The 144,179-nt window shown below is 40.5% G+C and overlaps 2 protein-coding genes across 5 annotated transcripts; one reads left to right on the plus strand and one right to left on the minus strand.

Moving 5' to 3' along the window:
• Positions 1-1,679: 1,679 nt before the first annotated feature.
• kif15 (kinesin family member 15) lies at positions 1,680-80,377 on the minus strand. 4 transcript variants are annotated; one of them, XM_059652122.1, is made up of 35 exons: positions 80,233-80,377; positions 73,312-73,348; positions 72,452-72,638; positions 71,359-71,435; positions 70,042-70,079; positions 65,081-65,181; positions 64,260-64,439; positions 63,319-63,528; positions 62,894-63,019; positions 62,470-62,592; positions 61,642-61,765; positions 59,192-59,292; positions 57,674-57,883; positions 55,826-56,003; positions 55,467-55,608; positions 51,252-51,393; positions 49,817-50,014; positions 48,187-48,294; positions 47,186-47,291; positions 44,834-44,999; positions 40,196-40,355; positions 39,435-39,520; positions 37,769-37,847; positions 34,623-34,709; positions 31,810-31,914; positions 28,495-28,617; positions 21,835-21,981; positions 20,220-20,321; positions 18,605-18,769; positions 13,543-13,640; positions 12,347-12,416; positions 12,069-12,106; positions 9,762-9,881; positions 5,312-5,443; positions 1,680-2,038 (listed from the first exon to the last, which is right to left on the minus strand). In XM_059652122.1, exons 1-35 carry the CDS (start codon positions 80,249-80,251, stop codon positions 2,035-2,037), a joined length of 4,089 nt encoding a protein of 1,362 aa, XP_059508105.1. In that variant the 5' UTR covers positions 80,252-80,377; the 3' UTR covers positions 1,680-2,034. The 4 variants fall into 4 exon arrangements, with proteins under 4 accessions (XP_059508105.1, XP_059508099.1, XP_059508093.1 ...); XM_059652116.1 differs by having other exon boundaries at positions 1,682-2,038; positions 9,716-9,881; XM_059652110.1 differs by lacking the exon at positions 1,680-2,038 and adding an exon at positions 2,185-3,873 and having other exon boundaries at positions 9,716-9,881.
• A 111-nt stretch (positions 80,378-80,488) lies between these two features.
• Positions 80,489-99,544, plus strand: kiaa1143 (KIAA1143 ortholog). The gene is made up of 3 exons (XM_048559897.2): positions 80,489-80,763; positions 92,694-92,838; positions 95,108-99,544. Exons 1-3 carry the CDS (start codon positions 80,656-80,658, stop codon positions 95,320-95,322), a joined length of 468 nt encoding a protein of 155 aa, XP_048415854.1. The 5' UTR covers positions 80,489-80,655; the 3' UTR covers positions 95,323-99,544.
• Positions 99,545-144,179: the final 44,635 nt, after the last annotated feature.

The raw sequence follows: 144,179 nt of genomic DNA on the forward strand, positions 1-144,179 counted from the left end.
CTGAGCAAATCATAAGTATTGATAGAATGGATAGCCAGAGATTTTTTTTTCCTAGTGTGCAGGTAGCTATTACAAGGGACATAGTTTCAAAGTGAGTGGTGGTAGATAAAAGGGAGACTTCAGGGGTAGGTTCTTTACTCAGAGTGGTAGGGGCGTGGAATGCATTGCCAGAGAGAGTAGTGGAGTCAGCCTCATTTGGGGCATTTAAGCAGCTATTAGATAGGCATATGGATGATAGTGTAAGGTAGGGATGGAGGTTAGATAGACCTTAGGTTTAGGGTAGAGATTTGGCATGGCATCATGGGCTGATGTACCCAGTTAAGTCTTTTCACAGTCTTGAAAAACCTCTGTAATCTCCCCTCTTTTGTATAGAATCATTGTTTCTTTTCTGATAGGTCTGATTTAATTCAAAAATTGTACCTAATTTTTTTCACATGTGCTCCAATTCTTTCATAGACAAGGACTGTTTACTACTCCAACAGAGCTCAGACATTTGTATATAACTTTTAAAGGATTAAATTATAACATCCAGTTTTCAAAAAAATTGATTTGCCTCTTTTGAGTTTAAATGTTCAAGACTGATCTAACCAAGGGCCTTGCACAATAAAGATTGAGGCAAGACATAGGACTAAATATGGAGAAATAAAATCTGATGGAGAAACCAGAACAAGGAGATGCGATCCTAAAATCGGAGCTATTCAGGAATGAAATTACAATGCACAAGGGCTAATGGAAATCTAGAATCCCTTTCCCTGAATGGGTGAGGTGTCAGCTGAAAATCTCAAGTGAGATTTCGAACCTTTCAACAGAAATATAATCAAGTAATACTTGACAAAGGCAGTCAGAATGGATTTGAGATATACATCAATCATAACTGAACAGAATGGCAGATCAGACTCCATGCCTTGAATGGTCAACTTGCATTTCTAACTTGCCAGGTAAAACCTAGCAACTCGTATTTACGCACAGCTGGAAAATGATGTACTAATTTACAGTTCCTTGCCTTGCAGTGGTTATTGCATAAGAAGCGGCCAAGTGTTTGAGGGAAGGGAATGTCAGAGTGTGAATTCAGTTCTTTAAGGTTTTAGATGGATAAAGGTATTAGAAGTAGAAACAGCTCTCTTCAATAAAAGGCAAATACAATTATAGGAAATCTACTCATTCAATCCCATCTTCAGATGTTCTTTGATGTGCAATCTGTCTCCACCTTTTCAGGCATATATATTGTGGCAAGGTTAAAAAGTTGCAGCTTTAAGCAGCTTACAACACTGCTAAGTTCAGATAATTTTTAAAAGAAGTCTTTATTCATTCATAGGCTGTGGGCATCACTGGCTAGGTAGCATTTATTGCCCATCCCTAATCCATCAGTTAAGAGTCAACCACATTGCTATGGGTCTGTAGTCACTTGTAGGTCAGACCAGGTAAGGATAGCAGTTTCCTTCCTTCAGGGTCATTCAAATGGGTTTTTCTGACAATCGACAATGGATTCATGGTCATCATTAGGATCTCAATTCCAGATTTTAAAAAAAACTGAACTCAAATTCCATCATTTGATATTGCGGGATTCGAACCCAGGTTCCCAGAACATTATCTGGGCCTCAGCATTAACAGACCAGTATTAATACCACTAAACCTTCACCTCCCTCCTTTACGTCTTGATCAAAAGGTTAAACATTTTCAAGGCAAGGCAAGATATCCAATCTTACTAGGCTTTAATCAGTGAAACAAATAAATCCTAAAATAGATAAAATTAGTATAGTGAAATTAATTCTACATACAAACACTATTCAGTTGACACAACAGACAAAGTACATAATAACTTCTTAAAAACTCATTTAGTTTGAGCTGCCATTTTAGTTACATTGTGTGACCAACAAGAACGGTGAGTTGCTGGACTTAGTACACCTGGGCTCCTTTTTAAAAATTCCATTAGAAGTCTTCAAAAAAACTGGATCCCTTTCAGAGTTCATCAACGCTGTTTAGAATCCACTGTCTTATGTCAGTCACAAATTATTCCCACAGTCTTGCACATTTTCACCTATTTGAAGACAAAGCAACTGAGCAAGTGTCGATTTCAGTCCTCGCCCAAATTTGCTAGCCAGACCAGAATACACACATCTGACTTGCAAGTGCAAAGACATATTACTGCCATACTCATCATTATTCCCTTAAAATTAGAGGAAATTTCATTTCAGAAGTTCATTTATTTAAAAAAAAAGAATCAATATACTTTTATTGTGTACAGATTGGTCATATACCATTGGCAATGTGCTGAAATGTGCCTCTCTCTTTTTTAGGCATGTACATACAATGCTCCACTACTCCTTTAAGTTCTTAACAATAATGTGCTTTGTTTTTGTTTCAGCTGAGAATCAGGCAGCAAACATGAATCACATTGATGCTACCCCCTCAGTCATCAAAAGTGCTTGGATTCTATTTGGCATTGCTCTTACAGAAGTTACAACCAAGATAATAAGCCTAGCATGAAATCCAATTGGGCAGATGCATTTAGATCTGGCTTAAGTCACTCATTAAAAAAATACAGTTGTTTCTGGCTTCACATTATATGGAATGAGGAATGTAATGAAAAATGCTGTTACACCTTTTGCTCATTTAAATTTATCTGATGGAGGTGAACAATGAATCAGTTGAGAAGTCCTGAGGTTAGTTCACACAATTGCTTGTTTGTTTCAGTACGAGAGGTAGGAGGTACTTTTGTCTGTCTTCAGTTCACAAAATGACAGCCAATGATAACCCCACATTGTTTTAACATTTTTATACAAGAATATTTAACTACATATACACATACTTTCTGCTTCAGGAATATTAATGCTCAGCATTCTACTATTCTGATTCCTTTACTTATGAAAATTAGTAGGTCCCAAACAAGTTCACAACAGGGTGCTATAATTAGCCTTAAATCCTTGGATTTTGTGCAACAGTGGTGGAAATGAAACTGAAAATCTGGGCACAACTTTCCCACATACTCACTATGGTCAGATATCAGACATCCATTCAGGGCTGTACAGGGCTACTGGCCCTCATAATTATACTCTCACACCTAACACTTTCAGGAAGAGAAATATGGGGTGAAATTCAAGAAAAACTAGGCAAGCCCAGTAAAAGATTTTATTTGCATAAATCAAAAGTCAGGAGTGCTGCGCTGAAAATTCAGGATTTCAAGTTGGAGAACTGCAGCAATCTGAAAATTATCACAGAAGTAGGAGGATGGAAGGTCACAAAAGGTTACTCCGGTGATTGCTTGGTAAATATGAATTTGACAGCTGCCAAGTCTTGACTGCAAGCTATTCTAGTAGATCAACCTGATTGAAATCTACTCTCCAAGTTTAAAATCAAAAGATAAAAGCTATTAACATGTAAAGATGTATAAAAATAAAATCACAATACATTTTGATACCAATGCTAAATAAAGAATAGTTCATGTCAATAATCTAATGGCAGGAAAATTGACAAGAACTGTTCATTGGGTATGAAGAAAGAGCACAACTTGGTTGAGACTTCAGAGATACTTCAACAATTAGTAATTGAAGTTAATAGTTTAAAAAATCTTTCTGGAAGGCAACTATACCCAAGTATGAGGTTCACAACAGTCATTACTTCAACAATTTCAACTCAGTTTTCCTTAAGCACAGTATATGATACTTCAAATCAGGTTGCTGTTGACAGATTAAAAAAAAAGCAAGTTTGAAATTGTCTACTTGAACTCAAAATAGAAAAATAACATTTACACATCATTGCTCTACATTTTCATGCTTTCCCTCAGTACAAATTCTCAAGCAAAGTAAATTCATTCGTATCATGCTTCTTAAGTTCTTTCAGTTTCATGTTCTCCAATTTCAGCAAGTTTACTTCCTAAGTTAAAACAAAAAAAAATGTTATATATGCTATTGCCATGAAATACGTTTCTTAAGCTGCAAGTAATATACGCTATGGCCATGAAATGCAGATCTTAAGTTGCAAGGGACAGCTGAGAGAATATTTTATGCTGTCCCAGAATGGGAGCTGTTAAACTTGCCACAGCAAAGTGGATCTGAATGTACCAGAACAGGAACGTGAATATGGATTAATTCTAATTTATTAAGTCCCACACAAATATAAAGAAAGCACAAGTGGGAAGCTAGCAATGTGGCCACAACATACATGCCATGCACAAGATCAGGTCACAGGCTGGTAATAATGCAGCAAGTAACTACTGTCCCGCTTTCCCAAATATGTCCACTCCCATCTACAGGGCACAAGTCAGAACTCATGTGGCATACTCTCCACTTCTCTCTATGGGTGCTGCTCCAACAAAACTCAAAGGGTTTAACACCTTTCTGCTTACTGGCACTCCTTTCACCTTCAACATTCATGTGCTCCATTGACACACAGTGGCACCAGTGTATATCACATACAAGATACAGTACAGCACTCACCAAAGAAGCAACTTTCAAATCTGAGCCCCCTATCATCTCGAAAAATGGGCAGAACACAACCTACAGACTCCTCTCCAAACCACATGCCAACCTAACTCGGAATTGTATCACCATTCCTTCACCACCATGGAATCAAAATCCTACAATCAGTAGCACTGTGGGTTATTTACATTAGTTCAGGGTGGCAGTTCACCACCACCTTCTCAAAGACAATTTGAATTGGGCAATAAATTTATGATAAAACAAAACTGTTAATCCGTGATAGAATCAAAAAGTTAATCTTTGGGCAGGATGTGCACATAAAAGATTAGGAAGTCATGAATACACCCTGCCAGATTGGGGATCTTGCCAAATTTCAATGGTTCAAAAGTTTTAATAATTCTTATGTGCTGTTGAACTGAACTCATCCTGTTCGGGGTACTCCTCCAATTAGCTTCAGCACACCAAAATGGGGGAAGAAACAAAAAAAAAAATCAGAATTCCTGCTCCTTACAGTTTTCCATTGATGTATATTCACAATAATATTGACAAACAATAGAATTGGCTTGGATAACACATATCCTCCACATTCCTCGCAGCTCTACAGTGATCAGCTAGCCCCAGAAAAGGCTCTTCATGAAAATGATAGAAATTTGGGCAGAACTGACTGGCTTCTACTTTAGTCAGCCAGTGTCTTCATAGAAGTAGGCAAGAGTATATCATGAAAAAAAAAACACAATTGTAATTTGACCAATAGAAATTGGAATTAAGAGTAAGAGAGGAAAAAGCATATGAAACTGCTTATTTATTGTGCTCATTGTGTGACTTCCAACAGAACATAAAAATCCCGAAACAAAATCTAATATAGAATTTCCTGTGGATTTAAAATATCATACCTCCTGGAGACGAACATTTTCCTTCTTGACTTTAACCAAATGTTGTATTTTTTGTTGCAAGTTCTGGTGTCCGACCAATTTACCATTCTCTTCAGTAAGGCTGGCCACTTGCACCCTAAGAGTTTCAACCTCCTGCAGTTTAACGTTCAAGAATTAATAAAGCTTCTACGTGAAATAGGTAGTACACTCTGCTTCTGAACTTGGTATCTGGCTACGGACCATATCTGAGTCTAAAACAGTTTCTTGTAACATGGTTTTAAGGATGTTATATGAAGAGAGATTTTAAAGTAGATAGGTTAGAAGAACCCAATTTTACTGGGCATAGATCTATATGGAGAAACAGAAGTTAATTTGCTGTCTCACTTAGAAAAGCCACAAAAGATGATGTGTACACAAAGTGAGTTGGGAATGAAAAAATACAAGGTCGGAAATTGATGAATTTTCTCAAGATTAGAGCAGTGTACAAAGTCATCTTACTCTGCAGCTGGCCACATTATTATCTGACAAAGAAAATATTGTGTTGTTCACTGCTAACATCCATCATACTTGTTCATTTAAAAAAGGTAAAATCACTTAGAAATACAGTATGAATACTATTAAAATTTGCCTTATGTTATAATCAACTATTCAGTTTAACATATAGTCTTGGTACAATTTCAGTTATGGGACATAATGTGTCCAATTATCATTAAACCTTAAGATGAATGCTTTGAATGACTTGAATGGCCACTTGGCATACCTTTGCAGGTTGTGTGTAAATTTGTAGTTGAAACCAAAATGTGTGGGAAGGCAAATGGTGAGGATGACACAGAGTTTGCAGCAGGATATAGACAGGTTTAACAAGTGTGCAACAACTTGGCAGATGGAATATAATGTGGAAAAATGTGAGATTATGTACTTTGGCAAGAAGAGGAAAGGAGCTGAACATTATTTAGATGGACAAAGGCTGCAGGAAGCTACACAGCAGAAGGATTTGGGTGCCTCGTCCACGAACTGGACTATGGTAGATGACACTAAGATTGGTGGAGCAGCAGATAGTGAAGGGGGCTGTCGGAGAATGCAGCAGAATAGAGATAGATTGGAGAGTTGGACAGAGAAATGGCAGATGGAGTTCAATGCAGGCAAATGTGAGGTGATGCATTTTGGAAGATCCCATTCAAGAGCGAACTATATAGTAAATAGAAAAGCCCCAGGGAAATTGATGCACAGAGAGATCTGGGTGTTCAGGTCCATTGTGCCCTGAAGGTGGCAATGCAGATTGATAGAGTGGTCAAGAAGGCATATGGCATGCTTTCATTCATCGAATGGAGTATTAAGTACAAGAGTTGGCAGGTCATGCTACAGTTGTATAGAACTTTGGTTCAACCACATTTGGAATACTACGTACAATTCAGGTTGCCACATTACCAAAAGGATGTAGATGCTTTGGAGAGGGTGCAGAGGAGGTTCACCAGGATGTTGCCTGGTATGGAGGGCGCTGGCTATGAAGAGGGGTTGAGTATATTAGGATTATTCACATTAGAAAGATGGAGGTTGCTGGGGGACCTGGCTGAGGCCCACAAAATCATGAGATCATGCGAGGTATAGACAGAGTGGATAGCAAGAGGCTTTCTCCCAGAGTGGGGGACTCAATTACTAAGGGTCACGATTTCAAGGTGAGGGGGAAAAATTTAAAGGAGACATGCACGGAATGTTCTTTACGCAGAGGGTGGTGGGTGCATGGAATGCACTGCCAGCGGAGGTGGTAGAGGCAGGCATAATAACATCATTTAAGATGTATCTATACAGAATCATGAATGGGCAGGGAGCAAAGAGATATAGATCCTTGGAAAATAGGCAACAGGTTTAGATAGAGGATCTGGATCGGCACAGGCTTGGAGGGCCAAAGGGCCTGTTCTTATGCTGTAATTTCCTTTGTTCTTTGAATTACAAAAAACTAGCACCCAAGCTCAACAGTAATAGGGGAAATAAATGAAATATTGGCACAAATTTCAAAGGCAATTGAGTATAAAAGTAGGGAAGCTTTCTAAAAGTATACAGTGCGGTGGTCAGCTCATACCTGGAATACTCCAGGCCAGTTTTGAGCTTCTTACCTAAGAAAAGATATATTGGCATTGGAGGCTGTCCAAAGAAGGTTCATTTCACTAATACCAGGCATGGAGGAACTGTCTTATGAGGAGAAGTTAAGTAGATTGGGCCTGTGGAATAGGAATTTAGAAGATTGAGAGGTAACCTTATTGAAACATATGATTCTTAGGGGACTTGACACTGTAGATGCAGAAAGTTTATTTCCACTTCTCGAGAGTCCAGCATCAGAGGGCATAATAAAGGGGTGCATATTAAAGACAGAGATAAGGAGGAATTTCTTCTTTCAGAGGGCAGTGAATCTGTGGAATTCATTACTGCAGAGGGCTATTGAGGCTGGCTCATTAAGTACATTCACTGCTGAGACATAAAGATTTTTGATCATCAAGGGAATCAAAGATAATGAGGGAAAAGGCAAGAAAGTGGAATTGAGGATTACAAGATCAGCCATGATCCCGTTGAATGGTACAGCAGACTCAATAGACTGAATGGCCTACTTCTGCTACAATATCTTATAGTCTGAGATATGGCAATAGAGAATTTATTTTAAGAATTTTCTCAATACTACCCTAATAACTTTAAAACAAAGTTTATAGCAGGAAATCCCCATGTTGAAATGTAGTCAAATTCTGGAAGAGATCTCCTGAAAGTGAACAGCATTTACTGTTAAGCAAGTGAGTTACATTTACGACCAGTCATTCCCAAAAGACATTCAAATGCTGAATATGCACTTCGTGCAGATTCTATGCACATCTCAAAGAAATTAATTTCTCAAACTATCTGAAAATATGTCAACAGCTTCAAATCAAACCTCAATGTGCCAAAACACCACAATAAATATACTGTCCAAATTTATGTAATATAGTTCAAGGAATAATGTATTATTTAGTCTTCTGATAATTACAAGTTGTTTTGTGCCAAAATTAGAATTATCCAATAACTTGAATTGTGATATAAAAAGGGAATTTAGTGCTAAAACGTGAATTGTATGATAACCTGAATTTAGGCAGAATTATATTTTAAAAGTTGGTACACAATTACATGCATAACTCATTGAATCACTGTAAAATCCACAGTTTAGCTGGAAAAATCTGAGAAGGTCTAATCAATACATCAGATATCACATCAAAAGATTAGGTTGTTGACTTGCTTGCTGAGCTGGTTTGTTTTTGTTCAGACCTTCTGTCACCATGTTAGGTGACATCATCAGTAGAGCCTCCAATGAAGCGATGTTATTCTACTCCACTTGGAATTTATACCGTCCAGTCCATTATGGTGAGTACTGTCATTTCCGGTTTTGATCTGTATGGATTCATATATGGGGTCTAATTCTACGTGTTTGTTAATTGCATTACGGGTGGAGAACCATGCCTCTAGGAATTCCTGTGTTCCTGATGTAGGGAAGTGTAGTAAGTGTGGTGTGGTGACAACAACAGGAGGACACAGTACAACATAACACACTTACCACACTTCCCTACATCAGGAACATTTCAGAACTGACAATGAGACTCTAACACCACTAGGAATCATGGTGGCCCACAAGCCCACAGCCACTCTACGATGAACACTTACAAGGTTTTAAAAAGATCCCATTGCCACAACATGCAGATCCAATGTGACTTACGAAACGCCATGCAATGACTGCCACAAACATTACATCGGACAGTCAGGAAGGAAACTAGCCATCAGAATACTTGTACATCAACTAGCAGCAAAACAGCACGATGAACTTTCCTTAATAGCTGTACATTCAGACAATAAGGGCCATCAGTTTAAATGGGACAAAGTAATCATTGTAGCCGAAGCCAAACACAGACACGCACAAGAATTTCTAGAGGAATGGTTCTCCACCCGTAATGCATAGAATTGGATCCCATATACAAATCCATACAGATCAAAAGCAGAAATGACAGTACTCACCATAATGGACTGGACAGTATAAACTCCAAGTGGAGTAGAATGACATCGCTTCATTGGAGGGTCCACTGATCATGTCACCTAACATGGTGACAAAACGCCTGAACAAAAACAAGCCAGCTCGCAAACAAGTCAACAACCTCATCCACAACGTGAGCTACAGATCTTTGCCAATACTTTAATCAAAAGATTAAAGGTTGTTTGTCAATCCTTCTTCCATGCCACCTAGCTCAAAGACTTGGCAAATTAAAATGGCAAAGTCTTGGAAAAAGTTCATGCTATCAAGTTTCTTTGCCCCTCTTTCTGTAATTTAAATTATTTAATCTCAAGTGAATCCATCCAATCTGCCATTTTCATCTCTCTCTGCTCTCAACTTGACAAATTCATTCATTCATTCATTACCCAAATAAGTCTCTCTTTCTCTTCACAAGCAGATTCAAATGCTGACCGAAACTCTTCTTTATCACTAAAAGCTTTTGCTTCTAAACTTCTGGTCCGCTCCACTTCTTCCTGAAACCCTTTAATTGACCACTGAATAGTTTCCAGAGTTGTTCTTTTCTCCGTTAATCTATAGATGGAAGAGATTTGTATTTACAATTTAACAAGTGTAATTGCAAGGACTACATTAACTTTTCTAAACTTTAAAAAAAAGTTTGCACTGCATATAAATCTATTTTGCCAAGTCATTTCTTTAATCATTTTCATCTTGTGTATTTCATTTCTGAAAAAAGGTGACATGATGAACTCTGTAGTGATGTCAGCAGAGAACAGAATTAAGTGAATAATTTCTTAATAGATGCATTATTTCATCTCGTACAATACAAAAACAATTGGACACATTTCTCTTAAGTGCCAAAATTATGAATCTCAGCTGGAAAAACAGTGAGAATACTGGCTAGCTTCACTGCTGTGGGTTAGGAGAATTGGTGGTGGGGAAAAGAAAACAAATCAGCCATGGTTTTCTTAGATATCAGGCCTAAATAAATCCATTTGGAGGCAGTATGATTTGTGAGGCCTCAGTGGTCAATAGGCATTCTGATGTTCAAAGTGAATAGTTCAATGTACTTAGCTGAATTCAAAATTATATCTTAGAAAGAATCAACACCACATCTTCAAAAAGGGGCGGGGGAGATAGCTGGGGAAACAAACCATCCCTCTTAAAACAGAACCAACTTGGAACATGGAGAGATATCGCCATCAGGAAATCTTTAAAAATACTCAATTACCAAAATGCTTTTGATAATGGAAAAGATCCTTTTTAAAAAAATTATTCGTTCTTTTTGGTCAGACCATCCCTAAAAGCACCGGAGAAGATGGTGGTGAGCTGCCTTCTTGAACTATTCAGTCCATGGAGTGTAAGGACACCAAGAGTGTTGTTCAGAAAGGAGTTCCAGGATGTTGATCGAGCAACAGTGAGGGATCAGTGACAGAGTTCCAGGTCAGAATGATGTGCGGTGGTTAACTTGCAATCATCTGGTACCTTTGGCCTTGTAGGTAGGGGTTCTCACATTCGCAAGGTGCTGCTAAAGGAGCCTTGATAAGTTGCTGCAATTAAGAGCAGTTTTAAAGCTTAACTGCACATTCTTATTACTGCACAGCAGGGAAACTTACTTTCTAATGCTCCACAGAATGCATAATTTCTCCTCGACAGGTTCCTTATCGAAAAATCAGTCCCACAGACCTGGCTTCCAGGTAGGCAATGAACATGACTACGGAAGAGACCGCAGGGCCTAGTCAGTCTCATAGGTGCTAGGTGCTGAGCAGGCACCTTCTTTCTCCCCAAGACTGTCCATACCTTGCCGGAGCTGCCAATTTACTGAGTCATGGAAAACCCAGTCCACCACTGTTAAGCCGACTAAGCAAGTTGAATCAAAGGATTCCCGCTTTAGTGAATTTAAAATGCCGACTGCGTCCTTTCCTCAGAATAAGCTACAGGCTTGAGATGAGGAGGAATATCTTTACTCAGAGGGTAATAAAATTTTGGAATTTGCCCTACAGGGCTGTGGAAAACTAGATATTTTGTAGTTCAAGACATATATTGATAAATTTCTAGATAGTAATTACATCAAGAAACATGAGAATAGGATGTGAAAATAGCATTGAGGTTGATCATCAGTTATGATCTAGAACTGCAGAATGGTTTATTCTCATACTTGTGCTTCTGGGAAGGCTGATCACTCTAGTCACGTCATGAAACACCTGCAAGTTGGAGGGTTGGAGTTGTTTTCCCAATGCACACAAATATTTGCTGATTTAAATGCCCTCCTAACCACCAATATCTCTCTTCTTTACTGAAAGCAATATATATGAAAATGAAATTCCAAAGCACAAGTACCCTACCTATCAAGGCCAAACAGTTTACCAGCCTTCACGGATGGTAAGATGAATCATAACTTCATGGCACGGAGGTAGATCATTAGCCATGATCTATAATGGCAGAGCACGATGAGGGTCCATAAGTATGTGAACATAAGAATGTGACTAAAATGTTGACACACATGTAATTCCCAGCAGATGTCATTCGAAGCAACCCTGATTGGCTTTCTGTTTTTAAGTCAGGGATGAAGCAATCCAATTTTAGGATCATTATCCCTCAGACTATTTGCAGAAATGCTGAACACTGATGTTCATCAATAACAGTGCAGATCAAACCAGATAACTTCAGGTCTGTATTTTTGATTCATATGGAGACTGATCAACTGAGCTGGGCAAATTTCATGTTATGGTTATATTAAAATGAAAATTATCTACTTACTCAGTTTCCACAGCAGCTAGCTTTTGTAATGCTGCTTCCTGCAATTTTAAAATCAAGAAAATCAATTTTAACTACAATAAGCTGGAACAAATTTTGTTTTTCAGGATGTGTAGTCTAGCCATTGTGGCAAAGTATAACAAAAACAATTATAATGCTTACAAGTTGTTCATTGATAGTGTGGCACTCTGCTCATTTGTAAGCACAACTGAAGAATAAATGTACATGCAACTTTGAATCCAATTTTGCTACACCAAAATGCAATAAGAATTTAGGAATACCTTGGCCTTCATTTCTTCTTTTAATTTCTTCTCGACATCACTCAGATTCTCCTGGTTGGTTACATTGCCACTTTATAAAATATCCAAACAAATTTAATTTAATTATGTTACACGAAAGAAAACATGAACCATAAAATCAAGCTGATCCGAAAGTGATTAATCAAAAAAAAGGAAGCAGTCCAGTTGGTTATTTCAGTAATTTTATGTTAATTACAGCCTATTAGTAACCATTCTAATTTCATTTTTTGTTTATTTACTCATGGGATCTGAGCATTGCTGGTGCGACTATCATTTATTGTCCATCTCAAAAGCCCTTGAAATTAAATTTTATTCAGATGAAAGATTACAAAAATAAAATGCTAATTTTGTTTCACAGATACTGCCAGACTTGCTGAATATTTGTGATATTTTCTGTATTTATTTCAGATTTCCAGCATCTGCAGTGTTTTACCTTGGGTCCCTCTAAAATGCACAAGTATGCAGCAAGCCAAAGTTCGCCAGACAGGGGACAAGTAGTGCATCCATGAGTGGTTATCGCAAAGAAATATCATAGCACATAAAAAGGGATATTCCAAGGAAAGGAACTGAATGGAACAATAGACCTCAGAGTTCAGTAAAAAGACATCAGGTCGACAGTTATGAGAGGTCAAAACCAGAGGATTATTCTTTGATATTAAACGTTCATGTCGACAATGCTTAGTTAAGCAGCCTATCCGGTAAACATACTAAAATGCTGAAAGATACCTGGTTCTTCTGCAGATCTATTGTCACATTAGCTACTGTTAAGTAAAATCCTGCAATTTTTGGAGGCAATCTGTTTTAAATTTATTTAAAGTGACAGTCATAAATACCATGACAATTTTGAAAAAAGGATTATTGTATGCTACAAGAACATTTGTTCACATTGGTTTTTAAAAGTGCAGTTTAAAAATACGCCCTCCAAAATGCGAAGCCCTAACCTGAAAGAACAGGGTCAACAGCATGAGATAGGGCAACTGATACCCACCAGCAAGACAAAACATTTCTAAGCACCATCAACCAATTATTGCTTCAAAGAGTAAATTCACTCCAGAATAGATAAGAATGTATTATACATGCAGTGAAAGATGAGGTGGTACATTGTAAAATAAAAGCTCGTTGCACCTGGGCTCAAAGTTTTAAAATTGCAGTTTTTTATAAAAATAGTCAAGTTGTACCTTCTCTGTGTCTTTTCCAGAGAGCTTTCCAAATTCCGACAGTGTCTCTCTAAAGCATCCATTTCCAAACGCAGATTCTTTGATTCACATAACTGGCTCTAGAATGGGCAAGGGAGAGGAAAAATTGTCAAAAAATTTTCAAATTTGGTTTTCATTATCTGTTTTTCAAGACTTAAAACTGTACATTTCAAAAGGATCTACTTGCGGGTCAACATTGAATTTTCAAACAGATTTCAGGCTGAAATCTATTACTGGTTCCAGGTTCAGGAGATATGGCTCCATTTGGCAGTGGTTTAAGTGCCTGTCATTAAGGCAGTGACAGAAGGAGATGTGCCAGAACATTACATATATTTTAAACTCCCAGGTGATTAAATTCGCCTGCAGATTGACAACCGAAATCTAAATAACTAGAAAATTAAAAAATGAAGTTTACGTGTAAACCTTGAAATTCTTTGTAAAATACATTAGGTTACATTTTCCCAACAGCACAATTCTGTTGTGAAGGTAAATTTTTCCATAACTAACTTTTTTTTAAAAAGTCTATTGGAAGTGCTCATCACTCCATAGTCAATTACAGGACATCCCACTAACAATACCATTGACCATATGTTCCGATTGCTAATTTAAATAACACTACTGAATTTACTCATGATAGCTTGAAAACTATCTTTATGACCTCAATGACGAATTCAGGATTATAGCCATTCTCTCTGATCTATATTACAGAATCCAATACATGGCTTATTATTTTCATATAAAAATCCAAACTAACAAAACAAAAGCAGGCAAGCCTTAAGGAGAAGTGTTAACAATCCTTAGTTTAAGCCCTCTAAAGTTGCATAATGCTTCTATGAGGCACACAATTTTCAATTCTTACTTTAGAACATAGAACAGTACAGCACAGAACAGGCCCTTCAGCCCATGATGTTGTGCCGACCATTGATCCTCATGTATGCACCCTCAAATTTCTGTGACCATATGCATGTCCAGCAGTCTCTTAAATGTCCCCAATGACCTTGCTTCCACAACTGCTGCTGGCAACGCATTCCATGCTCTCACAACTCTGTGTAAAGAACTCGCCTCTGACATCCCCTCTATACTTTCCTCCAACCAGCTTAAAACTATGACCCCTCGTGTTAGCCATTTCTGCCCTGGGAAATAGTCTCTGGCTATCAACTATGCCTCTCATTATCTTGTATACCTCAATTACGTCCCCTCTCCTCCTCCTTTTCTCCAATGAAAAGAGTCCGAGCTCAGTCAAACTCTCTTCATAAGATATGCCCTCCAGTCCAGGCAGCATCCTGGTAAACCTCCTCTGAACCCTCTCCAAAGCATCCACATCTTTCCTATAATAGGGCGACCAGAACTGGACGCAGTATTCCAAGTGCGGTCTAACCAAAGTTTTATAGAGCTGCAACAAGATCTCACGACTCTTAAACTCAATCCCCCTGCTAATGAAAGCCAAAACACCATATTGTTTCTTAACAACCCTGTCCACTTGGGTGGCCATTTTAAGGGATCTATGTATCTGCACACCAAGATCCCTCTGTTCCTCCACACTGCCAAGAATCCTATCCTTAATCCTGTACTCAGCTTTCAAATTCAACCTTCCAAAATGCATCACCTCACATTTATCCAGGTTGAACTCCATCTGCCACCTCTCAGCCCATCTCTGCATCCTGTCAATGTCCCGCTGCAGCCTACAACAGCCCTCTATACTGTCAACGACACCTCCAACCTTCGTGTCGTCTGCAAACTTGCTGACCCATCCTTCAGTCCCCTCATCCAAGTCATTAATAAAAATTACAAACAGTAGAGGCCCAAGGACAGAGCCCTGTGGAACACCACTCACCACTGACTTCCAGGCAGAATACTTTCCTCCTACTACCACTCGCTGTCTTCTGTTGGCCAGCCAATTCTGTATCCAGACAGCTAAGTTCCCCTGTATCCCATTCCTCCTGACCTTCTGAATGAGCCTACCATGGGGAACCTTATCAAATGCCTTGCTGAAGTCCATATACACCGCATCTACAGCTCGACCCTCATCAACTTTTCTAGTCACATCCTCAAAAAACTCGATAAGGTTTGTGAGGCATGACCTGCCCCTCACAAAGCCGTGTTGACTGCATTTAATCAAGCCATGCTCTTCCAGATGGTCATAAATCCCATCCCTCAGAATCCTTTCTAACACCTTGCAGACGACAGACGTGAGACTTACTGGTCTGTAATTGCCAGGGATTTCCCTATTTCCTTTCTTGAAGAGAGGAATTACATTTGCCTCTCTCCAGTCCTCAGGTACGACTCCAGTGGACAGCGAGGATGCAAAGATCTTCCCAAGTGGCGAAGCAATTGCATTTCTCATTTCCCAAAGCAGCGGAGGACAAATCTGGTCTGGGCCTGGCAAGAGTTGATAACTGAAGCGGAAATCTTGCATGAACAACTGATTGTTGATAGTAAGTGCAAGCTCATTAACAATGAAATTTATAGAAAATGAAAAGACGGACAAGTCTAAAATTTCTCAGTGGTTTAGTTGATAAATATACTGGGCAGTATGCAGAGCCACAGTATAATGTAGGTTCAAAGTCTGGTCTAAAAATTAAGCACGTGAGACACTGTAATTAGGCTCACAGTCAAAATCTGTATAAGGAATTTAAAATGAAAAGCCAACTAAGACTCTATTTATTTGAAGTTTATGATCCAAATTGAAATTCTGCCTACACATCTTTCAAGGAGTGTAATCCAGATGTAGCCGAGCTGCCCACTAGCACTAACTGACCATTTTACTTATTTCTGCATGGCATTGGATGGGCATCATTCTTGGAAGCATTTCCAAAACAGGTAGTATCTCCTTCAGGACAAGAAGGCATGAGAGAGAAAATAGCATCTTTCCTCAAGATAAGCACAAGACATGCCTGGCTTTTTATTTAAAAAATGGAGTAACTTTTGAATTCCATAAATCCCAGAGAGCATTGGAATGGTGGCATCAGACCTCAAGTCCTGAAGACTTATTGCCAAGATTACACAACTTATTGGAATAAAGGTTTATATTTCATAATAAATTTATATATATTGCTATTAGCTCCAAATGCTCCTAATTAATCGACTCACTTTAATCCATATGAATTGATACTGAGACATGAAATAAGATGAATTTAAAATTAATTAAGGAAAAGCTGATAGGTCCAAAGTCAGGGATTTTACAGTTGGATTATCTGAGGTGAGAGAAAGATTAAACAGAGTAGGTGAATTAGCTAGACAACATGTGACGGTGGCACTGCATCTAATGATGCAATAAGCAGATAATAAATCTAAAAATCATACCTTCGCAACTGGGGATAAAGAATTAGTGCTGTTACCAGTAGTAGAAGATCCCTTCAAAGCAAGGTTTAGTGATTCCTATCAGATTGAGAAGTTAAATCAGGTGAAATATCTGGTAAAGATGCCAGATAAGAAAAAAATGTATCAGCTATGTTATGTGAACATGCTGAAATATTTACTAAGACACACAAAGAGAGCCGGAGAAACAGGTATTAGTTACTGCCACTCAGATTGAGGAAACAAATCCAGATGATTTGGATTTGGATGTGCTTCAAAATAAGTTTAAAAATGAGAAAGCTCTGAAAGAATGGGATAGGCTAGTGAGCTACCTGTCCCAGGAACAGAGAAGTGAATTGAAAGACTCGTTGCAGCGCTATGAGGGCCTGTGCAGAAACAGAATGGGGAGGACTTAAACCATAGTACATGAGGTCGACACAGGAAATGCTGTTGAATAAAACAACACCACAAGCTTAATTCTCCTAAAACAGCACAGGTTTAGAAGGAAGCGGAAGTGATCCGCCAAGAAGACATCATAAAGCGAAGTCAAAGGATGTGGAGTTCGCTGATCGTGTTGGTTCACAAACCTGACCGTACTCAACGATTGTGCATTGATTATCAGCAGGTCAATGATGTGACCAAATCAGACTCATACCCATTTCCAAGGCTAAAGGACTGTGTGGAAAAAGTCAGACAAGCCACTTACATCACAAAATTGGACTTCTTCATGGTTACTGGCAAGAATCTTTGCTGGAGACAGCGAAAGAAGTTTCTGCTTTTATAACCCCAAATGGCTTTATCAATTTAAAGTAATGCCCTTTGGAATGAAAAACGCACCTGTCACTTTTCAAAGTCTTATGAACAGAGTTGTGGCAGGAATGACTAATTGTGGCATCTGTATAGATGATTTAGTGATCTTTAGGCACTTGTGGAAAAATCACATGGAGCATTTAACATAGCTCTTTCAGAGATTACAGAAGGCAAAGTTGGTCATAAACTTGGCAAAAGCAGAAATCGCAAAGACCATCTGATGGTTTTGACAACACAGGACCAATACTATTTCAAGAAATTAATATATCATCAAGGGTATGAAAAACAGGAGCAGTTACAACATCAGCAATGAGCGAACTGCCACCTGCTAAGAGATCAGCTCTCTCAACTCATGGAGAAAGAATCATCTAAATAAATGTACCGCGGCACTCTTAATTAATGTTTCTGACAAAGGAATTTGACAGAGAAGGCGTTCCTAAAAGATGATCAACAGAGAAGACATAGAACATTCCGGAAGGCGCAACCTGGCTGTAATTTTGAGAGATTAAATTTGAATTTTTTAAATTTTGGTTTATATTAGTGGGACTTATATTTATTAGAACATTAGAAGTTTGTTTTATTCAGGAACAGTTGGTAGTTAGAGGGGAATTGTTTAGTTAATTTGTTCACTGCTAGATTTCGGCAAATAAATTGTTACTTGCTGATTATAGAGTGAGTATCAGGAGTTTATTTCATTTCACCACTCCTTTGTAACAGATTGAGGGTGAAGGGTAGGTTATACCACTTTTCACATTTCTTTTAACAGATTATAGGGCGAGACGAGCCTCTCCGGGTGTTTCAGTTTCAGTTATGGTGGTGGTGGTGGTGGTAGTGGGGGTGGGGGGGGGTGGGGGTTCTGAAAGAGAGGAGGAGGACGAGGTCAACCTTCACTTTATAACAAAGCTCAGTAATGAACATAAAGCCCCCATTGAGTTACCTTGAGTTGTAGAATTTGTTCATTCTTGGCTGACCTTTCTGCTTCCATCTCACTCAATAACAGTTTTAAGGTGGCTTCGGATGCCCTTCGATCATCTAATTTCTCTTGTTGTGACTCAAAGGGTCGAACAGGATCCACATGGGAAATATAAGGTGTCCTTGGACTCTGGGAGAAGAAGGTGTGTGTAAATAATGAGCTTTTGAAAACAAGTTATTGCAATGGCAGTACAGGCAGTTGATTGTTGTTACACTTTCGTTATATAACCCAAATTCTTAAGAGAGTCAGAATATTTAGACTTACGTGGGTGCAATCCTTAGCAGTTGTACCACACAGGACCACATTTACTCATGAATTTACACAGTAAAGCAGCAAAAGACCAATGTAGACCGAAAATGAAGAGGGATCTGTCAAGAGTTCACATGAATGGCACTAATAGAAAACCTTATTTTGATGTCTCAAGAATCTCTCCACAAATTGTAGTCACTTCCCCCACGACGATCTACTTTTTCAATTGCTATTCAGTGCTCACACCTCAATTCGGATATCCAGACAGGACGCAATTCCACCTGTTAGACTGGTATACTTGGTATGAACTGGTTTACCAATTGTGCATTGAGTCCTGATCAAATTCTGGATGTGAGTTTGCTCGCTGAGCTGGAAGGTTAGTTTTCAGACGTTTCGTCACCATTCTAGGTAACATCATCAGTGAGCCTCTGACGAAGCGCTGGTGTTATGTCCCGCTTTCTATTTATCTGTTTAGAAATAATAGAAAGTAGGACATAACACCAGCGCTTCGTCGGAGGCTCACTGATGATGTTACCTAGAATGGTGACGAAACGTCTGAAAACTAACCTTCCAGCTCAGCGAGCAAACTCACATCCAGAACCTCAAACTGAGCTACAAATCTTCTCAAAACTCGCTACCTGATCAAGTGTAATAAATCCTGGTAAAAAGTCTCGTTCCCAATGGCAACACTGGCTTTGTAAGGCTTCGTATAAGACATGAGGCTTCGCAGAGTCTCTACTTCAAGGCCAAATTCAAGAAACAATTATCATTAACTGTAACCATTCAAATTTGCTTGGAATGTAACCATAATGACCACCATAATGATGGCTTTAGGATACATTTCCAATAAAGAGCTGAGCACATTGCTCTTCAGTTTACAGGACTCTCTAAAGTTGATATACTGCTACAATATTTTGCTCTGAGCTGGGTCCAATTTCATATTGTGAACTTCATCAGCATTGAAAGTCGCAATGAACTTGTCTGTGCAGTTTATTCATAGCCCTCAATATCTATTATATACAAGAGGTGCATTAACAACTAGGCCTAATATGAACTGGTCAGAGTGAAAAAGCATCAGTGCAATAAATGTCAGATTAAAATAGTGCGGCCAGCATTGGAATAAAAATCTCAACTTTATCAAAATTTAAAGCCAGCCACGATATACAAGCTTACAATGTGAATGCAACGCTGTCTCAACTTAAAGGTTGGGAGCAACCACTTGGAAGTGGTACCCAGGGAATTCCTAACTAGTAACAGTTGCTGCCTGTAGAACAAAACAGCAGAAGGAGTGGGAATGGGGACAGAAATACTAGCCTTTCAGTGATCTCACCTGTGGCTTGTCAACAGAAATGTCTCCGAAGGATTCAATCTGCCCAAGTTTCTGTTCGTTTTTACTTTTTGTTGCTTGAATTTCAGCATCTTTCACCTTCAGCTGGAAAATGAACAGATTAACATTTAGAATAATTTTTGAGAAGAATGAATAGCACAATACAATCCGTGTCGTGGGACACATAATTGCACAATTTGTTGCAATTCCTATAGAAAGGATGTTGTGAAACTTGAAAAACATTTATAATGATGTTGCCAGAGTTGGACGGTTTGAGCTAGAGGGAGAGGCTGAATAGGCTAGGGCTATTTTTCCTGGACCGTCAAAAACTGAAGGGCGATCTTATAGATTTATAAAATGATGAGGGGACATAGATAGGGTAAATAGGCAAGGTCATTTCCCTGGGTGGGGGAGTCCAAAACTAGACGGCATAGGTTTAAGGTGAGAGGAAAAAGATATAAAGGGACCGAAGCGGCAACTTTTTCATGCAGAGGGTGGTGCCTGTATGGAATTAGCTGCCAGAGGTAGTGGTGGAGGCTGGTGCAATTACAACATTTAAAAGGAACCTGGATGAATATATGAATAGGAAGGGTTTGGAGGGATATGGGCCAAATGCTGGCAAATATATAGGCTATCTGGTTGACATGGACGAGTTGGTGCAAAGGATCTGTTTCCACGCTATATATCTCTATGACTCTAATTGAGTCACCTTCAACTCAAATACTGTAGACGCTGGAAATCTCAATCAGAAACAGAAAATGTTAGAAACAGTCAGATTAGGCAGCATCACGAGAGGGAAAGAGAGTTAATGCTTCTGGCTGTTGATCTGCATCAGTTCTGAAATGGTCAAAAAAGAAAGGATTAATTTTCTCAGTACAATATCTAATGTGATAAAAGTTCTCTGAAATAAGTCTCACGTCATAATAGCTCAGATAATATTCAAGTGTTCCAGGCAACTGCATTAGGGCCCTTGCCTACATTAATTTGGAGCTTAATGTCTGTTTTTGTACCCTCTCTAAAATTAGTCAGCAAATGAACACAGCAGAAGGCTGCCCAGATTCTGCTACACAAGTGACAAGTTTGTAAATTTTAAAAAAAGTTCTTTGATTGTGGAATTAAGAGAGATAGGAGTATGCGTCATGGTTCCACAGCAATAATCTGGGCTGCTGTTAACCTGAACCTTGCTAACCCTGACCATCCCAACACAGTAAAAGAATGCTATCTAAACAATTCATTCCTGAAAATTGTTCTTAAATTTCTTCTCCATAGCCCAATTGTTAAAACAGATATCTAAATGAAGATCAACAGAGAACTGAATTCTAAACTTAAAGACAAGAGAAGAGCAGATGGATTGTCGCATTCAATATTTATTAACTAACAGAAAAAGGTTAGACCCTGCCAACATGAAACAAAAATCATCTGCTCAACTAATGTCACATTTGCTTATATTCTAAAATTACCAAACTAAAGCTCACTTTAAAGTGGAATTTATGACTTCAGTACAAAGTGATCAGCAAACATTCCAGCAGTTAAGAGGATATGACTGCCGTTGCAGAGACTTCAGTGCCAACATTATATATTTTTACATGTAGAAAAGTAGAACTTTTAATTTCATTACCTGATCATGAAGTTCTTTAATGGTCATTGCATTTTTTTCTGCTTCTTCTTGCATTATCTGTAATATTGCTGCCTGTTTTTGGGAGTCCTCTGTCAGCTGATCAAGCTGTTGAGTGGCATTAGCCAAATCTTCACAAAGCATCTCCATCTGAGGATTTAAAAGCAATGTATGTAAACATTGAGCAACATATAATTTAGCATAAGAACACTAGCTATGCACATGGGATTTCAGCTCGGAGAATCTTTTTTTTGTTCTAGTAGCAGAAAGAGGTTCTCACATAAGGGATAAAAAGAAAATCAAGTCATATAGAGCATATCTCTATAATTTCTATACAAATATTAATTCACCCACCTTCACAGAAGCAGACTTGTGAGACCAAGTGCAATTATTATAAATTTGGATTCACAGTAGAAACTTGCTTGAATTTGGAGGAGTCAGCTGTTCTGATAAGCAGTTTGATCATTTTACTTTTGCAGCAGTTAAGTCATACCACCTTATGTTTGAGTATTTCATAGCATAACCCAGGAAGTCAAATAATGATGGTGGTTTAATTTGTATTTGATATCAACGTCCTCACAAATGAACTACTACAATCTCTCTAAAGGCAGAATGAACACTTGGCAAGATATAATCAATATTGATTTAATCTTGTGTATTTTTTTACAGTAGTTGAACATTTGTGCAAGTCAATTAATCAATCTAACAGCCTTAAAAATATTCAATCAACTTACCTTCACCATTATCTGGGGGGTGGGGGGAAGAACAGAGAGAGAGAGAATTTCACAGACTAAGAATCATCTCTCAGAAGAAAATTCCTCTCATCTCATTTTCAATGGACAATTCCTTATTTCTAACCTGCATCACTTAGCGATGCCTCCTCCAAAGGAAAACATCCTCTCAACTTTCAAGCTTCAGCAAATCCCTACAGGATCTTGTATATTTCAATAAATACATTTTGCCCACATGCATTAGTGCAAAATAGGAAACGCACCTCCCTCCTGAACATCCGTGAGTTATCCTCTAGAATGATTTTAACATAGTTGTTTGGGGGGTACATCCCTATGCTCCATTCTTGCAAACCTTTGTTGCCTGACTGCTCACAACATTCCAGTTCAAACATGTCACTGACTGCTCGTTGCATCAATGTTTTAACTCATGCTGTTCATTGGAGGAATAAAAAGGAAAAGTCCCTATTAAAACGGTTATACAATTTTTTTGGTGGTTAGCCAAGCTTTTGGCATGTGCCAACACAACTTCAAACCTCAGATATGGGAAGTGTGCATCCCAAAGTAGCTTGCCTCTTGCATCTGGAAGATCTCAGAAGAAATTTGTTCTCTTCAGGCAACAAAAGGGTTGAGGCATCGATATCTGCTGGTATCTATCTCAGATTCCGTGCTATCTTCAATGTTTGATGAAGAGGGAGAACACACGGGTTCTCTAACAGTCGAAAATGCAGTCAACAAGCTAGGTATGTTTTTTTCCTGTACAATTTGCAATTTTCACATGATCCATGTGCCTGTTCAGGACTATTGCAATTATCCAAACTGGACCTGACCTCACCTCTTGTCCACCAAGCCTTTTTACCCATGTAAAACCATTCACATGGTTCCTACCCCAAATTTTGACCCCTGAAGTAAACTGTCTCTCTCACTTAGCTGAGTCTTGTGCCTGACATTGGCATTCCTGATGCCATTCCACGCAAAGTTTGGACTGCTTTTTCTGTCAGACCACTGGATGATGGGTGGCATATAGCTGTCCTTATATGTCTAATACTATTCAACTTTAGGAAATACTCAAATTCCTGGCTGGTAAACAGTGGTTCGTTATCTGTGACCAACACTTCTGGTTGTCCATGTATTGCAAAAGATGCGAACGGTTTTTCTATTGTTGTCTCTGTGTTTGATGAAATGAACTCTTTGTACATCCAACTTTTTGAGTGGACGTCCACAGTGACTAAGAACATTGAGCCCATGAAAGAACCTGCATGGTTGATGTATAACCAAGTCCAGGGTTTACATGGCCATTCCTACAAAAAAACGTGGGGGAGCTGCTGGAGGTGATTTTTGTCCTTGTTGGCACTCTGGGCACTGCCCCACCAATGCAGCTATGTCTGCATCCAATGTTGGCTAGCAGACATAACTTCTTGCTGACATCTTCATTTTGGAAACCCCTGGATAACAGGTGAAGTCCAGTCAGTGTCTGCTGGCAATCTTTGCTTGGGACAAATCACTTTTACATCCCATAATAATATGCCATCCTCTACTATGATCTGGACTCTCTGGGTCCAAAAAGGTTTCAATTCTGGTTTTGACGGCCCTTTAGTTTCCCCCCATCACTACTAGCTGTTTCAGTTTTGCCAGGACTAGATCTTTCTGCGTCCAAAGTCTGACATTCAGCTGCAACTGAAGGTACATCCTGAAAACTTGAAACCATTGCAGAATCTTCGAGTGGCAGATCCACTTGAGGTGTATCTGCTAGTGGGAGTTGGCTCAATGCATCCGAATTTGCTACTTGGCCTCCTGGATGGTGTTCCAACTTGTAAGTATATGCACTTAGCATTTCAGTCCACTGCTGAATTTGTCCTGAAGCTATGAGTGGCATTGCCCTGTCTTCTAAGTAAACCTGGCAGCGGTTTGTGATCCGTTATTATTACAAATTCAAGCCCACAGATGTACAGGTGGCATTTCTGGACTCCAAATATGACCACCAAATTTTCCTTCTCTGTGTGGGCGTAATAACACTGTGCATTAACCAAAGTCCTGGACGCATACACTATTGGGTGTTCCTCCCATTTGGGCCACTTATGAGTTAATACTACCCGATGGCATACAGGAAGGCATCACACGTCAATACCAGATCCCACGTGGGATCATAGTATGCTAACAATTTAGAGGATGCTAGTAGTTTCTTCACTTCCCTAAAGACCATCGTTTGGCTATGCAACCATTTCCAGAGTTGACCACTTTTAAGAATTGTTGCAAAAGTGTCAGGATAGTTCACCAGCTCAAGGTAGGATCTAAGCTTTGGTACTGACGTGGGAGCAGGAGGACCATTATTTGTCCTCACTTTATTTTCCAATGGGTGCAACCTGGTTGTGTTGACTCAGTAGCTGAAATAGGTCACTTTGGGTGCCTAGAACACACATTTTTCCCTTCTATGCCTGCCTGGAAGAAACATCTAAGGACCGTGTTCAAGTGCTCTAATTGCTCCTTATTGATCTTCCCGGTTATTAATGCATCATCTAGATAATGGCAACCTGGGGGAGGCCTGGTAAAATGTTCTCCATCTCCCGCTGAAAAATTGCACAGGCTGACAATACCCCAAATTCAATCTTTTATAATCGGTAGAAACCTTTATTGGTATTAATTGTAGCATACTTCTCAGAATTCTCATCTAACCACATCTGCAAGTACATATGACACACGTCTAGCTTTGTGAAGGTCAGCACCCTCTGTCAGCTATACATACAAATTCTCTATGTGAGAGACTGGGTATTTATCCAGCTGCGAAAAGCAGTTTACCGTTTGTTTAGAACCCTCACAAAGGTGAATCAGTAAAACCACTACGCCTATTCTGCAAAGCAGACTGATTTGATCAGTCCTTCACTTTCCAGCCTTCTGATTTCTGCCTCTTCTCTTGCTCTAGGACAAGTGGCAGTGGGTGGGCCTTGCAGAATTGTGGAATTGCTTCCTGATCAACATGCAATGTGGCCTTTAGCTCCTTTGATAGTCCCTAGACCTTCCTGGAAAACCTCCAGGTATTCAACTTTGCTCAGGCAGTCATTTTCTAACTGAAAATGTTGACCCAATCTAGATAAAGCATTCTCAACCAATTTCACGCCACTAAGCTTGGGTCTGAATCTTTTACTACAATCAGTGGTAACTGATCCAGCTGCTTCTCATAAAAGACCAGAACTGAAGTTGTACCGTTGTTCTGTAGGGGTTCCCCGGTATAGGTTCGCAGTCTAGCTAAATGTGAGCAAACTTAAAGGTCTGAGTCTGGAGCAAATTTTGTTAAAGGCTGGTTCTGTAATTATAAATGGCTGCACCGGTATTGACCTCCATTAGTACTGGGTGACCATTTAACCAGACACTTACTTTGATTGGTTCTGATTTGGATGTTGCTAAGCAATTTAAATGTTCCAACCCAGATACAGGTAGACTTTCCTGGGTATGCACTCTCCTGGATAACGGCCTAAGACTTCTCTTATTCAGTTTAGGTCCAGTGGGAGTCTTTTGCTGTCTCGAATCCACGTACTGGTAGCAACTATAATGCTTGCCGTCTCGGATCCTGACGAAAATTTTAACTGTTTGGCTGAAGCCTAACTTTGTTTTGGGGTTTTGCAGTGAGTAGACCTAGAGTTTCTCTGTTCGAGATAAATCCTGAGTGAGACTGTGCAATTGGCTTCATCCAACTGGTGTTCTCCAAGCGCAATCAGATTGGTGAGGGCGTCCACTTCCATTGGAATACCTTGCAACTCACATGGTCCACATGCTGCATTCTCCGATGATAAAGCTATGATAATGCCTGTTTGAAGTCCAGTTGGGCTTCAGTAGGTGCTTCCGCATGCTTACATCATTAATCTCACACACTGAACGGTCTCTCAGCACCTCACTGAGGATTAAACCACAGGCAAATGCCTCCGTCAGTTGTCTGAACCTAGCCAAAAATCCCAATACGGATTTCTCTGGTTCTTGAATTGGCAAGTAAAACTGACTGCACGTCAGAGCTAGAGTTGGCTCTGGATCATAATATTCCTTAACTAAATCTATCAGCTCATTAAAGGTTTTAGTATCTGGTGCCTCAGGGAAAGTTAGGCTCCTAATAACCAAAAAAGCTACAAGTCTACAAGCTGTCAAGAGTATGATTTGTTGCTTTTCATCTGCCCCAATTTCCTTTGGTGGGTAAACATAATACATTCTTTCCATATACTGGGCCTGGTCTTCGAGGGCAGATTCAAATGAGTCAAGCTTCCCATATAAAGGCATGATGCCAAAAATACTTACTTCAACCCAAAGATGACTATTGCGATCAAATTTCTTCAGGAATACACTTTTCTCTCATCACTACTGTAATAACTCACTGAGGACTGTATCCCATCATTAAGTTATTCTTTATTTACACGTTCAGAATCCTGGACACTGATCTCAGAGTGAACAGAACGTCAGTTAGCTGTTAGCTAGGACACTCTGATTGGACTAGATTATCAGCACCAATCGGGGAACTCATTCTGACAGGTCCACCTGGCTGACCTCGTTACAGACACTACACAATACATCTTTAAACTGTATGTGAATACACGGCCCTCAGCTTTAAAATATGAAGCACAGTGTTTTGTGGTCAAGTTCCGGTATTAATTGCTATTCAAATGAGTCTGCGCCTGCTTGATGGCAAGTACCCTATCTTCTGACTCCCCAGAGCCTAGCCACTTTCTACAAGGCACAAGTCAGGACTGTGAATGGAATGCTCTCTACTTAGAGTCATAGAGTTGTACAGCTTGGAAACAGACGCTTCGGTCCAACTCGTCCATGCTGACCAGATATCCTAAATTAACTTAGTTGTATTTGCCAGCATTTGGCCCATATCCTTCTAAACCCTTCCTATTCATGCACCCATCCAGATGCCTTTCAAATGTTGTAATTGTACCAGCCTCCACCACTTCCTCCGGCAGTTCATTCCATACATTCATCATCCTCTGCATGAAAAAGTTGCTCCCTTCGGTCCCTTTTATATCTTTCTCCTCCAACCTGAAACTACGCCCTTCTAGTTTTGGATTCCTCCACTCTAGGAAAAAGACTTTGGCTATACACCCTATCCATGCCCCTCCCAATTTTATAAACCTCTATAATGTCACTCCTCAGCCTCCAATACTCCAGGGAAAATAGCCCCAGCCTATTCAGCTTTTCCCTGTAGCTCAAACCCTTCAAGCCTGGTTAAGTGTAGTAGTTCCAACAACAGTCAATAAGCTCAACACCATTCAGGAAAAAGCAGTCTGCTTGACTGACAGCCCAATGTTCACTTTTAACATTCACCTTCACCATCAACATACAATAGCAGCAGTGTGGACCACCTACAAGATGCACTTCAATAACCCAGATGCACATTCGACAACTCATGATCTTTATTCTCTCTTAGGACAAGGGCAGCAGACACATGGGAACACTACCTTCTGCAAGCTCCGCTACAAGTCACACACCATTCTGATTTGGAACTCTATCACCATTCCTTCACCAACCCTACGTCAAAATCCAGGAACTATCTTCCTAACAACATTATGGGGTGGCCCTACGCACTAGATTAATAAATATGGAAGAGATAAATTATTCTCAATTAAAATGACCATGAAATCATTAATTGTTGTAAAAACCCCGCAGAGTTATGCATGTCCTTTAGGAAAGGAAATCTGCCATCCCGATTAAGGATGACATATACATGACTCCAGAACCACAGCAATGTGAATGACCTTTTAACTATTCGCTGAAATAGCAAGCCACTCAGTTCAAAGACAACTAAAGATAGGAAACAAATGGTGGCTTCATCAGTGATAATGAAATGAATTAAGAAAAGAACTATAATAATTCAATGCTTTCCAGTTAAATCCCAACAAAACAAAAAGTAATGTGTAAAAATCTGAAACAGCATTAAATTTAATGATCTCACCTGCACATTACATGAATTCTCTTTCCTCTCTACAGCCTCTTTCATTTCCAAGATTTCTTTCTCCTTTCTTTCAATAAAAGCTTTGTTTTCTTCCTTAGCAACCAGAGCAGCATTGTATTTCAACTGTAGCAGCAACAGAAAATGTTATCATTTTTCAGTATTTATTATCGAGACAAAACTAAAATATAAACCTAGCTTTCAATTTACTTCACACAGTAACAGCATCAGTGAAATTCCTAACTACAATTCTCAAGAAACAACACTCTGGGTCTGTTGCTCAGCAAGCCCACTGAAACCAGAGATCTTTGGGACTACGTTGTGCTGCAAGTTAACACAATAGGTTTTGGAGCTTTCTTTCAGACCATATGAAAAAGGTAAAGTATCTTTTGCTTGCTCGGACAAGTGCTCTGTAAAAAACAGTTTGGAGAATTTTAACGCAGCTCTAGGGTTGCACGAGTGCACAATAAACATTGTTAATTAAACAAGTGTCAATAAAATCTTGGAAGACCACAATTTCTTTTGTTGAAGGGGAAAAATTTCACCGTCTTTGAGGGAAGGGCTACAGTACATGATCAGGGCTCTCAGATCAGCGTACGAAATGTGGCACTACTGTCTCACAGCACCAGAGACACAGGTTCGATTCCAACCTGTGGCAACCATCTGTAAGTTTGCACATCCTCCCAGCGTCTGCATGGGTTTCTGCCGAATGTTCCAACTTCTTCACACAGTCCAAAGACATGCATATTCGGTGGATTGGCCACACTAGATTTCCCATAGTGTCCAGGGATGCGTGGGCTAAGTGGATTAGCTGTGGTAAATGCAAGGTTACCAGGGATTGAGTGAGGAGTTGGTCTGGGTGGGATGCTCTTTGGAGGGTCAGGGCAGGCTCTATGGGTCAAATGGCCTCTTTCTGCACTGCATGGATTCTATGAAATAGCAAACCTGACAGGTTTTGTGAGAAGGGATAGTAGGAACTGCCGATGCTGGAGGATCTGAGATAACACGGTGTGAAGCTGGATGAACACAGCAGGCCAAGCAGCATCTTAGGAGCAGGAAAACTGATGTTTCGGGCCTAGAGGGTCTAGGCCCGAAACGTCAGCGTTCCTGCTCCTCTGATGCTGCTTGGCCTGCTGTATTCATCCGGCTTTACACCTTGTTATCTCAGGTTTTGTGAGAACTTTATTTGCTTCGGCTAGCCGTAAATCACTAAAAGCATTACAATGAATGGTACAACTTGTCACGGTGTACTTTGGCACTGTAATGGCTATGGTACTGGACCAATAATTCAAATCATGAGTTCAATGAATAATCGTGTCACTGATTATTTATTGTTCCCTTTCATTCAAATTCTTCAATAATTAACAATCTTATCATGAAGAAAAGTTTGTAAAGTTTGAACATTACGGAAGACTTTCAAGATACCTGTTTAGCAAATCAATAATAAGTAAACAGTGTTAAGATCACTAGAAGAATGAAGAAGGAAATTAGAATACTTCACTGGAACATAAAATTCCTCCTTAAGGGGATTAGTTAGACAGCAGCAATACTGAATAGAAAAATTGGACAGAGTCGAAATGTGAATTAAATTATAGAGTCAGAAGTCACACGACACCAGGTTACAGTCCAACAGGTTTATTTGAAATCACAAGCTTTCGGAGTGCTGCTCGTTCATCAGGTGAAGTGGAGGGCAGCGCATAGGCACAGAATTTATATGCAGATAGATAATGGCAAGACAATTCCAGGTAATTAGGAGTGTCAAAAGATAAGTAAATGTAATGTGAGTGGAGTGTCGACAGGCTTAATAACAAGTCTTCGCATGAGATCAAAAGCCTCAAATAGTGTGAGTAAAGTGTCAACAGCTGAGTGGCAAAGTGAAGAGATTAATTAAGGCAGAGAGAGATGATTACAAAAAAAAGTTGGTGCTAGAGTCAAACCAAATGGCTGGAATAACATGATAGGTATAAGCATTTGTGGTCTAATCTTGCCAACTGATAGCCAAGTTCTGTACACATCAGAAAAGCCTAAACCATGATCTTGGGATCATGATGTGTTACAATGTAATCCCACTATACTGTTCTGTTTTGACACCATCACTTTGATCACTTGTTATTATTGCGCTGCCTTAATTAATTTGTAGTTTTTGGATCTCTTTTTACTTTGGTTAGACCCTTGTCATGCAATTCTTATACCTATCATGTTATTCCAGCCATTTGGTTTGACTCTAGCACTTTTTTTTCTTTTTTTTGTAATTATCTCTCTCTGCCTTAATTATTTGGGTCATAGGTCCTCCCATCACTTGCTATTCAGCTGTTGACACTTACCTCACACTGTTTGGCACTTTTGTTCACCTTCAGGTCTTGTTAGTAAGCCTGTCAACACTCCACTCATACTACACGTACTTATTTTTGACACTCAGTTACCTGGAATTATCTTGTCATTATCTCTCTGCATAGAAGCATAGAAATTCTATGCCTGTCCACTTCCCTCCACTTCACCTGACAAAGGTGCAGTGCTTCAAAAGCTTGTGATTTCAAATAAGCCTGCTGGGCTATAACCTGGTGTCATATGACTTCCGACTTTGTCGACCCCAGTCCAACACCAGCACCTTCACATCATGAATTATATAGAAAGAACAGAGAGAAATAAATCAAAAATAGCAATTTAATTTGAAGAGCGAGCAGAAGTGGGGTTTATTTGCTGGAGGAACACAGCTGGTCAGGCAGCATCAGAGGGGCAGGAAAGTCAACATTTTGAGTTTAAACCCTTTATCAGTCCCGATGAAGGGTGTAAAACTCAAAACATCAACTTTCCTGCTCCTCTGAAGCTGCCTGACCATCTGTGTTCCTCCAACTCCAGACTGAGTTGGCTCTGACTCCAGCATCTGTAGTTCTTGCTATCTCCGAGGTTTATTTGCTGATTGGTCCCCTATAGTGCTTTGATTTCTATAAATTCCCATGAAAAGAGCAGCTACCCAAATGCAACTTCTCAGGCTGGTAGTTAAAAGCGGATGATCCCTAGATGATGTGTAAAATTGCTTTGGGATATCCTGTCGACATGTAACACATTTTTGGTATGAAATCAAATGGTTTTCATATTGTACTTAGTGTGCTGTAGCCAAATTTAAAATTCACATCCAACATTCATTTCCAAATCTCAGTGATGCAGCAGCAATGCAACACGAAGGCATACTGCTTAGTATAGTTAATGACTATGTTAAAGGACAAAGGAGTTCAGTTTATAGCTCTAGTTTTACATTCTCAATAATGCTAAAAACCTGGAGATTGATAACAAGATTCGGGTGAATTTGTAACTTACCTTGATATCCTCCAATTCCTGAGTCAAGAGAGATACAGTCTCTGTTTTCTGGCTGTATGAATTTCTCGTTTCCTGTATTTGATTCATCAGGACTGTTACAACTTGCTATAAAAAAAATTCTGAAATTAGTAAATTCTAATATTTAAGAAATAGTTCATGGATGGCTCATCAACTGCAAGTGCTTAATTTTCAGCATTACCACCACCTATTAGAAACTGAACAAGAAACCATGGAGTTTCAACACTCACTCCAACATGTCAAACTTAGGTCTTTTCCAATTTTCCTGGTTTCAGCCAATTCAGGCTTTGGGTGCATGTAGCACTATGGGAAAAAGATATTATTTAAAAAATAAGCTCAGAAAAATCTTCGAAGTACATGAAGTGCACCAGAAAATTTGTGGATTTTAGTCTGAGAATTTTACTTTTCATGTTACCCAAATGATACTGCCAACATTTTCCAGTGAAGCACCAAAATAAGCTTTAACATTTACTCCAAGCATATAGTGTCAGCTAGATAACTGGCTAGGCTACAGAAGCTGATGCACAGATGAATAAACTAGCTGTTTTAAATAAAGTTGAAAAATGTCAGTAACTACATGCCTATCAAGATATCTCTAAATGTAAGATTCTGTTTAAAGAATATCTGAAGTCATAAAATTGATGTTTAAAAAATTATTGGCTAGAAATACCTAAAGCCCAGAGAGGTTTACCAAATTGGTCTGGTCACTTAACAAGTTATATTTCAGATCCCAAAGGATTCTCTTCAAACATTTTAGTGGTTAAGAGTGTGCTTGTACTTAATTGTAGTCTGAACAATGCTGCAGATACTTCTTTTTACTCCACATAACTATAACTAAAACTTGTGTTTTCATTGCATCTTTGACATCATACGACTTCCCAAGGTGCTTAAAGCGTTACACACGAGTCTGAAGTAAATCTGACATCTACATCTTGTTCTGCCTTCACACTTCTTTGTCACTATTTCTTTTACAAAAGTACACTATAAGGAACTTCATAGGACTTAAAATACACTTGAAAAATCAACTGGCCTAGACACAACTTAGCTACAAAATAAAAACCAAAAGAACTGCGAGTGCTGTAAAACAGGAACAAAAAAAAAAGTTGCTGGAAAAGCTCAGCAGGTCTGGCAGCATCTGTGAAGAAAAAAAATCATTTAACGTTTTGGGTCCAGTGGCCCTTCAGTTCGGATGGAAAACTTCTGTTTTTATTCATAACTTGGGTACAAAATGTGGCCATGAGACTTGGTAGGTTTTTATCCTCATTTGCAATCCAGAGCAGTGGATGAACTGCAGCCTTGATTAGTTTACTGTAAGATAAAGATGAGCAAAGATCTGTAAAGAATAACACATAAAAGTTTACATCGAATTTGAACATTTGTTGCAACAACTTTCAACTCAGTTATACATACTTGTGCAGATTTCATGCTTATCAAGACAGCTACTGTAAAGTGAAATAATTATCCTTTTCAATGATGATTTTAAAAATTAAACTGACCTGTGTTGGAATGATTGCTTGACCAATTAACGTAAGCAAATCAGTTCTTTTTAAAAAGTAATGGATTCAGTAATGGACAACAAAACTTTTTATTCAAAAAGATTCAAAACTGTTTTGCATTTGCAGCAAGGAAACCATGCTGAAACCACTCAGGTACAGCTGATTATGCCAACAGATAATTAAGTAAAACATGCTTTAAAAAGTTCCAACCTTGAATGCTCTGTTATGTTGGATTAACTCACGGCATAGGTGGTGTGGAAAGGAAAAACAAGGCCCTCTGACCATTATCCACCAGCCTCATTAAAATTGCAGTTACCATTACTGGAACGCAGAATCAAGCCTGGCCATGATAAACTTTTACTGTAGAAAGTATGTTTTCAGAAAGGTAGAAGAAAACTAACAGGTTAAAAAAAAGCTATACTACAATTAATCGGAAACGTCTTCAAATAAATACTAAGTTGTCATTTGGTAGTGATAAAATGAAATCAAATGCATTTGAGTCAAACGAGCATCAAAAGTTGTGTCATTTGGTGAAGTTGAGATTTTGGTCTTCTGAAGTTCTTATCAAACTGAAATGCATTTAAATGCGAATGTTTAATAAAGGCACTGTCAAGAAGAATATATCAGTTAATGATGACTGACAGTTAACTGCCATGTTTTGTTTACATTTTCAACAATGCAGCTTCCTTTACTCATTCACAGGATGAGAGCATCACTGGTTAGGCTGCACTTATTACCCGTGCCTAAATGCCTAGGAATCAGTTAGGAGTTCACCACATTGTTGTGTGTCTGAAGTCACATGTAAGTCAGACCAGGTGAGGATGGCAGTTTCTTTCCCTAAAGGACATTAGTGAATCAGACGGGTGTTTTCCTGATAATCGACAATGGGTTCACAGTCATCGTTAGACTCTTAATGCCAGATATTTATTGAGTTCAAATTCCACCATCTGCCATGGCGGGATTCGAACCCAGGTCTTCAGAATTTTATCTGGGTCCCTGGATTAACAGTCCATACTACTAGGCCATCGCCTCCCCCAAACCCGACTACTTGCCAACCAATTACCACACTCCTCTCAGAGTATGAAAATCGTATCCCCTTACGTTATATTCTTGCTAGTTGTCTGATGGGTGTAAGGGGAAAAACTTTGACAAAACGTTTGTTCTTTTAGCAATATTCAAATTAATACTAATTGTGTTGTAAAATAGACGGGTGCAGAGGGAAAAAGGAGCATTGCATCAGATTTTCTTTTGGGTTGGTAGACAAAAAATGCTGTTAACTTTTCCGGTTGCTGCTCATACCTGGTCAGCAGCATTCTTCTTCTCTAGATCAGCGATTGTCTTTTTTGCATCATTCAGGCTCTGCTCCTTATTTTTCAGTTCCATTGCCTTAAAAAGCAAAGTAAAACATAATGTTCATAAATCCAGAAATTATCCAAAAATATAAGAATACTGTACCTCTTGCTATCGACTGGAAAGGCATCACTACATATGACACTTCAGATTTCAGCTTTACAATTGGAGGTCAATTCCTTGAATTCACAACGCATTGCAAATATACAAAATGGAAGCAGTGATTTCAGATTTAAATAAGTCTTTTAAAGCAAGTGACAAAGGCTTTGTGGAAGCCATTCTCAGATCGATTGGTCAGTAGTTATGAAGCCCAAGTCATGGGATCTGAAACCACGCATTGGGCACTCAAATCTTACGTAGTACTATTTATTTATTGAAAGTTATGTTAATATGTAGAAGAGAATAAATATTTTTGATAGCATCTGCTTTTAAAAGCAGATACTATATCAATGTACTTCTAATGAGAATTTTAATAATGCTGACTGACAAGTGAACAGAAAATCGTGGGGAACAATCAATCCTAACATAATACTGTTTCAATTTGCCCCTGAAATCAGGATTCAGTTTGAGTATGAATTCTTAACTTAAGATGCCTGTCTAGTTGCAAATGATAATCAGAGATATTCACCGTATTTACATGTAAGTAAAGTGAATAAATAGATTTGTATTTTAACACAGAAAACACATGGTTTCCACTTCTAGATTTTTATATGTCAAATCTTTATTTGATGTATTGTAAACAGAGGGTCACAGAGATATACAGCACGGAAACAGACTCTTTGGTCCAACTTGTCCATGCTGACCAGATATCCTATATAAATCTAGTCCCATTTGGAAGTATTTGGCCCATATCCCTCTAAAACCTTCCTATTCACATACCCATCCAGACACCTTTGAAATGCTGTAATCATACTAGCACTTCCTCTGGCAGGCCATTCCATATACGCACCACTCTCCACATGAAAAAGTTTCCTCTTAGGTTCTTCTCACCTTTAAACTATGCCCTCTATTTTTGAAATCCCCTACCCTAGAGAAAAGATCATGCCTATTAATCCTCTCCATGTCTCTCACGGTTTTATAAACCTCTACAGGATCACCCCTCAGCCTCCAAAACTCCAGGGAAAATAGCTCCAGCCTATTCAGTCTCTCCCCAGAGTTCAAACCCTCCAACCTTGGCAACATCCTTATAAATCTTTTCTGAACCCTTTCTAGTTTCACAACATCCTTCCTATAGCAGGGAAAGTTGCACTCAATGCACCAAAAAGTGGCCGAACCAATGTCCTGTACAACCGCAACATGACCTCCCAACTTCAATACTCAACAAACTGACCAATAAAGGCAAGTGTACCAGATACCACCTTCCCTATCCTACCTACCTGCAACTCCACTTTCAAGGAATTATGAACCTGCATTCCAAGGTCTCTTTGTTCAGCAACACTCCGCGTGATCGAACCTTACTAGCCAGTCTCTCATGAAGAACCTTGTTGAACACCTTACTGAAGCCCATATCCATTGCTCTGCCCTCATCAAACCTCTTTGTTATTTCTTCAAAAAACTCAATCAGTTTTGTGAGACACAATTTTCCCCGCACACAGCCATGTTGGCTATCCCTAATCAATCCTTGCCTTTGCAAATACATGTATGTCCTGTCCCCTAGGATTCCCTCCAATAACTTGTCCACTACCCATGTCAGGCTCACTGGTCTTTGGTTCCCTGGCTTTTCGTTACCGCTTTTCTTAAATAGTGGCGCAACATCAGCAGACCTCCAGCCTTCCGGCACCTCACCTGTGGCTATCAATGATACAAATATCTCAGCAAGGGGCCCACAATCTCTTCCCTCCTTTCCCACAGTATAACACTGCTGAATAAACATACAAAAATCTTCACACCAACAGAACATTCTAAATGGTCCACTAAAATAACTTTTTCAATGCCTCTGCTGAAACCCTCACTTAAATAAGAAAAATAAGCTGAAATCAAGTTTGCAACGCTCACTGGCTAAACTTGCCAGCCTAACAGGAAGGGAAAGCTCACCATTTTGCTCATGGGAATTTCTCAATATTTTAAATTTTTTTTAAAAATGCAGGTTTTTGACAATAACCAAAATGAGCTTAAACACACCCAGTTCAGGCTTCCCTGTCCTCTCAAAACATGAGCAGAAGTCAAGGCAGAAACCTTGGAAAAGAAGGAATATAACCAAATGAAACTTCAGGTGAAGCACAAAGCACAGCACTGCAGATGCACCCAAAGTTCTATCCCTCCAGGGAAGAGAGTGCATACAAGTGGGGCAAACAAATATCTAGAGAAATTTGTAATTATTATAAATCTAAGGCTAAGGTTAGGATAGAAGGACAACTTTAGAAAGGTCCAAGAGTTAACTTCTGAGTTAGTATGTTACAACTTACTCGGCATACATTAGGTTACATCAGGAAATAACCATCACCAGTAATGAATTAGAAAAGATCTTTGTAAGAAAAACACTGAGATGGCATAGTTCAGGAATATTTTTGGATTCAGTCAAAAGTTCCCAAGGATCATTCTAACTTTGTTTTTAGGTATTTTCTCATGCCAGACACAGCTACATCAGCAAGAAGACTTTCAAAGATCATTTAAACAATCCTGGTTTGCATGGTTTTCCTTTTATCCTTGGATTGCAAATTATGTCAATGGACTGAAATGGCTAGGAAAGTGATATCTGCTTTCCTCAACTTGTTTCCATTGTACAACAACCATCTTCGAGCAAGAACTGTGTCCATTTCTGCTCAAAAGCTGTGTTTTCCCCCAGCCAGTAAATGTCGCAAGAAAGAAAATTGCTTCCCTGTGTTTTGACTAGTAGGAATCTGAATACTGTGGAGATTGTAGGCTTAATATTCAGTTTATCATGGTTAATAGAATTCTGCAATGATTGTAGTCAAGATGCTGGAAAGGAAGGCAGGGCATGTGGAAGCAAAAAGCCAAACTCAAGTTTAAGTTACACAATACTACAGGAGCAAACCACTGGCATATTGAACCCTACACAAAAATGACAGAAACTGATTATATTAAAAAAAGGGCATGCTCAGTTTCTATTCAGATCTTCTTAGAATCATATATACCTGATGTTCAGTCTTCAACATTAGACCAGAAAACTGTTGCTTCAACAGATCTTTTTCATCCAAGGCCTTCAAAAGCTCCCTGCATAAAGATACATGAACGAGTTGATGAAAAATAAACAAAGTTGCAGTTCAGAACAGATATTGTCAAAACAATAAAAATACAAACATTAATTTCTTTACTGAAAGAAGTAAAATATTTAATATAACTCTTAATAACCTGGTTAAAATAGCTTCTCCAGCACCATCTATATACAAGTATCCATTAGAAATGTATTAAATATTTATTTATACCTCAGTATGTTATTAAAGTCAGACAGAGATGTAGCTTGATGTTAACAAGTTGTCAGAAGTAACTATGTAATAGAAATGCATAGTGAAAGCATCAAATCATTGCTCTTTTCCAATTTTCTATAACTCAATAGACTTTAGAAAGGGGAGGCTTCAACGGAAAATGTGAATTCCATGGCTGAAGAGCACACGGGCTAAGAGCAAAGCCAACAGTTGCACAAGCTAAGCAACTAACTGCATTCTTTGTGGTTCACATTCATATCAATCTTGCTTTAAATAGAGAAATGCATGCCTAATGCCATTCTGTTTTAGACATCTGGATGGTACAGAATCCTGGATCTGTTCTAAACACAAAGCTCTGGAACACTTCCAAAAAATACCAAAATTCAAAAGCAGGACAAAATCATAAATCACGAGGTTTTCTATCATGCAGGGCTCAAAAGCATGGGATTATAATCCACAAAGTTCAATTTATATATGCAGGTCAGTTAGAATTAGTATTGGGTTTTAGTGTCATGTGTACTGAAGTACAAGCATACATGAGTATCATGAAAAATGTACAAAGTCGCCATTCCTGGTGCCATCTTAAGTAAAAAGGTAACTAGATACAAAATCTTAGGTATATAGTAGAAAAATAAAGAAATAAAAGTTAAAAGTTCAACATTACAGACCTTCTTCAGTGTTCAAGTCTCTTGCTTGGATAAATACAGAATTCCCAGACAGGTTTGTGGTGGACAACTGCCTCAGGACAAACAACATCAAGGTTGTCAGTGTAGTGACTGTAATAAAGTCAACCAGGTGGACCTCATAGAATGAATTCCCTTATTGGGGCTGTTAATCTGGTCAAATCAGGGAGGCCTGGCAGACCAATATAAACAGCAGTGTCAGAGGTTCTATTCACTCAGAGCAGGGTCAGTGTTAAGAACTCACCACGTGGAAATAATGGGTGGCTTGATGATGGTATACTACCTCTGTCGAGTTATTTCAGTTAGTACAAACAATATAAAGACACCCTAAAAAACAGTCTCACAAATTTCTGCATTAAAGATTGCCTAATTTGGGAAAATGCTATGATCAACCAGTCCACATGAAGATAAGTTCAGAAATTTAGTTCAGCAAGTTGAGGACCTTCTTAGTAAAAAATTGCAATATCCAAATCAAAGGAAGCTGCAGCAGCAGAAACTCCCTGAGAACAAACAACAAAAAAATGAACTGCATTGGCTTCTGCAGTTTTGTGAGGGCCTGCATATTCCAATAAAATCATTTGCAGTTTGGGCACATTTTAAAAAATAATAATTGAACATTAAACAAAATGCCAGTAGAAAAGATTTTTCTACATAGCTTGCAGTCAGTACGCTGAGATGTCAAAAAAACTTACTTGGAATTGTTTTCAATGTCTTGTTGAAGTTGCGAAGCAAGTTTTCGAGTTCGTTCTTTTTCAGTCTCTAAATGCTCCATTAAAGACTACATTTAATGCAAAAGAAAAGTAAGGAGAAATTTAAAATTAATTCCAATATGCATCAGATGAAAGGGAACAATTCATGTATGTTTCTAAGTAGAGTTTTAAAACACATTGTATACAGATGGTATGGATAATTAGATACAGATTAATTTCTATGTTCCATGTTAACATGTTTAGTTGAGTGGGAATAGCTGGTTGTTGATTTCTCCCATTGTGCTATTAGCACAATCATTTTCCATTTAAGCTACTATTAATCAATTAAGATTCATCTTTTGCTTTCTATATATTCAAAGCTACCACCCAAACTGTGTAAAGAACAATAATTTTTAATTAAATCATGCACTACAAAACAAAGATAATAAAGTGTGAAGCTGGATGAACACAGCAGGCCAAGCAGCATCTCAGGAGCACAAAAGCTGACGTTTCAGGCCTAGACCCTTCAGGCCTAGACCCTTCATCAGAGGAAGGGTCTAGGCCCGAAACATCAGCTTTTGTGCTCCTGAGATGCTGCTTGGCCTGCTGTGTTCATCCAGCTTCACACTTTATTATCTTGGATTCTCCAGCATCTGCAGTTCCCATTATCTCCACTACAAAACAAAACAACTTTTCTCACTGGAATTATATACGCAATATTATGTACACATAATTTACATGCGTTAAGTCTCTCCTTTACTTACACAAGTTTCTGTTCGTAACTCTTCATTTTCTACCTTCATCTGTTCTAAATTCTCATGCAGACGGTCAGTTTCATATGCTTTATACTCCATAACTTCCTGTAGATTATCATAAGAGTCTTGGAGCGACCTCTTCTCTTCGAGAACTCCCTCATGTTCCAGCCTAGTATCAAAAGGTGTTTATTAGATAAGAACCATATTTATTCACCACACCACTAAAGATTACAAAAGAAAGCTCCTCTATTCAACTCCAATGGACTGTATTTTGTAGCAGTAATGACAATCAAACTGTCGGCACTTAGGCATTACTCTTTTGAAACTAACAGCTATCTGAAGTCCATTGTGCAGTTAAATGTGGAAATCCAGAAGTTGCTATCAGACAACTCTAGACTCCTCCACAGGGTACATAGTTAAGATCCTTGCAGACTTGCAAGCAATTATAAATCACTGAACTGGGAATCTTACCTTTCACACTGTAATATACAACTAAAAAACCATTGAAAAAGTTACATTTCATTAACAACTGTATTTATATAGCTCCTTTAATGTAATAAAGACCTTATGCATTTTACAGGTTCCTTAGTCATTGAACTACCTAAGAGGTTATTAGGACAGATGATCAAAAGCTATGTCAAAGAATTAGTTTTTATGGAGCACCTTTAAAGAAGAAAGAGAGATAGACCAGCTGAGGTGTTCAGACAGGGAATATCAAAGTTTAGGGCTTTGACAATGGAAGACATTGCCACTAATAGGCAGCAATTAAAATCATCTTGTTCACGAGAGTTGTTCAGAGATACTGAGGGTGAGGCCACAGAGGAATCTGAAAATAAGGATGAGAGTTTTTTAAAATACTCTAACTGTGCCCACATCTACAACTTCTTCAGGAAGCTCATTCCACACACAAACTACCCTGTGTAAAAAATTTGTTTCTCATATCTTTTTTAAATCTGTCTCCTCTCACCTTTAGAATGTGCCCCCGACTTTTGAAATCTCCCATCCTAGGGAAAAGGCACCTACCATTAACCCTACCTAGAACCCTTACAATTTTATAAACCTCTATAACATCACCTCTCAACCTCCTACGTGTCAATGGAATTAGCCCCAGCCTATCCGGCCTTTCTTTAAAATCAAAGCATTCATTAATCAGGAGAGATTGTAGGTCATCAAGTTAAGCAGTTATGGGTGACTTGGTGCAAATTAGGGCAAGCAAGTTTTAGACGACCTCATGATTTCAGAAAATAGAAAGTGGAAGTCTGGGATTGGAAGAGTTAAATCTAGGGATAAATTAGAGTTTCAGCAGTTGACGCAGTGTGGCAAGGATGAAATCAACCAATATTACAAAGGTAGATACAGGTTATTTTAGTGGTGACCATGTAAACTCATTCCAGGTTCTAATGTCAACTCAGTCATGGAGAGGGACAGAATTAGAAGCTTAAGAGTGGAGATGTGGTAGGTACTGAAAACATGGTTTTAAGCTTCTCAATATTTAAACTGAGGTAGTACTAGATGTCAGACCAACAGTCCAACCATTTGGAGACAGTGGAGGTGTCAGAGATGGTGGTGACAGAGATATTGATTTCAATAATATACATTTGGAACCAGATGTGTATTTGTGTGATGTTGCTGGGGAGCAACAAAGATGAGAAATAAGAGGTGGCCAAGGATAGATTGTTAGGGACACTACAGCTAATGCTGTGGAAGAATGATGTGGACTTGTAGGTTTTGGACTGGGGTGGACAAAGTCAGAAATTACTCAACACCAGATTTTAGCCCAACAAGTTTATTTGAAATCTCAAACTTTCAGAGCACAGCCCCTTTATCAGGAGAAGAGAGACAGCAGGGCACGCAGATGTAGAATTAATAGGCAAAGAGATCAAGGACAGGGCGATCAAAAGATCTTGTGATTTCAAATAAATCTGTTGGACTATAACCTGGCGTCATGTGACTTCTGACTTTGCGGAAGAAAGAAGAGGAGCAATTGCAAGCACCTCTCCAGCTACAAATCGATGCGATGAACTAGGTTCTAGACGATGGTGGAGAGGTGTTCAATGAGAATGGTGTGATCAGCCACATAAAAGTGGCTGACTGGTTGAGCCATCACTGGATTAAGATAAAGCAAGGATAGTTACCAGTCAGTTAGTCTTGCCCCAACCAATCAGCACACTCTGCTAGTATATAAAACAGTGTCCCTTTATTAAAAGGGATGTCCATTTCAAGCCCACCGACTCCCACGGCTACCTAGAAAAACCCTCACCTTCCTGGACCTCTCAGTCTCCATCTCAGGCAACCAGCTAGTTACTGATGTCCATTTCAAGCCCACCGACTCCCACAGCTACCTAGAAAAACTCCCACTTCCTACAGACTAAGGGGGTGGCCATGGGCACCCGCATGGGCACCAGCTATGCCTGCCTCTTTGTAGGTTACGTGGAACAGTCCCTCTTCCGCACCTACACAGGCCCCAAACCCCACCTCTTCCTCCGGTACATTGATGACTGTATCGGCACCGCCTCTTGCTCCCCAGAGGAGCTCGAACAGTTCATCCACTTCACCAACACCTTCCACCCCAACCTTCAGTTCACCTGGGCCATCTCCAGCACATCCCTCACCTTCCTGGACCTCTCAGCTTCCATCTCAGGCAACCAGCTAGTTACTGATGACCATTTCAAGCCCACCGACTCCCACAGCTACCTAGAATACACCTCCTCCCACCCACCCTCCTGCAAAAATTCCATCCCCTATTCCCAATTCCTCCGCCTCTGCCGCATCTGCTCCCACGATAAGACATTCCACTCCCGCACATCCCAGATGTCCAACTTCTTCAAGGACCGCAACTTTCCCCCCAAAGTGATCGAGAACGCCCTCGACCGCGTCTCCGGATACAACGCATCATCCTCCGACACTTCCGCCATCTACAATCCGACCCCACCACCACCCAAGACATTTTCCCATCCCCACCCCTGTCTGCTTTCCGGAGAGACCACTCTCTCCGTGACTCCCTTGTTCGTTCCACACTGCCCTCCAACCCCACCACTCCCGGCACCTTCCCCTGCAACCGCAGGAAATGCTACACTGGCCCCCACACCTCCTCCCTCACCCCTATCCCACGCTCCAAGATGACATTCCACATTAAGCAGAGGTTCACCTGCACATCTGCCAATGTGGTATACTGCATCCACTGTACCCGGTGTGGCTTCCTCTACATTGGGGAAACCAAGCGGAGGCTTGGAGACCGCTTTGCAGAACACCTCTGCTCAGTTCGCAACAAACAACTGCACCTCCCAGTCGCAAACCATTTCCACTCCCCCTCCCATTCTTTAGATGACATGTCCATCATGGGCCTCCTGCAGTGCCACAATGATGCCACCCGAAGGTTGCAGGAACAGCAACTCATATTCCGCCTGGGAACACTGCAGCCTAATAGTATCAATGTGGACTTCACCAGTTTCAAAATCTCCCCTTCCCCAAATGCATCCCTAAACCAGCCCAGTTCGTCCCCTCCCCCCCACTGCACCACACAACCAGCCCAGCTCTTCCCCTCCACTCTCTGCATTCCAAAACCAGTCCAACCTGTCTCTGCCTCCCTAACCTGTTCTTCCTCCCACCCATCCCTTCCTCCCACCCCAAGCCGCACCCCCATCTACCTACTAACCTCATCCCACCTCCTTGACCTGTCCGTCTTCCCTGGACTGACCTATCCCCTCCCTACCTCCCCACCTATACTCTCTCCACCTATCTTCTTTTCTCTCCATCTTCAGTCCGCCTCCCCCTCTCTCCCTATTTATTCCAGAACCCTCACCCCATCCCCCTCTCTGATGAAGGGTCTAGGCCCGAAACGTCTGCTTTTGTGCTCCTGAGATGCTGCTTGGCCTGCTGTGTTCATCCAGCCTCACATTTTATTATCCTGGAATTCTCCAGCATCTGCAGTTCCCATTATCTCTCCCTTTATTAAAATCTATTTTTTCCATTTGAGCTCTGACAAGTGCAAGACAAAAAGTTTCAACTTTTAGCAATGTTTTACTTACGTACTACAAAGCAATTATCTATATAAAAGTCTCCAGCAGGTAGGGGTTTGGGAAGGAGGGCAGATGAGAAGATTGTTTGGAGGCATTCAAATGGACTTGCATAGTTCTTAGTGGGGAGTAGCTAGATTTTAAATGACGTACCATTTCACACTTGCTATGAAGAATCTACCTGGCCCTGGAAAAATTATTATATCATTTGTGTGATATCAAATATTTCTTTTCTGATAAAATTTTGCAGCTTTATAGTTATAATTTTTTTAGAAAATGGTACTAAAAAAAAGCTTCTAATGTGTAACTCCAAAACATTCATTTTGCTTTTTGCAAAGCTGAGTAAAAGCGGTGAAGGATGATCAACACATTTTACTTTGTGATTTGCTGCAAGTCGTTGCTAATCCTGCTCGAACACGTCACTGTTGCTAGGCCCCTTGCAGCAGAAGATTCAAAATCAATGCTGGAAATATAATCTATGTCACAGAGATAGCTGGATTTTCTGGTCAGCAATGAAGTGACAGTGCTTGCTCTTACCCGGAGTGAAACTGATCACAAGATCCAGCCAGTACAGTTAACAAATAGCTTATTTTAAAAAAAGCCAGATTAGTGGACATGGCATTAACCATACCTGATGTTATCCAACTGTAACTGGACATTTATGAACTGCTCAGAAAGATGATTATGCTCTGCATCTTGTTTAATTTTGTAGGAGCTATATTCTTCCTTTACAGTGGTAAGCTCTTTGTCAGCTGAATGCAGCACAACACGCAAGTCATTTACTTCACTCTGTAATACTGTCAAAACCAGAAGTAACTGTCATCATTAATTCACAACTTTTAGATTCAGCTATCATATATTTGGACATTAATAAGAAAAGACATCATTAATAAAGAGGTGACTGTAAGAAAGCAGGCCAACTCAATAACTGTTTGCAATGGCAAAGTTCATGGCCTAAATTGGAAGATTCAGTATTTAACAGATCAAGCTTTCAAAGCGATAAGTGGGGTGAGTCCAATAGAAAACCAAACTCAATGGAAGTACAGGTCAAAGTACTAGCCTTATAACTCAACTATGAATTAACTTTCCCAAGGGAAGTGTAACCTCACTGAATTTTCTCATGAGAATGATCAGTAAATATCTGGTCCCTAAGCTTTTTCCATACATGTATGAACTGCTTAAAAACCACACAAATGGCAAGATCCAAAATACTGTTTTCACTACATGATTTCCTTCAAAATTAAAAAAATTATGTAGTAGCACAAACTAGGAAGGATGGAACAGGTTAAAAACCGACTAGAAAGGAAAAATAAGTGCAAAGAAGTAATTAACAAATCACAAACAACAAAACATTAAAGAATTCATTGGATAAATAACTAACCAAGTTGGGGAGAGGTCAATCAAAAGGTTATAAATAAAAATTTAAACTGGCGAAGGAATTTGGCAATAAACGGCAGAGTAAAATTAGTACTGACAAATGCAAGTACAACACGTTTAAAGAAAGAATGAGCAAAATAATGAATTAGCATGTGGGAATGTTTAGAGAAAAACGGGAACAATAGCAGATGCAACAGTCTCAATTTAATGATGTAGAAAAACAATTAAAAACAGAAACGGTAGGACAGAGGTTGACTGAGCTCGGTCTCTTTTCATTGGAGAAAAGGAGGAGGAGAGGGGACCTAATTGAGGTATACAAGATAATGAGAGGCATAGATAGAGTTGATAGCCAGAGACTATTTCCCAGGGCAGAAATGGCTAGCACGAGGGGTCATAGTTTTAAGCTGGTTGGTGGAAAGTATAGAGGGGATGTCAGAGGCAGGTTCTTTACGCAGAGAGTTGTGAGAGCATGGAATGCGTTGCCAGCAGCAGTTGTGGAAGCAAGGTCATTGGGGTCATTTAAGAGACTGCTGGGCATGTCTATGGTCGCAGAAATTTGAGGGTGCATACATGAGGATCAATGGTCAGCACAACATTGTGGGCTGAAGGGCCTGTTCTGTGCTGTACTGTTCTATGTTCTATGTTCTAAGTAGGCAGAACACTGAATGCAAGGTATGTTGCAGCCTTAGAATACAATGTCAGATGTTACTTAGGTTCTAAGAGACTTCAAGTTACGGTACTGTTCAGTTAGACATTTCTGAGTAGGAATAAGGTTAAACCACAAGTACACCCCATTCTGGAAATTATACAAAAGGTTGACATGGTAGAAATTCAGTTCTAACATGTAGTTGCAAATTGGAACAGGAGTGATGCATAAATGCAAGACCGTTGAGCAGATAGGAATATGTTGATAATGTGAGACGAAGTAGCATGAACATAGTAGCTGAAGGCTCACATGCAGCACAAGTACAGAATTGCACCAAATGGGCCAAAATATTGCAGATGCTGGAAACCTGGAAAAAACATAGGGAATACTGGAGTAACTCAGCAAGTCTGGCAGAATTGGTGTCAGGAAAAACAGAGTTAATAATTCAGTCCATTATGACTCTTCTTCAAATCTGGAAAGGGTTGGTAAGTCGTGATTTTCATATTTTTGATGGAGGAGGAGCAAGGAAAAGAGATGCTAGGAGTTGGCACGCTTGTAATGGTTGTGGCTGGGCAGGCTATTCCCCAGTAACAGAGAAATCAAGGGAGGAGAGGGAAGTGTCAGCATATCTCTAGCACTTTTTGTGTTTGGGCCAAATAGTCTGTTTCTGTGCTGTATATTCTATATAAATTAGTGTTTTAAATACAGTTTGGCCAGCAGCAAGCTGCAGTATTATTTCAACTACAATTCAGATTAAGCCAAGATAGCACTGAATTCATGCACCCATTAAAATAATGAGTACCCTATTACCTTGGGCATCTTAAAATTTAGCTCAAATATGGGACACCAGAGCATTGACTAAAGTTAACACATGATCCAGAGTTTATAATCTTTAGCAGAAATAAAGAAATACACAATGCATTACGCTATTGCAATAATTTAAGCACGTATTTCACTTACTCTCGTTTTTATTCTGACAATCCTGCAGCTCTTTCTCAAAAAATGCATTCTTCATAATCAGCTCCTGTTGGTCTTTGTTTCTATCATTCCGTTCAGAAATGATGAGCTAACAGCATTTGGTCAAGTAAAATATAACATATGTTATTAATGTACCTTAAAACTAGAATTATAGATATCTTCTAAATCAACTTGTTCTGATGTTTATTACACACTTCTGCAGCAGTTGTGACTTGAATTGTATACTTGCTCATGTCAGCAGTGACATGTGCATTTAATGCAAACAAAAAAGTGCATACTAAAAAGAACTAGGACTTTATTCAAAATTGGTGACAATGAGCTCCTCACTCCTTCGCAAGGAATGGGGGAAATGGGAATGGAAATATTGTAGCTGCTAGTGGAAAAAATGTCAGGGGTTGCATTTGCTTGCCAAGGTAACTCTCAATTTACCCAAGTACAGAAAGGCTTAAGAAAATTGGTGTTATCTAATTAGATCTGGCAAATTAATGCCTAGACTAGGTTCGCCTCTTTAAATCACTGAAGTTTGCATCTGTTGAGCTTGAAGAAACAGAGCTGGGGCTGTGATAGAAAAAACACAAGGATGAATAAAAGTACCAGATTTGGGAGCACTATAGTTGGGAGAGTGTAACAGCTGAAGTATGGAGGAACTGGGATTAGAAGGTGGCAGGAAAATGTGGATGGTGAGGAATACAAAGAAATAGGGTTTTGCAATTCTCGTCAGTGACCAAAACTATATGAATTAGAGAGATTATGGAAGGTGACAAGGACAGAAAGGCAATTGACAGGGGTGGGAGAACTATTAGATGGGCAGCAAAGATAAAGGGAGAACAGGAAAAACAGATTTTTCTGTCCTGTAAAAGAAAAATTGCATTTTTCATACTTCTCATGAATGAATACATATTTGCAAGTTTAAATGAAGCAGTTATTGGGGACAAACAGACACAAAAAGAACTACAAGATTTACAGGTGTCTTAAAAAAATACCTCATTCATTTGAGCAGAATGATGTTCCAGTTTGTCAATGTTCTGTTGAAGTTTTACATTTTTGCTCTCTGCTTCATCTAGCTTAGTCTGCAGATTAGACAACTGCTCCTAGAAAACCAAAACCAGTTTTAGATTGCTGACATATTAACCCATTTCTAGCACAACATGTATATATTTTCTAGAAGTTAATTTTCAAATAATACAGCACACTTAGAATAGGATTGTCTACACAGAAGATGGCATTCAGCCAGGCAGACTCAGGCCACATTTTAAATAAAGATGATACTAAGTTTTTTCTGGAAAACTTAAATAAGTAGGTAATGCAAAACAAAAAGATACCAATGAGTCTCTCCACAGTACTCTTCAATTATTGCTGCAGAAGTGTAAATCACTTCAAAGTACTTCAACTCAAAGATGACAGTCAGTCAGTGTCAATTTCACGCTGCAATAAGCAGATACTACAGCTATGAATGCCTTTAACGATCACAGTCACTTAACTTAGAACTATTCCTCCAACTTTTCAAAATGTTTAGTTTTTAATATATTTATTCTTTTCCTTTTGTAAATATATGGATTTCACTTTCACTACTACTACTAGTGTGGCATTCTAACTTTCAATGAGAGCAAGTGCCTAATTATTAAAAGCTTAAGGTCATTCTCAACACTTGTATCAAGATGTCCTCATAAAATTCTATGATAATGCAAGACTGAAATGCAACGCCATTTTAATGAACCTGTGCTCATCAACCGGCAAAGGAGATGCCAGTGTACAGAATACGAATTTATTCTGCCAGTGAGATAACAATGCAATTAGCACAGTATGCACGATTCTAGTCAAAAAGGATTCCTATTTGCTTCCAGTGCCAGATCTTCTAATCCATGAAGCCCACAATGCACCAATTATTTTCTGGGAACAGCACTAAAATATTTCCAAGAACTGCTAGCAAACTGTTGTTTTGCAAGATCCATTTATTTCTATGAGGATGCATTCAGCACTCACTTGTTTTTCATTCCCTGAGGGAAAAAGATTTTGTAATAAAGCTCTACTTTATGCCTTCATTCTATAATCTAAGATCACAGTAGTACCTAAAGACTGCTGTACTGCTGGAAGAGACAGCATTCAGCCAAGACATTAAACAAAGTCTCTGGATATCATGGCCCTATTTGAAAAGCAGGAGTTTTAGCTGATGCCATGTCCAACATTTATCCCCAAATCCATGTCATCAAACACTGATTATTCCTCACTTGCTTCTTTTTTGGGGGCAGGCGGGTGAGGTCTTTATTGGCTGGGCAATTTTTTTTTGCAGCGTTACCTACTTAAAAAAAATTACTGCACTTCAAAACGTTGCTTTTATTTATTGGGGATAAATCAGAATGTATTCAAGCAAAACATTAATGCAAATTCATATCCACTCACAACAATGCTAATTTTTCTATCCTTCACAATCACTTTAAATATATAAACATATCACATAAATCAATTTAGTTGAATATAAGCAAAGACTGAACTGCAATAAGCATCAGAAGTTATTAAAACAAAAAAACTTTCCAAGACAAAATGATGCAGTGTGTTTTGGTCAAGGCATGTAAATTTTCATCGGAGTCATCCAACTGTCAAAAAAACACTAACTTGCACCATTCGAAGCTCTTCTGCAATTGCTTCATAAGCCTGTTCATTCATTTCAGGTGGCAAAGTCTCATTCATTATATCACCTTCTGGAGTTCCTGACTCCATTTCTGCACAGAGACCAGGTGTTCCTTCGGGACTCATTCGTAGAATCATTCGAGGTCGTAGATTGTAAATAGACTTTGTTGGAGTGGTCAAATTCTAATTAGACATGAAATAGATATTAGAATTTAACCTTGTAACAGTAAACAACACTATTTAATCCAGATCTAAGCACAATGGCAGTAAATGGGAAAAGAGAAACAGCTACAGTAGTTCAACAAAAACATTATTCTAATGGTAGAAACTAGACGTATTTTGTTTTGCTATACAAAGGCTCTTAAAAGTAAATTAAGAGATATCAAAAAATCACACACCACGATGACTTGGATACATTGAAAATCCTCATCCTGCCGAGTTAGAATTCCCAGATAATAATACTGTGGTTTTATGTTGACCACACAAAGTCATAGTAATCTACAGAAAAAGGAAACTGTGCTGGTCAAAAATTACCCCCTAACTATTCTAATTAATTTTCTAACACGTGGTCCACAGCTTTGCACGCCTTGGCGTTCCAATTGCACATCTAAATACTTCTTAAATGCTATAAGGGTTCCTGCCTCTACCACCCTTGCTAACAGTGAATTCCAGATTCCTAACAGGCCGAGCAAAAACATTTTTCCCGCACATTCCCTTTTCTTTAAATCTAATGTCCCCAGTCATAGACCTCTCCCATCAAGAAGAAAATTCCTTCCTAGCTATCCTATCTATGCCCCTCAATTTTATACATCTCAGTCATATCCCCTCCTCAGTCTCCTCTGTTGCCAGAAAAATAACCCCACTCTTTCCAATCCCCCTTCAGAACTACAGACAGCAGTGGTTTAAGGCAGCCCAAAAGCTACTAAGGATAAGCAATAAACGCTAGCAAGAAATTTCACTGCAATCATTATCCTCACAGACTCATTTTACTTCTAAATTTTTCAACCTAAACAAAATATTTTCAAAGCCTGACCAAAAACAATTTTTCTTAATAAAGAAAACAACATTTACACAAACAAACTTTGAATGACATGGTGCTCTGGGGCACTCACTGACTCACCAATAAATGACAACATTAGTTCATGTCACAAGGATAATTTTTTCATCAGCATTAACTACAGCAACAATGGGCACAATTTGCTTCCATTGTAAATCTTGATTTTTTGAGCAAGGTATTAAATTCTACAATCGTTAAAAATAAAGCCTTTATTTGCTAAATTTGTGCAAACAGATGATGGAGTAAAGCCCTGAGAATTCAAGTCTCCATTGAAATCAATTATTTTTCTACAAACCGCAGCTGCATTTGTAGTTTTAAAATCTCCTCATTATTTTAGTAATGGAGTATGCCAATAAATATTACCTTGATTGTCTCAACATGCATCCTATTTAGCTGGGAGACTTCCTGACGTGTGAGAGCTTTAGTCGTCTCCAAAATATTTTCTAGATGCTGGTTGGCCTTTTGAAGAGTGTGGACCTCTGATTCCAACTCCATTTGTCTCTTCCTAATGATCATTCAAATCTTAGTTTATAAACATTAACCAGTCAGAACAAAAAAATCAGCAGCACAAATCAGCATAAATTCAGGGAATTTGCCAAAAATTGAACTTCATGGTATATTTAGACACAGACATTAAAATTGGTAAGTCTAAGTAGGTTCATATTGGAGCAAAGAAGGATTTCTGTATCACTTCAGTGCAAAACTACAATGAAGAAAGAACACAAAACATTTGTAACCTCTGGTCACCTTGGCCGGGGTGTAAATCTCCACATACTGGGCCTTGTATAGAAAAAGAACTATGTCCTGTCTTGGGAATTCCCCTTGCTTTCAAAAGCGGCTGATCAATTTTATTAAATTGGTTGTACCAGTTGCAGTAAACCTGCACAACCTTCTCTCAAGAGTTCAAGTCAACTCCAAAACGCTTAAATAAAGCCTTCAGATTGTCCTACACTGCTTCCTTTGACCACCGTATCAAGGCACCCCAGCCTCAAGCTGTGAACAGAGGATTTGAGATAACAAAGCGTGGGGCTGGATGAACACAGCAGGCCAAGCAGCATTTTAGGAGCACAAAAGCTGGTGTTTCGGGCCTAGACTCTTCAGGGTCTGGTAAGAGAATCAAGCATTCTAGCTACATGACCAGCCCAAGTAATTGTAACTGTCTCCATATAGTGAGGATGCATGGCACGCCAGCTCAAGCAAGCACTTCAGCATCCGACAATTTGACCTGCCATCTGATCGTCAGAGTGACTGAAGGCAGCTCAAGTGAAAGCGATCAGGTTTCTTGGACTGAGTGTGCAGCACTATGCCAATTGCACAAGCATAGGAATGTTCAAGACTATTGCTCTCCAGACTTTAATTTCAATAGGCAGATTTCCTCATCTTTACTTAAAACCTGATGCTCAAAGTCTGCCAAAGGTACACTTGCTTTGGTAAATGTTGAATTGTGTCCAGTTATTGTACACATCCCATTAGGGCATGCCGCCGACATAATTGACCGTTTTCCACTGCTTGTAAGTGCTGGTCATGAATTGAAACTTTAAGTTTGAGGACTTTCCTGGAGAAGGGTGCTGTTGTATATTAATCTTCTTTATATCCAAGTTGTCGCATGTGCTGCACAACTTGTTGCATATGAACAAGCAAATAGGAAATGATAAAGTATCCCTTTTGATGTCTTGTTCTTTGACAAGAATAATTTCAAATTTGTTGTGAAGTTGGGTAGAGTGCTTATGGATTGGAAGGGAGGATGTTAGAATTTGATGTTTGTAAAATATTGATGTTTATAAAATGATAGAGGAGAAAGCAGCATATAGTCCTTTTAAAAAGATTATGGTCTTTTTCAAGGCTTGGAGATTAAAACAAAAGTCTTTGGGCAGCTTGTGAGACTGCAGGTGCACAGAGCACCTGAACCGTAACATTTGTATCAAAAGACTGGATGGCTAAATGCTCCAAAACTTCCGCCAAATCATCCTCCGACACATCCGCCATCTACAATCCGACCCCACCACCAAAGACATTTTTCCATCCCCACCCTTGTCTGCCTTCCAGAGAGACCACTCCCTCCATGGCTCCCTTGTCCACTCCACACTCCCCTCCAACCCCACCACACCCGGCACTTTCCTCTGAAACCGCAGGAAGTGCTACACCTGCCCCCATACCTCTTCCCTCACCCACATCCCAGGCCCCAAGAACACTTTCCACATTATGCAGATGTTCGCCTGCACATCTGCCAATGTGGTAGAATGCATCCGCTGTACCCTCCTCTACATCAGGGAAACCAAGCGGAGGCCTGTGGGCCACTTTGCAGAACACTTACGCTCTGTTCGCAATAAACAAGTGCACCTCCCAGTTGCGAACCATTTCAAACCCCCGCCCATTCCTTAGACAACATGTCCATCCTGGGCATCCTGCAGAGCCACAACAATGCTGCCTGAAGGTTGTAGGAACAGAAACTCATATTCTGCTTGGGAACCCTGCAGCCCAATGGTATCAATGTGGATTTCACAAGCTTCAAAATCTCCCCTCCCCCCACTGCATCCCAAAACCAGTCCAGCTCGTCCCCACCTCCCTAACCTGTTCTTCCTCTCACCTGTCCCCTCTTCCCACACCAAGCCGCACCCCCGTTTCCTTCCAACTAACCTCATCCCGGCCCCCTTGATCTGTCCATCCTCCCTGGACTGACCTATCGCCTCCCTACCTCCCCACCTACACTCACCTCTACTGGCTCCATCCCCGCCTCTTTAACTTGTCTGTCTCCTCTCCACCCATCTTTGATCTGCCTCCCCCCTCGCCCTTTTATTTCAGAACGGTCTCCCCCTCCCCGATTTCTGATTAAGGGTCTAGGCCCGAAATGTCAGCTTTTCTGCTCCTAAGATGCTGCTCGGTCTGCTATGTTCATCCAGCTCTACACTTTGTTATCTGGGATTCTCCAGCATCTGCAGTTCCTATTATCTCTGAGTAATTAGAGGGGAATTGTTCAGTTTGTTAATTGCTCATTGCTAGAGTTAGATAAATAAGTTGTTACTTGTTGATTATAATCACGAGTGTCAGGAGTTTATTTCATTTAACTACTCCTTTGTTACAGATTATGGGTGACATATAGGTGGGTTATACCACTTTTCACACTTCTTTTAACAGATTATAGGGCAAGGAAAGATTCTCTGGATGTTTTGGTTTTAGTACTCAGAGGGGGGGTTGTCCTCTTTATAACAGATTGAACTGCTTCCAGTCCGTGCACTGACAGCAACAATCTCCTCCTACAAATTATGTGTGCTCAGTACGAGCTCCAGGTCACCAACATAATTTTTCAGTTCTCTAATTACAACTGATAACTTGCATGTAAACCCATTTCATATATTGATATCTAAACGATTAATACATCACCAGGCAGAGGGACAGGAGGATTATGCGTATAATGAAATTCATGTGCAGCATTCACTGCTGGACTGACCACCATTCATTATGTGGAAGCCAAATATCAAGATCTATCTTCAAAATGGCCCCAGGGCGGAGAGATCCAGAAGCACCTCCATGTCTCAAGAATCAAACTGGAATTTCTCTCTGCGAAACTTGAGAATTGCCAACATACAGAAAAAACGAACACTCTGCATTTAGTGTATGGAGGATATCTGAGCAACCTTACACCGCTCCAGAGCAGGCCCCAGTCTTATCTCTCCTAAGCATTAAGACTGTTTCAATAAAAACAATAAAGGCAAGCCAGAAACATTTGAAGGTCAAATATCATTTCTACAGCATTTTAACCCGATGATGGATCAGGGTGGAGGCAAGGTTAATGTCAAACACATATTAAAACAAGATGATGGATGCAGTGGCTATGCAATTAAATGGGCTTCAGAATATCCAATAATTGGTAAAGCTTTTATAAATCTGGGTAAGTATGGAAGGCTACAAGACCAAAAATAACATTTCTTACTGCCCACAAACAAAGCACAAAGAATTGTTTGCACTGAAACCCATACATTAAACAAAATCAATATGTAAACACATGTAAACATTACAGAAATGTTGCATTTTCAAATATTCATCTCAAAGCAAGAAGACAAGAGGACAGAATTCATACACTTAAAAATAAGGTTTGAGGTGCCATTTGCATATATTCAGTCTGATTCCCCATTAACCTAATTTGAACTTCAAGCAAACAGACTTAAAATATTCGTGGGAAGCAATTATTAGATCAGCACTGTCTAAACATCCTTTACGTCAACAGTTTAGTTTCACTGGAGCTGAATCAAATCTGCCCAAACTATGTTCCCAACTCTTCAAAAAAAATAGATTGGCATACTGACAAAATAGCCAGTTGTAATAAAAACAAAGTGTTGGAGAAACTCAGCGGATCTGACAGCATCTGTGGAGAGAAAACAGAGTTAATGAGTCTAATATAACCCTTTCTCAGTGTTCACAGATGCTGTTAGACCTACCAAGTTCTCCAGAACTTAGTATTTTTATTTCAGATTTCCAATTTCCAACATCCGCAGTATTTTGCTTTTAAGTAACTAGTTGTAACAGATTGTACTTTATTGGTTTGTAAATTTTTCAAACAGCAAAAACAAAAGTACTTACTTAGTCAGTTCCTGAAACTCTTCATATTCCTGTTTAACAGAAGAGATGTCATTCTGCGCTTGTAGAAGTCGAGCTTTAAGCCTTTCTTGTGATGCTGCAGAAACGTTTTCAACTTTGATAGGTGACTGGTATGAGGTCAGACCTAATAAATGAATTGACATAGCATCATTTGCTTGTTACAATTTGAGAGAACAACACAGCAGACATTAGGACTGAGCCAAGGACAGTGAAAAGAACACAAACAGTCATTATATCGACAAACATGTATTAGTACTATCAATCAGTTATCAGGAAGCAGTTTTATCAAGCAAATTAACCTGACATGCTAAATTACAAAAGCTGCATAAAAGAACACTTACCTCCAGCACTTTTATCAGAAATAGAGGCTTGCAAAAATGCCCTTTCCAATTCTGCTGCCATGCATGAAGTAATATCCTTAGCACGTTTCACACTGTCCAAGGAGTTTAAGTATTTGTTTTCTTCCCGCAATGCACGATTCTCCATTGCATAACTGGCAACCCGAGGGTCTTGTTCAATCTAGTAAAACAAGACAGTATAGATTCCTACAAGGTATTTTATGTTAATTATAATCAATGTACATCTCCGAAACAGAATATCTGGCTCAACAGGTCCATGCTGACGCTTATCCATCTCATCTCACCTGACCCAGTCTACATAGCTTTCTGTTCCTTACTCCCTCACAATTTAACTAGTTTTTTTCTTAAAGCAATCTATGCTACATGTTTTAAATGTTCCACATTTTAAATATTAAAACTGTTGAGTTAAGTTTTCTTAAGGCAATTTTACGATTATGACGCCGAGGTTGGGGCTCCTTTCAAATGGACACTTTCTCTAAGAATTATCACAATGACTGATAAAAGTCTGTTTATTAGGTCAAACTTCAGCCTCTGTTTCCTAGAGAAAAGAAACCCAGCCCGTCAATCTTTCCTGATAATTATACCCATCACTGGAAATCTCTTTACCACCACCTCGGTGGTCGTATACTCCTTTTATGATAGGCAGATGATAACAGCGCACAATATTCCAATGTTCTCTACATCAAAAAGTCACAAATGGAAGGTCAAAGACCTGAAACATTAACTCTGTTCTTTTCTCCACACGTCATCCGACCAGCTGAGTATTACCAGTATTTTCTGTTTGATTTTATATTTTCAGCATTTTGTTTTTTTTTAGAAAAAAGGTCCTGTGCAATTTTAACATAATGTGTGCACTTTTTAATTGTTCATCTGAAAATGAACTGGTATTGTTATCATCTTGAAACAAAAACTGAAATTTCCATTTTTGTTTCATATTTCCAGCATCTGCAGCTCTTTGCTGTATTTTCTGCATTAGCATTGTTGCGGCCTCAAGACTCGTGTTACCACTCTTTTGTGATTTACAGCATGTACTTCTACAACCATTTGTGCCATGTAAAGATGAAACTCAACAATATTTATATTAATCTGATTGATAAAAAATACAATAAGCAGCACCTTACTTCGCATAACTTATCATTTGGAGTTACCAAATCATTTAGAGGTCTAGTATAAATCCTGCCTCTGAAAGAAAAGCTCCAGGATCATGTCACACCCCAGAACTTGACAGCGAAAGGTTTAGTCATTACATGGTGAAGCAGGTTAAGTATCTGTCTGTAAATCCTTACAACATATGCCAATAGCAGATAGTAATTGCAGAAGAAATTCATGATCACCATGTAATGAAAAGAATGTTCAAGTTTCTACCTTCACTATCCATAGCTCCAGGTTACAATGAGCAGTTAAAAAGTACATATTACCACATTTTGCATGAACTATAACACACCACCACTGACCATTTTTTTAAAAAAATGAAATTAATCTTAAGCTGTTGGTAAAATAGTTTTCAATATCTTGCTTTGCTGAAAAGAATTGTAAAAAACAAAGTGACTTCACAGTTCCAAGAGATTAGAAATTCAAATAGACTACTGTATTCAAAGATAATTCAAGACAAGTTAAAATTCTAAGCAGAGATAATGGGTTTGTTGTTTGGTGGGGCAGGAGCAGGCTGAGACGATGGGTCGACCAGGGCAGGCAGGTCTGATGAAGGGTCTAGGCCCGAAACGTCAGCTTTTGTGCTCCTGAGATGCTGCTTGGCCTGCTGTGTTCACCCAGCCTCACATTTTATTATCTAAAATTCTAAGCATGCCAGTTTCCTGGCAAATATCTCACCTGTTCTTTTAAAGTTTGAATTTCTTCTCTCAGTTCATTGATTACTGCATCCTTTTCATCAGAAGGTAGGCTTTCTTGAGATGCCTTCAGGACCTTTTCCAAACGTGCTATGGTGGTTTCTCTGAATTTCACGATCATCTTGTTTGATTGAAGTATCTTTTCCTTTTTGTCACACACATCCTTAAGTTGACCAACTTTTTCCTTCAGGTTCTGAAAAACAAATAAAAAAATGAGAAAGAATCAAGGCACAAAACACACAAGTCATTTTAGCAATTAGAAGACGTACTTTTCTTTTCCATAGTCACTCACCTTCAAACTCTCCTGTCAAATGCTTTCTGGGACAGAGTTCGCAAAGACTCCATTGATGCATGCTGATTTCTACATCATGCAGTCAATGTTCCTTCAACTATAACTGCATTTCAACACTGATGCAAATTCAGTCCCAATAATTAACTAAAAAGTTAGTATCACTGTCAATGAACTCAATCCAAAACACGTTTAGACACCAAAACTTAATTAAAATGGCTGAAAATTATCCGGCTTTTTTTTTAAATGATTCTTTATTGGAAGGTTAGCACTAGTGACAGCAACATTTGTTGCGAATCCCTGAATGCCTTGGACAAAACGGTACTGCTGCAATCCATGCATTTTGGTATACCCAGAGCGCTCTTTGGGAAGGAGTTCTAGGATTTTGATGGTGATAATACTTCCAAGTCTCATGATGTATGACTTGGAGGAGTGGTGCTCCAATGCGTCTGTTGCCTTGTAGATGGTAGATGTCATGTGTTTGGAAAGTGATATCAAAGGAGTCTTCCTGAATGGCCAAAATATATCTTTCTGGGTAGTGTCCACTTTGTGTTAGTGGCGAAGGGAGTGGGTGCTCATATGGGGCATGGATTGCCCCATGACTGTTTTGACCCGAATAATAGAACATAGAACAATACAGTGCAGAACAGGCCCTTCGGCCTCGATGTTGCGCCGGCTTTTGAACAAATCCATGCCCCTCCCCCTACACTATACCATCATCATCTATATGCTTATCCAAGGACTGATTTAAATGCCCCTAATGTGGCTGAGTTAACTACATTGGCAGGCAGGGCGTTGATTCTGAGTGTTGTTGGAGCTGCGTGGATCTAGGAAAGTGAAAAATATTCCCTCTCACTCTGGACAGGGACACTTGCAGACCATTGACAGAGTTCAGGGAGCCATAAGAGGTATTTGGCAGAATTCCCAGCCTCAATATTTATATGGCTGACACAATTAAGTTTCTGGCCAATAGTTACCCAAGGATGTTGATGGCAGGGGATTCAGTGGTGATAATTCGATTGAATGTTAAAGGAAGACTCTCTTGCTGAAATGTTCACTGTCTGATACTTGCATGGCTTGAATATTACTTACCACTCAGTGCATGAAATGGGAATACTGTGATGTCTAGCAACTGCAGACATGTACTGTTTCAATATCTAGGAAAACGTGTACATCTCCTCAAAACAGAAATAAATTTGGCTGCAATCTAACCTGGTTTTGACTCTCACTGTTCTCCCAAAGAAGCATTGCCTCCAAAAAGCGATTCTTCCATTCACTGTCATCTACTTCACTTTCCTCCACAGAATCAGCATCTGATAAAAGTGAAAGAAAACACGCAAAGTATTCATTCTGTTGAGCTTTCTAAAAACAAATCTCAATAAACCTACATTAAGCTTATAATGATAAAACTGCGAACTTCAAAATCACATAAAAATATTGTTGGTCTGAGCAAAAACAAAGTTCAAACAAAGTAACTGTTCAGCAACTGATTGATCCTGTATTTTGTGGTCTTTGTATGTAGCTGACAGCCAGCTGAAGAGTTAAATACGGAGACTCAAATAAACCACTTGGTTTCAACAACACATTGTCTGTTAATACCAAAAACCTTTCATTAGAGTCAGTAGTTTTCTTAATGTGTAGCACTAAACACAAGACTCATCAGAGTCAATGATCTGTGCATTCTCTTGCTCTTCAAGAAAGTATAATGAAAAGGAAATAAATCTTTTATGTTGTGCCTCTGACAACCTCAGGATCTCTCTAAAGCTCTTTGGAGTCTGTGAAGTAATTGTTATGCATTGTAAAAGTAGGAATCATAGCTGCCAATTTCTGCACAGCCAACTCCGACAAACAGATTTGACAAGGACAGTGTTCTTTAGTTTATACATTAGTGTACTTTTGACTGAGGCATAAATATTTATCCATTAGGGATAAACATCTTTTTCTTGAGTTAACACCATGGCACCACATATATTCACCAGAGGATGAACAGGGACCCAGGTTCACACCTCACCCAAATTAAATCAAAGCTTGTTGCTTGCAGTTTAGAAACAAAACCATTACACGTTGGTAACAATTCATTTAACGTAGTAGTAAAATTCAGTTAAGCGTGGGCTTATTCATTTGCGTAGAAAACAAACTCTGATTACTGGATCATGTTAACACTTCCAGTTAAGAATAAAAAGCTATTTTGCAAACTGTCCCCAAAATATTGTAAAATGTTCATATTGGAGAAACAGTTTTTTGGAGGCAAGGAATTTATAGTAGGCCATCCTATGCCAGTGTTGATTCTCTTACATAAGCCACATCCCATTTTTTGACTTTATCTTCATCTACGTGTTCTTCCATTCCTTTCTCCTTCATGTAGTTAGCTACTTTTACCTCAAATATATATATACACACACACACTGTTTGCCTCTATTGTACCATATGTTGGTGAGTTTCATATTCTCAATACACCAAGTTGTTTAAGGGCTCTTGTAGCAGTGATGGGGTCTCTACTTCTGGGTCAGGAAGCCTGAGTTCAAGGCCCACCTGAGGTGTATAACAGCATCACTGAGCAATTGATTAGAAAATATCTTGTTAAAGCAATGCAATTAACTTTGGCCCAGAAAGAGAACAAATTTTTAAAAAACTCCTCTACTTTCTATTGTACAAGAAACATTGTTTTAATCGGCACCTTGTCAGCTGGCACTTTTGATAAACCAGTAGAAGTTATATACCTCAAATATCGAGATGTCCAAGTATTTACACTGTAAATAAACTATAGCAGTGATGTGTATACCCCTGCAAAATGTTCTATTACTTACTGTGTGTTTTTACATTGATTTTAGGTGTGTTGATGTTTTTGAGGGATGTTGATCTCTTGAAGCTTTTCTTGGTCAGGGTTTACTGGGGGTGTACATACCTCTTGATTATCCAGAATATTTCATCAACCAGCACTGTCTTGGTCCCATAGATGCCAGTTAATAAAAGGTTTGTTGTATTTATTACTGGTCCTCAAATTTCTCAACTCTAGCTTTTGACTTATTAAATGGAAAAAGATCATTTACAGCTACCTAACTTGCATAGTATAATAATAATCATAATAATGTTATTCATAACCTCTGTTAGGTATTTTCCTTCAAAGGGAAAACCGCCCTATGCTGTTCATTTTTTCCTGATAGTTGTACTTTCTCAGTTCTAGGGTCATTCTAGTAAATCATTTCTGAATTTCAGCCCGTGCTTCAGTAACTTTCTGATGAGACCAGAATTGTGTGCAGTGTTCCAAGTGTTTTCTAATCAAGGTTCTGTATGTTTGAAATATTTATCTGCTTTTTAATTCAGCTCATCTGGAAAGTGGATTCCAATCTTTGTGAGGTTTCATTCATTTTTTAAAAACAGTTGTCAACCTGTAATGACATTTTTAATGAATTGCATATCTGTACCCTTAGATCCTTCTCCTCTACTTAAACAGCTTCTAAGAATTAGGTAGTCTCACTATGCCTATCAAACTGCACCATCTCCATTATCAATAATGAAATTAAATTCCACTTACAAGCCCACTCTGCCAGTTTGATAATATTTGTCTGTACTTTGCAGTTTTCCTTCTGTATTAAAAACTTTAGCACACCACCCAACATACATATATTCCTCAATGCCTAAGACGTTAACTGGCTACCTACCTCTCCTCGCCTCTGACCACTGTGACATTCGTCCTTTCGACAGATCAGAAAGCTGTTCTTTCAGCTTCTTGATTTCTGCCTGTAGCTGGGCAATGTTGCCTTGCGTATCTTCATTTACAATGGCCTACAACAAAAGGTGCAAAAGTTGGTATTACATCAAACAGCAGCTTCACAATAACACAGCAATTAAAATAAAAGGAGACAACAAATTATCAGATGTCTTTAAACAGTATTAACCGTCTTCACGCTTGGCTGTCTATAAAGCTGAAATGAATGCTGAAAAACATAACCATTTCGTCCACAAGACAGCATCTGCATGGATCATTACTGTTCAGTTTCAAACAAAAACTAAAAAGAAAGCCTAAAAGGGGCATAACATTTACAGACATAAGCATTACTCTTCACATATTGTTCTCTTAAAATCTAATTATTTTAAAATTATGTTCCTGGACTCTTCCAAAACAATATTTGTTTTTGAAAGGATACATGGATACTCCATTATTTACATGACAGCAGACTGTTTACTGAAAGGCACTGGAACCAAGCACATACACAAGTACTTTCCTTCCATCGATAGTCACTGGAAAAAATCTGGAACTGGAACACTCATTTCTCTCACTCTTAATCTGGATTCTGAAACCATCCATAAGAATTCTAAGGCTGTCCCACAAAATTTCCTGGGTTTATATAGTTCAACTTGCCCATAACCAAATAAACAATTAGAGAGACTGTTACATGGTCACAATTACATGATTAGATGTGTAACAATTACTTAATTAACTAATACTAAAGACAAACATTGAACAGATCAAAAAACCTTCTACTCACTTTATTTTTGATTAGCTTTGCTCTACGAGCAAACTGAAGGGTGGAGAGTGTTTCACCAAAACACCGTGACCCAGGATGCACATTTGCAATAATATAAGTCTTTGCATTTCCTCCAAGAGAGTCCTGCAAGAAATGTTTTATTTAACCTGTTGATAGTTAAGCTGTTTTTACATAACAGTAGCAAATAAACAGTTTACCAAAATTTGCTATCCATTCATATATCAAAACTTCTGTAAAATTAATCGGTATGTATTGTTGAAATTTTCACCCAAGATCCACTTAACCAAAAGCATGGCTTCAAATTTGTAGCTTACGAGACTCTAAAGATATGTCCTCTTTCAAGATTAAGTTTTTGATGAATGTCACATCATCTTTAATTGATAAAATTTCAAACAAGTGTTCAACAATGGAATGTTTACATTACCCTCAGCAAGAATGTCAGTTTAGAATCTCGGTAACAGATGTGGCGACTTTTCCCATTAGCCAGATCAACAAGGCCCATAATAACATGTCCCAGACAACTCAGTGATCGGTTTATACTGCTTGCTTCCTAAAAGATGCAGAAAGGAAAAATAACAATTAATAAAGTTGTCAGTTTTTAATCTCCTAATCTTCAAATAATGCATGCTCATTAAACTAAAGGTTTCAATTGGCCACAAAAATTTATTAAAAAATAATTTGAAGATTTGGGATTGGAATCAAGATTTATCCAGATGCCATGTGAATTTAATCACAAAGACAGTTTCTTTTTGTACTTGTTAAACACCAATTCTGATATGCAGGGTTGGAATTTACAGGGAATCATGGTCCTCGTTCTCTCTGAGTGCTGATGATAGCAATTTAGCTTACCTTTAACCGAAGCCCTTCAGCATGTGTATCTTTCTGTCGTTCTGACCCTGCCAAGTCAACCAGGTTCAGCTGCGATGTTCGGATGTTAACTAGGTTGTTGATCTTTTCCTTTGATTGTATTGTAACTGAGAAGACAGCATGAGACCGTGATGACTCTCGGTTCATCGAGGTCGAAGCTACACTTCTGTTCCGCCAACCCATGGATAACACCTATTAGAAATTAGGAAAACACTTCATTCCTTCACCGCACATGACCATAATCTCTGCATATTTATTCAAAAAGATATTTTAAATTGTTACTGTGCTCATTCCTTTTTCTATTTGAACCTTGATCTAATAGAATCACTTTAACATCTTGTATCTTCTTAAAACTGTGGTAATCACATTGCATAATTAAAACATGGGTTTTCATAGAAACAGAATAAAACAAATTAATGGTCAATTATGGTTCATGTAATAAACTAAAACAAATTGCAAATCTTAAAAATGCTTTAGCAAGTTTGTAAACAGTTCAGTTCAACATAATTTATGGATTAATGCTATCTTTGTAGTTGCTAAAATAATTTTATATGTGAAGCGCAGTTTTAAACAAGCCTAGACGTTTACACATCAACAAAGAATCTAGACAGCATGATTCACAATAGCTGAGATTATGATAAAATTTGATCTATTTTCACAATAGATATTCTTCATTTTTTAATGAACTCAATCCACTAGAAAATACCGAAATACAGAAACAATCCTGTGAGAGAAATCTAAAAATGACAATTTGCCGAAAAGGGACTAGGTCAATTATAATGGTGGCAAAATAAAGTGGTAGAATTTACGGTGATCATAACAAAACAAAGTACATAGCACTTTGGATCATAGTATTTTTAAAATCAACCTGTTTTGATATGTTGAGAATGAACTCTGTGGTGGTGAAGTAGTGTTAAAATTACCTGATATGCCTCAGCTGCTGAAGTTACAACTTGCTCGACTACCCCTTCGACAAAGACCCCAGTTTTAATATTTTCTCGAAGAAATAAACCTGTTGAAGCAGGGTCTAACAGATCAAATACTTGTTCATTGTAAATCTCAATAAAGGAGCACTTGCAGAGAAAATCCTTGCCTTCACCAGTCTGTTAAAGAATATAGAATTAGATTACTAAACACTAAAAAAAAGTGTAATTTAACAGCTTGCTTAGTTGATCGCTGTCTCAGCTGTGGCTGGTGGTCTTGTGACTGAGTATGTACCATCTCTGTTATTGTGCCAAAACCATCAGGTTAAAGTCTCACTCTAAAACTTGTAAGCCATAAAAGGAGCATTCATAAAGTGGTTCAACAGGTTGGTAATCACCTTGCTAACCCTTTCAAATCTTCCCTACCATTCAACGAGGAAAACATACTTTAAGATTAAGAACAAACAATCAATCAATCTCTGGCTCAGAAGGTGAACATTCAGACATAACATAAGACTTAAGATTTGCAGTCCATTGAAAGAATGCAGACTTTCAGAGATACTATGTTTTAAGATGAGGCATTATATTGAAATGATCAACAGTAACAGAGAGATACTGAACAGAGAGTTGTGTCTTCGCCAACAGTCCCCCCTCAAATAATAACACAGAAACAAATTTACACATCATTCACGAGTATACTTGTCTCTGTAAATTATGGTAATTCACTAAAATGTTGAGAGATATTTTAAATCCAACACTGTATGCTGTTGTAAAATCAATAAAAAGGAAATGTTAAAAAGTGCTCAAAATATGAAAAATACCTTTTCCTTTTCCCGATTGATCAAGTAAAAGAGGTATTCAAAACTGCGAGGGATTACACCTCTCAAATTATGAGTGAAGTTATCAGAATCATCAGATGGACCTGAAAGTACAAACCACAATATTTATAACTAGATACTGAATTTAACTTTGCAAACATGGTCAAAGAAAACAAATCATTATATGCCAAGGGTTAAGTTTTACATGACAATGGACTGGGCACAGAATCACGCTGAACTACTACTTATGTATTATACAGGCTTTATTCTCATCTGCCTCACATAGAGTGAGATTAGAAAGCTAAACTTTTCAAAATTAACCCGATCCAAACCATAATTTAGCTCTGAGTTTTAGCACACAAACACCTCTGCCGTTTGACTTCAAGTACCTCTGGACATCGGAGATTGTCTAAGAAAAATAATAGCAAAATTCACAGGTGATCTTGGAGAAACCTGTGTGGGGAGATCACAGCAGAGAAACAGCTAAGTAGCTATTTTTTGCAAATCTACAATAGAGTAGAGTAGAGTGGGGTTTTTTTTATTACATGCTTTTATTGAGATCTGTCTCATGATTAAACTTTAAAAATATAAAACACAGGTACGAAGTTAGCCTGGAGCAGTATTGTTAGAGCAGTAAGGCAATGCTATTTTCGGAGTCTGTAAATTGTTATGGTGCCAAGATGGCATCCAGTAGAGTGATGTGCTCTTCCTGTCATTCTGAGATTAGGGAGCATTTCCATGTTACTGATTATTATGATTGCAAGAAGTGTACTTGATTTCGAATCCTATCAGACTGCATGAATCGGTTGGAGCAGCAATTAAAGGCAGTGAGGAATTTATAAGAGCTGGGGATGTGATGGATGGCAGTTGCAGGAAGGGAGATAAACTAAAGATAGTCAGGGAGATGGGTGGCCTCCAGGAAAGGTAGGCAGCACAGGAGTCTCCCGTGACTATCTCCGTTTCAAACAAGAATGTTGGTTTGGAAAATGCAGGGGGTGATGGGCTCTCAGGGGAAGGCCACAGTGACAGACAGGGTTCTGGTACCAAGGCAGGCTCTAATGTAATGAGGGATACACCAGGTTCCAAGTGGTCAACTGTGATTGGAACTCTCGAGCCAGACATTTCTGCAGCCAACAGCAAGACAACAGAATGGTTTGTTGCCTCCCAGGTGCCAGGATCAAGGATATCTCGGAGAAGGTGCAGAATATTCTCAAAGGTGAGAGGGGCCAACAGAAGGTTCTTGTACACATTAAAACTAATGACATAAGAAGAGATAAGGGCAAAATTCTGAGAGAACACAGTAATTTAGGTAGGAATTTAAAAAGGAGATCCTCGAGGGTAGTAACATCTGGATTATTCCCGGTGCCACAAGCTAGTGAGGGTAGGAATAGGAGGATAGAGCAGATGAATGTGCGGCTAAGGAGTGGTGCAGGGGAGAAGGATTCACATTTCTGGATCATTGGAATCTCTTTTGGAATGAAAATGATCTGTATAAGAAGGAATTAGAAGGGGATTAATATACTGACTGATTTTCTAGAGCTGCTCAGGAGGATTTAAACTAGTAAAGGATTTGGTGGGGGTGTGGAGGAAACTGGGAGAGAGTGAGGAAAGGAAGCAATCTGAGACTGATACAGCTGGGAAGAGGAGTAAGTCAAATAGTCAGGGCAGGCAGGAACAAAGCAGAGAACGAGTTTGGACTGACAGTAAAACTGCATCTATTTCAACGTAAGAGGTCTAACAAGTAAGGCAGATGAACTCAGGGCCCAGTTGGGAACAAGGGAGTGGAAGCTCATAGCAATTTAAGAGGCATGGCTCAGGCCCTCTCTGATGAAGGATCTAGGCCCGAAATGTCAGCTTTTGTGCTCCTGAGATGCTGCTTGGCCTGCTGTGTTCATCCAGCTTCACACTTTATTATCTTGGCTCAGGGATGGACAGGACTGGCAGCTTAATGTTCCAGGGCATAGATGCTATAGGAAGAATACAAAAGGGAGTAAGAGAGGAAGGGGAGTGGTGTTTTTGATTAAGGGTAACATTACTGCTGTACTTAGGGAGGATATTCCTGGGAATACAATCAAGGAAGTTATTTGGGTGGAACTGAGAAAGAAGAAGGGCTTGATCACCTTATTGGGATTGTTCACTTGAGCCCTCAGCAGTCAGCAGGAAGTTGAAAAACAAATTTGTAAGGAGGTCTCAGTTATTTGTGAGAATAATAGGGTGGTTACAGTAGGGGATTTTAATTTTCCAAACATAGACTGGAACTGCTCAGTGTTAAGAGCTTGGATGGTGAGGAATTTGTTAAACGTGCACAAGAAAATCTTCTGATTTAGCATGTGGATGAACCTAATAGAGGAGGTGCCAAATATGACCTTCTCGTGGGAGGTAAGGCAGGTTAGATGACTGAGGTGTGAGTGGCGTTGGGGGGGGGGGAGCACTTTGGGGCCAGTGACCATAATTCTATTAGCTTTTAAATAGGATAGACTGCATATAAAAGTTAAAGTTCTAAATGGAGGAAGGCTGATTTTGACGGTATTCGGCAAAAGCTTTCAAAAGTTGATTGGGGGTGGATATTTGCAGGTAAAGGGGCGGCTGGAAAATAGGAAGCCTTCAAAAATGAGAATACAAGAGTCCAGAGACAGTATGTTCCTGTTAGGGTGAAGGACAAAGCTGGTACATGTAGATAATGCTGGATGACTAGAGAAATTAAGGTTTTGATCAAGAAAAAGGAGGAAGCATATGTCAGGTAGAGACAGCAGGGATCGACTGAATCCCGAGAAGAGTGTAAAGGCGGCAGGAGTATACTTCAGTGGGACATCAGGAGGGCAATAAGGGGGCATGAAATATACATAGAATCCCTACAGTGTGGAAACAGACCATTCAGCCCAACAAGTCCACACAGTCCCACCAAGATCCATTCCCCACATCTCCCTTGGCTAACCCATCTAACCTACGCATCCCTGGGCACTATGGACAAATTAGCATAGCCAATCCACCTGCCATGCACATCTTTTGGACTGTGGGAGGGAACCAGAGCAGCCAGAGGAAACACACGTAGACACGAGGAGAATGTGCAAACTCCACACAGATAGTCACCCGAGGCTGGAATCGAACTGGGTCTGTGGCACTGTGAGACAGCAGTGCTAACCAGTGAACCATTGTGCCACCCCAAAATAGCTTTGGAAAATAGAGTTAAGGAGAATCCACAGGGATTATACAAAAATATTAAGGATAAAAGGGTGACTAGCGAGAGAATAGGGTCCCTTAAAGATCAGCAAGGCCACCTAAGTATGGAACCACAGGAGACGGTGGAGAAACAAAACGAGTGCTTTGCATCAGTGTTTACTGTGGAGAAGGATATGGAAGTTAGAGAACGTGGGGAAATAAATAGGGATATCTTGAAAACTGTCCATATTACAGAGGAGGAGGTGCTAAGCGTCATAAAATGCACAAACGTGGACAAATCCCCAGGACCTGATTAGGTGTACCCTAGAACTCTATGGGAAGCGAGGAAAGAGATTGCTGGGCCCCTTGTGGAGATATTTGCTTATCCGCAGCTACAGGGGAAGTGCCAGAAGACTGGAGTGGCTAACATGCCACTATTTAAGAAAGGTGCTAAGGAAAAGCCAGGGAACTACAGACAAGTGAGCCCGACACTGGTGTTGAGCAAGTTGTTGGAGGCAATCCTGAGGGGCAGGATTTACATGTATTTGGAAAGGCAAGGACTGATTACGGATAGTCAACACAACTTTTGTGCATGGTGAATCGTGTTTCACTGACTTGATCGATTTTTTTGAAGTACTAACAAAGAGGATTGCAGAGGGCAAAACAGTGTGCATGATCTATACGGGCTCAGTAAGGTGTTCAACAAGCTTCCTCACGGTTGACTGGTTAGCAAGATTAGATCACATGGATTACAGGAAGAACTAGCTTTCTGGAGACAGAACTGGCTCAAAGGTAGAACTCAGAGGGCGGTGGAGAGCTGATTTTCAGACTGGAGGTCTGTCACCAGCTGTGTGCCACAAGGATGGGTCCACTGCTTTTTGTCATTTATACAAATGATTTGGATGTGAACATTGGAGGTATGTTTAGTAAGTTTGCAGATGACACTAAAATTGGAGGTGTAGGGACAGTGAAAAAGGTTACCTCAGTGTACAATGGGATCGTGATCAGATGGACCAATGGGCCAAGTGGCAGATGGAGCTTATTTTAGATAAATGTGAGGTGCTGCATTTTGGAAAGGCAAATCAGGGTTAGAAGGTTTCAGCTATGGGGAGAGGCTGAATAGGCTGGAGCTGTTTTCCCTGGAGCGTCAGAGGCTGGGAGGTGACCTTGTAGAGGTTTTAAATCATGAGGATCATGGATAGGATAAATAGGCAAGGTCTTTTCCCTTGGGTGGGGGAGTCCAAAACTAAGGTGAGCAGGGAAAGATATAAAAGGGGCCTAAGAGATAATTTTTTCAAGCAGAGGTGTTGCATGTATGGAATGTGCTGCCAGAGAAAGTGATAGAAGCTGGTACAATTGCGACATTTAAAAGGCATCTAGATGAGCACATAAATAGGAAGGATTTAGAGGGATGTGGGCCCAATGCTGACAAATGGGGCTAGATTTATATAGGATACCTAGTCAGCATGGATGAGTTGGACTGAAGAGTCTGTCTCTGTGCTGTATATCTCCATGACTCTATGACAAGCAAGTCATTGTCTGACAAAAAATTTGATTTGTACATCTCCTTTTATACCCAGTTTATATTCTATGAATAGCATTTACCAGATCACAAAATAACATGTCACTGTATTGTAACGTTACAAAATGAATAAGCATATGTAATGCTTTCTTATCTGGTTTTCGTGCAGTATACCTAATAATAGGTTAAATTTGAAAGATGGATTTTCCAATTTGATTGGTAAATCAGGTCTTTCATCATCTGATAGAGTAAAATATAAAAATGTTTAAAATTATCTACATACCCAACATTGTGAATGTCTTTCCCGAGCCAGTTTGTCCACTAAGAAAAAGAAATGTAATTTTTTGTAAATTACATCACAATGTTGATTTGCACAATTCAACATTTTAGTCTGACAAGAATCTTTAAACATAGGCCAAAAGTTTAGCCAGCTTTCCTTGTTCAGTAGAATATTACGAGATTAACAACCATGTCATCAAATTCCACTGCTAATTCACCTCTAACAAACCACTTGAAAAACTACCCATTTCAGATTTAAAAAGCAACATACAAAGTATCAAAAAGAAGCAGAACTGGAGAACATAAAAAGATACACCGGAAAAAGTCCGGAGCAGATTGCTTTCAGAGGCAATTGATGTAAAATCTATAAATCAGGTGTTTAAAGTTAATATCTAGTGGAATGCCAGCCAATGCAGTTTTACAGATGGGAGTGATGGGCAAACATGTCTTGAAGTATAACAGGAATTTGGACAAAACAGAGTTCACAGAGTGAAGATTTTCAAAAAAAGCAAGAAAACTATTGGAATCATTGCACTTGGAGGTGAACAAAAGCATGGATTAGATTTCCAGAAGCTGACTCGGGGAAATATTGTGGAGATGGAAAGAAGCATTCTTGACAAGGACAAGGCTCTGGTGTTTGGAGTTCACGTGAAATTTGAACACCCTGCAATATCACACAACAACTTCTTTCAACTTACATTATAGTAGAATTCTAGTACAATGACGTACAAATAATGACTGTTCTCAGGAACAGCACTTAAAGTAAATTTGATGCATTTACAAAACAGACTAATGATACTGTATTGCAATTATCCAGTAATATAACTAGATACTCGTGCTAAAGATAAACAATGACTGCACTAGAAACAGAACACATCCATCTGAAGCTTCTCATGTCAACATTGATATTCCAAGATCGGGTAAACTATCTGAACATCTGAATTCCTACAAATCTATCCCAATCTAGAATATTCTACACTGCATCAGTATACCATTGCTTACAACAGCTATCCTTTAAGAACCATGGTCAATTAGGTTGCAAATAGCACAGCTGAGGTCTGCAGATACAAACATTGGTAACATAGTTGGCAAAAACATAACACATCAAACGCTTGCTACCAACACAACAAGAAGAATCACACTCAACATCTAAAAGCAAAAGCTTTAATGATGAATACAATTAGAATGAATGAATTCCAGCAACAAACTTGGTATCTTGTTTTACCACTTCATTATAATCTAAATATGATGCAGAAGGACAAGTATAACTCTTGTTAATAATCAAATTACTTCATTGTAAAATAATGTATAAATTACTTACTAGGCAAAAATTGTACCGTTATATCCATTCATGCAGGACTCAATAATGCCCCGAGCCACAGCTGAAAACACTGCTTCCTGCAGAATGATGGTAAGAAAATGCACATTTTAAAAAATCAATATTTTATAGACACATGGATCATTTTGCAACACTGTGCATTTATTTACATAACTTAATTGAGATGGCACAGATAGGCAACAAATGCTGATCCAGATAGTGATGAACACACCCTGTGAACAACAAAAAATTGCATAGTTTTAAAACATCTAAATATTTATTCCTCAACTTAAAATCGTGATCATTGTCAGGATTGCTGTCTGTGGTACCTGGCTGTGTACAAGCTAGGTGCTACATTTCCCATACCGAAATAAGAAAAATACTTCATTGGTTGTAAAAAAGTTTGAACATTCTCAGGTTGTGAAAAGGGCTGCAAAATGCAGGCAACAGTTTTCTTTAAAACATAGCAAAATAGTTAACAACATTCCCACCTTTCAACTGCGAAGGCCTACCCTCAAAGTACCCATTTTTGAATGTGTTATCACAGTGACAACATGATTAATTTTTGAGGTTATGGTTGACCTGGAACAACACACAATCTGCCTTTTATGGTATGGATGCTTATGGAGCAGAGAATCATCAGTCAATGTTTAATAATAACATAGGGAAATGGACGAAAGAGGTCTCAAAAATATATCAGCAAGATACGCCAGATGCAATCTCTCAGTCTGAGTGAAGGCAATGCAAGCTATTTAAATCAAATTCTTACATATCGCTACAAAATAAAAATGGAACATTTGTTGGAATTTCATAATAAAAAGTACAATCAGTGCAGTGTAAAGTTCAACAATACTTTTCAGAATACATCATTAGTAATTTGTCTACCACCTGAAACGAGAGTGGGATTTTTCTTTCCAAAACAATCTAATGGCACCAGTCAGGAGAAGCAATATGATATGGTTCAAGTATGGCAAAGAACTTAAAATTAAAGGAAGCCTTCATGCTTCCTCTCCATGCATCATTTGTCCACATCACAACATTAAAATTGATATCTATTCACAGTAGAACTCCAAGTTTCATGTCAACTCTGCAGTACCTGAGTGGTGTCCATATCAGCCACGTGATCGTATGTGAAGATCTTGGGATCTGGTTTTGAATTAAGACGAATAGTAGTTGATGATGTAACTGCCAAACACAGTCCTTGATTTCCATCTGTAAACAATTCTGTGTTCTTTGCTGGTGGTCGTACTCTTACGTAGACCTTGATAGAATCACCTTCAGCACTGCAGTGACAAAACTTCAGATTGCAAAGCATCCTCCAATTCAAATATTGCCAGAAATGTAAAGTTCTTTCAATATTATCAGACTACATTGAATTTGGATTTCAGCTTTTACAGATTTAACAAAAGAAAATGGCTTTCAACATGAAATTCCCAAGACAACATTTCAAGCATGCATTGATCAGAATGAAAACAACTAAAATAAAGTTAATGATATTTAGAAAATGCATCATTTTGAATTAAAGCTTCAGTCCAGAAGGCACCCCATTGTTCAGAACATGAACACTGTATAACGTTGATTCATTTTGCCCAAGACAAACTCAGATTCAATTGCTAATATGGCCTTGTTAAATTAGAATTAAATCCATCAAAATTAGATTGCCCTCGGTCAAACGGAGGGCTAAACAGGCCTTAATAAAAAGTTATTCCAAAATTAAAATATTTTCTGATTTTATTTCGGATTTCCAACATCCACTATTTTGCTTTTGTCTTGTGGGAACTGCATTTTTCCCAGTTCCAACAGACATCGTAGGAAAATTTCTCTTCATTCAAATCCTACAGACAAAGCAACATTGACAACAGCCAGTTCACAATTTATAAGATCAAGGATAACAAGTGTATGATGTGCAAGAAATAGTGTGACAATACATTGTTTTTTTCAAAAATAATTTCCTACCTTGCTAACTGAACAGAAGGCATATCCACAGCATCTCCTGAAAAAAATACATGACAAGTCAATTGTGATAGTACAAAGGCTATTACAATCCAAAACATGGCATTTTGCCTCTCACACCGTCAGAGGCCAAGTTACAACTTACATAGTATTGACTGAAGTACTTTTAGCTAAGGGTTCCAGTTTTTATTTTTTTTTTCCTGTGCTCCCACATGGTTAAACTTCCAATTACAAATACCTCTCCTCAGACCTTGTGGGGTTTGGGACCTCAAAGTATTTTCATTTTCTTCTTTCCCTTCTTACCCAGTGATATTTCCCTTTAATTAAGGAGGAGGAAAATTTGGTATTGGGTTAAGTTAACCATTTCTCATTCAATGAATATTTCCTCAAATTCCACAACTGCAGTGACACAAATGCCCAATTAAAAAGATAGTTAATCCATTCACAACATATATTTTCTTTTAAAGTGGCAGCAAATGACTTAAATAAACTTCCTATAAATCAGTTATGCATGCTCAAGTAGCTCCTCCAAAGCAAAACCACAATTCCGGTTAGAGAAAGTACTGAATAAACATGTTCCTAACTGTAAGCTTCAAATCATTCACTGAGCTCAGAGTCATTGTATAGTCAAATACAGAAAGAAATATTAAACCTATTCAGTCTAGGCTCGTAATAACCAATAGCAGGAGAAAGCAACATCCAACCACTTTAGACAAGCTCCAATCAATCTGAAACAGCTTATGGTCCCACAGTCGCAGCTACAAAGAACTTGTTGAATCAAACAACCTCCACCATTTCTTAGTTGTCTTTTGCACCAATCCACCATCATCCTGGTGAATCAGATGTACTAATATCCTGGATCAAGTAAAATCTCAGAAAGTTTAGAATATGGATTAAGTGTAAACATCAAAAAGATAAAATCAATGGTAGTTAGAAGGATTCCATAAAAAAAGAGGAGCAGAGATTGAAGTGGATAGTGCAACTCTGAAACAAGCAGATGGGTTTGTCTATTTAGCATAAATGATCATGGAAAGTGGCAGATGAAATGCAGAAGTTAGAAGGATAGAAGTTATGTCGAAGTAATTTTGTGAAAATAAGTTTTTTGTTCACACATTTAAGCCTGTACAAGGAAAGTCCGAGGAGATGCCACATTCTATCCACTTTTCTGTAACCCTCAGAGCTGAAGAGCTAGAGAACGTTCTAGAAGTCAAAATGGAAGGCAACAGAAACAGGGTCAACTTAGGGTTGGATGATGAGAATGACAAACAAGCATGCAATAATATGACAACAGATCTCCCAGCAGGTGAAGTAGCAAACAGCAGCAGTCACAGCATTCTGGCTCTTTTACCTGTTCCACTTCTTAACACAAAATTGTTTTGAGATCATTTTTTATTTTCAGTCTCATTAATACTTCAGGAATAAGCTCTTTCCCAACACTGACATGTTATTTCTGATGTTAATTTTCTCCAATTTCTGTCCACACATTCTACTTCAAGGTATTTTGTTTCGAATTATAAAGTGTTTTGTTTTTGCAGCCGTCTTGTTTCATTGACATTTAATGTCTGCAAGTGAAGGGACTCAATTTACAGAAAACAGAAATAATTCGACAGAAATTAGAAATGGAAAAAGTGAACAATGACCTTTTTACTTTGACAAGCATGCAATCCTTTCAAGGTCTTTTCTAGACCCTAAAAATGTGGACTAACTTACAGATGCTTTGTCATGCAACTAATCTATAAAAGATAGCATTAAAAGTAGATTTGGACCGATTAACTGGGTGAGATGAGGAATGGATTTTGACTTTAATGGGTACAAATGCAGGATAATACATCAAAATTTGGACAGATTCCATTTAAATGTTGTAATTGATCCCACTGCTCAAGTTTATGCACAATATATTAAACTGGGAAATAGAAAGAAGACAAACCACTTTCATGGATTGGAAACATAGGAACAACATCAGGCAATTCAGTCTCTCAAGTCCTGTTCCACCTTTCAATTAGCTCATGGTTGAATTCATTTCTTCCATATTCCTTGACACCCTTACCAAACTAATCTCTTATCACTTCTGAGAAGTTTAAATGATCCAATATTCACAATATTTTGCTGTGGCAAGCTATGGATTCCAAATGCATCTTTTGTGAGATAAAATGCTTTGCAATTTCAATCTTAAAAGAACCAGTTCAAATTTTAAAGACAATACTAGGCCAGATTTTCCAAGTGAGAGTCAGATTGCAGCTGATTCCTATTTTTTTTAAACTTTTAAGACAAAGTTTTGTATTTCTAGCATGAAATTCCAAACAAGGCTCTTTCAGAAGTGAAGAACGTACATTGATTTCAACTATGTTACAGAGATAGTAGGAACTGCCAATGCTGGAGAATCTGAGAATAACAAGGTGTAGAGCTCGATGAACACAGCAGGCCAACTGAGGAGCAGGAAAGCTGACGTTTTGGGTTTAGACCTCGTTATCTCAGATTTCAACTCTGTCCTCATTATGTAGGATAGTTAGTAGAGGGCAAGCCACACTCCTTTGTCACAGCGTTAGATGCTATGCTTTGTGAGTAGATGTCCAGCAGGTCAGTGAACCACATTAAAAAACACTGTGAAAATGTAGGTAAGGCAAGAACGAGGTTAGAGTGCTCAGGAAATGTTTGAATAATTGGGGAAATCAGGATGGGTGGAGGGAACAGCTAGGTGGGAGAATTAGATCCAAAAGGCAGGGGAAGAGCGGTGTGAGAGAACTGGATTCAACAAGCACAAGAGAAAAGGGACTGGGTTAGGGGCATGCAAGGGGGCTGGAGCAGGTGCAATTGGTCAATGGTAAGTTGTGGTGTTAGTTTAATAGTTACCCAAGAATTAGACTAGGTTTTTAAATTGTCCAACATTTCCTAACTATTACCTTAACTATAGCAGAACCCTCCCAAATTCTCCAATTAAATGGATATACTAAGAGAATTCCAGATAATAAGTGAATTGCCCGTCATAATATTCAATTCTCAGGTAATTCTCTGTGAGTCTGCAATGTTGGGATTTCCAGACACGCTGACTTTCTACTTCCATCTATGCTGCAGAAACGACTATTTGGTCATCATAAAACCTGGGCTTTTGTGCTCCCGAGATGCTGCTTGGCCTGCTGTGTTCATCCAGCTTCAGACTTTGTTATCTTGGATTCTCCAGCATCTGCAGTTCCCATTATCTCTGATCACAAATAAAACCTGGGATGTTGTCTTGTCAAAGTGATCTGTTAGCCACAAGATATTTCCAACATTATTTAAGTTATCTCTAGCACACAGGGTCCTTGTAGATTTAACTTCTTACAGATCTAAACGAGCTCTTAAGTAAGTTAACACAACACAAAACACAAACAATGCAGCGAGAAGCCACCTTCAGGAGTGTCAGGGCTGTTCAACTACTCTCTCCAATATCAGTAGTTGTGTGGTAGCATCTTGCATCATCCAACCTGTCATTCATCATGATGTGGTGTTCCACAACATTGAAAGAAATTACAACACTGACCTTCACATTCAAGAAGATGTGAAAAACTCAAGAAAGTAAATTTTTTTAAAAATCACGCTGGCCATTCTGTGAACAGCAGCTGGTATAAACTCAATATTGAAATGGACTGAATTGTGGGATGTATGCAGTCTAAGAAATAATGGCTCAGTGAGCCAGAGTTCCCTGGTTTTAACCAGTGTCAATGAAATTTGCACAGCACAGACAATTTGCTATTTTTTTAAACAATTCATTCTTTCACACGTAAGGGCAAAACTGCCTAGGCCAATATTGCCCAACTGCCCTGGAGAAGATGGCAGTTCACCTTCTTGAACTGCTTCAATCCATGTAATGTAAACATACCCATGACGCTATCAGGGAGGGTGTTAAGACAACGACAGTAAAGGGACGGTTATAGAGTACCATGTCAGGATGGTGCATAATTTAGAGAACTTGTTAGTGTGATGTTCCCAAGCATCTGTTACTTTGACCCTCTTGGTTGGCAGGGCCACATGTTTGGAAGATGCCACTGAAGATGGCTTGATGCATTGCTGCAAGAAGAAATTAAAGGATAAGCTGAAATGCAATGCGGCCATGCATACAAGACACTGGAAGATATTATATACTAAGTTGAGGGGCAACCTTATAGATGTTCATAAAATAATGACAGATATAAATAGAGTTAGTGGTAGTTGTCTTTTCTCTAGAATGGGGGACTTCAAGACTGGGGGCACATTTTTAAGATGAGAGGACGGAGAGTTAAAAAAAATGGCAATTTTTTTTACACAGAGCATGGAATTAACTTTCTATGGATGTGGGTATAATTATGTTTAAAAAACACTTAGATAAGTACATGAACAGGAAGGATTTGGAGGGATATGAGCCAGGAGCAAGCAGATGGGACAGTTCATTTTGGGATTATGTTTGGCATGGACAATTTAGACCAACGGGTCTGTTTCCATGCTGCATGACTCTATGAACCAGCCCAATGAGATCTGTTTGCAAAGCACATTTCATTTTACCACTTGCATTTCTGGAAACAAACAAATGGACAAATTAGGCATCCATAATTGGTTTTCTAGCATATGAAAGCAGTGGCAATACTAAAACACCACATACACCTGTCCCAGGAGGTTTGTGTACATAAATTGAGAAGATTCTTGTGAAGCACTCATACTCTGAGCCAGGAGGTCTAGGTTCAAGTCCCCCTGGTTTTGGAGGTTGGTAATAACATTTCTGAACTTAAATTAGAAAATATCTGGCATATAAACTACCATTAAAATTATGGGCAGTGTTAATATCTCTCTCTTAGCTATGCACAATTACTGGAGCAATGCCAGGTAGGGGCAAATCAGAGGTTAAATATGGAATCTAATTATTACTGACTGAAATGATCTACATTTAATCCCCTTACTAATTGTGTTATCGGTGTGAAGTGCACTGTACTTACAACACATACAGACTAAACTCACCAGTGATGACTTGCTCACTTGTCTAAGTACCTTGTAATCAATGTGATAAGTATAAATTACTGACAGTCAACTTCCCTGATACTGCAAATAAATTAATACAATTGCAGAATCTTATTCCTTCAGAGTTCAATTGTCAGAGATATTAAAAAAGTAAAGGTTTTACAAAATTACCTTTCTTTTGTTTATTTTGTCCTTGCATAAATTCAAGTTTTCTTTCTCACTTTATTTCCTTTCCTTACCCTAATTTTATACTAATTTCAAATTCACCTTCTTTCTCATCTTTAGGCTGTTTATTGACAATCATTCAATCTGAATTGTTTTATTCATTCCCAGGATGTGGACATTGTGGCTTGATCAGCATTTAGTTCTCACCTAATTGCCCAGAAGGCACTTAAGAGTCAACCACATTGCTGTGGGACTGAAATTATGTAGGTTAGACCAGGTAAGAATGACAGATTTCCTTCCTTAAAGTACATAAGTGAATCAGATGCAATTTTACAACATTAATGATGATTACATGGTAACCATGAGGCCAGCTCTTGATTTCAGATTTTATTGAACTCAAATTTCACATTTGACCTTGAGGGATTCAAAACCATGTAACTTGGATATTGGTTAACAAAGTGTGAAGCTGGATGAACACAGCAGGCCAAGCAGCATCTCGGGAGCACAAAAGCTGACGTTTCGGGCCTAGACCCTTCATCAGAGAGGGGGACGGGGAGAGGGTTCTGAAATAAATAGGGAGGCGGACCGAAGATGGAGAGGAAAGTATGGGTGGGGAGGTAGGGCGGGCGGACAGGTCAAGGAGGCGGGATGGGGTGAGTAGGTAGGGAAAGGCGGTGCGGCTTGAGGTGGGAGGAGGGGATAGGTGAGAGGAAGAACAGGTTAGGGAGGCGGGGACAAGCTGGGCTGGTTTTGGGATCTCCCCATCCCCCTCTCTGATGAAGGGTCTAGGCCCGAAACATCAGCTTTTGTGGTCCTAAGATGCTGCTTGGCCTGCTGTGTTCATCCAGCTCCACACTTTGTTACCTTGGATTCTCCAGCATCTGCAGTTCCCATTATCTCTGACCTGGATATTGGCTTGTCTTTTGTATTACTAGTCGTCAGTAACACTACAATTATGCAGCCTACTACGCTGATACAAGGACTGTTTGTGCTATCCATGCATATCCCAGGTCCTGTTTTCATCACTATCATTATTATCTTGAGCTTTCAGCCTAACTAATGAAAGTAAATATGAAGAGTAAATGTAAGTGATTGGCCATTGCCAGTCAAACACATTGCTGGACACTCATTTGGGGCAACTTTGAAAGGCAAGCATTGGCCGTTGAAATGTAAATTAACAGAAGGCTATGATCGCTTAGCTTTAATTTTCCAATGCAGGAAATTATTCAAAATTAAACAAACCTTCCCACCTTTAAATACAGAGGTGGTAACATTGGATCCATAAGCACGGGAATCACAGGAAAAAGTGTTAATAACAACAATCACAAAACTTTAAAAAAAGGACTTGTTTTTGGTCTTTTTTTTAGTCGCAGCTGGTTGATGACATTTAATCAGATAACGTTGTTGTTTCAGGTTTGAGTGTTTACTAGACTAAAGGCGGTTTATAAACACAAAACCTTTGGGTGGGCAGACAATTTTCATCCTGGGGCGTAGGGTGAATTTTATCAGTTTTGTTTGTGCGTTATCTATTAATTAATCGCCTTTCTGGGCAGATAACTAGATAGATAGGTTCTTGATTATCAAGGGTTACGGGGAGAAAGCACGAGAATGGGATTGAGGAGCTTATCAGCCATGGTTGAATGGCGGAGCAGGCTCGATGAGCCGAAAGGCCTAATTTTTGTTCCTATGTCTTATCATCTTTGAGTTTATATATTAATCCTGTCACAGCAATAATTACCGGGAGAGAGGAGGTGATTGCACACAAAGGGTGAAAAACGCAGATCAAGCACTAACCTTTACCAGTTGGAGGCATTTTTCCTGTCTCTTTATATATGTATAGGAATACAACCAGAGTCCTTTCGATTTAAAGTAGACAAATTAAATCACTTTTCACCTTCACACTGTAAACATTGCCTCAAAATGGCGGCCGCCAGTTTGGTTTGAATTTCGGCGCCAACAAAGACCACGTGGTACTCAGGGGTGGGGCAATACGCGTGACGTAACCCCTGGAGCTATGGGACGATGGCTGGGCGGGGAGGAGGGGAAGGGCAAATATAAAGGGCGCGATTGCTGTCCTTTGTGTCACGTGATGAAACGGTGTGTATTTGTGTTTCTCTCCCTACATGCTTGTGTTCCATTGGCTTTCAACGTCATCAAAATCTGCGTTTTGATGGAAGCGGCTGTTGTTTCCATAAACACGCACATGACCGAAAAAAAATGAGTAAAAGAAGCAACATCTCGTACGTGAAGCCGGCCGAACCCGCCTTCCTCAGGAAATTTAAGGAAGATGTGGGTTACAAGTCTGGGCCGACCGTGGAAACCAAGGTCAGTCCGACCCTTCAGTTCCTTCCCCCCCCCAAAGTCTTTGGCCAAACCTCATTCCTTGCGCTGGTCTGGCCTGTTACCCCTTAAAATAATAAAATGTGAGGCTGGATGAACACAGCAGGCCAAGCAGCATCTCAGGAGCACAAAAGCTGACGTTTCGGGCCTAGACCCTTCATCAGAGAGGGGGATGGGGGGAGGGAACTGGAATAAATAGGGAGAGAGGGGGAGGCGGACCGAAGATGGAGAGTAAAGAAGATAGGTGGAGAGAGTATAGGTGGGGAGGTAGGGAGGGGATAGGTCAGTCCAGGGAAGACGGACAGGTCAAGGAGGTGGGATGAGGTTAGTAGGTAGGAGATGGAGGTGCGGCTTGGGGTGGGAGGAAGGGATGGGTGAGAGGAAGAACAGGTTAGGGAGGCAGAGACAGGTTGGACTGGTTTTGGGATGCAGTGGGTGGGGGGGAAGAGCTGGGCTGGTTGTGTGGTGCAGTGGGGGGAGGGGACGAACTGGGCTGGTTTAGGGATGCAGTAGGGGAAGGGGAGATTTTGAAACTGGTGAAGTCCACATCGATACCATTGGGCTGCAGGGTTCCCAGGCGGAATATGAGTTGCTGTTCCTGCAACCTTCGGGTGGCATCATTGTGGCAGTGCAGGAGGCCCATGATGGACATGTCATCTAGAGAATGGGAGGGGGAGTGGAAATGATTTGCGACTGGGAGGTGCAGTTGTTTGTTGCGAACTGAGCAGAGGTGTTCTGCAAAGCGGTCCCCAAGCCTCCGCTTGGTTTCCCCAATGTAGAGGAAGCCACACCGGGTACAGTGGATGCAGTATACCACATTGGCAGATGTGCAGGTGAACCTCTGCTTAATGTGGAATGTCATCTTGGGGCCTGGGATAGGGGTGAGGGAGGAGGTGTGGGGGCAAGTGTAGCATTTCCTGCGGTTGCAGGGGAAGGTGCCGGGTGTGGTGGGGTTGGAGGGCAGTGTGGAACGAACAAGGGAGTCACGGAGAGAGTGGTCTCTCCGGAAAGCAGACAGGGGAGGGGATGGAAAAATGTCTTGGGTGGTGGGGTCGGATTGTAAATGGCGGAAGTGTCAGAGGATGATGCATTGTATCCGGTTGGTAGGGTGGTGTGTGAGAACGAGGGGGATCCTCTTCGGGTGGTTGTGGCGGGGGCGGGGTGTGAGGGATGTGTTGTGGGAAATACAGGAGACGCGGTCAAGGGCGTTCTCGATCACTGTGGGGGGAAAGTTGCGGTCCTTGAAGAACTTGGACATCTGGGATGTGCGGGAGTGGAATGTCTTATCGTGGGAGCAGATGCGGCGGAGGCGGACGAATTGGGAATAGGGGATGGAATTTTTGCAGGAGGGTGGGTGGGAGGAGGTGTATTCTAGGTAGCTGTGGGAGTCGGTGGGCTTGAAATGGACATCAGTTACAAGCTGGTTGGGCTTGAAATGGACATCAGTTACAAGCTGGTTGTTACAAGCTCCTGCCCCTTAAAATACCCGTGTTAAAGTAGGAATAGACTCCATTTTACAAGGAAATGGTAGAAGAGTAGAGGAAATCGGGTTGGCTGGAAAGTTCGGTTGAAGAGCTGTCACAGACACAATGGGCCGAGTGGTCTCTTCCTATATTGTCGTGCAGTGGTTCAAACTCATTTTTGTATCAGGATTGCCCACCTCACTAAATTCCATTATAATACAATATGAAATTGTTCGTAAAGATGTAGGCGCTCACAAGAATGGTTCCACGGATGAGGAATTTGAATTAAAATAGATTTGAGAAGTTGAGCTATTTATTTTGGGACAAGAAACTGAAACGAGATTTGACAGCGGTGTACAAAATCGCGACGGGTTTGGACTAAGTTGAATAGGGAGAGATTAAAACAGGTCACAGATTTGAAGAAATTGATAACGGAAGCAGAAGCAATGTGAGGAATAGATTTTTCTCACTGTGATTTTTAAATTCTGAAATGTGCTGTTGAGGGTGTGTGAAGCTGTTCAGTTGTGAATATGAAAAGGAACAATATTCAAAGTTAAGGAAAATGGCTGTCCAAACGAGCAATTCATTTGGTGCCAGTATTGACACAATGAGCTGAATAACCACCTTCTGTGCTGTAACAAATTTATGATTACTTTGTGTCACTTTAATACCATATCATGTACACTCCTTGGTGTGGCTGCTAGCTCTCTGTGCTGCATGAGCTATAGCTGTAGCTTTCTGCTTCTAAGCTCCCCTGCAGCCACCAGTAAAGCATTGTAAGCAATTTCAAATTTTCCCAGAGCTTTTAAAAACCACTAATGTAATCAAATAAATTCCTTTGTCAAATTATTTTTTAAAATTCTATAAACGCCCAGGGGGTCAGCTTCTGTAAGGAGGTAAAGATAAGTTTAGCTGTTCAGATTTTGGACAGAAGGTTATTGACCTGAATGATTAAACCTACTGTATCTACAAATGCTTTTTCTCGATAAACCAATAAGAAGAAAGCGCACCTGTTTTTTTTTTGGAAAGGCACAAATCGTGGAGGCAAACTGTTTCAAAATTGAAAACAGCAATGTATTCGCAGGGATTAAATTCACAAGGGAAGAAGGAAACAACAGTCAACTTCTGTTTCTGGATGTTGAAGTTGATTGTATGACCAACGGTGTGTTCCAAACCTCAATAGACAATAGGTGCAGGAGTAGGCCCTTCGAGCCAGCGCCACCATTCATTATAATCATGGCTGATCATCCACAATCAGTATCCTGTTCCTGCCTTATCCCCATAACCCTTTATTCCACTATCTTTAAGAACTCTATCCATCTTTCTTGAAAGTATCCAGAGAGTTGGCCTCCACTGCCTTCTGGGGCAGAGCATTCCATATATCCACACTCTCTGGGTGAAGAAGTTTTTCCTCAACTCTGTTCTAAATGGCCTACCACTTATTTTTAAACTGTGTCCTCTGGTTCTGGATTCACCCATCAGCGGAAACCTGCTTCCTGCCTCCACAGTGTCCAATCCCTTAATAATCTTATACGTCTCAATCAGATCCCCTCTCATCCTTCTAAACGCAAGTGTATACAAGCCCAGTTGCTCCAATCTTTAAACATATGATAGTCCTGCCATTCTGGGAATTGACCTTGTGAACCTATGCTGCACTCCCACAATGGCAAGAATGTCCTTCCTCAAATTTGGAGACCAAAACTGCATACAATACGCGAGGTGTGGTCTCACCAGGGCCCTGTACAGCTGCAGAAGCACTTCTCTGCTCCCATACTCAATTGTTATGAAGGCCAGCATGCCATTAGCTTTCTTCACTGCCTGCTGTACCTGCATGCTTGCTTTCATTGACAAGAACACCTAGATCTCGTTGTACTTCCCCTTTACCTAACTTGACGTCATTTAGGTAGTAATCTGCCTTCCTGCTCTTGCCACCAAAGTGGATAACCTCACATTTATCCACATTAAACTGCATCTGCCATGCATCCGTCCGCTCACCTAGTCTGTCCAAGTCACCCTGTATTCTCATAGCATCCTCGTCACATTTCATCCTGCCACCCAGCTTTGTGTCATCAGCAAAATTGCTAATATTACTTTTAATGCCTTCGTCTATATCATTAATATATATTGTAAACAGCTGTGGTCCCAGCACCGAACCTTGTGGTACCCCACTGGTCACCGCCTGCCATTCCAAAAAGGACCTGTTTATCACTACTGTTTGCTTCCTGCCAGCCAGCCAATTTTCAATCCAACTCAGTATTTTTCCCCCAATATCATGTGCCTTAATTTTGCTCACTAATCTCCTATGCGGGACTTTATTAAAAGCTTTCTGAAAGTCCAGGTACACTACATCCACTGGCTCTCCCTTGTCTATCTTCATAGATAGATCCTCAAAAAATTCCAGATTATTAGTCAAGCACGATTTCCCCTTTGTAAATCCATGCCGTCTCTAACCTATCCTGTTACTGCTATCCGAATGAGTCATAATTTCGTCTTTTATAATTGACTCCAGCATCTTTTCCCCGCACTGACGTCAGGCTAACCGGTCGATAATTCTCTGTTTTCTCTCTCCCTCCTTTCTTGAAAAGTGGAACAACATTAGCCATCCTCCAATCCACAGGAACTGATCCTGAATCTATAGAACATTGGAAAATGATTACCAATGCGTCCACGATTTTGAGAGCCACCTCCTTAAGTACCCTGGGATGCAGACCATCAGGTCCCGGGGACTTATCAGCCTTCAGACCCAACAGTCTATCCAACACCATTTCCTGCCTAATATAAATTCCCTTCAGTTCATTCATTACCCTACGTCCTTCAACCACTATTATATCTGGGAGATTGTTTGTGTCTTCCCTAGTGAAGACAGATCCAAAGTACCTATTCAATTCTTCTGCCATTTCCTTGTTCCCCATAATAAATTTACCTGTTTCTGTATTCAAGGGCCCAATTTTAGTCTTAACCTTTTTTTTTCTTTTCACATACCCAAAATAGCTTTTACTATCATCCTTTATATTTTTGGCCAGTTTGCCTTCGTACCTCATTTTTTTTCTCCACGTATTGCCTTTTTAGTTATCTTCTGTTGCTCTTTATAAGTTTCCCAGTCCTCTGGCTTCCCGCTCATCTTTGCTATGTTATACTTCCCTTCTATCTTTATATAGTCTTTAACTTCCCTTATCAGCCACAGTTGCCGCTGCCTCCCCTTAGGATCTTTCTTTCTCTTTAGCCATGCTAAATTGCCTGTAGTGTTCAGGGAGTGTGGTTTATCGGGGGATGGGTCTGGGTCTGGGTCTGGATGGGATGTTTCAAGGGGTGCTGTGGACTTGTTGGGCCGAAGGGCCTGTTTCCACGCTGTAGGGAATCTAATCTAATCTAATCTTTGGAATGAACTGTGCCTGTGCCTGCACCTTCTGCATTATATCCAGAAATACCTGCCATTGTTGTTCCACTGCCATCCCTGCGAGGGTATTGTACTATTGAACTTTGGCCAGCTCCTCCCTCATAGCTCCATTGTTCCCTTTATTCAACTGCAATACTGACACTTCCGATTCTCCCTTCTCCCTCTCAAATTGCAGATTAAAATTTATCATATTATGGCCACTACCTCCTAATGGCTGTTTTACTATGAGGTCCCTGATCAAATCCGGTTCGTTGCACAACACCAGATCCAGAATTGCCTTCTCCCTGGTAGTCTCCAGTACAAGCTGCTCTAGAGGCACTCCACAAACTCCCTTTCTTGGGGTCCAGTACCATCCTGATTCTGCCAGTCTACCCGCATGTTGAAATCCCCGATAACAACTGTAGTGATACCTTTGTGACAGGCCAATTTCAACTCTTCATTCAACTTACACCCTACATCCAGACTACTGTTTGGGGGCCTGTAGATAACTCCCATAGGGTCTTTCTACCCTTAGAATTTCTCAGTTCTATCCATACTGACTCTACATCTCCTGATTCTATGTCCCCCCTTGCATGGGACTGAATATCATTCGTCACCAACAGGGCCACCCCACCCCCTCTGCCCGTCAGTCTGTCCTTTCGATAGCACGTATAGCCTTGAATATTCATTTCCTAGGCCCTGTCCACTTGAAGCCACGTCTCAGTTATCCCCACAACATTGTACCTGCCAATTTCCAACTGATCCTCAAGCTCATCCATCTTATTTCTTATGCTTCGTGCATTCATATATAATACTTTTAATTCGTTACTCCCCTCACCCTTGCTATCAATCCCTATTTCACTTGGCCATACTGTACAATCCCTTGAGTTTTCTGCTCTGTTGATTCTGTTGTCTTTCTTAACTTTTCTTATTCTCACTTTCCCTTTAACTTCATTCTTAAACTTCCAGTTTGGCCCCTCCCCCCACTACTTAGTTTAAACACACCTGTGTTGCAGTGGCAAACCTGCCTGCCAGAATGCTGGTCCCCCACCTGTTAAGGTTCAACCCGTCCCTCTTGTACAATTTATCCTTACCCCAAAACATACCCCAGAGATCCAAAAATGTAAATCCTTGCTTCCTGCACCAGATCCTCAGCTGCACATATTCAAGTCCATTATCTCCCTGTTCCTGCCCTCTCCAGCCCGAGGAACTGGAAGCAAACTGGAGATAACCACCCTGGAAGCCCTGCTTTTCAGCCTTCTTCCGAGTTCTTTGAAGTCCCGCTGTAGAATGTCCCTCCTTTTCTTCCTAACGTCATTAGTGCCGACATGCACCACCACCTCTGGCTCTTCGCCTTTGCCCTTGAGTATTCCCTGCACTCTATCAGTGACATCCTGGATCCTGGCACCAGGAAGGCAACACACCATCCTCAAATCCCGCCTGTTGCCGCAGAAACCCCTTTCAGTCCCTTTCACTATGGAGTCCCCTATTACCATGACTCTGCATGATGTCTGACTCCTCGGCTCTGCTTTTACGCCAATGTTTAACTCGCATACCTGTCAGCCTCTCGGACTGGCAGTGTCATCTGTCTCGACGGTTTCTACGAGAGTCAACCTGTTTACGAGAGGTACTTCCCTGGGGTCTCTTATACTTCAAGCATCCCTTCTCTCTTCTGGTATCCTCGGTGTAATGACCTCGCTGAAGGTCCTGTCCAGAAAACACACTCTCGTTTTCTCAGATGATCCTGAGGTCATCTAGTTCTTTCTTCAGTGCTGCAACGTGCTCCTTCAGAAGGTGAATGTGGACACACTTTCCACAAAAGCAACCCACACTGATCAAATCTTCAACTTGTCCAGCAACCACCCTCACGTCCATAAACAAAGCTGAATTGAGACCATATTTAAATGGGCCAGGACACACTGCAATGCTCTAGAACTATGCAGGAAAGACGAAAAGCACCTATACAAAACTTTCACCATGAACGGATATTCCCGCAACTTCATCCACAGGTGCCTACTAAACAGACAACAACAGGAGGATACAGTATGCCCTAGCTTACTGGCCACTCTCCTAAGACCACTAGAAATCATGGTCGCGCACAAGCCCACAGCCACTCTAAGAAAAACATCACAATGTTTAAAGATCCCATTCCCACAACGCGCAGATCCAATGTGGTCTATGAAATACCATGCAATGACTGCCACAAGCATTACGTCGGACAGACTGGAAGGAGACTAGCCATCAGAATACATGAACATCAGCAAGCAGCACAACAAACTTTCCTTAATATTGGTATACTCAGACAATGAAGGCCATCAGCTTGACTGGAACAAGGTATATAGTAGCCCAAGCCAACCATAGACATGCTCAGGAATTCCTGGAAGCATGGTTCTCCACCCATAATGCAATCAACAAACATATTGAATTGAACCCCATATACAAACCCATACAGAACAAAACCAGAAATGACATCACTCACCACAATGGACCAGACAGTATAAATTCCAAGCGGAGTAGAATAACATCGCTTCATTGGAAGCCTCACTGATATAACCTAGAAAGGTGACAAAATGTCTGAATGAAAACAAGCCAGCTTGGCGAGCGAGTCAACAACCTCACCCACAAACTGAACTACGGATCTTTGCTAAGGCTTTAAAAAATTGAATGTATTACACACACTACAAAACATCTCACAAACAAGTAGGCATCACCTCCAGGGCCATCTGGGCATGAACAAGAGACAAACAACCTGGTGACCCCCCACTGGGTTCATCCCGATCTCTCCAGCTAACTTTCTGTTCCCAGTGGACTATTGTCAATGCAGCTGATCTAATCAAGCAGTGATGTTCAAATTGGATTTACAACAGACATTAGAAGCTGAAACCAGTGTTTTCATAAGACTTGCTATGCCTGTTTTTTCTTATTCCAGATTTCCACTGCCAAGAGAATTTTGCATCCTCCTTAAAAAAAACTTTGACCATAAAATATGTTTCCACACAGTTTGTTGATACTGATGCCAATGCACCAGGCCAGTGTGACTCCTCCAAATGTTGCTCAGCAAACATGAGAATCGGTCATTACCTCTGATGTGGCTTCCTCTCTTCCCCTGATTATGGTTAAAGTCCAGTGTTTGTTTGTTTGCCTGGAAACATATTAGTGCATTGGAACAGGAGCCCTTAGACCTATTCCATCGTTCACTTTGACCAGAGATGAACCATCTCTCAACTGCATTTGTTTGTCTTTGGGCCCTAGTGTCTTGAATTCCTTCCCTCAGCCAGTTTTGAACCTCTGTCCCCTATTGAGATGTTCCTCAGGACCTACTTTCTTGACCAGGCATTTGATCTCTTCATTAGTACCTCTTTATGTGGTTTGGTATCAAACTTTGTTTTACAATCAAGCCTGTGAAGTACCTTAGGACAAGTGGCAATGTTTAAGCATGCATATAAAAATGTACATTTTTTGTTTCAATGAAGTTTCTGAAAGCATAAGCTGATGCTGCTCTAGATTTCAGCATCAATACCATTGCAGAGTCAACTAGAACCTTAAAGCATTGAGGAATGTGCTCTACATGTTAGTACATATCAGTTTGTATGCAAATGGGGCATTGATTCTGCAGTTGCTGTTAATCGTGTTCTACAAATTTGCAACCTGGGCAATGAGTAGCCTTTGAATTGGTAAGGTGTACAGATTGCTTAGTATTTTATCATAGATTTGTTTTTTATCTTGTTGGAGTTGAAAAATTCTTCTCTCTCCTGAGGTACCAGAAATGTTAACTCTCGCTAGAGGTTGAGCCAGTGATATGAGCCTAGATTTTGTGGTAGTAACAGCCGTGAAACTGTAAGTGATTGCTATCATAACTCCCTTAAAACCGACCCCAACTTTGGACATTCAAATATGCAGTTAGGTGCAGAAGTTCATTGCTTGCTGTTAGTAATTCTATGCTTCTCAGTAGGGTGAGCTGTTGAGGCCCCACCAGACAGGAATCAATTAGAAATTACTAAACTGATGAGACTTTTCATGCTCTTAATCTTACTGTAAAAACCCATTGAAAAGGTGACATTCTGTTTAATAAGTTGCAGCAGAAGTTTTGATCTATTAATTTCATAAATACTAATAAATAGTCTCACTTTTCTTTCTAAATCAACTTTATATTTGTTGGATCTTAAGTTCCTTAAATATGATAGTCTCTCTTTCTTTAGTAAAGTCATTAAAATTGTGTCATCTTCTAACTAAACCTACGACTCAGTTGGGAAGATTGCATCAACGATTGAGTCCTACTATTCCACAAACTATCATAAATGTTCAACTGCACAACAAAACCACAATGATGATGAATTTACCTGACTGCCTGCTATTCAGGACAAAACAAATTCACAACAAGTTTTGTCATTGCCAGGAAGATGACTCATTATTATAAGTAGGCATTCCTTAAAGTGGAGTACCAATTACTACCATGTGACTTAAGATAAAGCCTTTTAAAACTCTAAACACATTCATTCATAAATAAGACATTCAAAACAGACAGTTTGACAGAAATATTATGGTGGAAAAATATAGATTGAAACAAATTCCAAAATCCAGATCACGGGTGGATTGATTTGTTTCTCATGTTTCTTTGTGTCACCAGTATGTTTTTTAAAAAAAATGTTGTGTTTGGTTCAGTAGTTGATTGGGTTGACCCAAGCCTTGTCTTGTATCAGAAGTCTTTCTTGAGAGTCTCTAGGTTTTCTTTTGTGTTTTTTTTCACTCAGTGAAAATGATGAGAGATAAGACTTCTGAATATCTCAGATGCACTGCAACATTGGTCTGTAACAAACTGCACCTGGACCAATCTGAAAGCTGTTGTTGAGCTGTTTTTCCTTAACTCAAATGCTACTGGTGCTTCTCAAACTCATAAGGTACCCATGTCACTGCTCCAAAATGTAACACAGCTTTGTATGGCTAAGGTGCAGACTACATAATCTCACTAGATCTTCGTGCTGCAGAGCAAAAATACTCGTACCTTTTAGCAATGTAATAGCATCTAGCTTCCATTTTCCTTTTTATACCCCATATAGAAAAATATACTGTCTCTTAACAGTGTCTAAGATTATTTTGCATTCACAAAAATTTTGCAAGCTAAGAGTGAAAAGGATTTCAGTTTATTTTTTAAACTTCCTGGCTTGCCATCTGAGAGAATATTTCAATGTAATTGGCTTCCTACCTTTCATGATGATATTGCAAAGTTTTTTTTTAATTGACTGACACCTATGGAACCAGGAGTGAACCAGTTGAAGTATTCCAGTAAATCAAAAGGTCCACATAATCAATGTTAAAACACAAACTAAGTAGTAGAAACGTAATGTAGGTGGTATGCACATATTTTATATAATTTTGTGTTCTATTTTGTTACAGCATAGATCACTTGAATAACAATGTCACTGTACCTTTAAAACTTAATTGCGCCCATAACTGACTACTCGAACGTCGTGGAGATTGTGATTATACAGGAAACATCCATTATTTCGGGTATATTTTGCCGGTTTATCAAAAGGTACCATATTACTGGTGCTGGATTATTTTTCAGGAAGTTTGGGCATGTATTCGCTGGAGTTTAGAAGAATTAGAGATGATCTCATTGCAGCAAACAAAATTCATACATGGTTGAAAGGGGTAGAAGCAGGAAGGCTGTTTTCCCTGGCTGGAAAGGGTGTCCAGAACCAGAGAATATCATCTTCTAGTAAGAGGGACACCCTGTAAGGCTGAAATGAGGAATTTCTTTACTCGGATGGTGGCACATCTTTGGAACTCTCTACCACCGAGGCCTGTGAAGTTTCCAAAAATGAGGCTCAAGGCGGATATTGATAGATCTCTGGATACAAAATATCCTGAATAAAGTGCAGACCTTGAGTGTTCGTAAAACTGGAGCTATGGAGGCAGGGGCTTTTGGTGGCTGGTGGCAATGGCACTGTTTGTGGCGACATTGTACACTTCTCACTGGACTTTTGTACCCCACACGAGTACATCTGACAATAAAACCTAAATCCAAAATATGTCAATGAATACAGGGATAGTACAAGAAAATGACCATGATGTTGAAGACCAGCCATGATCTAGTTGAATGGCAGAGCAGGCTGAAAAGGCTGAATGGCCTACTCTGCCTATTTACTATGATCCTGCTCCTGCACATTCACTTGATTTTCTGGCAGATTGTGTATTGATATTGAAGGTTTGGAAATCAATACCACGGATGAATAAATGCATGATTTATTTCCATGTATGTCATGAAGATGCAGTTTTGCTGCTACAATCTGACGCCATTTTGTGTTACAATAAAGATAAAAAGAAATTACTTAGGGTTCAAGATAATAAAATGTGAGGCTGGATGAACACAGCAGGCCCAGCAGCATCTCAGGGTAGGGTCCATCTTTTGTTCAAATTGAGATCTGAAGTAAGGCTTCAGGGCTTTTGCAAGATAATCCAGTCCTCAAGGACTCCCACTCTGGAAACAGCAATAACTATGCCGTAGGAGACCATGACTCCACTGCTGCCTCCACCTCACCGACACTGTCCTAAGTCCAGGCTCCGGGCCTACTGCCACTAAGAGTCCCCCACTCTGGCCACCACTGCTAAGGGTCCTGTTTCACACTGCCAACGCAGTAGCCATTGCCCTGCTGACACTGTTCCAGCCTCAAAGATGAAGAAAAGAAAAAGACAAAGTAATTGGAGAAAGCAAGGTTGCCGGCCAGGAGCAAATGGGCTCCCAAGAGCCTGAACACTATCTCCCATGCTGATGCCACCTTGGAGCTGTGGAGAGAAATCCTCACCTCTTTTTTTAATTGACATGCTTAAAATAACAGCGAAAGATCACTGTAATAATAAAATCTGAAAGAACAGCTGTAAATCTCAAACAAATACAGAAATTACTAGAAAAACTCAGCAGGTCTGGCAGCATCTGTGGAAAGAAGTTGAGGAAGGATCACCGGACCCAAAATGTAAGCTCTGCTGAGCTTTCCCAGCAACTTCTGTTCTTGTCACTCTACAAATATTGTAAATCTATTTTGAAAATTGGATTAATTTTTCTTTCCCTCCTTCAGAGGCAGCAGCTTACACCTGTTGATAGTGACAGTGGACCGAGTGATCTGGAAGACGAGCAGCCACAGGTTGTGGTTCTTCGCAAGGGGGACTTGACAGCTGAAGAAGCAGCAAAAGTCAAACAGAATGCAGAAAATTCAAAGAAATGTATGTAAATATGTGGAACTTGATCTTTCAACACTAAGTCATAGTACAACAGGTTTATTTGAAATCACAAGCTTTTGGACTGCAGCCCCTTCGTCAGGTGCAGTGAGAGGAGAGCACACAGACACAGTTTATAGGCAAGGAGATCAAAAGGATCATACAACTGGTGTGATTGGAGTGAACAAACCTAAAATGGCTGGCTGAGTGCCTCCTTTAGAAGCTTTAATCATTCATACACTGCTTCTAGAATGCAAGAATGTATGGGGAACTCTGCTAGAAAGGAGATGCAAGTTTCGACTGATTAAGATGCAAATGCCAGAACCCATTTCCAGTCATTGCCCCGAGATAAATAAAGGTTTCATTAGTGGCTGCTTGACATTCCAAACATAAAACAACAGAGTGACAGGAATAGACAAAAGGTGACATCTCAGGTCAGACACTGAATTGTAGGTGTGATGTCTTGTCCAGAATCTGTCTCAGAGTTTTAACCTGGAATCGGGCTGGTTTTATTCCGAAAGCAGAAATTTATAAAATGTCAGAATGAATGTGATTACAAATTGTGTGTTTCTTGAACAAAATAGCATAAATCTTCATATAAACAAACATCTTGGATGAAATGATTCATCCCACAAGACTGAGAGTGCGAGCAAGTGCACGTGAGAGAACATATTTGTGTGAGAGAGCATGTGCATGCACGTCCTCGCTCACGTGTGAAAGAGTGAAAGTTCAACTCATCGATTACCAGTTGCGACACACCGCAGCGAAAAACCACAACACAGTCACAGGATATGATTGATAGAGTATCCTTCATCGTTCAGGACTTCCCGGGAGTGGAGAAACTATGGCATGTTTGTTACAGCCCTCAACATTGTCATTGATGATGAGCATCTCACCAAGATCTTCCCCATGTCTCCACTTCTCACCTTCAAAACAACAGACGAACCTTAAACAGATCACTGTTCGCAGCAAACCACCCAACCTTCACGACAACATTAGTTACAACATGACATAACCCTGCCATGGCAACCTATGCAAGAAATGCCAGATCAGCAACTTGGATACTAGCATCACACGAGGGAACACCTCCCACCACGTACATGGAAGATAGTCGTGTGACTTGGCCAACGTTATCTCTCTCATGCACTGAGGCATGGTTTATAGGAGAGACCATGCAGACGCTACGACAATGGATGAGTGGACACTACGCAACAAGCACCAGAGTTATGAATGATTAAAGGTTCTACAGGAGGCAGTCAGCCAGCCATTTTAGGTCTGTTCACGCCACTCACACCAGTTGTATGATCCTTTTGATCTCTCTGCTATAAACTGTGTCTGTGTGTGCTCTCCTTTCTCTGCACCTGATGAAGGGGTTGTGCTCCGAAAGCTTGTGATTTCAAATAAACCTGTTTGACCAAAACCTGATGTTCTGTGATTTTTGACTTTGTCCACCCCAGTCCAACGCCGGCACCTCTACATCGCATTCCTGATCTTTGAAAGTGCATTTAATAGCCGTTTTGTATCTGCTGTACCCTGATTTTATAGCTGACTGTTAAAAGTATCCAAAATACATCTGTTGTGAGCAGCTTGGATTCAGCTATTGAAAGTATATTGAAAGGCATTTACACAAGTGTGTTCTGCAGTGATTTAAAGGGTAATTGTGCACTTGACACTTTGTTTATTTTTGGTTAAGTCTGTCACTATCTATTGTTTCTGGATCAAAATCTTGGAACTCTGTCCCAGACAGCATTGTTGTTGTAACTCTATGCCCAGCCTGTGGTTCAAGAAGGTGGCTTCACCAACATTTTCTCAACGGCAGTGTAGGATAGTCAATAAATGATGCTTTGTTGCTGTCTCTTCTACCTTGCAAATAAAGAATACATTTAAGAAATAAAATGGGATACAGTAGAACATTGTTTAATTTGGAGAGAGCAGTAATATTAGTGACCAAAACCTGTAATCTTACAGTGAATTAAGAGGATCAGGCAATTAAAGTCTTAATTTCCTCATTGTGTGCAATCCTGTGTCTACTGACAAGTCTGTTTTCCTGGAATCACTGCCCCTCCGTCTGTTTGCTATCTGACCTGATAGATTAGAAGGTGTTGATCCATGGGTCGCCCATCAATGTAAACCACAGGCCATTTCAAGAGTAGTGTGGATGTAAAGTGGGAGAAATTTTGCCAAAAGTAAACGGGTGTTTTGAGCAATAAGAGTATTTCATCGTAAGCAAATACCTTTCCTGATTACTCTTAATTTTCTTGTATTTTGTGACCAGCTGAAGAGCCAGAGCCAGAGGATGGGAAGCATGTATTCAGGAAACCAGCAAAGCGTTCTTCAGGCGACACCTTTGCAGGCCTGACTGCCACTTCTAGCAAGAAGAAAAAGGAGGAGCGAAAAGAGCAAACCGAATACTCCAATTCAGAGAACAAACCAAAACAAGTGAAAAACACCAGCTTGCTGTCTTTTGAGGATGATGGAGATGATGATTAAGGAAGTACTCTACCTCTATTAGGTTCTTATTAATAAGAAGCTAATAATATTGCTATCCTGCCTTTGGATGAACCCAATTTATCAGCTCTGTACAGTTCCAAATTAGTTTAGTTACATTGAAGTGCAGCTAGGGCTCATATTTAATGTTGTATGACTATAGCAGGTAACCCAGTCTACTGTTGTTGTTGTGTTGTTTCCTCCTTCGCCACGACCAAGAGCTCAGTTGTTATTATTATAAGTTTGTTAAAAAGAATATGAGGAGGCTCAGGGGCAAAAAAAATGGATACCACTCATCGTCAAGCCAACTTAAATGCACGTTGAGATAACACTGGATAGAGCTGGATGAACACAGCAGGCGAGGCAGCATCAGAGGAGTAGGAAAGCTGACGTTTTGTCGAGACCCTTCTTCAGGAAAAAAGCAGATTGCACGTTGTCTTTGCAGCTGAAATCTGCAGCAGGTTGAGTGCTTTATTTAATCTTCCTCTCGTTGAAATCAAAGGGTGAGGCCCTAGTGATTGGAGTTTATAAAAGCATGTGATGTATGACATCAAGGTGGTGAGGAATTAAAGTAAAATGTATGAGGAATTTTTTTTAAAGAGGACAAGAATATAAATTGTGAGTGTTTTTATTTTGTTACTGCGTTCAGCAGGTGATATTCAGCCCTATATCTTCCCCTCAATTCTAGCAAACAATTGTGTTATGGGGGGTGGTGGGGTGGTGTGGAAAAGAAAATTCTGCATCTGATGAAAGGTGATTGACTTGAAACTTCAACTTTGATTTTCTTTCCATAGTTGCTGCCTGACTTGTTTATTGTTTCCAGTATTTTCTGTTTCAGATTTTCAGCAGCGTCAGAACTTTGCTGTTGTACACTTACTGTGTTGTTTTTGGTGCTGTATATAGGCTGTTATGCCTTGCTAGCAATTCCTGAGTGTGAGCTGATGAATGCATATGCAAGAGTGGCAGCTTTCACGATATCACTGAAGTAGTTTTACGTGACCCGCCTAACGGGAAAACTGTTGGAATCAGATTGGCTACCTGTTTTATATCCTGACAGATTCCATTTTCAATTCACTTCAATACAAAATAAAATTGGGTGGGATGTTAGGATGGACAGTTGACCAGATCGTGCCAGTTTCCTGTTTGCCAGGTGAGATTAGACTAACTCATTTTCTGGGTTTCAGTGATGGCAAATGGCTCACTGGTTAGAGTGTGCTCACTTCACCTTTCCCTTTATGGAAGCTCACCCATCCCACTGGCCCCAATTTCTAATGCACTACCAAAAAAAATCCACAAATCCCTCAAATCCATGCCTATCTTTCCCAGAGATTCATGTTTGAATCTCTCCAATTGGGTTTCTGCCCATGCTGCAAGATAGAAATTACTTAACTGAAATTGCAAATAGCTTATTACTCTGTCAAACTATCCCTCCTTGCCTTTCTCAGTCTGCAGCCTGTGATGCGGTTGAGCACATGTCCTTCTTCAAATGGCTATCCTCCATTGTATTCCTGGACTGAACTAGTTCCATATTACATTGTAGCCAGAGAATCACTTGCAGCAGCTTGCTTTCCTGCTTCCATAACTTTGACTCTAGCGCACATTGACGCCTCCTGGTTCTCATCTACATGCTGGCCCTTGGCAACTCATGCAGAAACACAGTTTTCAAACATGTTGACAACACTCAGCTTGCCTCACTGCCACCTCTCAACTTGTTAAATTATCCAATCATCTGTTACTGGATGTGCAGAAATTTCTTAGTTAAATATTGGTAAGATTGAGGCCAATGCCTTTTGATCCATGCCACAAACTCAGCTCCCTCGCCACTGAAAGTTGAACCAGACGGTTCACGACCTCACCATTATCTTAGACCTCAAGATGAGTTTTCCACCATGTATCCATGCCATCACTATGACTGACTATTTCCACCTCCAAGACATCATCATATCCCACCCCTTCCTCAGTTGACTTGATGCTCTAATCCTTATCCATGATTCATTAGCTCCAAACCTGACTCATCTGTCACAGGTCAGTCTCCCAAATTCCACCCTCTATAAACTCACTAAAAATTCTCCTGCTCATGTGTCGCATCAAACCCATTCACTCTTCATTCCCAATGCTTGCTTGTCTGGTTTATTTTCGGTCATGTTCAAGCAGTGTTTCAATTTTAAAATTCTCATCCTCATTTTTAAATCTCTCCAAGGCCTGGTTCAACTTCGATGTTGTAATTTCCTTAGTAATTACCACTACAGTTTCTGAGTGAAAAGATACTTCTATGCTCTCCTCTTAAGCAGCAACTTCTGTACCTTTTTTTATCCCGTCAGGGGAGAACTTGAAAAGCAATGTTATGCCTTCTTTTTCACAGCACAGTTGGTAAACTACAGGTGAGTTGCCTGCCCAGCATATCTGTGTTTTACAGCTCCATTCATAAATAGAACGATTCAGTATGAGTTCTGCAGTGCTGTCTTTTTCCTTCAGTACTTACAGAAATCCTGCATGAACTCCAATAGGCTAAATGGGTGCCTGGGTTCGTAATGACTCTACAAATATGAAATGCTGAAAATGCTCAGCAGGTCAGGTGACATCGGTTATGAGAAAAATAGAACATTTCAGGTTGATGACCTCATGTCATAACCAGAGAAAGTAAGGATAGTAAGATTTCTGCTGTATTTAGTTGAAACTGGACTGGTTCTACTGTGTATTGTGGCCACTCAGACTAATCAACATCTTTGGTAGGGTGTTCAGCTGAATTCCAACTGGTTTCTCTCAAAAGATGTGAAATAATTTGTGTGTGACAATGGATTTATTGTTTAAAAAATGGAGAGAATCTGTGCATGGAGGTGATTTAGTTCACCATATAAAATTTTGAATCAATGCAGTTTCAATCTGTATGTATTAAGCATTGAGTTATCCACAGAAATATTAGGTTTCTGAAAAAAGTGTGCATTTCATTGGTACTTGGCAATCACTTCACCCGTTTTCTCCACTTCATTACTGGTGTCTCTTGCCCTCCAGCACTCTGCCTACGTGCTGAATATTTTGAGTGTCTTTCCCAAAAGTGGTAGAAGGATAATAGGAGTGTAGAACCTAGCTTCATCCATGCATTCCCACTTCCTTATGGACACCTTCAAAGAGTGATTTCCATTTGGGATTCCCAGCTGATTATCCACTTCTCCAACAGAAAGGTCCACATAGCAAGGAAATAGGGAGTGCACTGACATTAAACCTCCTTCAATGCACACTAGTTTGAGTCCAAGAATTTTGAGAATGCTAAGACATTGATTATTCAAATAATCACCATAAAAGTGTCTGTCTCATGATAAGAAATGAACAGAATGCCATTGGCTTGCCTAATTAATAAGCGCTTTTAGTAGCATCATCTTTGAGGAGGTAGAGCAATCATTCTCATTCCACGTGGGAATGTGGGTAATAAGCTTCTTTTTGGGAGCTAAGCAATGTGTTTTTATAGTGATGTAGCTACGCCCGTGGTTTTATCCTTTGTGAGATTTGTATTGGAATGTTGATCTTTGTGCTTTTTTTAAACTGTAGTAGTATATAGATTGATAACATGTTATCAATGATTTTCAATTTCAAATATAGTTGGAAAGACAACTTGTATGAACTATACTGTTTTCCATTAATAAAGCACACCATCAATCATTTCAATTGTGTGCACTTTAATTAAAGGGCTCATCATTTTGTTGGGATGAACTCTATTATTCCTAATGTTATGCAATAATTTCCCAATTTGTGGTGTGGTTGAGGTGGAAGGATCAAGAAGAGATTAGTTAATCTCCCTCGGGAAGAAGGGAAATTTATAGAACACCTTTTTAATATAATTAAACATCCAAAGACACTCCACAGGAGTGTTTTAAAACAAAATTTGACACTGAAATACATAAGCAGATCTTGTGGCAGAAAGCCAAAAGCTTGATCAAAGTGTTTGGGTTTGAGGAGTTCTTAAAGGATGAAGTGGTTTAAAGTGGTTGAGGGGAATTCCAGAGCTTGGGGCCTTGGCAGTCAGGAGTAGAGTAGTTAATTCAGGCAAGCTCAAGAGTCCGGAATTAGAGGAGCATGGATATCTTGAAGTGTTACAAGTCTGGAGGAGGTTACAGAGCTGGAGGCAGAGTCCATGCAGTAATTAAAAACAAGGGTGACTTCTAACACAGAGCCATTACTTACTGGGGACCAGTGCAGGTCAGTGAGCACATGGGTGATTGAGAATGACTGACAGTTTGTTTGAGTAAAGGCTTGGACAACCTCAAGTTTACAAGATTTGAAAATGGAAAGAATGGCAAGAATTGCATTGAAATATTCAAGACAACAAAGGCATGGGTGAGAATTTCTGCAGCTGATGACCTGACGTAGGGATGGAATCTGGCTCTGCACAGAGTGTTTGAGGGGTGTACATGCAGAAATCTGTTTAGGAGCTCACCAAAGGCTCAAATGGAGTAGTGAGATTGTGAATAGCCTCATACCTACCCATTGTCAAGGAGAGATTGATTGATTCATGAAGGTCTCTTTGTTGATATAGAACTACACAGGTATAAGCGTTTATTTAAAAACAAATGTTTATCTTTTTGATTTAAAAAAAAGTTAGTTCTGTATTCTATGGGTGAATTATGCTCTGAATGGTTAAGTTTCAGTGTCCAGGTGAACACTTGGTTGTTCTTAGTCTTCAGCCCTGCCATTCTACATGAAAGCAGTTTAAAGGTGGAGCTGTTAAATGTTTCCCTATAGTATAGCACACAGCATTTTAAGCAAACAGAAAGAGCTGATATTAATAGATGTTACTGGAAAAGCTCAGCAGTTCTGGCAGCACCTGTGAAGAAAGCATCAGAGTTAAAGTTTCCGGTCTGGTGACCCTTGCTCAGAACATTGAGGAAGGGTCACCAGACCTGAAACTTTAACTCTTGATTTATTTCCTCACAGGTGCTGCCAGACCTGCTGAGCTTTTCCAGCGACTTTTGTTTTTGTTCCTGATTTACAGCATCCACAGTTCTTTCAGTTTTTATTTATGATATTAATCCACCTTGGTGTTCTAGATTAGGCTGATTCACTAATGTGGCTACACTTAATGCTTAGATCGACCCTTGTCAAATATTTGGGCCTAGAATGTTCAAATGTTTGGGCTGAGAAAATTCAAACACAAGAAACCAGCAGAAACAACAGGCAAGTGATCTGTTCCTGCAAAATCCAGCTATGAAATCAGGTGTAAGAATGTACTCTCTCTGCCTAATACACAAGATGAAGAGATTAAAATGAGGTCATGTCTGTTGCTTTGGCGTGTGCAATAGATTCCACGGCCTTGTTCAGAACAGTCTTGTCGTACTCAACATCAGCTCTGTTTATCTTTCCACAGATGCTGCCAGACCTGCTGAGGTTCTCCAGTACTTTTTCCTGTACTTGATTCCATTGCCTCACTTGAAGAATAGCATGGATGTTTTGCCGAATGTCCTGGCCAATATCTATCCCTTAAGTAACAAGCTGAAAACGGTTCCTTGTCTTTTTTAAAATATTCTGTCATGGTACAAGAGTGTCACAGCCAGGCCACCTAATCCCCCATGAACTGTGTGACTTGCTGTGCAAAGTTGGAGGATAAAAAGTCAACCACATTGTTATAGGTTTGGTGTGAAATATAGTCCAGACCAGAGAAGGATGGCAGATATATTTCAGTACTGGGCATTAGTGAAATTGATGGGTTTCTAAGACAATAAACAGTGGTTACATGGTCACTACCACATCTATCTTTTAATTCCAAGTCTATTAACTGAATTTAAAATCCACTAGCTACCATGGTGGGATTTTAACTCATGATCCCAGAGTATTAGCCTGAGTTGGATTACTAGCCCAGTGATATTTCACAATGCTACTGTCACCTCTTTGTGCCGTGCTTTATGGGGCCAAGTGCAGATCCACTTCTGCATTTTACTGTTTTGAAAAAGTTGGGTTTGGAGCACGTTGAGGTAATGAAAGACACGGCTTGGTCTCTGTCTTGTAACTTGAGGAAGCATCTCTTAGGGGTCTAATGATGTGATGACATGTTGATATCTGCAGAGTTGTGGTAAACAAGAGTTTTCTGGTGGTGGGAAGAGAGCAAAACACTTCACTATTCCCAAAAATGGTAAAGTATTTCCACCTCAGCTCAGGGTTTTGAAGATGAATATACTTGTGTTCACGCAAGAATGTTTTATTTTGTTTGGTATCGTATTGTGGAATTATCACATTATTGATCACAATTTGAGATAATGGGAACTGCTGATGCTGGAGAATCCAAGATAATAAAGTGTGAGGCTGGATGAACACAGCAGGCCAAGCAGCATCTCAGGAGCACAAAAGCTGACGTTTCGGGCCTAGACGCTTCATCAGAGAGGGGGATGGGGTGAGGGTTCTGGAATAAATAGGGAGAGAGGGTGAGGCGGACCGAAGATGGAGAGAAAAGAAGATAGGTGGAGAGAGTATAGGTGGGGAGGTAGGGAGGCGGAGGAATTGGGAATAGGGGATGGAATTTTTGCAGGAGGGTGGGTGGGAGGAGGTGTATTCTAGGTAGCTGTGGGAGTCGGTGGGCTTGAAATGGACATCAGTTACAAGTTGGTTGCCTGAGATGGAGACTGAGAGGTCCAGGAAGGTGAGGGATGTGCTGGAGATGTCCCAGGTGAGCTGAAGGTTGGGGTGGAAGGTGTTGGTGAAGTGGATGAACTGTTCGAGCTCCTCTGGGGAGCAAGAGGCGGCGCCGATACAGTCATCAATGTACCGTCAATGCATCTCCTCCCACCCACCCTCCTGCAAAAATTCCATCCCCTATTCCCAATTCCTCCGCCTCCGCCGCATCTGCTCCCACGACAAGACATTCCACTCCCATACATCCCAAATGTCCAAGTTCTTCAAGGACCGCAACTTTCCCCCCACAGTGATCGAGAACGCCCTTGACCGCGTCTCCCGTATTTCCCGCAACACATCCCTCACACCCCGCGCCCACCACAACCGCCAAAAGAGGATCCCCCTCGTTCTCACACACCACCCCACCAACCTCCGGATACAACGCATCATCCTCTGACACTTCCGCCATCTACAATCCGACCCCACCACCCAAGACATTTTTCCATCCCCACCCCTGTCTGCTTTCCGGAGAGACCACTCTCTCCGTGACTCCCTTGTTCGCTCCACACTGCCCTCCAACCCCACCACACCCGGCACCTTCCCCTGCAACCGCAGGAAATGCTACACTTGCCCCCACACCTCCTCCCTCACCCCTATCCCAGGCTCCAAGATGTCATTCCACATTAAGCAGAGGTTCACCTGCACATCTGCCAATGTGGTATACTGCATCCACTGTACCCGGTGTGGCTTCCTCAACATTGGGGAAACCAAGCGGAGGCTTGGAGACCGCTTTGCAGAACACCTCCGCTCAGTTCGCAACAAACAACTGCAGCTCCCAGTCGCAAACCATTTCCACTCCCCCTCCCATTCTTTAGATGACATGTCCATCATGGGCCTCCTGCAGTGCCACAATGATGCCACCCGTAGGTTGCAGGAACAGCAACTCATATTCCGCCTGGGAACCCTGCAGCCTAATGGTATCAATGTGGACTTCACCAGTTTCAAAATCTCCCCTTCCCCAACTGCATCCCTAACCCAGCCCAGTTCGTCGGCTCCCCCCACTGCACCACAGAACCAGCCCAGCTCTTCCCCTCCACCCACTGCATCCCAAAACCAGTCCAACCTGTCTCTGCCTCCCTAACCTGTTCTTCCTCTCACCCATCCCTCCCTCCCACCCCTAGCCGCACCCCCATCTACCTACTAACCTCATCCCACCTCCTTGACCTGTCCGTCTTCCCTGGACTGACCTATCCCCTCCCTACCTCCCCACCTATACTCTCTCCACCTATCTTCTTTTCTCTCCATCTTCGGTCCGCCTCCCCCTCTCTCCCTATTTATTCCAGAACCCTCACCCCATCCCCCTCTCTGATGAAGGGTCTAGGCCCGAAACGTCAGCTTTTGTGCTCCTGAGATACTGCTTGGCCTGCTGTGTTCATCCAGCCTCACATTTTATTATCATTGATCACAATCTGTTTAATATAGACTGGTAACCAGCACAGATGAACATTTTGGCAGATAAGGTGAATCTAGATTTTTTTTTTAATTGTTAAGAATTAAATTTGTATTTTGCCTTTCTAAGCTTGTTTGTATGCCTCTGCATGTCCCCTTTTCTCTTCATGCAGCCTCATTTGTTGAGAAGATCTCATCATGCTTCCGTATTTCGTTAATAAATAGTGCGGTTACTGTGGATTCACTGTGGAGCTATCTTTAGACCCTTTTTGTGCATAAGATAACACGTTGAACCCTTGAGCCAAGTGTCAATAGGAACCCATTATTGTGACACTTATTCTAATAACTTCCAAGACACAGAATCACAAGATGATTGGTTGGTACTTGCCTTAAAAGCACTGGCTCATGAACTTCAAAGAATTTCATTAGTTATTCACAAATTACTTTTGCACCACTGCAAGCTTCTTGCAATCTATTGCATTTCAGAGGAACATATGAGGTTTTTTCAGTGTGTGGATAAATGAATGGCAACTTTTAATTGCTAAGACTCCAAAACAATGAATCTGTGTGAATGAAGTAAGCAGTGTCATGCCTCTTTTTAACCATACTGATGGAGGAATCCTTGCTGCAGAGTCTAAGCCAAGAAGGTGAGGGTAGAATGTTTAATTTAAAGTAAAACCATGTAAAGGAAGAAAAATAGAGAGCAGAAGAAAGATTGAATTAAGAAAAATTAATTAAAAGCTGAAGGAATGAAAATCAACATATGTTAAAAAAAAACATTTTGTTTAATTGCCTAAAATGATGTTTGGAAGGCATCCAGACAGAGTGCAGTTTAAGATTCAGTGCCAGTTGACTGGCTAAGCCTAGCGTAGTGGATATCTAATAATGTGTTGCTGCTTCATTCTCTTCACGTGTTTGAGCACTGAATTTCTTGGTGAAGCAAAGCCTGTGAAGGAATATGACAAATTGGACTGCACCATCCTGTTTTCCAGATTTTAATGTTCTCACCGTGTTGCTGTCTAACTTACTCCACAATAATGGCAAGCAGTAATACCATGACCAATGCTGTCAATGCAAAATCTGACGTCTAAACTCTAACACCACAATGTACAAATAATTGGACCCTGAAACAAAATGATGTAGGCTTACAAATGTAACTCATAAATGACATGATCCTTGGAAATGTGGACCATTTTCAATATCTTGGGGGTTTATCCTTGATGAAGGGAGACTAGGTGACAAAATTCTTCACCACCTCCAATCTGCCAGCTCAATCTTTAACCAACTGAGGGGTAATATTTGAGGACCAGGATCTTTCAAAGCTGAGACTAAGCTCATGCTTTAGTGGTGCAGCAATGAATGGAACAGTCCAATACTCTTAACAAACATGGACTGTATACTCAAAGTTCTGGAGAGGTACCACCAGCAGTGCCTTTGCAGATCCAACAAATCCCATAGCAGGCTGCTTAACAGTATCATCCTTTTCTAAATCAACTTGACCAGCATTAAGGCACTTTTTACTCACAACCAGTCTCACTGGGTGAAACCTGGTGTTCTTATGCCTGACACCAGTTGCCCAAAGGGACTGTGCAGCCATGGCAGGAGACTCCCAGGAGGGATTTTTTTAAAAAAATCAACACAGACTTATAGAAGACAATGGGACATTCGCAAGGAATCTTCAATTAAGTTGTTAATGGAAATTTAATGGCCCATCCTATAGTGTAATTCTGAAATTTGTGTTTTTAACTTGCACTAAATTGTTTTTAGATATTATAAATTTTTATTACTAGTTTAAACACTTTCAGAATGCAGATTTTTTTATTTTATAATCAACCTGTTCATAGATATTATTACACACTTGTGCAGCAGGTAGTACTCGACCCTCGCTATCCCTTGGTCTAAGGGTAGAGAGATTACCACTGTATCACCAGAGGGCTTTAGCGTGTGATTTTCACAATTAGTAGAGAAAAGATTATATATCACCACCTAGTGGTCTCAATCTGGAACAGCAAGTAGACTGTCAGCAGTTTTTGTCAACATTTTTGACTACTTCAGACCAGACATGATGGTGAAGGTGCTATCACATTGTTGCACAACAGGGAACTACAGTACCTTTACCCAGGAATAAAGGGTTACCATGCATTTTAAAATGTCCCCATAAAAAGAAAACAACAGCTCAAATCTACTGATTTTTTTTCAAAAAAGACAACCAGGAGATTAGAGATAGTAAGAACTGCAGATGGTGGAGTCAGATAATGCAGTGTGGAGCTGGAGGAACACAGCAGGCCAGGCAGAATCAGAGGAACAGGAAAGTTGATGTATCAGGTTGGGACCTTTCTTCAGAAGCAACCAGGGGATTTGTTGTAATTGCATTTTTATCTTCTTAGGCAGTCCCTCAAGATTGAAGAAGACCTATTTCCACTCTGATTTGGTAGTATCTGAAATGTTTGATAAATCTAATGCATGATCCATGAGCCATCACAAGTGGGTAAGATGACAGAAATGCTTAAGGGATAACCTCAACAAATCCCTGAAGAGATTCCATACCAGCTCCTGAGAGAATTCGACCAATGACTGACCAAAATGGAGAGGGTCGTTCAGGAAGGTATCAAAAACATCAAGAGACATCATTGGAAATGTGCAGAGGGAAAAGTGAGTGTTTGGAGGGAAAATGTGTGCCTCCAAAACAACTCTCCAATCTGACACTGGCCCACTTGTGATGGGATCATCACTACTATATCAGTGACATTTAATGCAAGTTGTTGTGGCATATTCAGGAGAACCCTCCAAGTCAATTAACGTAAGTTTTTTTTTTAAAATCAACAACATAACAACTCTTGAAATGTAACGGTGGAGACTGTTGTGTAAGATCTTTAGGTCCCTGGATCAACCTTGCGATGATATCACAGAGCTTCTCCTCACTGGATTTAAATAGCACAGTATGGATGAGGACAAAAGAGTGAAAATAGAGAAGCAAACCGACCAGCATTAGGTGGTAGAATTTGTAGAATAGTCTTTCAATATTTTAACAGTAAGATTCAAGTCTGGTATATCTCTGAATACCATGTATTTAGTTTTAATATGTAATAAATAGGTTACAAAGAAGCTCAATCTTGAAGCAACTTCATGACCTTCATCCAGTTCCAAGAACAACATATGAACTTCTTAGTATTCCATTCTGCACTACTGGGAGGTACTGGTAATATCACTGGACCAATAGTCCCAAGATCCAGGCTATTGTTTTGAGGACATGGGTAAAAATGCCAATTTAGTGGAATTTAAATTCAGTTAATAATCTTGGGAGTATAAAGGTGACTTCATTAATAGTGCCATAAAGCTAACATTGATTGTTTTAGAAACCCATCTGATTCACTCATGCCCCTTAGGTATGGAAATCTGTTGACCTTACCTGGTCTGGCCTACACCTGACTCCAGACCCACAGCAATGTGGTGGAGTCTAAACTGTCCTCTGAACCGACCTACCAAGGCTCTTAGCTCATGGGGTAGTACAGTGTGGGCAACAAATGCTGGCCAAATTCCCAACTTCCATGAAAGTAAGAAAGACAGGACAATGCTATTTAGTTGGATATGAAAGAGCAGAGTGAACAATCACTGTTGAGAACACAGCTATCAATGCCCATGCTGAGGCTATAGCGACCGATCAGTTTAGCCCAAACTTTAAGCTTGAAACTAATCTCACTCGTGCTTTTTTCTTCCCTTTCAAACATGAAAATGGTCTATTGACAATGTTAAAGAAATATTTGTAAAAACATGAAGTCTGTGGGTAGAGCGTCTGTTGGAAGCTGTCCTGCAACATCCTGTGTACAGAGTACCGTCATGTGCTGTCCTGCAGACATTCCAAATTGTCCCACATTAAAGGGCTGCAGTTGCCTTTGAAATGTTTGGTCAAACATCTTTCACTGAAGTCTCTTACACCTGTTGTAATCCACTCCCAAAGCCGCCATTCACTTTATTAATAGGCTTCTGCAGAGCCTCAATTAATCTTAATTTTCAAGAAAAACATTGACTGCTCCAAAGGAGGCAAGACTTTTTTGTATTGATATTGTGATAAGACTTTGATCAGCACCCTCCACAGCAAATCCAGACAAGTTTAACTTTAGATTACTTCCAGTTGCATAAAATTCATTCATCAGGATCCAGTGCTTCAGGCACAGAAGTATACTGAAACAGCTAAACACTGAGCAGCTGTGGCTCAACATTGTGTTCTTATTGAGTTCAAATTCCACCCAAGAGCTGAGTGTGAAGCTGAAGGCTGACACTTCAAACAATACTGGGAGAGTACTACAGTGTCAAAGGCACTGTATTTTGGATGAGATCTGAGGCCTCATCGACCTCCTTGGGAGTGTGCAATGATTCTGTTGTGTTAGTTTGAAAAAGAGCAGGAGAAGTTGTTAATTGAAGGGTACTTTCTCATAAGTGCAGCAGTCAGTAAGCTTAATTGAATGTGAGGCTGGATGAACACAGCAGGCCCAGCAGCATCTCAGGAGCACAAAAGCTGACGTTTCGGGCCTAGACCCTTCATCAGAGAGGGGGATGGGGGGAGGGAACTGGAATAAATACGGAGAGAGGGGGAGGCGGACCGAAGATGGAGAGAAAAGAAGATAGGTGGGGAGGGGATAGGTCAGTTCAGGGAAGACGGACAAGTCAAGGAGGTGGGATGAGGTTAGTAGGTAGGAGATGGAGGTGCGGCTTGTGCTCCTGAGATGCTGCTGGGCCTGCTGTGTTCATCCAGCCTCATATTTTATTATCTTGGATTCTCCAGCATCTGCAGTTCCCATTATCACCAGTAAGCTTAATTGGCTGGTTTGCAATACAGGGTGACACTAAACAGCATGGACTGAAATCCCACACCGGCTAATAGTGTTTGCTGCTATGCGAGGTCAAACATGATATTGTTTTAGAGATCTCACCTCCTGTACCTCACCCCTCACCTGAAGCATGGTGACCTTCAGATTAAACTCAACACCAGTTGTCCTCTAATGAGAGAGTGATCGTCTGGGATTATATCAACTTTACATATTAACAGAACTATTTAAAAAAAACTAAACAAGCCATTTTGCCATAATTACTGTTAGTTCCTGTGAGGGATTCACATTATTGGCTAGAAGTGATACACAGCCATTAACATGAAGGGCTTGACATCACTGCCCTCAGCCAAACCTTGCAACTGCAAACTATTATGACTCTGATCCAAGCAAGTTTTTGATAAAATTCCATGTGATTAAACATTTCACAAGTTCTACTGGTTATCTATCAGGGTATATGATGATGTAGCAGTAAACATACTGGACAAGTAACGCAGAGGCCCTGGTTAATTCCTTGTGAACAAAACAGGAACGTTTTGGTCCCAGTGATCCTTCAAAGTGTGAACTCTGATTTCTCTGTAAGTAAGCTGCCAGACCTGCTGAGGTTTTTCAGCAATTTCTATTGGGTTTTATTTTCTGATTTCCAGCGTCTGCCATTCTTTTGCTTTCTTGATTTCCTGGGACAAGGGTTCAAATCTGGTTCACTCATCCCCTTTAGACAGGGAAATCTGCCGTCCTTACCCGGTCTGGTCTACATATGATATCCAGACCCACAGCCATTTCGTTGACTCTTCACAGCCCTCTGAAATGCTTGAGCGAGCCACTCAGTCCAAGGGCAATCAGGGATGGGTGCTAACTGTTGACCTTTCCAGCAAAACCCACATCCCATGAAAAAAATAAAGTCAAAATACCCATTTTCAGGATGGCTTGTAGATATGTGACATGTTTTAAAATTAGAAGTACATGTTAAATTACTATTCTCTAATAATGAGAAGAAATGAGTTCAATCAATCAAAGTCAGGAACTGTTTTTTAATGAGCCCCATTTTGGTGATCCCCAGATTAAGCTTTTGTATCCCACCACCACCACCCCCTAACTTTCTGACTCAGCTCGTGTTTATTCCTTATGCTTCCATTCAGTGCCATGCGACATTGCTCTGTGTTAAATTCACAATATAAATAGAAGCTATCATTACTTATCACGGTGAATGCACTAAAACAATATCATGTTTGACCTCGCATAGCAGCAAACACTATTAGCAATGAGCTTGTTATACAGATGATACTAACAATTTTGGAAATTTTGACTGCAAACTGATTGAATCACAAAGCAGGACAACTGTGGCAACAGTGTTTATAGAGAACAACGAGGTGTCTCTTATTAGTAGTTCATGAATACCTTGCAGTGGAAAAGTATGCTTCATGGAATTGACCATCTGCTGTATACATTAAGATTGTGCTGTACAGCTTAATTTGCACAGTCATCATTGTAAAGAATGATATTTGGTAGCTTCTTTTAGTAGAGTCATAGAGTTGTACAGCACGGAAAAAGACCTTTCGGTCTAATCGGTCCATGCCGACCAGCTTACCTAAATTAATCTAGTCCCATTTGCCAGCACTTGGCCCATATTCCTCTAAGCCCTCCCTATTCATATCCCCATCCAGATGCCTTTCAAATGTTGTAATTGTATCTGACTCCTCCACTTCCTCTGGCAGCTCATTCTGTACGCACACTACCCTCTGCATGATAACATTGTCCTTCAGGTCACCTTATATTTTTCATCTCTCATTTAAAATCCAAGCGCTCTCTTTTTGGAATCACCTACCCTGGCACAGTGGCTCACTGGTTAGCATTGCTGCCTCACAGCGCTAGGGAACTGGGTTTGATTCCACCCTTGGGTGACTGTCTGTGTGGAGTTTGCACATTCTCCCTGTGCCTGTGTGGGTTTCTTCCGGGTGCCCTGGTTTCCTCCCACAGTCCAAAGATGTGCAGGCTAGGTGACTGGCCGTGCTAAATTGCCCATTGTGTTCAGGGATGTGTAGATTAGGTGGGTTTATAGAAGGATGGGTTTAGGTGGGATGTTCTGAGGGTCAGTATGGACTTGTTGGGCTGAAGAGCCTGTTTCCACACTGTGGAGATTCTGTGACCTTCACTGTTCACCCTATAAAATAAACCAACAGGGACATTGCTGGAGTAGAGGTAGGACACTTACAATGGTTTTTGCAGCAGATCACTGCTGGAGGAGGGTGTTATCTAACACAACATAGAAGTGATGCTATTAGGCAAACAATTCACTGGAGTGATGGGAAGCTGACAAATGATACTTTCAAATAATGCAGGGCACACGTAATGAATGAGTGTGAAACACCTGTGTTTTAGTGGATGACAGTCTCACTGACAGATTTGGAAGGACGTAGGTTGGAGTACAAATGCACTGACTCAGCACAAAATTCTAGTCTGTTGCTTTCAGTGGAGACCTGAAGGGGCACTGTGGATGAGATCTTCTCAGCACTGAATAATGTGGACAATAATGAGGGATCTTGGAAGACCGCTTAAGATCAGTTGTAAGCTGATTTAATTCATTCACGGGATGTGAGCATTGTCACCTGCTCTGAGTCTACCAAGTCACTGTGGAATGGGAGTCACATGTAGGCCAGATCAGGCACGGACTACAGTTTTCGCATGAACAAACCAGTCAGGGTTTTACAACCATCAGCGGTGGTTAGAGATATTTTATAATTAAACAAGTCAGGTAAGTTATTATACATTTCTGGTACAGGTGGACTTGACCCAGTACTCCTGTCTTAAAGATAGGGACACTACCACTGTAGCACAGGGCTCCAGCCTTACCATTAGGCTGGCTTTTTTATTTGACAAGAACCTTCATCTCCCCCGCCCCCACCCCAATACCAAATTCCCATTGGCACAACAGAGGAGTCAATTTTCTTCTGGAGCAATTGACTAGGAACTATGCATGGTACCTGCGAACTGCCAACACTTGAGACGGTGCACGGCTGAACTTTAAACATGGCAGTGGCACCGGAAATCCCAGGAGACCCCAAAAGTGGCTAGAGAGAAACTTTTCAAAAATTCACTTAGCCAATTTTTAGCAAGACTCATCTCTCTGTATGAGTCCAAACGTGTAGGTGAATTCTAAACATAAGGCTTCTCCTGAATGGCTTCCCCCTCCCTAGCCGGTCCCTCTTTGTAAAATTTTTAATCAACCTGTTCAGACGTGTTAAGACACATCTTCATGGCTATCTCCATTGTGTATCACAGTTAGTATGGAGTGAAGAAATGTGCTCATGAAATCATCACTGCATCATAGCATGTGACCCATTGGTACAAAGGCCCAGTATCTATCTTACTGGTGTCACTTGTAGTATAACACCCTGGAGAAGGTATGTATCTGTTTTTAACTGAATTGTTCAGCACTACTCCAGACCTAGAAATTCTTGCAATTGCAATGTTTGCAGATACTGGGAGCTGTAATAAAAACCAATTGAATCTTCCAGCAAACAGATTACCGGAGTAATCTGTAGCATCAGTACTACTCTTTGTGAGGGCCAAATTGATCAGGCACATCCTGGTACTTAAACCAATTCTAGCCCAGAGGCATGGACACTACCACTATACCACAAGACCCTATTCTCATATTCCCTCTTTATGTAACCAGTTAATTAAAGGGTCATCTGACACAGCACTAATGTCCCTAACCTCTGGCTGAGAACATCTATGTTAAAGTCCCAGCTGCCCATGATGTGTATGATATTGTTTCTGTGCACGTTAATTACAAAAATCCCTACTTCTAAATCAAAGGGCCTCAGTTTAAGTCCCATTCCCTCCTAAGGTGTGTCATAACATCTTTGAACACGTATATTTTTTAATCAACCAGTTCAGAGATGTTATGACACACCTAAAGAGCGGATGGAACTTAACCTGAGGTCTCCTGCTTGAGAAATAGGGAGTTTTTTAATCAACCTGCACAGAAGCAGATGAAATTTGAACCCAGGCCTCAACAATTTTGAACAGATTGAGTAGGAAGTATCTATAACCTGCCAATTAATTCATCAATTTACATCCTGTCATCAGTTTCCCTTTTAACGTTAATTATTTGACTTTAACTCTGACAGACTTCCTTACTCAGCTGTGCCATTGCACAAAAGTGTCTGTTCTCCACCCAAGACTGACTGACATAGAGAGGGGGACTCCAAGCAGGAATAATAAATAATCTTTTCTTGTCCAAGTGAAGATTTAGTGACTGACATTTTCAAAGACCTGCTTCACAGGCCATCTCTGGACCTTTGTGGCTTATAATACGCTTGTGAGATCTGGATGAGAGAGAGAGAGGAGAGAACCCAGCGATTTTTAAATTGTTTAAATTATTCACATTCATGGAACAGAAATTAGGCCATTCAGCATCAAGATAATGGGAACTGCAGATACTGGAGAATCCGAGATAACAAAGTGTGGAGCTGGATGAACACAGCAGGCCAAGCAGCATCTTAGGAGCACAAAAACTGACGTTTCAGGCCTATGTTGCTGCTGGGCCTGCTGTGTTCATCCAGCTCCACATTCAGCATCATGTCTGCTTTGCCATTCAATCATGGATGATAAGTTTCTCATCCCCATTCTCCTACTTTCTCCCCATAACCCTTGATCCCCTTGACAATTAAGAACCTGTCTATCTCTGTCTTAAATATACTCAATGACCTGGCCTCCACACCCTTCTGTGGCAGTGAATTCCATAGATTCACCAATCTGGCTGAAGAAGTTTCTCCTTATCACTGTTCTAAAAGGTCTTTGCTTTACTCTGAGGCTGTGCCCTCGGGTGCTGGAATCTCCTACCAATGGAAGCATCTTCCGAAAATCCACTCTGTCCAGGCCATTCAGTATTCTGTAAGTTTCAATTAGATCCCCACCCTCATCCTTCTAAACACCATTGAGTATAGACCTAGAGTTCTCAAATGATTCTCATTTTTTCATTAAGCTTTTCATTCTTGGGACCATTTTTGTAAACTTCCTCTGAGCCTGCTGTAGGACCAGTACATCTTTCCTGAGACATGGAGCCCAAAACTGTGCACAGTACTCCAAATGTGGCCTGACCAGAGCCTTTTAGAGTCTCAGAAGTACATTCCTGCTTTTATATTCAAGTCTTCTCAAAATAAATGCCAAAGTTGCATTTGCCTTCCTAACTACTGACTCAACGCAAGTCTCTTTGCACTTCAGACTTCTGAATTTTCTCCCCATTTAGAAAATAGTCCATGTTTCTATTCTTCTTACCAAACTGCATGACCTCACACTTTGCCACATTGTACTCCATCCGCAACTTCTTTGCCCACTCTCCTAACCTGTCAATTCTTCAGCAGCCTCCCTGCATCCTCAATACTACCTGTCCTTCTGTCTATCATTGTATCATCCGCAAACATAGCCGGAAAACCCTCAGTTCCTTCATCTAGATCATTAATGTATAAAGTGAAAAGTTGTGGTTCCTACACTGACCCTTGCAGAACACCACCAGTCACCGGCTGCCATCCCTGAGAAAGACCCTGTTATCCTCACTCTCTGAATTCTGCCAGACAGTCAATCTTCCATCCATGCCAGCACCGTGCCTCTGACACCATGGGCCCTTTATTTTATTTAGCAGCCTTCTGTGCAGCACCTTGTCAAAGGCCTTCTTGAAGTCAAGGTAGATAACCAGACACTCCTTGGTCTAACCTGCTCATTAGTTTCCCAAAGAATTCTAACAGATTTGTCAGGTATGACCTCCCCTTGATGAAACCATGCTGGCTTTGGCCTGTGCTACCATGCACTTCCAAGTATTCAGAAACCTTGCCCTTCACAGTGGATTCTAAAATCTTACCCATGACCAGGTTGGGTTAATCGGCCTGAATTTTCAGTCTTTTGCCTTACTCCCTTTTTGAACAGGAATGTCACATCAGCAATTTTCCAATCCTCTTGGACCTTCCCTGACTCTAGTGACTCCCACTTGAGTTCCAAAACAAATTTATGTGTTTAAGCTTTTAAAATTTGGAAGATGTCTGTGGTGACATTTATGATCGACAAAATTAACTCAGATGGCAGAGTGTTTTAATTAATTTGCTAATAATGTAATAACCTTTGAGGATCAGTTAACTCAGATAACGTTTTGGGTCCGGTGACCCTTCCTCAGAACTCACCGGACCCGAAACGTTAACTGTTTTTTCTTTCACAGAAGCAGCCAGACCTGCTGAGCTTTTCCAGCAACTTTGTTTTTGTTCCTGATTTACAGCATCCGCGGTTCTTTCGGTTTTTATGAAGCATTTAACTCAGTTGTCTGGCCAGCTGGTCTACAACGCACAGTGAGACTCTCAGCATGGGTTCAATTCCAGCACCAACTGATGTTAACACAAAGGGATCTCCTTTTCAACCTCAAGCTGTGGTCAGGTTAAAGCACCTCCAGCCATTGTCTCTCTAATGAGTAAGCAGCCCATGGTTTGTTTAGACGATGCAAATTTAGCTTTTAATTCAATAACAATTCTGATTTAAATATGTAAACATTTCTTGAACAAAAAGCGGCTGTTATTTTTGCTTGTATCTTCACATTTCCTACATTACAACAGTAATCATGCTTTAAAAACAAACTCAACCAGCTGTTCAGAGATAATGGGAACTGCAGATACAGGAGAATCCAAGATAACAAAGTGTGAAGCTGGATGAACACAGCAGGCCAAGCAGCATCTCAGGAGCACAATGCTGCTTGGCCTGCTGTGTTCATCCAGCTTCACACTTTGTTATCTCAATCAGCTGTTCTTGGCTTTGAGGCACTACAGAAATGCAAGTTTTTGTTCTCTACTTCCTGTCTCTTAAGATGCTGAGTCCAGGCTGGGGAAACAGTTCTACAGCTAACACTCCCCTTTCAATACATCAGGATTCCCTATCTAACCTGTGAGCATAAGAGATATCTAACTGCATACATTCATGGATTTTCAGCATTGTTGCCCGTGTCCCTCGACATTGGCTAGGAGCGGGATCTACAGCAGATTTGTCCTCTGGATGGAGATGTGAGACCACTGTTAGTGCTCCCACAAAAGATCAGGTAGTTTTTAATGGAAACAAAATTGGGAAAGTTTCTCAGTTGGCAGTTTTATACCTGTGCTTCAATTGAAAGACTGCTCCCATGTGTTCAGGAGAAGAGAAAAGATTCAGGTGAAAAGCAAGTGATGAAGTCATAGTTGATGGAGTTAATGAGGCCAACAGTGCAAAGAGTTATAAATAATTCCCTGTAAGTGCCACAGAATGAATCATAATCATCCCAATAGTTGCACAAATCGCAGCAATTCAAATTGCAGCAAAAACATTCCAGACAAGTTATAACTACGTTTGTTTTCAATAACAGAAGAGATTTGGATACAAAACATTAGCAGCCCTATTACCTACTGGTGCAATCTGATGTTGCAATGTTGAAAGTAATGGTGATTTGTAGCCATAAACCCACTCATATACATACATAGGGAAAGGAAGGGGCCATTCAGCACCTCAAATCTGATTTGCTACTCAACAGATATTGGGGTCATCTGCCAGTTAAATCCACAGAGAAACTTTATCATTATTAATTATATGGATGAAAGTTAATACCGCAAATCATTTTAATAAAAACAACACATTCTAACAATACAGTCTCAAGGCCAACTACAGATGGGCTTGAGCAATACCCATGTCTCATGAGTGAATAGAAAAGTCAGTGTGCTGTCCAATATTTATTCCTCAATCAACAGCAAATAAACTGGCCATTATCTCATTGCTAGTCGTGAGAGCTTACTGTGTGTAAATTGGCTGTCATGTTTTTTGCACTACAGCAGTGATTTCAACAATGACTTTTTTGGAATCAAGTATCAATGAGACATCCACAGGTTATGAAAAGCACTTTATAACTGCAAGTCTTTTTCACATGAACAGCCCCAAAACAGTGACGTGTTGTCTATTAATAATTAGGGCAGAATTCCACCTGACATTGCAGGAATTGGTTCAGAGATAGTAGGAACTGCAGATGCCGGAGAATCTGAGATAACAAGGTGTAGAGCTGGATGTACGCAGCAGGCCAAGCTGTATCATAAGAGCAGGACAGCTGACATTTCGGGCCAAGACCCGAAATGTCAACTTTCCTGCTCCTATGATGCTGTTTGGCCTGCTGTGTTCATCTAGCCCTACACCTTGTTATTGCAGGAATTGGTGTGGGACCACATTCTCTCTAGGCTGTAAGAAGTGCGTAGCGATACAGCAATCCAATTGATTCAGAAAGCACCGCATAATGCAACTATCAGTCTGTACTCAAGCTATGACCTCTTAAAGGGACTGCACTGTGCAACAATGAGGCTGCTCACAACAAAAAAAATCAGAGAGGTCACTGGCCTGGGACCCAACCCTAAATAGATTTCAGTTGAAGTGAAATCTGTACATGTCTGCAGTCGGAGAGGCAGAGTGCAGATAGCTGGAGTTGCTGCTTTAACATGTGTGTTTTAATGTTACATGTACAGTCTGGTTTACCCTTGAGTGAATAGTATCAAAATTAGCTAGACTACAGCGCTGAGATTTTAGCAGTGCAAATAAGTAATACTATTTCTGAAGACAGCAGCAACATGTACCTATAGTGTGCTATTAAAGTAACTTATCATTTTATCACCATTCCCCAATGAAGCATAAATAAATTGTACGCATAACAACAGAAATAACTAGGAAATTAAATATTTATGACGCTGAACTATGTAGTTTCGAATAAAAAACAAGCTGAACTGAATAATTGATTTCACTGAATAAATTAAAATGTTGGAATATTATCAACGATCTTAAATTCAAAAAGGAAAGTGTAGATGATTGCTCTGTTTATGCTGCTGTTAATCTGCTGGTACTTCATCAAGGTAAATTTATATTTATAAGAGCCTAAAGGCAGATGGGAAACATTACAATGCTGTTTTAATGAGATGTCATGACTCAGAGATATCACTAATGACTGTCTGCAACAGCTCCTTCCAGTGCGCTGGCAATATTTAGCTAGAGAGCATGTTATTTCTCACAGCTGGTCATGTTGGATAGTTACAGGTGAAAGACTCAGCTTCCTTAAATTCAAGGAGAGGCTGAGAAAATGAGAAAGGTATATTAACAGTGTCCCCACCCCAGAAACAAAACAGACTTTTGCTGTCTTCCTCATAAACCCTAACACAGACTTCTCCAAACTTTTCCCAAATGAAATGAGATAGTTAAGTCGTGGTCGGATATGAAATGCACTAACTTAGTGATAACAAGTGAATAATGGCTCCACTCCATCCCACTTCCCTTTCACAAAAAATGGAAACAAAATAATAAGTGGTATACCCGGTCCCTTTTGTGATCTGAATTACTTGATTACAGCAAAACCTTTCTTTATCTCAATGGAATCTAACAGTAAGATTTGATCTGCAGAATTGTAGCTTTCAGTTCCAAACCCAAAGATGATCCTTTATGCAAAACCTATCTCTCAGCCAGACAGTGTCTGACAAAATGCAGCATTCTCTCTGCATGGCACTGCAATTTGTTTCCCTGGAGCAAAACTTGAACCCAGAGTCTTCTGAGTTCAAGGTGAGGGTTAAATCCATTGAACCAAAAAACAGCAATTTGACTTAAGTGTCAGATAATATGAAATCTTATAGCAGCCTCAAGAAGAGGAAGGGGAGGGGGACAATCATTGCGAAAAAGAAGCAATGGAGTTTGGGACATTAGAATGTTTACACATGAGGTTCAGCCATCTCTCCTGTACATGCAGAAACACATTGACTCCTGGTCCAACAGCAATTCGATATGAATTTTTTTTTCTGATGAAGGGTCTAGGCCCGAAATGTCAGCTTTCCTGCTCTTAAGATGCTGCTTGGCCTGCTGTGTTCATCCAGGTCTACACCTTGTTATCTCAATGTGAAAATTTGTATCCTTGTCTCCAAGTCCCCTCGTGGCCTCTCCCCTCCCCACTTCCATCAGTCCAGAACTCACTGCTATCTAGCCACCTCATCAATTCACCATCTAAATTCCCATAAGTAATATCTCTGTACTTGGCTCAGAGTTAAATTTTGTTTGATGACACTCCAGGGAAGCAGCATGAGACATTTTCCAAAGCTGTGTGCTTTGTACTTCCTTAGCGTGTTGGCAGGTACCCCATTTGGAAAAACTTGGCACGACTTCATGAAAGGCAAGTCATGTCTGACTAATTTACTAGAGTTTTTTTTCAGGGAAGTCTCAACAAGAAAGATAGGGGGGAACTTCTTTACACAGAGGGTGGTGGGTGCCTGGAACGCGTTGCCAGTGGAGGTGGTAGACGCAGACACGTTAGCGTCTTTTAAGATATATTTGGACAGGTACCTGGATGGGCAGGGAGCAAATGGACACAGACGGTTAGAAAATAGATGACAGGTTAGACAGAGGATCTTGATTGGCGCAGGCTTGGAGGGCCAAAGGGCCTGTTCCTGGGCTGTAATTTTCTTTGTTCTTTATTCTTTGAACCAGTGGACATGTGGTATTTGGGCTTCCAGAAGGCATTTGATAAAGTACTTCACAAAAGGTTAAGTTGTAAGGCAAAAGCCCACAGTGTTGGAGGTAGTATATTGACGTGGAGAGAGAATTGGCTCATGGGCAGGAAACAATGTGTGGAAATAAAGGGTTCATTTTCAGCTGGATGACCCACAGCCAGTGGGTTTCCACAGGATCACTGCTGGAACTGCAAAAATGTACAAGGAAGGAAGTGAATGTGCTGTAGCCAAATTCGCAGATAACACAAAAATTAGTCAGAAAGGCAGATGGCGAGAAGAATACAAACATTTTGCCGAGAGATATTGATAGGTTAAGTAGGTGGGCAATGAGTTGGCACATGGAGTGTAAAATGGGAAAATGTGAAGTTGTTCATTTTGGAATGGTAAACGAAAGAACAGCATATTATTTAAAAGGAGAAAAACTGCAGAAAGCTGCAACACAGAGGGATTTTGGGATACTTCTGCACAAAATGTAGAAAGTTAGCATGTAGGGGCAGCAGGTAATCAGGAAGGCTAATGGAATGTTGGCGCCTATGTTAGAGTATCAGAATAGGGAAACCTTACTGTAACTGTGCAAGGTGCTGTTGAGACCACATCTGGAATATTGTGAGCAGTTTTAGTTCCATTATTTAAGAAAAGATATAATTTCACTGGAAGCAATTCAGAGAAGGTACACTAGAATGATCCTCAATATGGATGGATTGTCTTATGAACAAAGGCTAAACAGCCGGGACTCTTTACCGGAGTTTAGAAGAATAAGAGGTGAACTCAACGAATCATACAGGATTCTGAAGGGCTTTGACAGGGTAAATATTGAGAGGATGTTTCCCCTCATGGGCAAGTAGGATCCAGACTGCACCATCTCAGAATGAAGGGGCACCAATTTAGACTGAGGTGAGGAGGAATTTTTTCTCTCAGAGAGTCATGAATCTTTGGAGCTCCTTGGCACAGAGAGCTGTGGGGACACAGTCTTTATGATAATTAAGGCCAAGATAGATTGATAAATAGATTCTTGATCAATAGAGAAATCAATGGTTATAGAGGAAGGACAGGAAAGTGAATGTAAGGAATGTCAGATCGGCCATGTTCCTATTGCATGACAGAGCAGGCTCAGTGGGCTGAATGGCCTACTCGTGTATCTATTTCGTATGATCAAAATCCTGTTTCCATCAGCCAGCTGGATGTAGATCTGCATCAGGTTTTGCATCTAACTGTGACCTTGATCTGTTAAACAAGGGCAACTAGTTAAAATCTCCTGAACTTCAAGCTCAGCAGTGTGGTGTGCTAAACAGTTTATCGCACTTCTCAGTTCATGTCAAAATTGGGCCCTAGAGTTCATTCGTCCAAATAACAATCATAGAATGACATATTTAACTGAGTCAATCCTTTTGATACTCCACCATTCACCCTTGTGGTGTCATTATACAGTTTTACAGTCTCCCTGTTGCATGACTTTAATATCAATGTTAAATCTAAAAACATTTCAAAACCTTACTGAAATCCTCCAGCAGAATGAAGATTAAAATAGAGATTTGTTCTAAAAATTGTACTTTCCTCGCTTGAGCTGCATGTTTGTTCCAGCTGTGCAATCAATCTGTTGAAAGCAATGGAAAAAGATAGATGGATATGGGGTTTCATCCAAATCCTTAAACTGGCGATTCTATATTATAGTTCAAACCTACACAGCAAGTTAAACATCAAAATCACTCTTAGAAAGGACAATCTTACTTTGAGCAGGCACTGCACCAGGAGATGACTAATTGCAATCAGCAAACGCATTGCAATGGCCTTGCCAGGCATTCAGTTCAAAGGCAATGAGGAATGGGCAACACATGTTGGCCTTTCCAGTGATACCTTCATTCCATGTAGAAATAAAGAAAAATAATCTATTCAGCCCATCAGATCTGAACTTCAATTGATCCTCAACTACCTTCTTATAATGATATTGAAATATTCTTCAACTCCTTCCTCCTGCACATGCTTATCTAGCTACCCCTTAAATATATTTATGCTATTTAGCAAGAATCTAATCTAAAAAAAACTTCGAGGTGACCTCATACTCGAAAAACGATTAAATGTTAAAATTCTGCACCAGGAGTTGTGCTTTAATGGAACATAGATATTTTGAGTGCCAGTAGTGACATATAAAGTACTGAACAAGTTAATGTTAACGGTATGTTGAGCTTCATGCATTCTGTTGATGTCACACAGTCTGTGGATGGAAGTGATAAGTTCTACAATAGTGTTTGCAAAGAGCAGATGAGTTCTGTCCAGTTTCTGAGAGCTCTAGTACCCATGCCTGACCAGTAATGTAGTTGCACTAATGGCTATGTACAATAAACCAACTCATTAACTAAGAAAAGACTCTGTAGTGGTGTATCATCTACCTCTGACCATTACACAGGCCCTGGACAAAATATATACAAAGGGGGACTGGTGGCAGTGAGCTACCTTAAACAATTCTTACTCTGAACCACATACTGGAAAGGATGGCTCATAGCACAAGGTGCCAGTCATAGCAAACATGTGCCTCCTGGCACACCCAAAAATAGTCAAGCTTTATATGTCCAAGAATAGGCAACAAAGCTCCAAAGTTCCAAAGACCTTATTGACTGCTACACGTATGACTGAGGATTGTTTCATTGTACTGGCCCAGAATAATGTAGAACCATTTTCAAATCCTCAAGAGGAAATCTTGTATTTATCTAAAAATGTTCACAAGCTCAGAACACCCCAACGTATTTTTAACATTATTACCACTGTTTTTTTCTTATTCATTCATGGAATGCAGGTAGGCCAGCATTTACTACCCAGCTCTTATTGCCCAGGCAGGTGCTGATGACCCATCTTCTTTATCATCTGCAGTCTGTGGGGTGTAGGGACTCAGTGTCCTTAGCGAGGGAGGGAGATGCAGGATTTTGACTGAGTGAGAATAAAGAAATGGTGATACAGTTCCAAGTCAGGATGGTGAGTGGTTTGTAGGGGAATTTAAGATTGGTGGTGTCCCCATATATCTACTGTCCTTGTTATTTTTGGTGGCTGATGTCACAGGTTTTTAAGTGCTTACAAAGGAAGCTCGGTGATGGGCTAATGCAGGAAACACAGCTAATGATTGTGTACAGCAAACTCCCACAAAGAGCAAAGTGATAGCAACCACATAGTCTGCTTTTTCAAAGTGATGTTGATTGATGAATAAGCACTGATGAGGCCTTCCCTGCTCTTCAAATAATACCAAAGGATCTTTTCTGTCCATGTTTGGGCAGGCAGGTTCTCAATGTAATACCTCACCCAGAACTCAGCACCTCCTTCAGTGCGCACACCCTCTGCACTGCATTGGAATGTTAGCCTCGATTTTCTGTTCACATTGTCAGGGTGACACTAGAAACCAGAACCTTCTAGCTTTAGACATTGAAATGCTGTCCATTGAACATAGCTGATACCTCAAGTTACTGTGTAACTATTCAAACAGAACCATAAAGTCATAAAGAAGTACAACACAGAATCAGGCCTTCATTCCAACTCCAGGCTGACTAGATATTCCAAATTAATCTAGTCCCATTTGCCAGCATTTGGCCCATATCCCTCTAAACCCAATAAAAACGGAAAGAACTGTGCTTACTGTAAATCAGGAACCAAAACAAAGTTAATGGAAAAGCTCAGCAGGGCTGGCAGCATCTGTGAAGGAAAAAACAGAGTTAACGTTTCGGGTCTGATGACCCTTCCTGATCACATACCCAGCCTGAGGAAGAGTCACATCAGACTTGAAACAAGAGCTCAGTTTCTCTCTCTACGGATAGTGACAGACCTGCTGGCTTTCTCCAGCATTCTCTGTTTGTTACTGCTCAACTATCTGTTTCTCTACAGTTTTTGAGTTGTCCGCTTTCAGGGATCTATCTGGGACAACACTTTGACTTTGTAGGCCAACTAGCATCAGAGGAGCAGCAAGGCTGACATTTCAGGCCTAGACCCTTCTTTCGGATTTTCTGAAGAAGCGTCTAGACCCGAAACATCAGCTTTCCTGCTCCTCTGAGGCTGCTTGGCCTGCTGTGTTCATCCAGGTCTACACCTTGTTACCTCAGATTCTCCAGCATCCGCAGTTCCTACTCACTTTGATTTTGAAACTGTTCTTTAGTTCATGCTGGTTTTCAAAGTGGCATGCACGGGCATTGTTTAGAACACTTTGCAAAGTTTTTGATTTGGGAGTTAATTATCTCCCATTTAGCTGCATAAGATATTCAGCTGAATGAAACTGTAACCACACAGCACTCCACAGAGGAACCCTGAGGCACTTCCTGGGACAATGAAAGGAATAGGTAAATGCTTCTTTGGTTTTTCAGGGACCCACAAAGCTCATAAAGGAAGATCATTAATCCAGCTAGAATTGAATATTGTGTTAAATCCTTGGCACCAGTCAAGCGTTTTAATGAAAGACGATGCAGCTGTCAGCAGCTGAGGAAACAAGAAGGACTGCAGATGCTGGAAGCCAGACTCAATAGATGTGAAGCTGGAAAAGCACAGCAGGTCAGTCAACGTCCGAGGTGCAAGAAAGTCAACATTTCAGGCCAGAACCCTTCTTCAGGACCGTCCTAACTTGGGACATGCATCTAGACATAATTTGTTGGGGAGATGTTTGAGTGCAGGTCTTGCGTGATCTTACCTTGCAACGGGAATTTTAAGAAAGAAAGACTTTCATTTGCGAAGTATTTTCCGCAACCACTGGATGTTAACTTACAGCTGTCTCCAGCCGCTGACATACTTTTGCAGTGTAGTTACGGCTGTATTGTGGGAGACCCAACTTGGTAACAGAAACAGAAATTGCTGGAAAAGCTCAGGAGCAGCACCTGTGGAGAGAAATCAGAGTTAACATTTTGAATTGAGACACGCTTCCTCAAAACTGATGGTAGCTAGGAAAATGTCAGTTTATATGTAGAGGATAGGATGAGGAGAGGAGGTAAGGAGTAAATGATGGATGGGGATAAAGAGAGAGAACAGTTGGACAGACAAAGGAGTGGATAACGGTCAGCCTAGGAGAATGAATAGCTATTAATGGGAACTATCAGTGGCTAACAATGGATTATGTGTAACAGCAGACTGTGTGATAACAAAACCTAGTGTGTAGGGGTTGGGGTAAGGACATGGGAAGGCTCAGGCCCTAAAGCTGTTGAACTCAATACTGAGTCCAGAAGGCTGCAGGGCCCTCAAGTGGAAAATGAGATGCTGTTCTTCCAACTTGGCAAGCTGCGCACAGCAAGCTCTCACAAACAGCAGTTTGATCATGACCAGTTTGCATCGCTAACCTGGCATTAAGTATCAGCAAGTCTGCTGGAGGTAACCCCCCTGCTCCTCTCTAAAATAGTGCCACTGGATCTTTTCCACCTATCCGTGCAGGCAGATGGAACCTCGGTTGAACGCCTCGTCCAAAAGATGGTACCACTATTGCGTGCAGCACTCCTTGATATACCATATGGAGTGTTAGCCTTGATGCTCAAGACCTGGAGCTGAACTTGAACCAAGACCACTACATCTCAGAGACAAAAGTGCTGCCAACTGACTGAAAGTTATGGCATCACATGGACACCAAAGAACCTCTGCACTATTCCATATTCCAGTGCCTCCAAGCTGTCACATCTCACTGGGGCTAATATGCTGAAAATCAAGTCTACCTATTCCTGGAGTTGTCACAAAACTTAAAGATTTCATCAAAATACAAAAAATCCCCAATTTACCAGTCTCTTTAGACCAAGGTTAACAGAAAGCATGGAACAGATTCTGTACTTAACATGAATTACTATTTATTACAAACAAGTACATTCTAGCTACAGGTGAACATACAAGTCTAATAGTTAAACCTTTACCCCCTTCTAAAACTTCCCTAATGACACGCCCGCACACACACACACACACACACACACACACACACACACACACACAAGAAGATCTTGAAGACAGTTCAATAGTTTCTGTTTACAGAGTCCACTGACATGATCTTTCTGTCCTGTCAGGACTTATTGTTCCTGGATCTCCCTTCTCCAGGTGCTTTTCAATTCCTTGCAGGAGGCACAATGTGACTATTTCACAAATTGCAAAGTCTTGTTACTACTGCTTAAAAGCCAGAGATTACAGCAACTAATAAGAAAAAATAAATGGACTTTCTTCAGGCTTTTAATATTTTTTACTGTAGAGCGAAAAATACATCATTCCCCTTTCTTCTGGCCATATTGTTTACTTCCACGAGCAGTTCACTTACCCAAGAGCTATCCAAAGAGCAAGCCTTTGTCATTGACTAGTGGTCACCATTGCATTCAGCAAATTGTTGCTGGCTGAATCTCATTTTGTACACACCCCCGCTGCCAGTCCATTTACAGTAACATTCCTCTTCACTGTTGGAACAAGCAGCAGTGTGAGCAGGACTTACAATGAGTGTTGGTAATTTTCTTTTTAAAAATGTGCAGCAAATCTTCTACCATCCATGGTATTTAAAATAGTCCTTTTTCCATTTCAATCAACGATCAACAATGCAAAAAAATAAAAAGATACGATCTTTACAAAGAATACAATCTCCATCTTCTCTGATCCATGAATTTCAGGTGTTTATTAGCATCAGGCTATCCAACAATAATCACAGACCATCAGACCTGCAGCCAATGTTTAAATGAGAAGGTGAAAGGTTAAATTTCAGGACTGGAACCTCAAGTTTATTTTACCCACTGATGTCCTATTATCTGCTCTGAAGACACTGTTGTCACTCCTGGTGAGGTATCCTGACTCAACGCAGACCCATATTTATGTGTTTAATAGTCCAGGTTTTCCTGGGTAACTATTGACTTAATTTTATCAGAACCTTCTGAATTCTCCGATTTAAATGGATACATTTGGGAATTCCAGGTATAGGGAAATTGCCTATTGGAATCTTCAATTTCCCAGGCAATTCCTCAGGTGTTTGCTACAATGGGGATTCCCATCTACATTGGCAAGAGGAAAATCCAGGCCAGAGTCATCTCTCTCATGGTGTAGGTCACAAGATTCTTGATTCAAGCCTCACCAGAACAGATGCACAAAAATCACATCTTAAGCTTCAGTGCTGATCTGAAGGAGTGCTGCATTGTCAAAGATCTTGTCATTTGAGCCAAAGATTCATCTCAGATGGCTGTAAAGCATCCTGTAGCAGTATTCCAAAGAAAGGTAGGGGTGTTCTTCCCAGTAACCTGATCACTACCTATACCTTAAACAGCATCACAAAAAAAAATCTACTTGCTATTCACCAGAACTCCTTAGATAGAATCTTCCAAACACATGACTACTTCCATGTAGAAAGTCAAAGGCAGCAGACACGTGGGGTCACCACCACCTACAAATTCCCATCCAAACCAGTCACCATCCCTACTTGGGTATTGTCATTCCTTCACTTTCATTACAATCCTTACAGTGCAAAAGAGGCCAATGGGCCATTGAGTCTGCACTGACCCTGCAAAGGACATCCCATCCTATCCCCATAACCCTGCATGTTACCACGGCTAATCCTCCTAGGCTGCACATCCCTGGACTCTATGGAGTAATCCCACATGGCCAATCCAACTAACCTACATATCTTTGGACAATGGGAGGAAACCCACACGGACATTGGGGGAACATGAAAACTACGCACAAATAGACACCTGAAGCTGGAATTGAACCTGAATCTACTGAGACTGTGGGGTGGTAGTGCTCAGCACCGAGCCACCACACCACCATCAAGATTAGATCAAAATCTTGGAACAGACCACAGCTTTTCAAGAAGGTAGCTTACCAACACCTACTCAAGGGCAGTTAGGGATGGGCAATAAAAACTGAAGTCCACATTCCGCAAATAAGTTAAAAAAAAATTATTACTGACTATGAAAGCTAGCTGTTCAAACGTTACAATAGTGAGTGTTCATGCAAGCCATTTGAGACAATGGGTAGTTGTGAGAGGTGCTATATAAATGGAGTTTTTTTATTTTACTTCACATAGTGCATTTAAGGTCAGGTTCTCACTATAACTCAGCGTGAGCTGATGTGCAGTGGCTGTGTTATACAGCTGCAGCCTGGGACTTTGCAGTGAAACTTGAACCATTAAAAAAACAAAAGAAAGTTCAATAGTTTTGCACTAAAAAAAAATCATTGGCATGTTTTATAGCAAAGGCGAGAGGGCTCTCCAATTGGAGCTTTTGCATAGCTGGTTTTATCAGCTTGTGTGCTGTTTGACAGCAATTACTGGGTTATTTGAGATTCAGGTTTAACACCGGTCTGTGTCATGTCAGTGCCACTCACTAATGAATACAGCTAAGGCGCTTTTGGATTTGAGTAAGGCTCCCAGGGGAACAGTGCTCCATTGGAGAGCTCCAAGGGCTGTCCTTTCCTATCCGCCTGCTTTTCCTCTTCAAATAAAGGATCCCTGAGAACAGGAAACCTAAAGTTGCTGGCTTAAAGGCAAAGTGTAATCTGGCTCTGTGTTTTTAGAGGTGAAGAGAGCCAACAGCAAGTTAGAGGACCCCCTGCTAAATAGGAAAGACTTATTTATGTAACAGCTTTCACAATGTTAGGTGGTCCCCAAAGTACTTTGCAGTCAATTAACTACTTTGAAAGTTACTCACTGTTGTAATTCATGAAACATGGCTGCCAATTTACACACAGTAATGTTGTAATGATTAAAGAATCTGTTCTTTAATTATGGAGACAATAAGGACTGTAGATACTGGAAGCCAGAGTCTGTGTGTGTGGGGCTAGAAAAGCAGAGCTGGTCAGACAGCATCCAAGGAGCACGCAGGTCAACATTTTGGGCTCCTCTGATGCTGTCTGCCTGTGCTTTTTCAGCCTCGCATCAATAGACTCTGTTCTTTAATTATGTTGATTAAAGAAAAAAAAATTGGGCAGAACCCTGGAGATAACTCAATTAGTCTTCTTGTAAATACTGCCATTGGAACTACCTCCTCCATTGGCCCCCAGACTGCAATCAGTAAGGATAGGTGACAACATGTCCTTCACAATAATCTTCAACACCACAAATGTCTCCTGCCCAATGGAAGAGAAGTGCCCCACAATGCTGCATACCCAGCCCTTTACTATACTCCTGATATACTCGTGGCAGTGTGGCCAATTTCGGCTCTTAACGCCATTTACAAATTTGGTGATGACACCACTGTAGTAAAGTCAGATCTCAAAAAACGATGAAGAGAGTACAGGAAAGAGATAGGGAGCTTAGTTATGAAGACAGCAATCTCTCTCTCAATGACAGCAAAACAAAGAAACTGGTCAGCAACTTCAGGAAGTGGAGTGGAGGACATGCCACTGTCTGTATCAGTGGTGCTGAGGTGGAGGTGGTCGAGAGCGTCAAGTTCCTAGGAGTAAATATCACCAACAATCAATCCTGGTCCATCTACATTGATGCCACAGCCAACAAAGCACACTAATGCCTCTACTTCCTCAGAAGACTAAGGAAATTCAGCATATCCACGATGACTCTTACCAATTTTTATAGATGCACCATAGAAAGCATCTTATCCAGATGCATTACAGCTTGGTATGGGGCAACTGCTCTACCCAAGACTGTAAGAAATTACAGAGAGTCGTGAACGCATTCCAATCCATCACACAAACCAGCCTTCCTTCCATTGATTCCATCTACACTTCCCACTGCCTCAGGAAAGCAGCAAACATAATCTAAGACCCCTCCCACCCCAGTTACCCTCCCTTCAGCCTCTTCCATTGGGCAGAAGATATAAAGTTTGAAAATGAATGCCAACAGATTTAAGAAGAGCTTCTTACCTGTTGTTATCAGACTTATGAATGGACCCTCCCTGTGTCTGAGTGGGTTTCCTCTGGGTGCTCTGGTTTCCTCACAAAGTCCAAAGATGCGCAGGTTAAGTAGATTGGCAATGCTATAGTGCCCAGGGATATGCAGGCAAGATGAATTAGCCACTGGAAATGAAGGGTTGCAGGGATTAGGTGGGGGGAATGGGTCGGTATGGAATGGATGGCCTAAATGGTCTGCTTCTACATTGTAGGGATTCTAGTATTAGAGTCATTGAGCTGCAGAGCACAGAAACAGACCCATATGTCCAACTTGTCCATGCTGACCAGATATTTTAAATTAATCCAGTCCCATTTGCCAACATTTGATCCATATCCCTCTAAACCCTTCCCACTCATACCCAACCAGTTGCCTTCTAAATGTTGTAATTGTATTAGTTTCCACCACTTCCTCTGACAGCTCATTCCACACACACGTCATCCTCTGTGTTAAAAAGTTGACCCTTACGTCCCTTTTAAATCTTTCCCCTCTCACCTTAAATCAATGCTGTCTAGTTTTGGTCTTCCCCACCCTGGTGACAGAGACCTTGGCTATTCACCCTATCTGTGCCCCTCATGATTTTATAAACCTCTAACAGGTCACCCCTCAACCTCCAATGCTCCAGGGAAGATAGCTCCAGCCTATTCAGCCCCTCCCTATGGGTCAATCCCGCCAACCCTGGCAACATCCTTATAAATCTTTTCTGAACGCTTTGAAGTTTCACAGCATCCTCCCTAAAGCAGAGAGACCAGAATTGTATGCTGTATTCCAAAAGTGGTAATAACCAATGCCCTGTAGAGCCGTAACATGACATTCCAACTCCTTTACTTAGTGTACAGACTAAAAAGGCAAGAGTACCGAACACTTTCTTCACTATCCTATCTACCTGTGACACCACCTTCAAAGGTCTATGAACCTGTACCTCCAGGTGTCTTTGTTTGGCAACACTCCCCAGGACCCTTAAGTGTATAAGTTGTGCCCCGATTATTCATTCTAAGTAACATGATGCAGTTTTCCTCATCACTGTTGCTCATATGGGTTTCTTGCTAGCTTGAACCAGATTCAGGTTTTGCTCACTGTTCCTGACGAGGTTATCATTATAAAGTTGTTTAACCAGTCAAAGTAAGCCTTTCTTTAGTTAGCCAGCTTGGTCCCAGAATGCAGCAAGACATGGCTCAAGATGATCCCATGTGGTTCACTATTCTGGGCAGAGGCTCAGCAAGTGCAATAACTCTCAAAGTGATCCTTCACAACTTTCAAGCTACTGACAGCTGGCAGCAGGAAAGAATCCAGTGACATCCTCTTTAGCTGCAGCTCCCACAACCCAGCCCATTTGATTGGTTGTCTGAAAACTTGGGGTGAGGGTAAAGTTCTTCTATTCTGTGTTTATTATTTTCAGAGCTGTCAATATAGCCAAGATGTGGGATTTTTGAGTTGTGAGTCACACACAGGCTCCTGAATTACTGCCTCATATTAATATACTTATGAGCCTCCTTTATGATCTAGTGAATGAAAGCAGTGCCTAGTGTGCTTTACAGTTCCCTATTTACACTCCTGCTCTGTCAGGAGTTCACTGATCCCAGATGGAATGTATTTGCAGTTTTGTCGTTCCTAGGTCGGGAAGAGGTAAGTAGCACCTGGAGAAAAAAAAAATCCTGCTATAAAATACTGGAACGTTGAAGAAACTGAACAGGACTGGTAGTATCTGTTGAGAGAGAAACAGAGTTAACACTTTGAAGAAGTGATATTGGACAGACCTGCTGAGTCTCTTCAGGATGCTCTATAACAGTTGGAGACCCTTCTCTATCCCGGGATTTCTGCTGGAAAGTGCTTGGCCTGGTGTAAATGGGATAAAATAAGGACAGTGAGAGAATTCATTACTTATTCATTCATTATCAACCTCATGGTTCCCCATGTTTTCCTGGCTTACTGTCGTTCGAGGATAGTGAAGTACCCAAAAGGGACAGCCTTTTGATTTTTGTACGATTCTTGAGACCGCCTGTTTTCCAGTTTAACAAGAATCTCACTGAGCTGATAACTGTTGGCCAAAGCCTGAGAACTACAAATAAATTCTGAACAAAACAAATGAGCAAGTGATCTAGTTAGTCTCAAACTAGATGGAGCATTTCTGTTTCCCCCAATGAAGATAAACTTACATTGTTCCATCTACCATATTCTTACTCATTTACTAGGCCTATCCAAATCCTGAAGCCACTTTACATCTTCCTTATAACACATATTCCCACTTGGCTTTGCATCATCCCTGAATTTAGAAATATTGCATTTGCCCCTCCCCCCAACTCTTTGATATGTATTGAGAACAGATTTGCAATTGGAAACAAGGTAGATTTGGAAAATGGCAGCATCAAAAGGACATGTATCATTCAAAGTGTTCTTTGCTGTTAAATTGCACCATATCATACCAGAATATTTCACACTATGAAATGCCTCCCAATTATAGGAAGTCAATAGTAAAAACTAGGGTATTAGAAAAAAAACAGAAACAAAGAAGGACATTTGGTCCATTCATGTGCCTTGAAAGAACTATTCAATTTAAAAAAACATTCATTCACAGGATGAGGGCATCACTAGTTGGCCAGCATTTATAGCCCATCCCCAAGGGCAGTTAAGAGTCCATACTGCTGTGGGTCTACAGTCACATGTAGGCCAGACCAGGTAAGGATGGCAGTTTCCTTCCCTAAAAGACATTAGTGAAACAGATTAGATTTTTCCCAACAATCGACAATAGATTCATGGTCATCATTAGGCTCTTAATTCCAGACATTTTTCATTTGAATTCCAATTCCACCAGCTGCTATGATGGGATTCCAGCCTTGGTGCATAGAACATTACTTGGGCCTCTGGAATAGTCCAGCGATAATACCATTAGGCCATCACCTCCCTTTTGGCTAACTCTTCTGCTTATTCCTCAAGGCCTGCCAATTTCCTCCCGTTCAGGTACTTACAAGATCAAAAGATGCGGAAGCAGAAGTAGGCCATTCTGTCCATCAACTCTGCTCCACCATTCAATGACGCACGACTGATCTGGTAATCTTCAACTCAATTTTTCTGCATTTTCTCCATAACCTTTGATTGCCTTTCTGATTAAAAATTTGTTTATCGCAACCTTGAACATATATTAGCAACCCAGACTCTACAGCTCTCTGCTGTAAAGAATTCCACAGACTCAGTAACCTCTGAGAGAAGCAATTCCTCTTTATCTCTCATTGAAGTTGCTGACCCCTTATTCCGAAGCTATGCTTTCTGGTTCTATCTAATTCTCTGGTGAAAGTTGTTGTTGATTTGATTCTATCTTTGGACGGTGTATTCCAGATAATGAATTAGATTTGGGCCTCTGTGTGAGGTGCCGTGATGCAACAATTTATTTTTATATAGCCTCTGGGAAGGAAATTACAAGCCAGTTAGCCTGACCTCAGTCGTTGGTAAGATTTTGGAGTCCATTGTGAAGGTTGAGATTTCTGGATACTCAGAAGCGCATCATTAAATTGGGCAAAGTCAGCATGGCTTCATCAAGGAGAGGTCATGTCTAACAAATCTGATGGAATTCTTTGAGGAGGTGATGAGTGGGTTAGACCAAGGAGTGCCAGTAAATATTATTTACTTGGACTTCAAGAAGGCCTTTGACAAGATGCCACACATGAGGCTGTTGACTAAGATAAGGGCCCATGGTGTTAGAGGCAAGGTGCTGGCATGGATAGATGATCGGCTGTCTGGCAGAAAGCAGAGAGTGGGGATAAAAGGGTCTTTCTCAGGATGGTAGCCAGAGACTAGTGGAGTTCTGCACTGGTCAGTTTTGGGGCCATAACTTTTCATTTTATACATTAATGATCTAGATGAAGGAACTGAGGGCATTCTGTCTAAGTTTGCAGATGATACAAAGATAGACAGAGGGACAGGTACTATGGAGGAGGTGGGGAGGCTGCAGAAGGACTTGGATATGTTTAGAGAGTGGGGAAAAAAGTGGTAGATGAAATACAATGTGGGAAGTGTAAGGTCATGCACTTCGGTGAGAAGAATAAAAGCATGAACTATTTTCTAAATGGGAAGAAAATTCAAAAGTCTGAAGTGCAAAGAGACTTGAGTTGATTCATTAGTTAGGAAGACAAATGCAACTTTGGCATTTATTTTGAGAGAACTTGAATATAAAAGCAGGGATGTACTTCTGGGGCAAAGAGATTTAGGAATCCGAGTCCAGGATTCTGTTAAGGTAACCTTACAGGTTGAATTGGTAGCTAGAAAGGAAATACAATGTTGGCATTTATTTTGAGAGGACCAGAATATAAAATCAGGGATGTACTTATGAGGCTTTATAAGGCTCTGGTCAGATCACATTTAGAGTATTGTGAGCAATTTTGGGCCCCAAACCTCAGGAAGGATATACTGGCCCTGGAGTGGGTCCAGAGGAGGTTCACAAGAATGATCCCAGGAATGAAAAGCTTAACATATGAGGAATGTTTGAGGACTCTGGGTCTATATGAAATGGAATTTAGAGGGATGAGGGGGATCTAATTGAAACTTGTAGAATACTGAACGGCCTGGACAGAGTAGGCATGGAAAAACTAAAGGGAAGACACAGAGATGAGGAGAAATTTCTTCAGCCAGACAGTGGTGATTCTAAGGAATCCATTGCCACAGAAGGCTGTGGAGGCCAGGTCATTGAGTATATTTAAGTTGGAGATAGATAGTTTCTTGATTGTCAATGTGGTCAAAGGTTATGGGGAGAAAGTGGGTGAATGGGGTTGAGAAATTTATCAGCCATGACTGAATGGCAGAGCAGACTCGATGGGCCCAATGGTCTGTGGTCTTGTGGTACTATGACACCAAGCCACTTAATGAGATATTGTTTGGATGAACAAAAGCTAGGTCAAGTAATAGGTGATGTTGAATGTATTAACTCCAGGCAATTCCGGACCAAATTCATGGTGCAACCAGCAATAGTGGAGTGATTAAAACTGACAATTCACAAAAGTCCAGAATTTGAGGAGCACTGATATCTTCAAGGCTTGAGGGAGTGGCGGATGGGAGATTGCAGAGGTGGCAAGGACAAAACTATGCGGGAGTCTGAAACAAGGAAGCGAAGTTTCTCTTTTGGAATAGTGCAAGCACAGGAGGAACACGTTCAGCCTAACTCTGCCAGTGTTGACTCTTTGCCAGGGCAAATCAGCTCTCTGCGTTCAATGTTTCCTGACCAATATTGTCTCAGACTCATCCTGGTGAAAGGGCATTGATCTGTCAGCTGTCAGTGAACAGCTGCATTTACCCACCTAGTGGCAGAAGTGGAACTGCATCCCCCCCCCCCACCGCCCTAATGTGCAAACAAAGCAACAGGTAACGTGAGGGAAAAAAAAATTCTCACAGTGAATTTTTAAAATTCACTCATGGGAAGTGGCCATCTCTTTCTAGGGCAGCATTTATTGCACATCCCTAATGGCCCAGAGGGCATTTAAGAGTCATTGCTGTGGGTCTGAAGTCTCATGTTGGCCAGACCAGGTAAGGGTGGTAGATTTTCTTCCCTAAAGTGCACAAGGTGGGTTTTTCTTGACAATTGACAATGATTCCATGGTCATTATTAGACCTTAAATTCCAGATTTTTATGATTCAAGCTCTACCATCTGCCATGACAGTGTTCAAACCCAGGTCCCCAGAACATTGATAACGAAATGTGAGGCTGGATGAACACAGCAGGCCCAACAGCATCTCAGGACCACAAAAGCTGACGTTTCAGAATCCCCAGGACATTATCTGGTTCTCTGGATTGATAGTTTAGTGATAATACCAGCCAAAGTTTCCCTGCGTGTACGTAATGTATCGCCTGGAAATGTGACATTTAATTGAAGCATTTAAGAGGGCATTAGATGATTATTTGGATAGGAACAATGCACAAAGGTATGGGCAGAGAGCAAGAGATTGGCACTAGAAAGGGATTTGGGAATCCCAGTCCAGGATTCTATTAAGGGAACCTTAGAGGTTGAATCGGTAGCTAGGAAGGAAATACAACGTTGGCATTTATTTTGAGAGGACCAGAATATAAAACCAGGGATGTACTTATGAGGCTTTATAAGGCTCTGGTCAGATCACATTTAGAGCATTGTCAGCAATTTTGGGCCCCATACCTCAGGAAAGATGTACTGGCCCTGGAATGCGTCCAGAGAAGGTTCACAAGAATGATCCCAGGAATGAAAAGCTTAACACATGAAGAATGTTGCGAGAACTCTGGATCTATACTAAATGGAATTTAGAAGGATGAGGGAGATCTAATTGAAACTTGCAGAATACTGAACGGTCTGGACAGAGTAGCACCAGCTACTCTTTTGAAGAGTTGCTGCAGGAATAATGGGCCAAATGGTCTCCTTCTGCTCCGTGGAAATTCTGTGCTCTGGGTTCAGGCTTGTCTCCCAGAAAATTAGTGACTTGTTTTTCAGTTCCTAACACCCTCCCGTCCCATTCTTAATTAATAAATTTGATTGGCCAAAGCACGGAGATGATTCAGCTCCAGCATCTCACTTAGGCCCAAAAGCATCCTCTGTGTTAAAACTAGAACCAGGCCACCCTGCCACCCTGCAGGCTTTATCAGGGCTCACGTGTAGAATGTCCTGACACAAGCTTTGAGGACACAAGTTTTTGTGTTGGAAAATTTAAATGAGAAGGTCTAATGGTGCAGGGGTAGCGTCTCTGCCCCTCTGGCAAAAGATTTGGGTTCAATCCCCGCATCTGGATTTGATGGTAAAGGAAGATATATTGGTAGCACAGCCAAACAGGCTAACTATAAGCCTGCAAATCTGGCCAAACAAGGGCAGGTTACGAGAGTTAGAGAGCTTCCTGGCCAACCACAGATGGGAAAGAAATTTGGAGCTTCTGCCTTCCACATAATGCACAGGTAAAAATGTATGTTGCCACTGCAATCTGAGCTCCATGAGTGAACTGTAACACAGAATCATGTGACTTAAATTGGAATAGATTTTAACTCATTCAAAACCAGAGTTAAAATTGGAGCCGTGATAATGGGAACTGCAGATGCTGGAGAATCCAAGATAATGAAATGTGAGGCTAGATTAACACAGCAGGCCCAGCAGCATCTCAGGAGCACAAAAGCTGACGTTTCGGGCCTAGACCCTTCATCAGAGCTGGGTCTAGGCCCGAAACGTCAGCTTTTGTGCTCCTGAGATGCTGCTGGGCCTGCTGTGTTCATCCAGCCTCTCATTTCATTATCTTAAAATTGGAGCCAAAGCTTCAGAAACATCTCTCCCTCATCTCCCTCTCAGAAATTCAGCACAACTGAATGAATAAACTGACTGCTCTGAATGGAACCAAACTGAGTTTACAATTGCCGATGAAATGATTGGTCCTGAAAACATAGAAAAAGGTTTAACAGTGCATCCCGAACTTACCGTTAACTTGATTTAAACTTGCAGCATTCTTTATGGAACTACTGACAATTTCATTTTAAACTATTTTCTGGTTCAAATGTACCGAAACTTAATCAGATAGAAACAGATCCTACTAACCAAAGGTAATTATTTTTCCTCAGAGTCCGCATAAGAGGCTTTGAGAATGGCGTTAAAGTAAATTGTGTCCAGCTGTATATTTTACAGCTTTATTTAGAAATATTTCTGGGAATCTTGCTGTGTCAGCCTTGCATAGGAAATGAAAGATCAGCAAGTGTGATTTTTTTAGAAAGATGCATTAACATTTACATCATGTCCATACTGAAAAACCAGTGAAAATACAGCAGCTCTATTTCAAAATGTACAACATCACGATGACAGAGTGACACAAAGCAGCTGCCGCTGAATTTCCTGGACATATATGCAACAAGGACATGACTTCTGCCTGAAGTATGAAGATAGAGCTTTTGAAAGCTCAATATCATGACTGGTGACCTCTAAGCAGAACAAAGTTATCTCTGATGTCCAGGCCAATACTTATCCCTCAGCCAACATCACTGAAAAGAATACAGCTATTTATTGTTCCAACACTGGCTGACTTCCCATATTTTATCTGATGTTATTGCTTGAAGAGTCATGTCCCATTAAGAAACTCAATGTGCTGATGAGCCAGGTCATCACATGACCAGGATAACATGCATTCTAAATAAAAACTGAAAGAACTGTGGATGCTGTAAATCAGGAACAAAAACAAAAGTTGCTGTTAAAGTTCAGCAGGTCTGGCAGCATCTGTGAAGAAAAAACCAGAGTTAGTGTTTCGGTTCAGGTGACCCTTCCTCAGTTCCACGGATTATTCCATAGTGCCTGTATTAGTCTAGCTGGAAATAAACACATAGGAGATCTACAATTTACTTCATCGTTGTTGTATTTGGATAGCAATAGAATATACCACACTACCCTATGTAAATTTCAGGTCATCTAAAACTCTATAGCCCGTGTGTCGTGTTCCGTCGTTCTGTGTTTGATAATGCAAGTCTGTTTATGATCACCGTGCTTGATTGATTAAGCCAGGGTGTGGACTTAAAGAAAAGTAAATAGAGCCGTAGAAAGAGTGGGAAGATGGGACTAAAACATGGCATAAACATATTGAAGCATTGTCAGTAAAATCTATTACATATAAAGAAACAAGAGTCATTCCTGAAAAATTCTGAGATACAGAACATACAACACCTTCACTGAACCCACACCAAGTCTCATTTACGTCTACCATCGACTTCTTGTTGACCTGCATTGGCTCCCAACGTGAAAAATCTCATTCTTGCTTTCACATTACTCCAGGGTTAAAGCTTCCTATCTCTGCAAACTCGTTCTGTCCTGAACCCATCAATTTTGATCTTGATTCTCCCAACTTTAATCATTTTACAAAGACAGTTGTTCGTTCAACTTTCAAGGCCCTTGTCTCTGAAATTCCTTCTCAGCATCATTTTACTTTACTCTCTGTTTGGCCTCCCTCAACATAATGCTTAAGTTTTTGGTCATGGGCCCTGATATTTCCTTGTGTGATGTGCTCTCAAATTTTGTTTAATAAAGTTCCTGTGAAATTCCTTGGGATGCTTTTTGATGTTAAAGGCTGTGAATAAATGCCAGTTAAAAAGTTACTCGAGGCAGATTTTTTTTGTTGCATTTCTTGCCTCACCACCTTTCCCTTTGGCACTGGAAGACTAACATTTCTGTAGGAGGCTTGGATTTAATATGATTGTGAGGAGGATTAGATTGGGGGGTGAGAAAACATAACTTCCCCCAGAAAGCAGTAAGTCTGGAACTCACTGCCTGAAAGGATGATGGAAGTAGAAGTCCTCAACTCAACTGGAAGGAGCAGCATCTGAGGTCCCATAACTAGCAGGAATATTGACCAAGTGCTGGAAAGTGGTAGTACTGTTTGGCACTTCATCTGACAAGCTCGGATACAATTGGCAGAATGGCTTCTTTCCATGCTGCCAGTTTTTCTACATTTTCTTAATTTTCTAAATATGTGAAAAGGAGGAATGGGCAGGCATATGGGAAAGGGTGGAGGGATGGGGAAGTATGGAATTTGCTCCTTACCAGGGTCAGCATGGGTTTTATGGATCAAATGACCTTCCTCTGCATCACATTGATTCTATGAATTGTTTTCCAAAGCTCAAGGTCAGCTTCTGCTCTTCAAATAGGGCCGCAAGGTCTCTGACATTCACTTTGGCCACCTTAACCTGCCAGTTTAGTGCCCCATCAGAAGGATAGGGTCACTGTTCTGGTTTACTACTATGCCAGAGATGCTTGATGCTGCCGTGTAAAATGAAGGAAGATGTGGGCTGACAAGAATTTACTCTCAACAATCAAAAACTAGAATGAGTAGAGGTCCAATAAGACAATGGGGTGAAGAACCACAGACAAATAAAAGATCTTGAATAGATAGAGAAAGTAATCAAGTAGATTAATGCTTAAAGTCACATAGAGAGAATTCAGGTGGGTAGACTTTCAGATGTGCAAAGCTCTTGTTCGATCAGTATAGTCGTAGAGTCGTAGAGATGTACAGCACAGAAACAGACCCTTCACTCCAATTTGTCCATGTTGACTTGATAACCTAAATTAATTCAGTCCCATTTGCCAGTATTTGGCCCATATCACTCTAAACCCTTCCTACTTATGTGCCCATCTGGATGCCTTTTAAATGCTGTAATTGTACCAGCCTCCACCACTTCCTCTGGCAGCTCATTCCACACACACATCATCCTCTGTATGAGAAAAGTTGACCCTAAGGCCCCTTTTAAATCTTTCCCCTCTCACCTTAAACCTATGCCCTATCGTTTTGGACTCCCCCACCCTGGGGAAAAGACTGTGTCTATTTATCCTATCCATGCCCCTCATGATTTTATAAACCTTTAGAATGTCACCCTTCAGCCTCCGTCACTCCGGGGAAAATAGCTCCAGCCTATTCAGCCTCTCCCTATAGTTCAAACCCTCCAATCCTAGCATCATCCTTACACATATTTTATGAACACTTTCACATTTCACAACATCTTTCCTATAGCAGAGAGACCAGAATTGTATGCCGTATTCCAATAGTGGCCTAACCAACGTCTTGTACAGCCCCAAAATGACATCCCAAGTCATATGCTCAATGCATTGATCAATAAAGGCAAGCATATCAAACACCTTCTTCACTACCCTGTCTGCCTGGGACTCCACTTTCAATGAACAATGTATCTGGAATTATTGTGACCGATTCTGGGTAGACTGGCTTTGGTGGGCGTTTTAAGATATTAGGGTGGAGCATATAGCGTAATAGTAAAAAACAACTTCTGCTGGTTTTGGAGTTTGAATGATAGGACATACTCTAAAAGTTGGAGTCAGGCCTTTCAAGATTAATATTAGGTAATATTTCAAGATGCAACGTTTGGTATGGCTTGGAACTTCCCTCCATTGACAGCAGCTGATATGAAATGCATTGCTAGTTGTAAAACTGTGATTAATAGACTTATGCTCACCAAAGTTATTAAGAAATACGGGGCACAGAAGGTTAAATGCATTTAGCTATGAACTCATTGAATGGTGAAACAGACTCAAGAGGCTACAAGGCCTTGTCCTGTTTCCCTGACGTTTATTTATATATCAACTTTAACAATCTCAACACACTCCAAAGCACTGTACAGTCAATTAAAATCTTTTCAAAGGTTTTGGAAGATTGGAAGGAGGAAGATTGCTCAATCAGTGAGCGCAGTAATTAGATCTTTTATTGACGTCAAGGGATAAATATTGGCAAAGACACCAGAGGGAGCTCCTCTTCCAAAAACACTGGGATTGTAAACATTCACCTGAGAGAGCTAAAAGGCTTTCAGTTTAAATTTGCTTCTGAAATAAGGTATCTCTAACATCACTGCTTCAAAATGTCATATTAGATTTTGCATTAAGATTCCAGCATGGTAATTGGACCCACAACCTCAATTATTTAGGGGCAAGAGACTCTAACACTGAGCTACAGTATAAAATGGTACAAGTCTGCTCAGACAGGTGGATTCTGTCCCGACGAAGGGTTTCAGCCCACAAAGTGACTTCGCTGCTCCTCAGATGCTGTCTAACCTGCTGTGCTTTTCCAGCTCCACAGTTATAGATAAAGTGGATTGCGTTCATATGAAGGGCATTAGAGAGTAAACGTTACAGGGCTTTTTCACATTGGTCAATTCGATTACACATTTCTTTGGTTAAGTCTGCTTTCCGTAGAAGGCTGGCAGACCCTGTTTTACCTAAATTTACAAGCCTACTGTTGTTCTGGAGCCACTCTAAACAGGTTAAACATGGGGAATTACTTCATGTATGACAGCCAAATAGAATTAGACTTTAAAGTCAATATACAACTGGGCAGATTTCATGCGGGCAGCAAATCCTGCCTGTGTGGATTTCTGGTAACTTGCTTCTGAGGCAAAAACAAAACATTCACCTTTCTTATGGGGCCCAGGCTGTACTGCTATACTAATTAGCGTTATAGTGTTTCTTTTCACTTGGCATTACAACGCTTGTCTTTCTGCCAATCTTTTGTAATTGCTTAAATGTTTCTCCTAAGAACCGACTGGCATTAGGAACACGGTGAGCTCTGTGGCTTATGTACATACAATCCGGCACTTGATAAGGTCAGCAAATGTACTTGATGTTGGCATTAGGCACAGAAGCCTACACTTTGTGTTACAGCAACTCCATCCAGATCCAGAAGTTTAATGTTGTGTTAATGCTGTAGCATTTGACATGAGTCAGTCCTAAGCCATTGTCTGGGAGCCTAAAAAAACAGATAACCTGGAACCGGGCCATACAGACCACAGAGGTTCCAGGTTCAAGCTCTGGTATGTGCTGCTGGCTTGCTTTCAACCAGGATAATGGTTGGCTAGCTTTGTCCCTGGGCTAGGGAGGAGAGAAGAAAATAAAATCAGTTGTAGTTCCTGCAATAAAGTCCACCTAAATGGTAGTCTCAAACTCCATTGTGATAATGTTGGAATGGAATGTCCTGTCAGTGGTCATTTTCTTGACCCACAGAGAGGATCAAGTGGCTACTCTGGATGAGATATCAGAGCGCAAAACTTGTTCAAGTATTATACACCTTATCCAAGGGGAAGAGGGGACATAGTAGTAGAGTTCAGTGGCCCAGGTGAGTGTGCTGGGGGGGTTGGCTTCTTTACCCCACCATAACAGCTGGAGTATTTTAGTCCAATTAATGAATCTGGGATTAAAAACTACTGACAGTGACCCTCAAACTCTTGGTAAAAACACAGGGAATTCTTGAGGAGAAGAGTCATCTTAAAGAAAGGGTTATATTGGACTTGAAACATTAATCTCATTCTGCTCTCTGCAGCTGCTGTCAGACCTGATGAGTTTCTCCTGCATTCTCTGTGTTTGTTTCAGATTTTCAGCATCCTCAGCAGTTTGCTTTTAGATGAAACTCATGTCGAAGGTTGTAAACAATTCATCTGCGTCACTTAATAGCCTTTAGGACCAGAAATCTGATGTCTTTATCTGGTCTACATGTAACTTAAGATGCATAGTTTAACTCTTAACTGCCATTTGAAATGGCTGAACTAGCCAGTTGACTAAAGGCAATTAGATATGTGCAGTGATGCCCACATCTCATGAGAGTTTAAAGAATTAAATTGTATACAGGGTATGCACTCAGCTACCTAGCTCGGCAGCTATCTCTCCATTCTGGCTAACGTGTCCACAGAGTTATCCTGCTCAATGATCAGTGGAAATGTGGATCAGTTCCAGCTTTAGGAGTGAGGACCCATTAGTTTGCTGAATGCTGTGTTCGATCATACTCTGGCACCAATTTGTCTCTGGTGCTGTATCAGCTGTCTGTTGGCTTTAATAGAGTGCTGAAAATGCAAGCATTTATTTTTGAATGCCAGCACTGGTTTCACAGGCTGCTTTACAACCCTTTCAGATTGTTATACACCAGCAGACTGTTAGCTTCTTAATGCTCCCTGTTGCTGGCTACTCATTCAGCCATTTTAGTATCTGGCCTTTGAAGCTCTCTAGATTCTAGCGCGCCAACTCTTCCCAATATGTCTTCAAATTGCTCTTTTTAAAATTATTCATTCTACTAGGCTTCGCTGGTGAGGTCAGCAGCTCCTAATTGAGAAGACAATGCTGTAGCTTGAAGTACTATTAATCCATCTGGTGTAAGTTCACCCACACTGCTACAAGGGATGGTGTCTCCCTGTGGCCTGTCCCAGCGACAGTGATGAAACATTGAGTTCTATCAGGATGACGTGTGGCTGGGAGCGGGGCTTGCAATCGGTGATGTTCCTGCGTGCTTTTAGGAAGTGAATGTTTAACCCGATGCATATTCATTGGCCTGCCTGGATGGTGTGCAACTTCTTGAAGGTTGATAGAGTTGAGCTCATTCAGTAATGGGAAAATAATCCATAAGAGACCTGTAAAAGGCGGACAGACTTTGGTGAGCCAGAGGGTGAGTTACTCACCACAGAATTCCCAGAATTTGATCTGCTTTTGTGGCCACACCGCTTATATAGTTTCTGGTCATTGGTAACCCATTGATTTTGATGGTGGAGGATTAAGTGATGGTAATGCTCTTTCACTTTTTCTTTGGTTATAATGTTTGCATAGCGACTGCACCTCAAATTTAAATTCCACCAATGTCACCTTTCCACTTCAGTAGCTGTGTCCTAACAAGCTTCATTCTGAAGGATTTTCCTGTGCACTGAAACTATGCCAAATGGATGCTATTTTGTGCTGGATAGATTGTGACATTGATAATCAGACCACAGCTGGAATACTGTGGACAGTTTTGGTCCCCCTGTCTCAGTAAAGATATTGGAGGCTGTCCACAGAAGATTCATTAGGTTGTTGCCAGACATGGAGGGGCTGTCCCATGAGGAAAGGTTGCATAAATTGGGCCTGTACTCAGACAAGGTAGACAAACAGGAGGCTGGAAGAACACAGCAAGCCAGGCAGCATCTGGAGGATAGGAGCAGTGAACGTTTTGGATATGGCCCTTCTTCAGGACTCGGTTTAGGGGTCACACATGTAAGATAGAGCTGAAGAGGAATTTCTTCTTTCACAGAGTATTGAATTTAAGAAATTCTCGACTGCAGAGGGCTATAGAGGCTGGGTCATTAACTACACTCAAGGCAGAGATAGACAGACGTTTAATCAGTACAGGAATCAAGGGTTATGTAGAAAAGATAGGAAAGTAGAGGTGAGAATGATCAGATTAACCATGATCTTACTGAGGACTGGAACAGGCTCTTTGGACTGAATGGCCTACTTCTGTTCATATATCTTATAGCTTATCGATCTCATCTGTGGGGTTTCTGGGGGGTCAGTTTCTGCAAATGGTAGACGGGTATCAAAAGCCTCAACTGATCCAAAAAATTAAAACATGCAGCTCCCCCACAGGTGTGGGAATGTCCCCCTGTTACAAGCACAGCTCTCCAGGAGTTTCTGAAGTTAGTTGGCATCTTTGCCTCTTACAGCAGTGCACCTTCCAGACACCTTCTAAATGTTGTAATTGTACCGGCCTTCAGCACCTCCTCTGGGAGCTTCATTCCATATACTCAACACCCTCTGAGTGAAAACATTTCCCCTTAGATCCCTTTTAAATCTTTCCCCTCTCACCTTAAACCTATGCCCTCTAGTTTTGAACTCCCCTACCCTGGGAAAAGAATCTTGGCTACTAACCCTAACTATGCCCCTCATGATTTTATAAACCTCCAAAAAGTCACCCTCAGCCTACAGCGTTTCAGGGAGTAAAGCCTCAGGCTATTCAGCCTCTCCCTGTAGCTCAAACCCTGCAATCTGAGCAAAATCACTTAAATCTTTTATTGTACCTCTCAAGTTTAACAAATCTTTCCTATAGCAGGGACACCAGAATTGAACACAGTATTCTAAAATTGGCCTCACCAAAGTCTCAAACAGCCACAGCATGATGTACCAACTCCTATACTCAACGCACTGGCCAATGAAGGTAAGCATACCAAATACCTTCTTCACCAGCATGTCTACCTGCCATTCCACTTCCACCTGCACCCCTAAGTCTCTTTGTTCGGCAATAAATTGTGGATCCCTAATGTTAACCTTACTAGTCCAGTCCTGGTTTGCCTTATCAAAATGCGACAACTCACATTTATCTAAACTAAACTCCATCTGCCACTCATCAGCCCACTGGCATATACCATCTGGTAGATGCAAGTTTAGATCC

The sequence above is a fragment of the Stegostoma tigrinum genome, chromosome 2 (genome assembly GCF_030684315.1).
Source record: "Stegostoma tigrinum isolate sSteTig4 chromosome 2, sSteTig4.hap1, whole genome shotgun sequence".
NCBI lineage: Eukaryota > Metazoa > Chordata > Chondrichthyes > Orectolobiformes > Stegostomatidae > Stegostoma > Stegostoma tigrinum.

Bases quoted from the DNA above. Each gene is read 5' to 3' on its own strand.
- kif15 (XM_059652110.1), bottom strand. The intron at 56,004-57,673 runs GTGAGATATTTG...TTGTTTTACTAG, and splicing joins TTCAAACTTTAAAAGAACAG to ATTGAACAAGACCCTCGGGT. The intron at 5,444-9,715 runs GTAATGAATGAA...GTTAAACTGCAG, and splicing joins AGAAAGAGAGACTTATTTGG to GAGGTTGAAACTCTTAGGGT.
- kiaa1143 (XM_048559897.2), top strand. From the start codon at position 80,656: ATGAGTAAAAGAAGCAACATCTCGTACGTGAAGCCGGCCGAACCCGCC. The intron at 80,764-92,693 runs GTCAGTCCGACC...TCCCTCCTTCAG, and splicing joins GGCCGACCGTGGAAACCAAG to AGGCAGCAGCTTACACCTGT. The intron at 92,839-95,107 runs GTATGTAAATAT...TTTTGTGACCAG, and splicing joins TGCAGAAAATTCAAAGAAAT to CTGAAGAGCCAGAGCCAGAG.